Source organism: Caloenas nicobarica, chromosome 1 (genome assembly GCF_036013445.1).
Source record: "Caloenas nicobarica isolate bCalNic1 chromosome 1, bCalNic1.hap1, whole genome shotgun sequence".
Classification (NCBI taxonomy): Eukaryota; Metazoa; Chordata; class Aves; order Columbiformes; family Columbidae; genus Caloenas; species Caloenas nicobarica.
Window position 1 is genome coordinate 200,931,353 of NC_088245.1, and position 144,179 is coordinate 201,075,531.

The 144,179-nt window shown below is 41.2% G+C and overlaps 1 protein-coding gene across 1 annotated transcript; it reads left to right on the top strand.

The window, feature by feature from the left end:
* Positions 1-2,425: 2,425 nt before the first annotated feature.
* On the top strand, positions 2,426-99,030 carry TRPC6 (transient receptor potential cation channel subfamily C member 6). The gene is made up of 12 exons (XM_065632548.1): positions 2,426-2,631; positions 60,558-61,332; positions 69,318-69,503; positions 71,601-71,765; positions 76,457-76,670; positions 78,604-78,831; positions 81,951-82,215; positions 85,000-85,195; positions 86,867-87,070; positions 95,220-95,303; positions 97,127-97,202; positions 98,750-99,030. Exons 1-12 carry the CDS (start codon positions 2,489-2,491, stop codon positions 98,899-98,901), a joined length of 2,688 nt encoding a protein of 895 aa, XP_065488620.1. The 5' UTR covers positions 2,426-2,488; the 3' UTR covers positions 98,902-99,030.
* Positions 99,031-144,179: the final 45,149 nt, after the last annotated feature.

The following is a 144,179-nucleotide window of genomic DNA, read 5'->3' on the forward strand; positions in this document are numbered from 1 at the left end:
AGTAAGTAGTCACTAAAAATACTGAAGCAGGTTTCCCTGTTGAAGTTGATTGATATTCTCATGGTATATCAGTCCTCCAGCGTGCACAAGTAAAAATACCATAACATTTTATCTCACTTTTCATTAGGGCCATTGGTGCAGTATCATCTGAAAGAAACCACGAGCATCACCACTGCAACCTAAGAGTGTGACTTCAGAATTTGTGGAAGATTTGGGATAGGTGAGAAAGTGAGAGTGCCTGGGATGATACCAGAGCTTACAGGGCCATAATGAGAATGAAGATCAAGGAAGGGTTGGGATCTAGGAAGCAAAGCACCTGAGAAAATGAGAAATGTCACCTGGAAGCTGAGAGAGATGCACAAGTATCAGGGGGAAGAAGGGAAATAATCCTAGAGGCACTCACAGTAAATAGAGAATTGAAGGAATAAGCAGAAGAAAACAAAGTGGCTGAGCAAGCTCTGAAATCAAAGGATCTGATAACCCATCAGCAAAGTTGGATGGTATTAGTTTTTAAAAAGAAGTAAATATACCAGAGGCTGAGCAAGAACAGAGGGACTAAAAAAAAACTAGAAGAGAGGATTTGAGACACCAGTCTAGTATCAAATAAAGCAGTTGAAATACAATGGAGAAATAAAAAAAATATCAGCAAATATATCTTCATAACAGAGTAGGACAAGTGAAATGAAACAGTTATGCATAAGATCAGTGGAACACATTGAAATTTCCCCTATCACAAAGTACTCTTTTACTGGCAAACAATTTTCTTACAATAAAAATGCGACGTATTATCAATAGAATATTTCTCAAATGCAAAGTCTGCATATAACTTTATAATATCTGGTTTTTTATAGTAATATGAAATAATAATTAGCATGATAACTATAAAATACATATGGTAACGTTGCTACTAAGCCTCCTATTTTCGACAGAAAAAAATGTTTTGCCAAGAAAGGAAGACTTCTAAAACCCATTAGAATCTAATTTTAAGAAATTTCAGAAACTTTGAGCAACTGTGGAATTACCTTTGACTGTAGGTATTTCCAAACCTCGCCTAAAGACCATGGAAAATACTGTCATAACTCCAGTGAGCTGTAGGTGTCTTTCTGTACCACCTCCTCTTGCAGATGGGTGGGTGACACAAGTCCCGCTGGCGCAGGCAGTCATTGACCCCATGGTCTGGCAGATGCTGGGGGGAGCAAAGGCAACACCGCCTGCCTGCACACCTCGTACTGGGATGTACTGGGGTCTGCCCAGTTAGTTTCTCAGCACATCACCAAATGAGGGGAAGGTGTGTGTGCCTGAAGACTGAAGTGCTGTTCAGATACAAACCATGGCAATAGTTTCAATATGTGAACATGGCTGGGGATGAGAGAGAAATTTTATTTGGATGTACTTATTTTAACTGTACATTTACAACATTTAGTTATAAATATTCCCTCGTGAGATAATAAGCCTATTATGTTAAATAATGTTGAAGGTGCCTATACGACAGATGCTATTTCCTCAATACCTTAGTTTTTTATTTTTTCCAGAAAAGTTTGGAATTAGTTTAGTATATTTAAGCTATTACAGTCCACATAAGCAAAATATGAATATTACCAGTGCTATCAGTGAAGTAGAACAGAGCAATAAAATTGGACTGAGTTTTGTCAAACTGCAAAACTATTTTTTTCTAAAAAAGGCTATATATTGCCCCTGCTCTTCTCTGAAATTATTAGAGGTGATCAAAACAAGCTCTGCTATGAAACAGGTGAGCAGCGTTTGTCAAAGCGCAGCACACGCTGTATTTCCAAGCTAAAGCACAGCAAGAAGAGCTGCTCCCGGTCCCCAGCCGCGGCGCTACCCGCCAGCTGCACACTCCGCACACTCGCGGTCCCGCCGGGTGCCTGGCGGATCTCGGCCCCCCGCCGGCCGGGTTTGTACAAAGCGGTTGCAGGTGAGCCCTGTCCCTGCCGAGGCTGTGCTTAGAACATCGCCCCTCTCGCCGGGGTGTTTCGGGGCACAGGTGTGCGCAGCTCTGCTCGGAAGGCTGCGCCGTGCGAGCGGTGCGGGGCCGGGGCGGGATCGCCGTGGGGCCGGCGGGACCGGGGGGGGCGGGACCGCGAGGGCGGTGCGGCGGGGGCACCGCAGCCCCTCCCGCCCCTCCCCGCCGGCCGGGGGCGGCCGCTCCAGCTGACGCGCCGCAAACTTTCCCGCTCCGGTGCCGAGCTGCGCCTGCCCTCCGGCGCGGCGGCCGCGGTTGACATAGTAACCCCTGCCCGGGCCCGGCGGGCCGCCGCGCTGCCCTCCCTCCAACGGGGCCCGCGGCGCTGCGCGGAGACAGATCTGCGCGGAGACAGACAGATCTGCGCGGACACAGACAGATCTGCGCGGACACAGATCTGCGCGGACACAGCCCCGCAGTGCCGCGCTCCGGGCGGTTCCGCGCTGCTTCCGCGGCGCCCCGAGGGTGCCGCTGCGCGTCCGGGCGCCTCGGCCGCGGGACAAGATGAGCCAGGCGCAGCCCTACGCCCCGCGGAAGAGCAGCTCGCCGGCGGCCGGCGCCCGGCGGAACGACAGCCAGGACTACCTGCTGCTCGACGCGGAGCCGTGCGAGGAGAGCGCCCTGCCGCCCTACGCCTTCTACCCCGTGTGAGTCCCGCCGGCCGGCCGGGCGTCCCTCTCTCCCTGCGCGGAGCGGAATGGGGCGCCGGGCTGTGCGCGAACTCTGGCCGGAGGGGCAGGCGGCGGCGGGACAGGTGCTGGCGGGCGGGGGGCGGCCGTGCGGGGCCGCGGCCGGCGGGAGGTGCCGCTGCCGCCCGCTGCGCCCCGGCGGGGGCGGAACCCGTGGCGGGACCCGCCCGGGGCAGCCGCGGTGGGGACGCGGCCGTCTTTCCTCGTCGTCCCCGGTGGAGGAGCGGGGTGGTTGTGTTTGCGGCAGGCGGAGGAGCAGCAGGAGCGCCCCGGTGCGCAGCTGGCAGGACTGTCCTCCCGGGGCGCAGCCCGTGGTGCCTGCCCCGCTGTGGGGGAGGCGAAGGGACGCTCCGGTTTGCTGCGGGTGCGAGAGGCGTCGGGTGTACTTCAAACTAGCGGTATCTGGTGGGTTTAATACAGTCACAGAAATTTTAGCTCCTGCCATCAGCTGCTCCCACAGAGAGTGCACATTACGGGCGTGTTCACAAAACCATAGTCCTTGCCTTACCTCATTTTGTCAAAATCGTGTAGCCTCGTGTAATTTGATTTTTTAAGTTTTGCCAAATAATTATCCTTTAAAGCAGGGTGGAAGAACATATGCAATAAAAACTAAATGAAACATCAATTATAAAGGTTGCAGGAATCACAATTGTTAACATCCAGGTCAATTGGCATTGTGTTGACAGTGTCCCTCTGGTAATGGCTTGTCAGCATGACTTCTATAATTACCACTTGTTAACGCTTCTGAGGAGAAGCTATCCCACAGAGGGGGAAAATGAGTATTAAGCAATACAAGCTGAGTCCTACAGTCTCAGGTGATTACCAGAAGATGTGTACTTTCTTTTGTACAAATTGTATTTTATTGCTTAACTGGTAAATTCCAGTTATCAACCTCTCATAGTTTTTGCTGTTTTATCTATGAAGGGCTTACCAGCCACTGGCAGCTGCCTGGATATAGGAAAGGAATAATAGTAAGGAAGCTGGCAACACTCACAGTGTTTGATTGTTTATAAACTCAGTTAGGAGCAACCAGAGTTGTCAGAATTCACTACTGTATTGCAATTCCCAAGTGTCTTTGTAGAGTACTAATTCAGTATGCTCATGTAGCTACCAAAGCATACTTTCTTGCACATTGGACTTAAACCCTATCTCAAAACATAGGAGTGCATCTGTCTAATGAATGCTTTCTGAAGAAAAACCTCATGATGGTTTGTTCAGAGAATGGTTCTGGCTAGTGGACTTCAGCTTTGAACTAATATGGCAAATCTGAAGTTCCTTTGCTGTGTACTCACTGGGGACGGTTGTGCAGCTACAAGAGGATATATCTTGCATAAGTGATTCAAAGCATCTCTTAAAATCTGCAAGGTCTGTGTGGTGCTGATGTTTTTACTTCAGGAGTATAAGCCTGTGCTAGTGGCCCCTTGTCCAGCACACAAGTATGGAGATTGCCTCTCATAATCTCACAGTGCCTACAAAGAAAGCCTGCATCCTAGTCAAGTTGCTTTGTGGAACTAGGGTAGCACTAAATGCAGGAAGTTATCTCCAATTATGTCACGTCAAGGCCTTAGATGACTGATTCTGTGATGCAGATAGGTGCAGGACCCTAGAGTCCCTCCCTGATGGCAGGTGTTTCCATCCATCTTTGAGTTTTTAGATGTACGTAAGGCATGGAGAAACTGTTGTTTGGGGCTTCTCTGGGTGTGGAAAAGAGTCACTTAACAGGCAACCACTGCAAGGACTTGGTTGGCTGGCTGGGGTGAATGCAGTGAGTATAGGCCCCCCCAGGGTATGGTTATTGCTAAGCTCAGGTTTTGAATTTTCCTACCTAAATTCCACCTACATCATGTTTTAGGTACATTTTGCTGATCTGTCTATTCAGCCAGAAGTCATTAATTTTTCTAGTGGCCTTCACACGGTGAAGAACATAGTATATCCCAAACACGGGCCATTTGACTGTTTCTAATTTTTGTCATCTACATGCAGTAAGTATGCTTTTCTCTACTTTATTTAAAAATCGTCAGATGGCCAGTTTTTCCTGATGTTGTTGTGGTAGAGAATATTATATGAATCTTACCTTGTATCTATATAGTCATAAGGTCTCTGGAGATCCCGAGGATACTGCTGATGAAGGGCATGTATTACCCTGACAGATAAATTATGTGAAATCACTATTTCATGTGCTATGAATCTGCCTGGCCAAAGTGTGCATGCCTTATCGAGTCTATCTATGGTTTGTCAGTGTTTATTCTTCAGCTACTTCACCAAAAATGTGGTAGCTCAGGGAGCTGGTTGTGCTGCCAGGTGCCATATTTTTCATTGGAATTCCTTCTTTGAATCTTTGGTGACCATTTGATTATGAGACTAAACCTTGGAGTCTGTGGATCTGTCCATTGAGATAGAGCTCCACGTCCCTTGAGATCAAATGGTGTGTCTGTGCTTAAATGCGAACACAAGAAAATAACCCTGCAGATTACAACAGTTGATGTATTAAAATGTTTTAACTAAAGCTACTTATATTTCACTTAAAGTATCTATTATATCCAATTGCTAAGGTGTTTTCGTTTTCTTGGTTGTTTTTGTTTGTTTTTTCCAAACTGACTGGAAAATGATAGGCTTCATTTGCACGTGCAGAAGTGCTCCAGGAACATCTTGTGTGACGGTGATTAATGCAGAACAGTAATGCAGAATACAGCTGATGTCCAAAAAAACTGAAGCGTACCCCCTTTTAAACATTACTGGAGAGTAACGCACTTACTGGTGTGACATGGCATGTGACTGTTGCTTGACGAGTAGTCTGATACCAAGGCATAGTTTTCCTCAAGTCTGATTTAGTGCTAATGGTGATGTTATTGCATGTGTTATTTGTAGAACACAATTTCATGTGTTGTTTTCTGACTGCCTTTAAGTGTTGTAGTGGCTGGATAATAATAAGAAAACAAAACAAAACCCCTAGCATTTTAAGATAACTCTTTATTGTATTTGTAGCTAAAACCCTAATCTATCGAACTACTATAGTTTAGTGGTGTTACTCCTGAGCCTTGATATATAGTCAACTTATAACAGCAAATAATTATCTGGTTCCTCCCCACCTCCCCAGATGATTTTTCAGATAATTCATTAATTGTAAAATAACATGGTCACATGAAAAATCAGAATAACTGTTAGCAATCAGCCCACCTGCCTTGATGTTGTGTCAATGAGTTCAGCAGTGCTGATTGGGTCATTCTGTTATTTTTAGGCTGAGACAGTATAGTGTGCTCCTATATTAAATTACCTGTAAATTGGAAAAAATATTTGAAATACTGACCTGTCAATATTAACTAACTCTGTGAGCAGCAAGAGACCTGACACTTACTGGTATATTCGAGGCTTTGAGTTTCAGTGCTCTTGCTTAACAATGTGCGTCATCTCAAGTGAGTATGAATTGAGCACCCAGCTTTCTGAAGAACAGATTCGCTGTGTCCGAGGCAGCGGCTGCATCGGTTGGAAAAGGGACTTCAGCAAAGTACTCTGGGCTCAGCAGCCATGCCGAGTAGGGTCACACAGTCTTTTGGCTGTAAGTAGATAGAAGACTCTCGCCTTTTTTTAATGGTATGGTGCAAACCAAAATTCTAATGGGATTTTGTGCTGAAAAATCTTGCTTTTCTTTTGAATTTAGAACCCTTGGTAGGAAAAATCACACTTCACGCTATCCACAGAATTTGTAATTTAATTATTTCCAAAAGGTGAGGCTACTTTAAAAAATGTAATAATTGTATATTAGAAATGATATTCAAGTATATACTTTCTTTTTAGTAGTCTTCTTCAATCTAGTCATCGAATCTCACTCCTGATGCATCAAAAAATACATTGCGACACACATGTCAGAAAATTGCCTCCTGAAATCCAAAAACGGGGATATGTGTGGTGTTTGTGGTTTTTGTTTTGTTTTTCCTCTTGTGCAAGTATTTCATTGGCACAGAGCTAGTTAAAAACAGGATGGAAAGTGCGTTTTACGCTCTAACCCCAAGTCTGAGTGCCGATGTGCAGTGGGATTTGAAAGTGATAGTAGTTGTATGTAAACTTCCATGCTGAAAAAAATGCTATTGAAGAACAGATTGTCAGTGTACAAAGCTAGTGAGAATACACTAATTCAGTCAGGCATCTGGTTATATTGCTTATTTATACTTTGAGATATTTTGCACTGTGAAAAACAAATGTATTTGCTTGTACATGTAAGGAAGGATAATTATGCATTAAGATGTCAATTATAAAGTAAGTGAGGCACACAGATTATCAGATGAAAACAGGGGAAAAAATGTTGTGATGTGCATAACTGCCTTGAGGTGTAGATTATTCCTCAGTTTTTGTGGTTTCGGATCAAGTGTTTGTCAACATTATCAAACCCGATACTTACGTTAATACCCTTTCTTTGTTAAATAATATGCATAGTAGTTTCTTTCCTGCCTGCAATATAACAGTTTCTGCTATTGACATAACATTTTTATCTCCAGCTTCGACTATCTTGCTTGAAATGACCTGTAAAATTATCTTCCAGACTCTTCGTTAGACACAATCTCTTCAGGGAGTACTGCGCAGTGTGGCAGCTGTTTCAGATTGCGAGTCTTTTTGCTGTGTCCTCTGAAAATATGTTGCAGTAGTTTTGTTGATAGCAAAAGGTAGAACAGTTAGTAAGGAGGAGGTTCATTTCATTTTATAGCCTAGTGGATGGAACACTTTCCTGTGAATTAGGACTGATGGATCTGCTTCCTACTGGGCACAGGGATAAAAAATCATGTCTGGATCTCTCATGTTCTGGGTGACTGGATTTAATCCACAAAGCCTTGGGTAAAAGAACATCACCATTATTACCAAGCTCCAGAAAATCCAGCTTTTAGTTCCCTCTGCATTTACTACATGTATCTAAAACACAATGCTGCACTTTGAACTAAAGATTTGCTTAATGTTGAGTTGTGATTTTTTTTTTCCCCTAAATCCATTTTTTTTTTTACCCAAATGAAGAATAACAAATATTTTGTTTTTAATTAAAAGGAAATAGGTTTATTTTGATATTTCAGCCTGACAGGTTACTGCCTCATCAGAAACGAGCAAAAAAGAAACCATAACTGTGTTGGTGATTTTGTTGTTGTTGTTGTTTTTTGGTTTTGGATGAGACATTCAGTAAAGGTTCCTTTTAAAAGAGCAGCAGAACAGAACAACAGTATTTATTTCACCGTGGAGAGCTGAGGTGTGTTGCTGGTGAGTTCTGCTCAGCCCGTGGGGCGCAGGGCAGTGCCCGGGGACAGCGGCTGGTTTGGGGTCTTCCCCGCGCTCCGCTCCGGCACGTCCCTGGAGCAGACTCAGCATTCTGCAGATGGAGTTTTCTACCAGGTCATTTTATGCTTTGAAGCCGTTTGAAAAAACCGTGAGTTTATGCAGAAACTGGTACACAGCCTGAAAATTACCTCTCAAAGGTTTTGAACCCCGTTTGTTCATTTTTGGTAAAGACTTGTGGGTTTTGTTGGTTTTAGTTGTCGTGCACTCTTGTGTTCGCTGCATATGGTCACTAATTTAACAGTGGACTTCCCTTGGTCACCTACATTACCTGAGTGGTTTCCTGTGATAATACTTCATAATCTATTTTGCTCGACCTATTGCAGTATTTCTGTAGGTTTATTTATACCCATTCTTAAGAAAAGGATATATTTGTGGCTCGCTTTTATGTGGTTACCGAACGAATGAAAGTCACCTCCCTGCAGGACCTAATTTTCTAAAACTGGAAGCTTTCCATGTAAATATAAGTCGTTAAATTTGCAGGAGGGAGGTGGAATAGCGATTAAGAAATGCGTGGGATATGTATGGCACACCCTTCACTGTAAATGTTAATAACAAATGTGTTCTTTGTCAAACACCCTCCCAGCAGCGTTTGCCACCGCGGAAGCTGAAGGTTGTGACAAGTGGCTTCTTGAAGGCTTCCTGCCAACCATCAGTGTCCCAAAGGAAGGTGGCTTGGCATGGCGGGTCTGCCTCAGCAAGCTGTATTTAGACTTTCCACCTCTGCAACCATGAGCAAAAGAAAATTTTGGCAGTTAAACTGTATTCATCAAATTCTTTATGACTTGATTTCGTACCTCAAACTGTGATGCAGTACAAGGCAATGACTTAGCAAAGGGCTTCAATCTTAAAGTGCATAAAATGAGACTTACATTATGTTTGTGCACACATTTGTGAGTGTAGACACTCGCCGAGTCTGCTCGATGGGAGGCTTAAAGGATTTGGTTGATAAGCAGTATTTAAATGTAAGTTTTGATAATTAATTGTGGACAAAAAGCTTAGTGATAATTAAATTACATGCAGTTTTCTCTGGAATGGATTAAAATATTTATCTTGTGGTAGAATGGTTATTATTTGTCAAGCAGTGACAACTTAAATGCATAATCAAGCATACAGTTTTTAGCAAATTAGAAGTTGTGGAATATAATGTGAAGATGACTAATTAAAGTCTGGGTTTATTTTCTATATTCATTTCTATACAACTACATTTTTCATACCATTAGTACAATCAATTGATAGCATAGTTCTGTTGTCCTCCCCCAAACTAATATATCTAAGTAAATGTTTGTCAATATTAAAAACAAAACCAAAACAACAACAAAAAAAGGCAAGCTTTGGCACTGGGAATTAAACATGAGATTTAGTACCGGAGCCCCAAGGAAGTGGAGTGGCAGGGGAACTGCATATCCAGAATTGTCATTTTGGGTGTGTTCTCAAAGCTATGTGCGAAGTGTGGATAGCTTGTTTTCTGCAAGTGTTGAATGTAATTTCCTTTTTTTTTTTAAAAAAAAAAAAGTTACTGATTTGAACAAAATGGCAGTGTTGTGGATGTGGATTTACTGGGTGAAACCTTTGTTGTGGATAGGCCACTTTCTTTTAATGTGCAATAGTAGTGATGAAGTAAGAATGACAAATAGTAATAATAGTAGTAATCATGAATCACCAAGAAGTAGATGTGACACCCGCCTCTTTGCCCAAACATTCCTTCAGTAGTGCCCTTAGTCATACCAGTGTTAATTTTCTCCCTTATACATCATTAATTAAAACCCAAACCAACCTTGCCTGCTGCCAGCTCAGGAGAACATGTCTAGAATTCTTTTCTGCCCATAGAAATTTTTTAAGTACTGGTAGAGATGTCAGAATTTACCTTAGTGAAGAGATTAAAGAACTGAGGGTTTTTAAAAATTATTTTGTATCTGTGAGGCTTTCCCATGCAGGTAGAAAGAAGGCTCATGAACCAAAAGATCATAGCTGATGCAAATTGCATTTAATAATACCCCAGAAAACAGAGTACAGATCACAAGGTCTATATGATGCAGTGCTAGCAATTTTACAGAACATTCAGAATGGAGAATTTCTGTGAAACTTTGCTGCTTTGTTCCAAATCTTGAATGAAATGATGCATCTCTTTACAAATGGCTCCTCATATTCTTTTGAGTTAAACTCCCTTCAATGGACCAGGACTTTGCTGGAGAGCCCAGATGTTTAGCAGGTTCATATGACGAATTGACCTGAGTTGTAAGCGACCCACAGCAGCCGCCCCTCCTGACCATGTGCACAAACAGCTGTTCCAACAGACTTACGCTTGGCTCAGTTATGATACGCACAGGAGACCTCATAGATTTCTGATCACATGCTGGTTAATTGCTGCTAATAAGGGCAAATGACTATGGAGCCAGTTGAATTGTTGCTTTGAAAAGAGAGGACCTTGATTTCACCATTACACGTAGGGACCCACCACGTGCAAGCAGGCGGTGTCTGACTTGGAGCTGGACAGTAGCCTGAGACCAAGGAGGTCTTGAAAAGACTTTGCAGCCACAGCCATCCTGGTTCCTCCTGAAATGTTAATTTTGTGTATCCTGATCAGCTTAACTAGCAAATAGGTATGTGCCCAGCAGACTGACAGGGTGGACTACAGTGCTGGTTTGTTGCCTCCTGCTTGCTTCTGTCGGCAGTGGCGTTAGTTCCAGTGGACACTTCACAGAATCACAGAATGGCTGGGGTTGGAAGGGACCTCTGGAGATCATCTGGTCCAACCCACCTGCTAAAGCAGGTTCACCTACAGCAGATCGCACAGGAACGTGTCCGGGCGCTCACTTGGTTGTGCTGATTTTCCTCCTGACCCAGTCCGGGTTTCTCCTGTTGTGCACATTGACTGAATGTAGGAACGATGACTGATTGCTGCTTAGAAGCCTTTCAAAAGTGAAGATTCCCTCATCTTTGAGGAGTGATTTATGTTTTCTTTGTCTTCTGTAAGATGTTTTCTTGTGGTGTACATTTTTAGCTGTTCTAGACACTATTTTTCTCCCCTTTCTTAGAACAGGTAGCCAGGTCAGCCTGCTAAACTTTGTTAGTCCTACTCTGTGTACACGTCTTGGGCCAGCCAAGTGGTTAATAATCCAATACTTGGCACTTCGTGGGAGGCTCTCGAAGTGCTTTGCAAACAGGCGCGTTGCACGCAGTCCAGCTGTCGGCCTTCCAGCCGCTTGGCACCGATGTTTTACATCCCGGATTCCATCAGTTAAACACCTCTACAGCACCTGGCACGTCACGGGAGGATGGAACTGCGGTACCACCAGCCTGAAGCCAGGAAATACTTTTAACTCAGGTGCAGCTTGTGGGAGGATGCTTTGGAAGCTGGCATCGCAAAGCTCAGGAGCTCTGTGCTGTCGAGACTCGTGCCGCAAATGTCACGATTACCATTTCTTTGCTAATCACAGTGGAGGAAGGTGCCCTCCCTTCCCCACGTGCCCACACACCGAGTCACGTGTAGCAGGAGCACAGTCACGAGTGGGGGCTGTGATGGGGACAGGGTCTGGTACATCTGATCACTTAGCAGTGGCTCCCGCATCTGTCCCACGTGGGACAACTGAGCTGGAGTGAGATGTGGGTGACTCGCAAGCCCCACCACACAGGGAGCTTAGTGCCTTCAAAGATCCAGATATCAGTAAAAGAGTGGGTTGTAGGTTTTATTTTCATAAGCATTTTTAGTATGTTACAACGTTTGTGGTCACATTCTGCAAGTTTCTAACTATGTTTAGTTACTTATGTGAGTTCAGAACCATTATATTGATTTATTTTTTTATTTGTGGGTTGTTTGGTTGTTTTTTTTTTTGGTAATCCTTTCAGAAAACACAGGGAGTCTCTTTGAGAATTGTTCCTAATCAAGTATTTTTCATGATTGAAGGCTATAAAACAATTTTCCCTTCTCTTTTGCAATGCAATAATTGTTTTTCTGTATTAGTTTAGCTCCACTCTGCTAATCTGTGTTTTTATGTGTTATTTCCTTAAGCTAATTTAAAATTACTTTCGATTTTCAAGGAGTTTTTTTTTTTAATTTATTAAGGAAGTATCACACGTACTAGAAATTTCTAGTCTATTATCTGCATTTGCTAAGTTGGTTGGATTATCCATAAGTTGAAGATATATTTATTTTTTTTTCTTGCTGAATTTATTAATTTATAGTTAATATTTATTTTTTTTTCTTGCTGAATTTATTAATTTATAGTTAACTCCAGAAACCTACTATGACTCAAATATATTAAGTAGAGAAAGATTTTGAAATAGTAATTTAAAGGCTATGGAAGTTTTATTTGGGGCACATGTGGAAGAGGAGCTCTTTTAGAAGCTAATATAGATGTATGTAGTACTAGTGGCGCTTACTCAAAGGGACATCCAGCGCTCTGAGGATGCTCAAGCTTCTCTCAGCTCTGACACAGAGGACGAATGCATATGTTCATGGATCTTCCTGCACCACGTCCACTGCCTGGGTTTTGCTTCCTCTGTCCTGGTGGGAACACATGGACTAGGGTGGTTGCTCAGAGGGTTCAGGCTCTGTATGAGATCAACATAACCTATTGTACCAGGGAGGTGAAATTAACTTTGGTGCAGCGGGATACTTCAGGCTATTTGCAGTAGAACTTCTAAAATTTCCACTGAGACCTTGAAGTCCTGCTCTGACTAAATTATCTGAAAAACCAGAAGCAAAGAGCAGGCTCCTGGATGGCAGCAGTGACTCTTCCTCTCTTCTACCTCTTCTTTTCTCCTCCCTTTGAGAAGAAGTTTCCCATTAACTTCTCAAGACAGTTTCTGAAGACTGCTGCTTTTGTTGCTTTCTCAAGTGAGTCTTAGAATTTTACTTCTCCCCTTACAATGTACCATTTCATTCTCCTCTCTCTCTGTAAGTGCAGAAATCTGAACTCAAAAATGCAACAACCGTTAACAAAAATTGGATCGAAGTGCAGTAACGCTAAAACCAGTTAATTAACTTCATTGACATATTGTGGGGTTGGGATGGAATTTTGCAAGGGTAATAGATAGATTGTATGACCTCACTTTAGTATTCTTCAGGATCTTAAAACCACACAACATCAAAATCACTGGAATGCTTGGGCTGCAGTCCGTGTCACTGAGTCGTGTGGAGGCTGCGGGTCTGTAGCAGCTCCTTGCTGGCCAGGAAAGGCTGAGGTGTTACGGCAACGTGGCAGATACAGAAAACAAGCAAAAATTAGCGGGAGAGGAACGTAAGTTTCTGAAGATATGGAGTATATTATTTAAAACACTTTGTAGAGCACTGCTAACAAAAAAGTAAGTGATAGCAGTATCTCCAAAGGTGTGCAGGATGAGCACTGCCCGCGGTACAAAGCAGTAGAAGTTAATCTTCTCCACTTTTCTTCAAAAAATAATTGTAATGGATTAAGTCAGAAAACTATTTAATAATTCAGCAACATCTGATGTGAACACTTTGGTAGGTAAACAGCAACTGATGTGATAGTGAAATTTCAGCACTGCTTTGTATGATAAAATAATAATGATCTTACCAAACAAGCTGATATATAAAATATACTCTGGGATTGCTCACCCCACAGCCACTTCCAGGCTAAAATCAGTAACAGCGTTTAATACGTATCAAGAAGAGAAACTTAAAAAAGAATCTAGTTAGGGATTCACAGAGACAGCAAGGCTAATGCCTCTAGTCTTACAAAGCTGTCCGAGGATCTTTAGTGACCTGAGGTTTATGTGTTATTGATTTTTACATCAAATCTGAAAACCAGCAGAAATTTCCCTAGTTGTCAGTGAGAGCATCGAGAATGCTTTAAAGGGAAAGAATATTTTTTGTGGGTGAACCAGCTTCAGTTGGTGCAGGATTTGCGACATATCCCCATGGATCAAGGAGGAAGGTGCTGGTACGGGGCAGCGGCACGGCTGGGTACCTGTGCACCTTTTCTGAGCTCTGGCTGTGACAAGACTGACTTACTCCTAGGATGCAAATGTTGAAATCTGCAGAGGGGGATATATATTAAAAAAATCCTTCATTTTCATTAAAAACTTCACTTACAATTTGCAAAAGTATTAAATCTGATTATTTTAAAAATAAATCATAGTGATATATTCCATAAGCATCATCATTTTGCAGGGTTTCAGTTCCTCTCTCCGGATTTTTCAGTTAGTTGGTATGGATTAAGTAGTGTCGTTGATGGTGATGTAACTTTGCCTCAGAATTTCTTACAATTAAGGCTGTTTACAGACATTCTGTGGTGTCAGATCACATTCTCCTGTCTTGAGTTACACACATAGATCAACGACATAATCTTTAACCATAACCATAAATGTAACGCTTCTGTGGCTGCATGCAGGCTGGTACAGACTGAAGTTGAGAATGTGCTGTAAACAAGATTTTTCTCTGCAATTATTTAAAATTGTAAAACATTAATTGTATAAAATTTGCATGAAGTCTACCTGGAAAACAGGAACATTTTCTGTTCAGGAGTTAATGGAGGTCTTAGTTTTCAATATCTTGATGACTTGAATGTTCATCCAAAATTGTTTTCCTCTATTCACAAATTATTTACATGTAGACGGGTTTTTGTTTCAAGTGGCTAGCAACTGTCTCTGGAGTTTAAGGAGGGATCTTGCCCACTACTAATGACAGGGCGACATGCCATTTTCTCCTCAAGCCTGAAAGACACCAAATATAAGTCTTGTTTAGAGACATGAGGACCATTTTGGAGAACTGGAATTGCATGAGAGATGCGGCAGCAAAATGTGTCTTCTGAGGGAGAGGTAAATTCTGAACATTTATCACCTTTTCTGGAATAGTTTTAAAAAAATATATCAATATTATATTGGGAGAGGGCTAAATATATCAGCATTGTGATAGTAGCAAGCAGTTAAGATTGTTGCAACTTTATCAGCATAATATCCCACCTGTTTGCACTAGGTAAGCATATTTTTCTGTGATGCTTCTTGGGCTTGTTTGCACTTTGCTTCAGTTATGGTGTTTGTCCTGAATGTCAGCAACGGGTCACTAGTGGAATGTGTTCAGTGATGCCCATGGCAGTATTTTCAGTAATGGGATGATACAGTTCAGCAGTACAGCCAACCAGACTTTGCCCTTAAGAATGACTTGAGACCTTCAGTTGTGAGATGTGGGGTTTTGATCTTCTGAACTGTTAGCATCAGTGTAGCGAGCTGTTATCTCATCACTTGGGAGACTGAAAATCAGATCCCATTGAAGTTCTGAACAAGTTAGCATCATCCCACTTGGCACAACCTGGGAATCTCATTATAGTCTTGGCTGAAGAGTAGGATCAGCTTATCTCTTGCCCTGCTTAGTAACCACTGAGCTCAAGACTGAGACGCAAGGTAGAAGAGAACAAGAAAGCATCTATTGCTGCTATATGTACCTGAAATTATCAATTCTGAAAATGTAAGAGGCAGTAAATACCAAATTATGACTGCTGAATACCTTATAAAAAAAAAAAGGCAAGGTGCTAAAAATTATGTAACTGGAAGGAATGTTTCAAAGGAATATAGAAAATTAGAGATGTACAAAATAAGAATGACTTTTTGCTACCTATCTCAAATCATCAGTCAATCTTCCTAAAAATTCAGGGTCAGTTCCAGAAAACTGCAAAGCCAGCTGAAGCTTCTGTATATTTTCATGCCCTGGAACTGGATGTCCCAGAGTGGGAGAGGACTGTGAAACTATTTTCATGACACTTTTCATATGGAGCATATAGAGAAATGATAGACTAGTTTTATATCCCAGAGGTTATTTCTGTATGAGAGCACGGCTCTCGGTTCCTCACTCTTCTTACTTACTGCTGCTCTAGAGAGTACATAGTATAGCACTTACAAGGGGATCATGAGGAAAAAAAGCCTTGTAAGTAAACAAAAATTGTAAGTAAAACTCTGCAAGTGTATGTTGTTTTTCATTCCTCACCCCACCTTGTTCTGAGATGTCACCTTGTAGACTTGGCAAAACAGAACAATTTCATTTTTCCAATAGAGAATATATATGAACACTGTGTTCCCATTTTCCCAAAGCCATGTAAAAGTGAAAGCTGAGTAAGTTTGGAATTCCTGTTCATGTGAAACATTACTGGTTTTGTGTCTGTGTTCATGATTAAAAAAGTTACAATTTTCTTTTTTTTCCAAGGAAGTCTCGACAACACTCTTCTCAGAAATATTCACCATTCACTTTTTGATCCAAAGTGTTTCAATATGTCTGAAATAAGATGGTTTAACTTTGGCTTGTTGAAGCCACCCTCAATCATACATGAGTCCATTCAATGCTGTCTGGTTTTGTTTTCCCCCTCTTTGCTGAGCTGTTTCCCGTGATGCACACGTGCTGGGACTCCCTTGGCAGGCAGCACCATTCCGCGTGTATCCACATGTGCATGTTCAGCTGATGATGTTCTCTCAGGAGACCAGCCCAGGCAAGGCGATTGTGACCCAAACTACAATTCTGTCTCCCTTCATTAGGAAAATGTAGTTAATTGTTCTGTGGAGCTGATGCAAAGTGGTACATTTCAGATGACTTACAAAGCAGCCATAGGAATGCTTTCTTTTCCTCCACAATATTAAGGTTTGGATCCAAGGAACCTTCTCCCCTTCATTTTAATGTATTTGGTTAAAATCTGGTAAGTGAAGTTAGAAAAGCAAGAAAAATTCCTGCTGAAAGTTCTTGCTTTTCAGAACCTGTATTCACCACTGGATTAATGAAAAGGCCACTTTAATTCTAATTTTTCCTGGTTTAGTTTATTTCTCCAGCAGAAGAGTTTCCTTCCATCCCAAAGAACTGATGCTGGATGGGTCTTAACTCTGCTAGTGTACATGTCATTTCACACTAAAAATGCCTGGCATTGTTATTCTGCTTTGATTCGCCAAATTCCCTGGTTGTTAGTGTTAAGTGATAAAGGATGATGTTTCTATGTAATTAAAAGTTCTAATTAAATAATAGTTCTTCTCTAGAGTACATTGCAAACCTAGTATAATTTGATAAAAAGTAGAACTAAGAACTGGTTTTCATTGGTATTTACCATTGCACCATAATGTCAGTGCGCCAAAATCTGCATTTATGTGTCAGTTTGAATAAATACCCCTTAGGAAGATTTCTCATTTCTTTGTTTCACCATAGTGAATTATTTAGTGGCAAGGTACATTTGTGGGGTGTCAAAGACCGAGCTGCAAGACTTGTTTTCACTCGGGCAGAACAGAAATCTCAATCCACAGTTGCTACCTCCCAGAAAAGTGTCAGCAAGTTGGAACTGTTCTACTGTCTGTTGCTCGGGTTTCTTCTTGAGGATAAAAGTCCTGAGGTTTTGTCGGCATCTTTTGAAACTTTATTTTTCCACTGCGAAAGTGAACCTCTTGATTTCCATTTAGATCTAACAACAGTCTTTGTCAAGTGGCTGTAAAAGCCTCCCTCTCTTATTCTGTTATTATCACCTAACTGGACAGCTACAACAACTAATGATATTGTCAAATATAGTAGCTCAGGCATTTATTCTGTTCCGTGGGATCAAAGCCAATACAGCGTTCAGTGGATGCCAGGACTTTTAACACTTTTGAGTGCTGTGGGGGAGTGAGGGACAGAAGGTTCTTTAAGTGTTACAAATGTCACAGGAAAATATTCTGCAATTACGAAGTAACAGTAACTGTTAAAGGTCTCATTTTGTGTCTTTGATCTATCAAATCAGCTCTTTCACATTGCGACCTGTATTGGAGTCGTTATTACAATTCAGGTCTGAGAAAGGCAAATGATCTTTTCCTGCTGGACTTGCATGTGTGACTTGCCACTAATTCTGTTTTCACTAAAAGTGCCCCTGAGGTCAGGAGGGCAAGTACTTTTTTTGTGCATAGCAGGGAACAATAAACATTGTCATTGTTTCTTTATTCTTATAAACTAATTACTTTTTAATAACAGTAATCACACTTATTAGAAGTAAACCAAAGTAATTACATTTACATTTTACGTTGTTTTCCCTTTTATGTAGGCACACATGGAAACGCTAAGCAGTTCTGCAGTGGCTCTTTATCCTGAAGTTATACACTGATTTTTAGTGGAATTCTCCCTCTTTTTTTTTTCTTTTTTTTTTTTGTGCAGAATGCATATTTCTTCAACCTACTTTGCAGCAGATAGTGGATAACATCTACAGAAATAACTCTGCTCATTCCTTGTTTTCATTGAATTTGGTTTCATGCGTTTTATCTGGTTTTAATTTTCTTCTGGGTAACACCACTTAGCTGTTCTTTTTGTTGAATATGGCTTTGTTTTTAAAGTACTTTCAAGGTAGATTTTATCATATTGCCTTGCTTCTTCCATTTAATTAGTGATACATCACATTTACATAATGAAAATAGCTTCTTCCTAACATAGATGCAAGAAGAGTGTAGATAGGCACACTTCATTATTTTCCCATAAGCAGATGAGGAAGAAAAAAATGTCTCCTGTGCTGGAACTAGAATTATCGTGGAAATCTTTATTTCATCCAAGAAGGAAAAATTGAGTTAGATTTATTATTTTCTCTGAACTTGTTAAAAACCAGAGTTCCTAGTTACTGTCAGCATTTCATTGTTGGTTGAGTTACTCTGAGCTTTTCTAGGAAATTTTCATTTTGTAGAAATACTTGGTTAGACCAACATTTGTATTAGCTGATGGACACATTTCATTGTCTTACAGAGTAAAATGAATGAACACATGGATAAACATGTTAAGGTACTTAATCAGTCAAATATGACTGCTAGAAAATCATACCTACCACCTTTTTGGAATTCTATTTGATATATTGTTGCATATCCATTTCATAGGAAAAAATTACCTCTAGAGTAATTGCTGTCATTAGTACAGTTATATCCTCTTCTGCTTTTTTGCAAAGCAGAGACAACTTATTGTCTGTTCTTCCTCAGGTGCTGAGCAGAACACAGAGGTGCCACTTCTGCAGAAGTGAGTTCTGTGTCACCAAACCCTTGTCACTTGTCTAATTCCAACAGGTTCTCCTGTTGCTCTTTCCTTTTCAGACATTGAAAAAATCTTTAATGCTTCTCCCGTTACTCTGACTAGACCTGAGGTTGTTGGTTGACATTTTCCTAATCAGTTATTTATGTGGCTTTCATTTCATAGCAGTCCCTTTTATCTACAGTTCCATCCACTCATAACTTACCATATTAGTCTAGTTCTCCTTCAGTCACATGAGACGTGTTCAGCATGGAGGATCCCTGTTGTTAAGGTAGATATTTTTCTCTTATCCTTGTCTTATTGGCAGTTTTCTTCAGTCAAGAGCCGTCACCTATGACAGGTCAAGATTAGTGAGAGATATACAAAGAATGATATCTGGAAAGATATTATATTTTTTAAAAAGAATAGGATCTGAATTATATTTCAGCATGATGAACTCTTCATTTATTGTCTATACTTAACATTTGTTGTTATTTGATGACGTCTTAGTATTGCTGTATTTCATATCTGCAGTTCTCTGAGAAAATCAGACTCAATCGTCAATGGTAGTGATGAGCAGGCCAGCTTGATGTCAGCTACGTTTGATGTTCATAGTCAAATTTTCAAGAAATAGATAGAGACCGAATAGATCTCACGAGGGTAAAGGAATTACTCAGTTTTTGGTTACAATCCAGAAGCTGACAAATCTGATTAAAGCACAGTTTATTCCTGTGTTGGAGTGTTAGTTCCGTGCTGACTGGAGGGCACGCTGATCTGCTGTGTCCTGGTTTCAGACTCGCCGGTTTGTGTTGTACACTGTAGATTTTATGGGTAAACCATGCAGGTGTATTTCCCCTCATTCAATTAATAAAGGTTTGCAAAAATAAAGTGAAAGTATCATATTTAGACTTCTTACCTTTGGCAGCATTTCCCTGGCCAAGTAGCATGGGAAGCAGCTATCTTAAATGCCATCTCGTTAAGGCATTTTACATGACTTTTATCATCTTTTTCCTAGTCCTCTCCAGCTCTTCTGTTGGAGAGGTTTTTTGTGTTTCTTTGACCTTTGCGCTGATACCATACTCTATCACCTGGACCTATAACTCTGTATAATAAACTGTGCTAAAGATAATGGTGAAAATTATGTCTGACTCATGCCAGAAGTAATTTACCCCACTAGGAGAACAGGGAAAAGGAAGAAAAGGCAATGTTGTGAGTTCAGTCTGAATTCTTTGCCAGTGTTTTGCCCTGTGTTTGCTTGAATCTCCCTATGCATTTCCTGGATTGCTGCATTACAATTGGATTTAGATGCATTCAGTGACTGGCATGAGCTCATTAAATTGTACTGCGTGACACATATTTGTTTTCTGTGCTTCTACAAACGTATATATAACATTTGCATACTCCCATACAGGTTCCCTTTTTTCCCCTTTTTGAAAACAGATGACAGTAAATGGAATTAAAGGAAATTGCCCCCTGTCATTAAATGATCAAGGCAGTGAGAGCTCAGCAGAGCTGTTGGCAGCACTGACACAGGCTCATGTTATCCTGTCAGCCGAGCATCATGTTCCTCCTCGTCTGCTGAAGAGTTCTGTGAGTAGATGGTGGCTGGACCTTACATGGGCATGAATTCTGTGGAGGCAGTCAGGAGTTTCTTCTCCCTCCCCATCACATGGCACCCCCAAGGGGCATTGCAGCTCCTGAGCTAAGGAACTGTGTGGCACTGCTGCCAGGAAACCTTTGGGGTTACTGAAAGACGCAGAGAGGGACAGGGAGAAGATAGAATCATAGAATCATTTTGGTTGGAAGGGACTCTCAGGATCATCGAGTTCGACCGTAACCTAACTCTAGCACTAAACCATGTCCCTAAGAACCTCGTCTAAATGCCTTTTTAACACCTCCAGGGATGGTGACTCCACCACTTCCCTGGGCAGCCTGTTCCAATGCCTGACAGCCCTTTCTGTGAAGAATTTTTTCCTAATATCCAATCTAAATCTCCCCTGGCGCAACCTGAGGCCATTTCCTCTTGTCCTATGACTTGCTACTTGGGAGAAGAGACCAACCCCCTCCATGCTCCAAGCTCCTTTCAGGTAGTTGCAGACAGCAATAAGGTCTCCCCTCAGCCTCCTTTTCTCCAGGCTGAACAGCCCCAGCTCCCTCAGCTGCTCCTCATCAGACTTGTGCTCCAGGCCCCTCACCAGCTTTGTCATCTTCCTCTGCACTCTCTCCAGCATCTCAGTGTCTTTCTTGTAGTGAGGGGCCTGAAACTGAACACAAGATGCCAGGTACAGCCTCACCAGTGCTGATTACAGGGGGACGATCACTGCCCTGGTCCTGCTGGCCACACTATTCCTGATACAAGCCAGGATGCTGTTGGCCTTTTTGGCCACCTGGGCACACGCTGGCTCATGTTCAGCCGGCTGTCAATCAACACCCCCAGATCCGTGTCTGCCAGGCACTTTCCAGCCACTCTTCCCTGAGCCTGTAGCGCTGCCTGGGGTTGTTGCGACCCAAGTGCAGGACCCGGCACTTGGCCTTGTTGAACCTCGTAGGATCATGTCTCTCTCCTACAGGTACATCAAAGGGGTGGCTGAGGTAGCCAGCCTTGTGGGATGCAGAGTGAGAGTTATTTTGCACCTTGCACTTGTTTTATCCGAGTTAGTTTTTGAAATGTGATGTTAGCCACCACATGCCAGTTCATAACTTTTAAATGCAAATTACCATCATTTAAAGGCTTGAAGTTTGAGCAGGAGTTTAGGGAGTGTCAGCATGGCCTAACGTCACACTTTTTAAATGAAAGCCTACAGAAGGTCTGAAGCAGAAAGTCTTCTCAGTCCCTGGGCACCCTCTTGTTATTGCAGTAATATGGGTAAGTGCCGTGCTCTTGCATTTGGCAAGTGATTGCAAATATAAGCAAAGCAGTTGAGTCAGAGTATGGCATTTTCAAACAAGGCCCTATAGAGCCAGAGACACAAATATTTACCTCTTGAGCTTTAATCCAATGTCTGGAAAGGAGAAGACTCTTGGGTTTTCATGTTGACCAGGCATAAAGCTGGGAAGGGAAAAGCTAGAGTCCTAGCAAGTGTTGTCTTGTTTGTAAGCCTGAAATCAGTTTCGTTTCCCCTGTTTGAGTGTGTACCGCCTAATATTTTCATACTTTATTGCAGATGCCAAACACAGGATGATGTCTGTTCAACTCCGCAGATTATTGTGTCTGGGAAAAGACAGTGCTCTGTGGAGCTCACCTGCTGCTGGTAGATCGTGATGACAATAAGGAGAGCAGTTAAATACTGTTCGCTGTTTACTCCGCGCTGGTGCGGCCTCACCTGGAGCACTGTGTGCAGGTCTGGGTGCCACAGGATGAAAAGGCTATAAAGCTAATGGACAGTGTCCAGAGGAGGGCTACGAAATTGGTGGAGGGTTTGGAGGGGAAGCCGTATGAGGAGCAGCTAAAGTCACTGGGTTTGTTCAGCCTGGAGGAGACTGAGGGGAGAGAGACCTCATGGCGGCTGCAGCTGCCTCACCAGGGGAGGAGGAGGGGCAGGGCTGAGCTCTTCTCTGGAGACCGGTGACAGAACCCGAGGGAATGGCAGGAAGATGTGCCAGGGCAGGTTTAGGCTGGACATGAGGAAAAGGTTCTTCCCCCAGAGGGTGCTGGACACTGGAACAGGCTCCCCAGGGAGGTGTCACGGCCCCAGGCCTGACAGTGTTCAAGAAGAGACTGGACAACACCCTCAGACACACGGTGTGAACTGCGGGGTTGTCATATCATAGAATCATTTCGGTTGGAAGATACCCTCAGGATCATTGAGTCCAACCATAACCTAACTCTAGCACTAAACCATGTCCCTAAAGAGCCTCAGACTTGATGATCCTTGTGGGTCCCTTCCAACTCAGGACATTACATGATTATAAATATTGGACAATAAACGTATATTGAAGAGGCTGACAACTGAAGTATGAGAGATGCAGCTGTAGGACTGCGGTACTTAAGATGCAATCCAGCAGAATGCCATAGAGTCCAGATTGACAAAAGCAACAGTAGCTTTATAGTGCAAATGTTAAAATGGAGGGTGCCACAGTAGTCCATGTGGTTTGCCTGGTTTCTGTGTTGTTCTTAATCACAGATGCCAGCCAGAGAGATTTTAGTGTCTGGGGAGACACAAAAATTTAAGTTCCAGTACTTAACATTGGTGTACAGTGTTCATATGATAAGTTAGAAGGATAGCTAAGCAAAGAGGTATTATACATATATTGAATCAACTGTTTCTGTATGTGGGTTTTACAAAGCTTTAAAAGGGACTATACGAAGGCTTTAAAGAACTTCCCAGTTTTGCTAATTTAAAAGGGGATAAAAACATTTATGAGTTAGTTTGCCTAGACAGAGATTGAAGGATGATTTGGCATAGATAAGCAATAGGGCTTCATCTGCTAAGAGGTTCTATCAACTATAAGATATTAAAATGAGAATTAATTTAACAGGGATACTTTTGTTGTTGTTTTTGTTGTTGTTGTTGTTACCCGAGACTATTTAAACATGGCAGCACTGAGTTGTGGCGTTAACTGACAGCAGAGTCAGTAGAAACAATCACAACATTCCATCCCTGATTGAAGAACAAGAATTTGAAAATGAGGAATGCTGACTACAGGGAAAAATCAACCGCTCATTTGATTTAGAAGAGCAAATGAGAATACTTAAGCACTAAAAACCAAACCTAAATATATCTGAGGAAGTGTTTGAAAACATAGAGTGCATCTTGGCTGCAGTCAAGTTGTTGAATAATCTACTGCCAGAAGTTCAGCTCTTCTTACAGAAGACAGTGAAGATGGGAACAACAGTGCTGTAGTTTTATGGCTCTCCTGAAGTAGCTCTGAAAGTTGTGGTTTATGTTACAGAGAACTAAGTTACAGCTTAATTTAGCCATCTAGCATCTGTCCAGTTTAGTTATTGCAGGTGAAATGGATTTGACCAAGTATTGCTGTACTTATGTAAGACCTTCTTTACTGGTGATAAAACATGTTTTCTGCACTACTCCAGATATTTACCAGTGGTCGTTGTGTACTCTGAAAGTCTGAGTAGGTTCCCGATTACCTGGATGACTTTCATTCTTACTGATTCGTCTGCCCTGTGTGTGTGTGTATGCATTGTGGGAAGTGTTTTGTTTTGATTTGAGAACCTTAAGAATTTGCATTTTTAGCAATTAAGTATGACTGTATGATTTGTAATTTGCAAAACTGCAAAAAATAACTGTACTGTGATCCAATTTGTTTGATGACAGTTCAGACATCTTCATGTTTATCTTTACAGTTCATATCAATTTACAGAAACAATTCCTTAGGATAATGGTACAGGCAATGTCATAAGTGCAAGTAAATGAGACACAGATAAATATTGTGGTGATAATGGGAGCTTTATGTATGTCAGCATAACCACAGAATGATCAGTGGTTTTCTAACAGCTTACACCATCTGGAGATCACCCTTATTTTTGACATTGATTAAGGGAAGGGAGCAGCGTTTGAAAAAAATTTATATGGATGGACAACACTAAAAAAAACCATTGTATTTGAAAAACAAATTATTGTGAACTTAAAGCCATTTTTTTCTTATATATAAACCCTCTCAAATAGTATGCTTCTTTTAAAATTACAAAGATTAGTCTTTCTGATTATGTATGTTCATTTTGTAACATCACTTTAGAAGGAGAAACGTATTGTATTGGCAGTTCTAACTACTGTGAAAATAAATGCCATTGATTATTTCTATCTGATATCATTGGATTTATGACATTTCCAATTTTGAGAGTTACAGATGAATTTGCTAAAGTGAGCCTCAAGATTTGATGACATTGCCTGTGTCTGATCACAGCAGTATTTTTTATATGTATTCTGTCAAAATTTATACATACTGATGTGTCAGGAACTCACTAGTTGGCTGTATTTTTTCAGTTACAAGTGTAATACCTTCAAGGAAATTTAATGGTGAACTTCGAGTGTGAACAACACTGAAACTTTATTTTGAAGTTACATCTCAAGATGTCTATTACACTTACAAGCTGTGAGCTTTCAATAAGGATTTCTGTACTGTGAGTTCATCTAATTTTGATTTTCAGGGTTTCTGAACCAGGTAAATAACATTATATTTTTTTTCAAGAATAGATCAAGTTTTTCAACTTGGGGCAAATTGTTATTCTTGACATCTTTATCAGGTGAATTTAGTGAGGCAGATATTATCTGTGCTTTCTTTATTCTAAAATGTACATTTCAGTATTACCAAAGTTCTTGTTTAGGGCCTGAGGGTGTAATCTCAGTTAATGAAATAATTAGAAAAGGAACAGTTAATTATATGCTGTGTGGAAGTATCTTTCCACATAGGACATATGTTTAAAGTTTGCAGTATTTACTGCACATTGCAGAGAAACTGAGGCAACTTTGAATTAAAATAGGTCCTACTTTTCATTCACAAGACTGATTCTGATCCTTGTACTTCCATTGGGAAGACCCAGACCCAACATACAGCTCTATTCAGTGTAATACTTGGGGAGAAGGTTTGTTCATTCCCCAGTTAGAATGTCAGGTGCAGTATTTCTAGTTGAGCTTCTTGGAAAGCATCAGAAATACAATTGACATTTCAGGGACTTTGGGTTCAGAAGAGGCAGAGACCCTACAGAATTCTGAGGCTGGTGGCCCCATTGGCCATTGCCTGGGAGAGGCCTGAAAGTGGAGTCAGGGCGGGAATGTCATCGGGGCATGAAACTTGACAGATCTGTGACAGTTGTCAAATAACTTGACTATGAGCAAAGGTGAAAGAGAGTTAAGTGGATGTGGCCATATTAATTACATCATTTGGGGAACTACTCAAAGATGCTGAAGTGCCACATTGAGGAGTCCTCAAAAAATTCTTAAAAGAGTGTCACATATTCAGACTGAAAATACCAGAGAGTGATAGTAGTTTAAATGGCAATAATAATTAGCAGAGCTAAATTGTTGTAAAACCAATCATGGGTGTCTTCAAAGTGCAGTTCTCCGATTTGAGCTTTCATCATCACTGGACATGACCTTTGTCATCACTTTCCTTAAAAACAACAGCTTGCAATGTGTTGTATGTAATATACTTGGTCATTGATATAATTAATTTGACCACTGGAGTTAATCACTAGAGAGAAAGTAATTTTTAGTGCACAGTTTTCACCAGCCTAAATGTAAAACTCTAAGATATCTAAACGAGTGAAAAGCCGGTGAGCTATGCCCCAGGGGTTTCTGGTTCTCTGTGTCAGTTCCAGTGGGAGTGTGTGCTCTGGCTCAGGTGCCCCGTTCCATGTGGTGCTTACTTTGTCTATGTTATTTAGGTAAATATAGAAATGCAGAGCACAGCATATCTCAGTGGTGGTGTAATACTCAAATATATATGTTATTTGTGTTTAAATTAATCTTTCAGGCAAATTAACTTCCATGCATTTGTTCCTACTTCACAATAGAAAGTCTCTGGAATGCATTTTCATATGGGTATTGAAATGTCAAAGGGCCATGTAGAACACCCAGCTAGGGAGCCCATTAAAATTAGAAGCTCTTTCATCTTGAAACAAGCTTGAACATCTTAAGTATGTTCAACAAGTAGAACAAGACCTATGAGAGTCTCAGCTCTGCCATTTTTTCCTGCATTGTGTCAGTTAAATTGGACATACAGAGCAGTGTCAGTTCCAAAATAAACCCTTCATAGCCTTTTATTTTTTTATATACTTCGTGGTTTGATTGTGAATCTTTGCTGACTCGATTAGTCCTTTTTTTTTTTTTTGATACTGTGGATTGTGTCTTAGTTCCTTGTTTTCTATCAATGTGCTTTTGCAATAATTTCTGGAATAGCCTACTCTGCAGACACCTTCAAGCCTTTCATTTTTTTCCCCCATGCTTTCTGCTTCTGTTTTCTCTTTCTGTGTTTGTCTTCTTTCTTAGCAAACTATCACTTCTGTTTCTACTACTTTCCTCTCACGTATCCAGAAATGCCTATAGTTTGGTTAAGATGATCTCTTAACCTTTTTATCTTCCATGATAGAAAACTGTATATTTGTCCCCATGATATTTATTTTTTTAAAAAAAGAATGTCCTAATTCTCGTTAACTCCTTTGCCTTTTAGATATTTTTTCCAAGATCTTATTTACTGCTTACTGAAATGTATCTTGCTGTAATCCACTATTTCGATTTTGCCATTGTACTTCCTTCTTGTATTATAACCGTTTCCCTTTTCCCTTATTGACAAGGCTTTCATTTTCCCAACTAGGCAACTTGATCTAAAATACACAAAATTAATTTCCTGTTGCTCTCCAACTGTTTTGTAAGCAAAAAACTAGATAGGTGACTGAAATCAATCTCTGAAATATGATTGATAAAAAATAAGCTACATTTCAGTTAGATACAAGCTCAGAAGAAGAGTTATAAGGCTGTCACTTAAAAGGAAATTTCATGTTGGTAGAGTTGATTCAAACATGTTATGAAAGGAATAGGGAAAATATTACAATCATTTTTTCCAAGGCTAACCGAAGCTTTCAGTTTCTAAAGGCAATCTTTCCGTTGCCATTTTTGGTTTTGATAGCTCTGTCAAATAGGGGTAATATTTCATGACTGCTGAATGGTAGATGTACTAACCCTGTTCTAAGAACAGTACACGAAGTTTTAGAAAAAAATTGGAAGGAAAGAATAATTAGACAAAATGAAAGAAAATACATTGTAGGCTAATGCAAGACTAATTATATATGAATAGGAAGGACAACAGAGCTAATTTTCAAGAACTCAGTAAAGCATTTGATACAATATCACGTAGGATGTTTTTTCTTAAGTGTAAGAAGATAGTTGTAGTTGAAGGAATTGTTTTAATGGAAGGCAATAGGGTGTTGATTTGTGGTTTCCGAATGCCTCATTTTTACAGTTTTTCTTGATGTAACTCCTTGCCTAGTCCAAGGGAATAATTATTCCTTTCCTCTTTCGAGTATTACCCATCTGAAAACTTTTTTATATTGTGAAAGTCTTTCCTGATTGAGAATAAACAACCTAGTTCCTTCTATCTTTTCTCGAGCTCTTTTTTTGACCTCAAATAATTTATTACCACACATTTGCCTGTGATGATTGGGTCCCTATTCAGTCATTTGCAAAAGAAGTTGCCTTTCAGAAACAGTTCCTGTTTCTTATGTTTCTGTTTCCAAAATATTTATTCATTTTCTCAGTAGAAAGAGAGGCTAGCTCTATAATGATAAATGAAATGACTTTTGGAAATGTTCCTGGGTACTGGAATGCAGCCATCTATACTACAACATTGTTCATACTCCCCAAATCATAGAACAGTGTAGGTTGAAAGGAACTTGTGCAGATCATTTAGACCAAACTCCTGCTCAGAGAAGGTCCAACTATATCATGCTGCCCCTGGCATTGTTCAGCTGGATTTGAACAGTTTTGATTTTCAACAGTGATGATTCCACAAATCCTCTGGCCAACCTGTGGCACAGGGAAGGACTCTTTTTTTTTTACACCAAATCTGAATTTCCTGTGTTGCAATTTCTGCCTGTTGCGTCTTGTCCTTTCACTGTGCACTTCTGAGATTAGTCTGGCTCAGTTATATTTATATCCTTCTGGTAGGTATTTGTAGACAGCAGTAAGATCTCTATCTCAGCTTTCTCGTCTTCAGGCTGACCAAGCCAAGTTTCTCAGCCTTTGCTTTCATTTCTTGTTCTGGAGTGCCCTTGAGTATTTGCTGGACTCATCACAGTATGTCTGTGTCTTTTTTTGTCCCAGGGAGTCCAGAACTGGACACAGCATTCCAGATGTGCCCAACAGAGCGTCACCAGTGCCCAGTAGAGGGGAAGGATCACTTCCCTTGACCTGCTGGTAGCACTCCTGCTCTCACAGCACAGGACACATTTGATTGCCTTTGCCACAAGGGCACACTGCTGAGTTCTCTTCACCTTGAAGACCTTCAGATCCTTCCTGGAAAGTTGCTCTCTATCCAGTTGTCCTCCAGCTTGTTGTATTGGGTTAATCCATCCCAGATATAAGACTTCACAGTTGCCTTTGTTGAAGTTTATGGTGTTGCATTCGGCCCATTTCTCTAGCTTTATCCTCCAGTTTGTCAAACACTCCCATCATCTTATTAAGGCATGCTCTGTTTCATCATCAATGTCATACTTTAAACACTGTTGGCACTGGTATAATTCCTGGAGGGATGCAGTGGTAACCAGCTGCAGTTGGACTTCATAGTGCTTATCACCACCCTTTGAGCCCAAATGTCCCATCAATTTTCTGCTGATGTTATCATGTTCCCCTCCAAACCATATCCTGACAGTTTGTCTGTCCTGTTGTGGGATCATGTTGAAGACCTTGCTAAAGTCAAGGTAAGTGGCAGCCATTGCTCAACCTCAGTGCAGTGAGCCCATCTTATTGTCAAATAAGGCAATCAAATCGGTCAGGTATGATTTGCCCGTTAGTAAATCAATACTAGTCACCTTGTTATCCTTCATGTCTTGGAAATGTCTTCTGGGAGAATTTGCCACATAGCTTTCCTGAGGAACTGAGATTGGGCTGATTCACCTATAGCTCTGCGTATCCCACCTCTGGGGAAGCCCTACTTTGAAAATGGATGTGACATTTGCCTTTTTCTAGTTATCAAGAATCAGGAGCTTTTCCCAATTACCAAAACCTTTCAAAGAAAGTAGAGGGTAAACTTGCAATGGCATTGGTGAGCTCCCTCAGTGACTTTGGATGTGCCTGATGTGGTCCATTGGACTTATGTATACCCAGCTGACCCAACTTAATCTTCTTGTAATGTAGATAATGCTTTGCTCCCCCAGACTCTGACAGTTGTCTCAGGGATCTGAGAGACTCGACGACAAAAGTTGCTGGCAAAGACCGAGGCAAAGAGAACAATGAGTACTTTGACTTTTTCATGCCACTAGGTTCACTGCCCCTTTGAGTGACAGACCCACATTCTCGTTAGCCTTCCTTTTTCACCGTTGTATCTGTAAAAGCCTTTTTAGTTGCTTTTCACATCCTTTGCTAATTTTAACTTTACCTGAACTTCGTTTTACCCAAATCCATCACGATGTGGTTGGTCAATATCTTTGTATTGTACTCAAGTAGCTTGCTCCTTCTTCCACTATCCCTATGCTTCCTTTTTGCACTTGTGGTCAGTCAGGACTCTGTTGTTCTATGCTTCCTTTTACTGTGCTTGTTTGCTTTTGGTACATCACAAAGGACTGTTCTACTTTTGAGGAAGGTATCCTGAAGATCAGATTCTCCTTGGCTTATTTGCCCTCCTACAAGATGCTGCCAAGCAGGTCTCTGAACAAGGTCATATTTGCTCTCCTTAAGTTCAAGGCTCTAATTCTGCTGTTTGTCTTGCTGCCTTCCCTCAGGGTTTTGAGCTGCACAACCTCACAGTCCTTGCAGACAAGGCTGTCATTGACTTTTATCGTTAACCAATTCTTTGTTTGTGAGTAACAAGTTGGAAAGTTCCCTGGCGTGCTTTTTGCCTAAGACATCTACAGTCTCCCAAACAATTCCCTTCACAGTTTGGGAATTAAGAGTGTTTCTGGAACTGTTCCCAGTTGTTGGTTTTCATGCAGCCACTCTTCTTTCAACAGTGAAAACGGTTTACTGGAACTGAGCACAGTGGTCGTAGTTGTGGGCTTCTGGATGCCAACTGGCATTAGTGACCCAAAACATTCATGAGCATTTTTACTAGTGTAGATATAGCTGAGGATTAGTCCCTCAGGCCTGTCATGCAAACAGTTGACTAAAATAATGAAATACACTGTACCAGATAGTGCCAATGAAAAGAACACACTTCTTTGTTCTGCAGAAGCAGACTTTCTTTAGCTCTAAAAAGGGGAAAGATACAGAACAAATGATAGAGAAGTTTAGTTGTGTGTGTGTGTTCTCCGAAGGACTCAGAGAATCCTGACCTGGGAAAGTTATAAATAGAGAGTTGGTGGCTGGTAAGAGACAAGCAGTCTGTCTGATCCCCCTGCACTTCTGTTGCTTTACAGCTTTTCCTTCCTCCAAAAGTTTTCTGTTGGACTTAAGTTTCCTTCATGCTGATTCTAGAAAGAGAGCCTGAAGAAGTAGCTGGTACTCTTTTATTCTATCTATATTGGTCTGTGAATGCTTCCAAAGCCCTGCATCTGAAACCTGTCCAGGATGTCTCCAGGGCCATGGTGTCCTTCCCCCCACCTCCACCTTTCCCACACCCCTCCTGTCTCCATTTGGTTTTTTAGGAAAGAAACTCTCATGCAGGTTGGGAGGGAGCCATAACTCTCTGGAATTTACTCAATGCTGAGTTTTGACCTAGTCTTAATAAATAAATCTCCTATGACAGTTTAATTTAGCTGCATACTATAGCCACAATATAACCATTATAAAAAACCCTCTGATACACCAAAAGGGAATGTATTTATAGTTGTATGACAGAAGTGTAAATGTGTTCTTGAATCCTTCTAATAAAATTAAAATACGTCATGGTAATAAAACCGAGAAATTGGCCTGAGGAACATTTGTGAATTTATTGTATGATAGTATTACATTGACAAGTTATTCACAGTGTTCTAGGTATAATTTATATATATATATATATAGTTACCATTTGCAGTATTTCCAGTGGATGTTTCACTTCCATTAACTCCTCTATACAGTACTTCTTGAACAGTACCCCTCTATATGGTGTGCTCTCTGTAAGTTTATTGATAATATTTATGAAGTTTTGGCATTTGTAGAAACAAGGTTTAAACCTGTGCCTTGATGTAGTTCTGCAGTGATGGGCATCTCATTCTGGGTGGAGGTATCATGCTCTGCTGTGGCTGGTACTGAGCTGGAGTGTGTGAGCCAGGACAGATCAACACTGGCTCCTGCAGAACCATCTCATCGCCAGGCAGCTGTGCTGGAGAGATGTAGTAGCTGGATGGTACGTGATATGTATGTACTGGCCCATGTTTGCTCCATTGCTGAAGCCAGTCATTTCTCATGGATCCCAGAGAGCTAGAACACTACAGGGGTCCTGTGGACGCAAAAACTTCAGTTTCTTGCCAGCATGACATGCTGAGTCCTGAAGAGAATGATAGTCTTCAAGTGCCTGCAATACAAATAATTTCTCTAGAAGATATAGACTCCTCCCTTATAATGCAGGAAACATGAATTGAAATAACTGGTTTATGCTCAGAATGGGACACATCATGTAAGGCTATAGAAAAAACAGAATGACAGGTGCTTTCTGCTGTGTGCTCCATCGTCCTGGTCCTGTCACTGTGCGGACTGAGGAGCTGTCTGATGCATGCTATGGTTGCCTTCCAGGCAGCAGCCCAGTTTTTTTTCTTTGGAAACCTCAAGATGTCGGAGGGAAATCTGAAGAAAATGATGAGTTCTTTGGTCTTGTTCTGATGTGGAACTAGACTATCAGTGGAACACACATATGGGAACAGGGAAAAACTTTAAGATTGTATCTGTGCTAAACAGTGAAGTGTGCTGGGACCCATGAAGTGAAATGGCACTGAACAGCCCATGACCCTTTATTAAACTCTGTGAATTGCTAAAAGAGGGTGGTGGCATTGAGACTACCAAATGGAAATTTTCTATGGCCTGGGTTAACTCCTGAGCAGTGCGTGGGAATATTTGGGAGTGCTAGTTGGCCCAAAAACATACCAGGGACCATGCTAACAATTTAGCTGTACAGATGATGGAGTTCTGCTGCCCAGGAACATTCCCTGGCACTCATTCATTTATTAGTGCAGACATAGCCTAAGGACTTTAGTCACTGAGCAGAAACCCTTTGTGTGAGATGCTGTCCAGAGACATAAGAAAACATGGTACCTTTGTGATCAATAGGTTTATGAGGGAGGCAAAAATAAAAGTTTCGTTTTGATTCCTAGTACCTACTGATTCTGTTTGCAGGTGTTTTGTGAAACTCCTGGGTACTCAGAAGAAGTTGAAAAAAGGCACATTGGGTCCTGAAAGAAAAATGTGCAGAGAGCATATGCCCAAGAATAACCCTAATAAAGCTCCTCTGTTTCCAAAACAAATAATAAACCTTGCATATCCCAGGAAACATGGCTAGCTGAATGACAAGATTTCTCCCCCTCCTCCGTCCTTTCCAAAGACAAGTGATGGAATGAAACAAAGATGAGGAAAGAATGCTGTGCTGTTATTGATGGATTTGAAAGGAGAAGGAAACAGAAAAGCCTGAGATCTCACAGCCATTACAAATATATAATATTCCTAAACAAAAAAAAGTCCTTTCTACTGAAAGTAGAAGCAGTTTTTTATTTCAGTCTTCTTTAATACCTTTTTAATGAGTTCAGATTTATATGTATTATTAAAAAATTGCCATCTGTTTTTTTCTGGACGTACTGTTTGCAATATAAAAATGTAAATATTATTTTGCAATTAAAAGATAGTTTGTAACCTAACAAAATAAGGGAGGGATCTGCAGTAGTGTTTGTGTGAATCTTGTAGATTCTGTAAACAGGAGGGAGTTTGAAGAATGGAAAATTAAAACAATTGAAAGAAATTGAAACTTCAACAACAATGGTATCTCTAAGACTACAGTCGTTAAATACGTTGAGATATTTTCTAGAAAATGAAAAAGAAAGTGAGGAAAAGTCACCCAAAAAGGACAGCACAGCAATTTCATTCTAACTAATGGCCAAGTCAAGATCCTCTGGGCCTTATTATTCCTTCTATGCAGGTAATTTGCAATCTTTAACCTGTTTGTGAAAGTAAGCACTGGCTTAGTGGAGAAATAGAACAGTAAGAAGAAATAAAGGCTTTGAAAATTTTCTTAAATGTGAAAAGATTGTAATCAATATGTTATTGATAAGTGACAGTTCAATGCCTTGATTATATTTAAGGTAATGGGAGAAGAAGAGTAGATGATAAATCTTTAATTACTGGAGATTCTTCTTTTTCCTCATGTAGTAGAAACACCCACATTGAAGTTCCTGGGCAGAAACATTAATGGACGTAAAAATTGACACTCTGGCTTCTATGTAATCTTTGCCTGCAGGCGAGTGTTCGTTCTGCTGACTTCTGAAGCTGGCCTAACGTGAACCTCCAACAACCGCAGAGCTGAGTAACCACAGCTAACCCAAAAGTTCATTCTGAGCCATCTGCCTTCCAGCTGAGCTCATAGCCCAAGCGCTGCAACACGCCAATGGCATTTACGAGCTAAGAGCAAGTTCAGGCCAAGCTGGCATCCGCGTGTGAAGGACTGTGTATACATACCCAGGCAGAGGTTCTCTGTGGGAACAACAAGCCATCTATACGATGCATCTGAAATACCTGATTTTGCAGACAGCCACAAACATTAAGTGCTAAGAGTACTTGTGGAATTAAAAATGAGAATGCCAAGTAATTTCTTATGAATACAGAACAAGGGGCTACTAATAACTGTGAAGTTGGATTCTTGAAGTTCCATGAAACACGACATTTTTAGCTAGGCAAGGATCTTTCCCACATTTTTAGCATAGAGTGGATTTGAATTGGTTATACAGACGTATAAATCCTTGTATCTTGTCACCACAGAATCTGACTGGTCCTACGTAATTCTTGGGGAATGGTTTTGGGGAAGGTTCAAGAAACCTGCCTTCACTTTTTAGATGTCAATTTACTGGAGGAGGAAAAGTTTCTTAACTTCCTTATTGCCTTGGTCTTGTACTTTATGGCAGTACTGCTTGTTCTTAGGTTACCACGAAACTTTAGATGTACTCATTCAAATCCAGCCTCATATAATAGAAGTTATTTATATAAAAATATGAATCTTGAACAACTTTCTGATTGAAGTTCTTTGTACATATCTGCTGAAACCAGAGTCCTAAGATAGTCAACCACAAATTCTTGGGAAAATTGTAAACTAAAAAACCTACTTTTTAAATCTGTGGTTTGAAATTAAAGAAAATGTTTAAAATGGTATCAAACAGAGTTACAGCATTGGTGGATAAGGGAAGAGCAACTGATGTCATCTGCCTGGACTCATGCAAAGCATTTGACACTGTCCCACATGACATCCTTGTTGCAAAATTGGAGAGACATGCATTTGATGGATGGACTACTCAGTGGGTAAAGAATTGGCTGGATGGTCGCACTCAAAGAGTTGCGGTCAATGGCTTGATCTCTATTGTGCTGGTGGTGGTGTTGGTGTTGTTGGGTTTGTTGTCTGGGTTTTTTTGGTTGTTTTGTTTTATTTTTTAACGTTGATGTTCTAATACAGTGTGGTAACTAAAGTAAGATGGCTGCTTATTTTGATAGTGATTCATCTCTTCCAAACATATAGCATTACTTCATCTCATCACAGGACTTTTCAGACCCTTTTTGACCATTAAAGGTCCAGACCAGTTCCCACACAAGTCAGTAACACTTGGATTAGATCCAAAGAGATGTTTAGCTTTATCTTGCTTATGCTGACATGGTAAAAATGCGACTGCCTGGAGAATTTTCACAGCATAATTTGACCTTTTGCAAAAGCTTAGATTGAACATCAGAAAACTATGTTTTTAAGGAGGCATTGGTTCTCATGTAAACCTATGGAATCCGTGCTTTCAGCCTAACTTCTTGTGCAACTTTAAGCATAATTCTATGTATTCTACCTTATAGATAGAGGCACAGTTTGAAAAACTAGTATCCTTCAGGTTCCAGAGGCAGTGTTGTAGTCAGAATGATTTAAGGATGTTGGCAAGGTAAGGTCTGTGGAGAGAGGTGATACCTTTCTTGGAGCAGTTAGTAAAGACCTCAGTCAGAACATGAGAAAGTCTTAATCTTCTCAGATAACTTTAGTGAAGTATACGTAGGTATCTACATCTCAACTAGACATGCTTAGCTCATTTTATAATCAATGGAGATAAATAGGCACTTCTAATGTGCAATTCAGTTTAGGCACTTGGGGCGATGCATCGTGCTGTGGAAGGGCTTATTTCTGCCCATCAGCTGTGGTGGAGGTTTGGGGTGCCTAGCTCAGTTGCAGATGTCTGCATTGTCTACATCTATATTTAGTCAAATCAATCCCATCTGATTGTATCACACATAATGGGTATGATTAGACATTATCTCATTTTCCAAGTCGGTTCTGGTCTCAACATGAGTATACTCCATTAAAAGCCATCAGATTATTTTCTGCTGTACTGAATGACTAATGTTTAAATTTTTTGAAGAAAACTGCACCATGCTGACATACAGTCCGTTTCTTACTAGTGGATTTTTTTGTGCAGCTTAAGTCAGAAAGATCTAGCGTAGTAATGTAGATTGTGCAGAACAGGAGAGAACATGTTTGCCAAAAGAGCTCCCTCCAGATCTCATTAGCAGTAGAAACATGAAAGAGTTATAGTCCTGAGTCCTTTCAGTGAGTATTTGGAAATACCTGAGGCATTCTGCTCCAATGTGTTAAAATCTTCTCAGTAACAGCATGAGGAGCAAAGGCTAATTCGCTTCTTCTAGGCAGAGTTCCTGGTAGTCAAACAGTCCTTCAAATATTCTATAGCCATTCAAAGGAAAGTGATTAACTATTAGTTTGATAAGTTCTATTAAGAATATTTAACAAATAAAAGAAGAGGTAGTTAGGAAATTGTTGTTCTTTGAGTTGTAATTTAAAAAAATAAAGCGTTAACTTAGAAATACAATTTGTAACATTATAGGCTTAATCATGTTAAGCTCCGCTAAATCTGTGATTTGAATTTGGTTATATATTTAGATATTTCTCCCAAGTAACTGCCCTGTGTCTGGACTTCAGCACTGTGAACAACTACAGCACTTGTTCCCCAGACACCAGTTTTCACATCCCGACTCCTGCACTCCTTGTTAACCCACAAATACACACACATCCCTTCCTTGTGCATTTCCCATATCTAAAAGTGAAAAGGTTGAAATATAGGTGTTACAGGAATTAAATGATGAACAGAACGCTGGTGAACATGAATTTCCTGTGGTCTAAAATGTGCATATATGGTAGTTTTAACCAGGAGCCAAAAGAAGAGTGATGAGATATTTAGAGACTTTTAAGCAGGGAGATGCTTGTGGGGTTGCCCCATGTTGCGTTGGCAGTTGTTCACACATGGATGCACTTACACAGCCAGACTCTGAAGTTAGGTGATACTAAGGACACCTCCAAGATAATAGAAGTAGAAGTTTCAGGTCTGTAAAGAGGATTATGTCTCCCCTGCTCTAGATCACCCTTGGACACCACAGAGCCTGGGTGGGTGGCATCCCAAGGAGATCTTGGCGAGGCCACTCATCCCACCAGGGCTCAGCAGGGCGTCAGGTGTAGCTGAGCCACAGGTTGGCCCACTTACTTTAGAAACTGAGATGATAAAAGGTTATCATGGGAGAACGTTCTGTGAAACATCTCGAAATGAAACCCATAGAGAGGCAAGGTAATTAATGATTGTACGAGGCCTGTATTGGACAAATGGTGATTGTAAAAGTTATATAGATAAGGTTCCTCTCTAAGTTCCCTTGAGGCTTCCTGGGTGTCTGTGGAGCAGCCAGCAAAATAAGAATCAGGAGGTTTCAGATACTCCATCAGTAAATAATCATAAGGGCAAAAACCTTTATCATAAAATGAGTGAAATTTATTTAGTTGTGCATAGTATTTTCAGATAACTTCTGTCACATCATTGATTTCAGTGCAGATGAAGTGGATGTGGGTGTTTATTCTGGCGCAGTGTCAAAAAGCGTTTCAGTGTTCACAGGCATAGCCAGACATGGGTACCTCATGAAAAGAGCTGTGGCTGCCCGTCACAAAAGCAATTTCAGAAGCTTGGGAAATAGAACACAAAAAGTGGTGTTTCACAAAACACAGGGCTTTTATTAGTTCTTTACCAAGGACAGCATTTAGGACATGTTTCTTTAATCCTAGCAAAACAGGTGATTTAGGAACATTATTTAGGTTCTGACAGTGTTCAACAAAAGCCACCCTAGACATAGCAACGCCAACTGCGTCATAGATGTAAGAGGTTGCATTTTACTCCAAATTTATTTTATGTTATTTATTATTCAGTATCTAAGTTTTGCTTTTGTAAAACCTGAGGGAAAGCACGCAGTTGCTCAGGGATGTGGTGACACAATGATATTGTTTCCAGAAGCGAAAGAAGACAAATTGATTGTTCCATCTCAGGGCCACTAACACCAACTGTGAGATGCTAACATAAGTCTGATTTTTCCTTTTAAGGCATAAAAATAGCAGTTTGGCAACTACTTTATGACCTTGAAGATCAGTATTAAAATGTGTCCTTTTGATGCTGAGCAAAGCATTTAGGACTTTTTTTAAACTTTGCACTGATGGGCCAAGTTAATATTTAGGTTTTGCTCGATGCCTGCAGTCACTGAAACCTTTCATTTCCTCACTAATGAACTTCAGGACAAAAAAAGAAGTTCCACTAGAAAATAAGCTGCTTCATCCATTAAGTTCCTTTGGTCCAATCCTAAATGTGTTAACATCAATGGGAATTTTTTCCTTTATTGTCTGTGGGTTTTGGATTTGAGTTGTTACTGTTTTGAGAGAAACAGATTCAGCCAACAGATGTAAAGCCAAATGGATTATGGGTCTGCATCTTCTGCAAGTTTCTTTCTTGTAATTTACTTCCTTTTTTTTTTTTTTTTTTCCTTTTTCTTTTTTTTCTTCTCTCCCTCTGGAACCCTGGAAGACTAACTGAGCTGGGAGGTTAGCTTGCAGGTTTTCAGTATTTCTGTGGAAGTGGTGATAGGTGTAAGAAGCCTTTCCTGGGTGCAAGGTAATGTGAATTTTGGCTAAGAAAACATGTTCAGACTGTTTGCTTAGACATCATTGATGTTGCCCATGATTTTATGTGAAAATAATATCCAAAATGCTTCACCACCTGTGATTTCTTTGATGTTTTTGTGCTGCACACGGGGATCCTGGATGTAGCAGTACGGCTGTGAACAGAACCAGTGTAATCCTGTTACGCCAGAGAGGGACTGAAGCTTCAGCCAGGAGCTGTATATTCACTCTTTTTCTTGCCATCCGTTTTCCACAAGGATTCCTGCATAGGAGCTTGTGCAGTACGGCTCTTGGGGAGTGGCATTTCAAAGATGTGTATCAACAGATTTGTAAATTTTTCACTAGTCTGGAGAAGCACATTTAGACCACCTTGCTAGTCTGTACTTCCAGGAATGGAAAATAAAAAAGGCTATTTTATTTTTTTTTGTACCTCTGTAGCTGTTTGGTGGTATAGCGTGAGGATTCCCTGCTCTCTGAATATGTGATGAATTTGGGCAGGGTAATTTCACTGGCATTGATATCTAGTGGGATGTTTTGTAGGGCACAAGATTTTTTTAAATAAAACAAGAAACATGGAGTTTGAACAGACCAGAATGGACCTGACAGTTCACTCTCCTGGAGTGCATATGATCCAAATTCAGGCAGACTCTGACACCCGTGGATTTTAGTTTTGCAGAGAAACATCCAAGATCATATGCCGCTTCAGTAAACTGAGTTTGTATTCTCGAGTAACTTCCTGACCTGAGGTCCTGGTTGTTAACTTTTCCCTGAATTTTCTCATGCTCTCCCCTATTTAAAGAACATTTTTCCCCTTTGGATCAACTGGCTGCCATCTTCTCATTTTTTATGTGCCTTAAATAACCCAGGTGCCAGCATGAGAAGTATGTTTATAAGTCAAATTTCTTACATGGTTTTCCTTCTTGTCAGCAGTGCTTCCTGATACAGTTGTGGAATGATAACACAGCCTTTTAGGTCATTCTACCATTTTTTATAGGCCAGCCCAGCAAGTCCTACTCAGAAAACTCTCAGACTTCATTCAGGTTTTTTTTTTTTCTCTAAGAAAAAGATCTCTAGTGAAGATTGATATTGTTGATGTTGTTTCACTGATACTGTTGCATATTTGATATTATTTGATTATTTATTTCCGATTTTAACTAATTTAAAAGTATCTTTCCCTTCTCTACTTTATTGTAATGTTTGCTTCTCTTTTTCTTTTAGTTGAAATGAGACAAAAACGTGAAAAATTATACCTCAGAGGCAGCAGGAGTGAAAATAAATATATGGTCTCTGTCTTGGGGTTGTTTTTCTTCTCTAATCAGCTTGCAATAAGTTTAGCATCCTTTCAAAAAGGTCATTATTGCAGTTGTAAACCTGTTGTGATTGCTCTAGCAGTTACAGTAAGCAACAATTTCATCAGAGGTACAGTATACATGAAAAGATATGCAAACGAACACTGAAGAGTTAGACCTTGATAGATAGACTGTTATGGTTGATGATGCAGAGAAAGGGAATGTAGCATATTAAACTTGTTTTTCCCTACTATAGAAATGAAAACACATTGATTTTCTTGGAAAATATGAGGTCAACACAGCACATAAGCATACTTTTTGCTGTTACTGACCTGTCTATAGAATTAAATAAACTCAAAGGAAATACAATAAATTCAATTAAAATCTCTGGCCTGACTTTCAGAAGGTTTGTAGGACATGTGGTTAGACACCAATGTAGAAAGAGATGAACAGAGAGCAGGAACAAGTTGTACAACTCATATATGAAGGCCTGGAAACAAGGTCCTAACGTTTTGTGTTTGTGAGTAATTCTGGGGCACTGTGCTGTTCTCCATACAAAAGACGTTAATCAGAAGAAAAGTAAAGTTGAATGAGTCTTTATAAGGAACACTGAGTACTCATCTCATTGTGTGTATTCTTTCTGCTGTTTCTACTTCATTTCGTCTTTTCCTTTTATTCAGTCTTGAAGTTATGTTTAATTTGCTCTTAATTCTTTAACTGTGCAAATTTTCTTGTAATGGATAATAGAAGTCTATTCTCTTCTGCGTTTTTCTTCTCTGACTCTCTCATAATGCCTCTCCTTTTTCCCGAGTAGTCTTTTCCATTATTGACTTATAATTTGAGAAACAGAAAACACAAAATCCCAAAACATGCAGACCTGAAAAAGCATGAGCTGAGTTCATCCACCTTATTTTTAACTTCTCTTAGCACCAGCAGTTACACAGTGCTAAGGGGACACAAACGCTGTATAAATTCATCCACTCTGATACTAAAGGTAGCATTAAATGAATCTTTACTTTTTTGGATAGCTGAACTAGTTTTCATACAGTGAACTTGGCCCAGATGCTTCATATCACTATTACTTATTTATACGTAAAATGTAAAGTATTTTTAGAAAAAAGAAAAAGCTTATTCTTTGCTTACAAGAGTTCTTTATTTAGGTCACATAAAAAGAAGGAAGCGAGTAGTTTTATACAATATACATGAAATGTGGATGAGGAAATGTAGTTCTGCTTACAAAGATACGACTCAAGAGTCAAGCTGCAATGAGATTTGTAGCAAGGTGAGGAGAGGGTAACACACCAAACACCAGCTTCTTTCAGCTAAATTCAGCGAAACTCTAGGTGATCTGAGTTACTTCTTCTGCTTCCACAAATGAGATCATTCGATTCTTTTAATCCATTTAGAATTAAGTACTGGAATGCTTTCACTTTGGTTTTCTTCATTTCCTGTTGTGGTTTTTTGTTTGTTTTGTATGTGGAGATATCAGGTGTCTCTATAGAAGTGTATAATAAACTAAAGTGTAATAAACTAAAATTTAGACTTTGGGATAGTCGTTTTCTCTGCTTACTGCTAGAAAAAGCAATTCAGGGTGAGCCTGGACTATTGAACAGCTTGATTAATGTTGGATAAGATGGGCAGTTGAATAGGCTGGTACCTTCTAAAATTGACCATTAGGTTTCCTTACTATTTTTTATCAGTGTGGAATTGAAGCATTGCACAAACTCCTAGAATAAAATGTCAGGATTTTTTTTTTTCCTCATTCTCTCCTGGTTGATATTCCACTTTGTTATTTATGTATCAGGCTATCTTGCATCTACTGATTTTTCTTTGTACAGAAACCAATGCACCATTGAAAGTCAAAGCTCAACAGGGAGGTGAAGTGGCCATTCCACTGGGTTCTGCTGCAGCAAATTCTTCTGAGTGGAGTCGCCTGCACCTGCGGTGCTCTTCTCCTTAACAGAAGGTTTCTAAATATTTGAAACCCTGTTTGAGGCCATCTTTTGTGGACATAATTACCTTGCTTCATCCCAGTCCATTATTTTTTTTTAAGTTGTGGATTTTTTTCCACCAAAACTGGCCAAAGCATAAATGCACTCTTTTATTTGTTCCTGGAAGATCAAGACTCACATGGATGTGTTAGGTAGATTGTTTGTATTATGAGACAGATTTTTAGTATAATACAGAGAAAAAAATCTCCTACTAAGCAGAACAGAGCCGGAGATAGACAGCAATGGTTTAGTTGTTCTCAGATACAGTTTAACCTTGCACAACCTGAAGCACTTCAGGGTGCTTCTTACTTTAACAGGCAATGTGGAACTGATTATTTTCAGTCTCCGTATATCTACTTCATCTCTATATCAATTACAATTGCATGCTTATGAAGTATGTTCCTGATGATGGTCGGTAAAATCAGGAATTTGCATTTGAGATCCAGCTAGGGACCTGCTGTGTTCTGATTCCTCTGCATCACTAGTAATGTGTGAAAGCTCAGTCAACAACAACAACAACAAGAAGGAATAGGGAGTGGATATATTTTTGTAAGCTAAATGAAATAGTATTTGGAACTAATTGTTTCAGGTGCTTAGTAAATCTAATGAAGAATAATGGTCATGGTTCTTTTTTCCCCCTTTATACTCTGCAGAGAAAGAAACGTTTGTCTAGGCTCAGTGTAATACCCATTACATTTCTTAAAGAATGATCAGTAGCACTAGAAGATGACCTGCTCTTTGTACAGGTTTAGCACTTATTGCTCTAAAATGTGCGAATGGAAATTTGGCATTCTTGGAGATGGAAAGTGAATCCAAGCTCTGCATGGCAAGTCCATCTAGACAAAGAGCTTGTTGTTCCTCCCATGTTATTTCCAGTTCTTGTACTTCAATGGCCATCTCTCATTCTGTTGCTGGATTGTTCAAAGGGAAAGCAACTGTTCATGGAAAAGCAATTGTATACTCTCTGTATAACTATAATATTTTAGTTTGATAAATCGTTTATGATATGAACACTCTGAAGTTTCTATGGTTTGAGGAATCAGAGAATCCCTGGAAACAGGTGATTTATCTGTCAATAGCCAGGAGAGTCTGAAAACAAGAGAGCATGCCTTGTTGAGTTTATGAAGTCCCTTTAAGTACCATAAAAATGTTGCATCAGATAAGTGATATTTCTTGGAGATAGGATATTTATGTTTTCTAAAATCACTTGACAAGATTCCTCACTGGAGATTATGAGCTGCGGTAAAATAGTGCTGAGTGAAAGATGAAATAGGATATTGGCTAATTCCCAGGAACCAAGGAACAACCATAGATGGTTCTTTTCATAATGGAAAGGAGCTAAGAATGGAATAATCCAGCAGCCTATTTCTGTCAGAAGAGGGATTTTATTACACTGCTGGGCTTCTCCCTATCTCAGTGGTGAAAGGCAGCTGAAGAGTGGTAAAAGCACAGAGAGGAGAGACAAGCGCCGTCCTGCATCCTGAAAAAATCCTACCACGTGCTCTGGGAAAGTAAACATACTCTCCATATTTCAAAGAATCAGAAATTGAAATGGGCTTTTATTTTCCCGAAAATGAAATCTGGTTGGGATTGTTGGATTTTAGGGATTAAAAAACCCCATTTATTTCTTACAACTACAAGGGAAGAGCTTTTGATCCCAGATTTCCTGGGTAGATACTTGTCTGTCTGCTGGACTCTGCTGCATCTCCATGTACAGTTTGTGCAACAGTTCCCCTGTCTGTATTCCCTGGGGACTTTCAAAGTAGGGTCTCTTTTCAGCATGTTCTGATTTGGTTGATTGTTATGAACAGCTGTCTTCTAGGCTCAAATGATAGGAAGTGCAGCCCATCACTGCCCTAAATAGCTTTCATTTTACACATAGAAACATAGAACCCAAAGGACTGGGAAGAATGGCGCATTGTTTTCCAGTTTTTGTTCTATTATTTTAATTTTATTGTGTATTATTATTTACAAGCAATTTATTAATATCTGCTGGCAAGTTTGGATAAAGTAGGTGACAATATTGTCTTTAATGAGTGTTGGTTTAAAAATAAATGCAGGAGTTAAGAAGGTGCTTGGGGACAAGAGTTTCACAAATGAGGTTAATTATCACATATGTCGGGAAGCAGAGTTTGGTTTATGAAAAAAAACCACAGCAGAATGAACAAGGACTTTGGTTAAATGTGGAAAGGTACAATTAAAATAAACTGAAGAGGAACAATAATAGCAAGAGTGTGAAGATTTCCGCTTTTAAAATGTCTTCCCAAATGTGGCAGCTTTACAAGCTGAAGTGAAATTAATCTTTAAACATGCAGCTCCACTGTTATCGGAAGACTAATGCCTCAGGACCATAATAGGACATCTCTTCATATCTGAGACATAACTTAAATATATCATTCCCCAGCATTGCTCGAGTTTTCTTTCTACTTTCCTTTTTCTTTTCTCTGTCAACAAGATTTAACCAGCACTTTGTCTTGTCCCCCTGTGCAGTCTCCTGCAGATCTGCCTACTCTAGCAGGCAAAACAGAATCCTCTGTGAGATGCTGTTACTAAAGGCTGCTAAGTTAGGTTTACTTATTTCACAGATTTAGGCAGTTTTTACGTAGAATCATCAAATCATAGAATCATTTTTGCTGGAAAAAACCCTTAAGATCATCAAGTCCAACCATAACCTAACTCTGGTACTAAACCATGTCCTTAAGAACCTCATCTATATGTCTTTTAAACACCTCCAGGGATGGTGACTCCACCAGTGCCCTGGGCAGCCTGTTCCAATGCCTGACAACCCTTTCCAGGAAGAATTTTTTCCTCATATCCAATCTAAACCTCCCCTGGCGCAACTTGAGGCCATTTCCTCTCATCCTATCACTTGCTACTTGGGAGAAGAGACCAACCCCCTCCATGCTACAACCTCCTTTCAGGTAGTTGCAGACAGCGATAAGGTCTCCCCTCAGCCTCCTTTTCTCCAGGCTGAACAGCCCCAGCTCCCTCAGCTGCTCCTCATCACACTTGTGCTCCAGGGCCCTCACCAGCTTCGTTGCCCTTCTCCGAATTCTTTCCAGCACCTCAGTGTCTTTTTCTGTAGCGAAGGGCCCAAAACTGAACACAGGATGCCAGGTGCAGCCTCACCAGCGCTGATTACAGGGGGACAGTCACTGCCCTGGTCCTGCTGGCCACACTACTCTTGGTGGACACCAGGATACCTGCTGCACCTACCTACAGTGTTCAGCTGTGGCCAGTTGGAGTCACAGCCCCTGTGATTCCAGAGCTGGGATTTTGCTGGAGCTTATAAACGCAGAAATGTGCTCGACACTCCTGCCTCTTCAGCCCTTGGTCTTTGTTTGGGGCTCTGAGCTAGTGACTATGGATGGTGTCACATCCCTGACCACAGACAGCCTGAAACTATAGCTCCATGAAATATGGACTGCCCAGTTATTCCCAGTTAGATATCTGAGGTTCCCTGCCTTTATTTCAAGGTCACCTGGTCCCAGCAGTGTTGAACCTTATAAGTAGTAAAGCGTGATTAAACAGGATTCAATGTACCTCACTGAAACTCCATGTGGTAGCATCTTGGGGTTTTTTTGGTTTTTTTCTCTAAAGGTCAAAATAAGCTATGCAAGGTATGTTTCATACATTATTGTGTGTGTTCTTCAGAAGAGGGTAACTACTTTTAGAAAAAGGTTCTGACCTGCACTGTCACATACTTCAAAGGACTCGAATTTCAAACTAGAGTTGGAGAACACAGGGGAAAATTTTCCTCGGCTGTATTTTTTACAGTTAATTACTCTTGTAGGTAGAAGTTCTTCATCAGAATCATGAGGCTTACATCAGTGTTCTTCTCTAGCTGTGAGCCGTAGCTGTATAAGGTTTTGCAAAGGCAAGAAGGGTTGGATGTGGAGGATGATAGATGAGGGTACAGTAAATCAGTGGTGCTGCAGAGTTTATAGGCTGTTGCTGCAGCATCAAGAGCTCATGCCGTTGAACTTGACATTTCAGCTCTGGAATGTGCTGATGAAGAATGGACTGCTCCACAGCTAATCAATTAATAGTTGATCTCCCTGTCTTTCTGAGGCATTGTACTCAGATGTTAGTGTCTTTTAAAGCTTTTGTTTAATTTCAGGCATTGATGTTTATTAGAAAGGAACTTAAATCAAGATCAGCTGTCTGAACACTTGAGTTCTTAAAATTCTAAAGAAAAATTGTAGCTCAGGCCAGTTTCTAATCCTTGCACTTATTTGCAGTGATGTCTTCAGTGTATTTTTCTTTTAGTTGAGAAGTGATTTTATAAACATGAATCCATTGACTGTAAATTACCGCTATACTAAATCCGATTTCAAGTCTCTGTGATAGATTGTGGCTTTAGTCAGAGGAGTAATGCAAATGTATTTTTGTCTCTAGTATATAGACATAGTTTCCTGTTGCCTAATTTAATAATCTTTATCCATACTCAAGTTTTTGTAACAAAATGCTCATGTAGAAATGAATTTTTATTGAGATATGTTGTTACAGCATGCACACATCTGTACATTGCTTACTTACAAATATTACAATTATTAACCAAAATTTGAAGCCATTCTAAGTCCTGGTCAGAGCATGAGAAAAGAAACAGCCCTTTGAAGAGGTTCCTGTGCTTTTCTTGTTTATGAGACACCCAAGGGAAAGCTGTTCGCCTCTCAGGGTAAGCTGGACAGCCTCAAAACCCTAGAGAACATGCCACTGCAATGTGCTTTTTACTGCCATTGGGATCAAAACAGATTATAACAGAAGCTGTTGGAATCTGCCATGGGCGCTGCAAACAGCTACAGATACGGAAGGACCCTTACTGAATCTTTCTGCCCAGTGTAAAGGATTCAAAAGACAAATTAGTACGTCCCCTCGGTTCTACCTGTGGTTCAAGAAAACCTTTTGAGTCTGGCACCTATATACAATTTTATACGTGATTAGATATGTATATGATTTTATATATAAAATATATCTTTAAATGGGTAAATTACAGACCTCACAGTATCCTGTCTTCAACAGGGGCCAAAATCAAAGTCAAAGAAAGACTATGAGACTAGTGAAGACAAGAAGCCATACTTCCCTAGATTTCTCCACTTTACTACTCAGAGACTTCAGAAAGTTTATATTTAATACCAGCAGTGGATTTCTGTTTGCTGAATTTACCTAGTTGCCCCTTGAACCTATTGTCAACTTCTAGCACCCGTAGTATTGTGTGGCAGGTTCCACATACTGACTGCACAGTATAAAGGAGCACCTGCTTTTGCTTGTTTTGGACCAGTTAATCTGCTAATTTACTTACTGTTCTATTTTCTTCAATTTCCTTTGTAGGGAAGAGTTGCAGGCTTTGCTTGGAGGAAAAAAAAAAAGAAAAAAAGGAGAACAGGCAGTATAAGTCATCATCTCTCCTTCCAAGTGCTATTTAAAAACATGCCTATGTGTGGCGAAAAATCAAAGAGATGACAGAAGGAAAACACACGCTATAGAAGCACAATGTTGCGTTGCCAGAGAGTTTTAACTATGATGTTCTGTCAGTTCATCGGTGTATGCTCACTAGAGGGAAGGGGTGTGTGTGTATGTGTGTAAATGGGGCTTTGCTCTTTCTAGGCTCACAACCATTCTCTTGGATTCTCTGTAGTAGTTCACTAGTTACTGAGAGGTTTGAGCCATGCGTGAGCTGTCCTGAGCAAGGAATTGCATCAGGGGACTGACTGCAAGCACCCCATTTGTGAACTGGAGACAGGGAGCGACAGTAAAGCATTAAATACACAAGAATCAGGTCTTTCTCTCCTCACTCGCCACCACTGATTCCTGTCCTCATACTACCTCTCATCATGTGCCAGCACAGCTGTTTGCATCTGTGCGAGAAACTGTGCTAGGGAGCTGAGCTTAGAGTAAGCTGCTTGGGTTTTTTGGTGGTTTTTTGTTTGTTTGTTTGTGGTTTTGTGTGTGTGGAGGGGTTTTTTGTTTGTTTGTTTGTGGGGTTTTTTGTTTTTGTTTTTGTTTTTTTGTGGGTTTTTTTCTCCCAGAAATGTTAATTTTCATTTAGATAAGCTCCTTGATTGGGGTCAACCTGGAGATGCCACAGTACTTATGTCGGGATAGCAAATGGCATGATGTGGGAGTAGCAATGAGAAGCCAAAGCAGAGCAGAGAGTTGGGGAGTGTTTCTGCGAGAGTGCACATGAAACAACACCCTGACCTAATTTACTAAACAGTTAGCAAAACTATTCCACCATATAAATTATGACAGCATAAGAATTAACCTATTTAGTTGAATAGAAACCAATTTTAATCCTTTTGAAGATAAAAAAAAAAAGTATTTATTCCTCAGTCTCTATGCAATCAATGTTTTGTGTTACCAGATTTGATTTGGAGAGATGAAACACTGAACCTTGTCTGTAATTTATAGTTTGAAATACAGTTTCTCTTTAAGAATCTTAGTGTTTCCAGCAGGAGAGTACCAAGATCAAATTACTTGTATATAATAAAAGTTTGCTTTGTTTGTATCCAGTTTTAGCATTGGTACAAGTATCCACGCTCTATTTTAAGTACTTTTATTTATAAGCAATGGGACACAGCAGTAAAGCACATACTGCACGGTAGCATAACATTCCATAGATCTATATGAGAAGTGGGTTTTGCTTTTATTTGAACTTCTTGTCACTTTGTTCCTAAGGATCTCTAAGTAAATAACAAGGGCTGTCTTGTTGATGTCTGCTACTTCATTACTAATGTAATGATGTTCTGTTTATAGAGGCCTGTTTGTCATAGCCAGCCAGCTGTGTTTGTGTTACAGCCTTTGTATTGACTGTCATCCTCCTAACTGGACAATGTTTTAGCTGCCTTTTAAAAAACATGACCTGTTAGCTTTAGTCATGTAGTCTACAAATCATTGCAAATAGTCTTATGCTGGTAATAATAAAAATATAGTAATAGAAAGAAGTGACATTAGGAGAGTTACGGAAACTTCAGTGGTAGATCTAATATGAACTAGATGGATGTTTTCAGTGAGCTCATACCTAAGTAAACAAATGGACCCTAAATTGCCTTCTCTGATAAAGTCAGACCTTGAATTTTTAGATTGCTAATCCCAGTAGCTTATTAACATGGAAACCCCAGTGATAATTAATGGAAAGAAGCAGCTTGCTTGAGGCACCCAGTCACCTAGCAAGTGTTATCTATAGTTGTTTTCGTGGTAGCAACTGCTGATAGTCACCTCATAATGAGGTGGGCGATGGAAGCGGGGAACTCACTGGGCATTGTGAGCACAGCAGGCTGCTTGCACAGCACGTGTACTGTGCAGCGTTCACAGCTCTGTAAAAGACGTGGCTTGAACTGGACAGCGAACACTTGACCACAGGACTGAATTTCTGAAAGGGGAAATAGTTTTCAGCACCGACACAAGGAGCCTCAAAAAGAACCAGCAGCTTCAGTGACAAAGTTAGACACTGCCTGGTAACTGAGGAGGGAACAAGACACAGGACACTTAATTTTGCAAAACGTGCAAACTCAAGTATATACAAATTGTTTAAGCCTCAACTCCAAAGGCATATAGATACCTCTGGAGTACCAGAATGATTTACTTTGTCTCAAAATGGCTGTGCATAAGACTGTAGGAATAGATACAGGATTCAGCATATCCCTTGGAATATGCTGGAAGTGTGATATCTCTATAAACACATGGCAATGAAGGCTGTGATGTCCTTTAGGTATTCCATATAAGAAACAAATCAGTTAGCAAAGTAACCAGCTGTTAAATTTATGCTAAAGTCATACTTTGTATTTCATTTCCTGCTACCTTTTATTTTTTTTTCCACTCTTGTAGCTAAAATACTAGCTTTAATTTGAATTATTTAGACTTTTTGATCTTTGTTTTACTGTTGTGGAAACCAATAAACTTTGGGTGGTCTGTCTCCAGAGCAGTAGAGGATGTAACAAAATTCTGCAGCGGGCACCAAAAGGTACTTCCTGGAAAACGTGTAAGAAATGTGGAGCTATAATTTTCTTACTGAGAAGCTGGTATAGAGGGGAACAGCGGTGTTACCAAGTGCCAGGCTTAGTAAGGAGTTCCCTCTGGTGGGCGCACCTTGGTATTCTCAGCCAGCTTCTGCAAGAAACAGTCTGGAAAGAAACACTTCCTGGCTTTACACAACCTCAGAGTAGCACACAGATCAAATAATTTGTGAAACTAGGCAATTACACTTAAATTAAAGTGTGATTTAAAGGGTGAATGCCTTCAGCATTTTTTTGCTGTTGAGGAAAAATGTTCGAGCAGGTATGTTTTATATTAGATATAAAGGTCCTAGTTTTGCAGACATAGCTGGACGCCGTTCTGAGCAAGATCAAGTACTGGGAATAGCAATTCAGTTTTTCAGTAATGACCCTAAAATTAGACTTCAAAGTTTATATTTAAGACTTATCGTCAAAAGCTACCAGCAGCCAGTGTGAAATTATGCATGTGCTCAGGTACTACAGGATCTTCAGACCTACACACCCAGTTCCATAGTAGTCTTCTAAAATTTAAAATGACACTAATCCCCAAAGAAAAGGGTGATAAAAATAACAAGGTATCTTTTGACTAAGCAGTCTCAATCCATTTCTTAGTGTCATCTGTCTTGCCTTACCATCCTATGCTGTTTAATCTGCTTTATTTTCTTCGCCTTGCAAGTATGGTATATAACAGGTTCTGGGCTGCTAAAGTACTCTCTTATCTCCTTTTTTTTATTCTTAGGAAAGAATTTAAATCCCATGTCTTGGTTTCAAAGATCCAAGCAATCAGAGTTCTCTACCTTTTTATTTGGTGTTTCTGATAAATCTCCTTTAGCCAGACTCAGTTACAGTTCTCCAGGTCGTCTTTCCACCTTGGACCATTTTTCTCCAGATACTGTTTTCTTAATCATTTCCCTAAATGTTTCTATTCACTTATCATTCCCATTTCAGTGTTGGGCAGCTGCTTCATCAATAGGAAGCTACTAATTTTATTGCTGGGGTGAGAGAGCAGAGTAAAAAGTAGGGAGAGTGCAAATGAAATGAAGAGCCTGTGAAATGGTTATTTGCGCTATGTTGTGTGCTTTCTCACCATCAACCATTAAATAGCTACTGAACTACTTTCCAGGGGAGAGAGAAAAATCTTTTGCTATTCCCTGAAGAAAATGTTTGTCGGACCACTACCATTCCAGGTTCACATTGACAAATGTGAACTTTTCACTAAGCTGTGGATGAGGAAATACTCTCTAAAATTAAGTTGTTTTTATCTGCTTTGATACAAAAGCGTTTGCACAACATAATAAATCAGCTTGGAGAAAACACTTCTTGGCAGACGTAAACAAAAAGCTATGACAGTCCAGATCTCAGAAGTGCCTCCAGGGAAGTCCCAGAAGACACATCAGTTTCAACCATAATTTCAAATAACAGTCTGAAAAATGACATATTTCATACTTGGTGTGAGATGTGCAGCTTCTGATTAAAAAACAAAACCACCACCACCAACAACGAAATCCCACCACATGAGTAAAAATACTCTTATTTGTACCTTTCAAGTGCTGCAAAATGAAATACTTAAGGGATGTTCATTACGGGCTTTTCTCACTTCTAATGCAGTCACTGTTATTGCTTATTTGGAAATTTTCTTGTAAATGTCTATGGCTGGTTTTAGCTTGTTATTTACAGAGTGCTTCGGCTCTAGCCCACTTGTATTTTATTACCAGCTTCTAAGGGTTATGGGGGAACTGTGGATCCGTGTACCAAAGTGGGTGTAAATAAGAGGCATTTCCCATGATCGTAAAATAGATCAAGGAATGATCAAAAATCGGCCCAGTTAGAAAATGCCAGCAAAAGAAGCCATATTGCTGCCTGTGAGAGATAAACGTCTCTGATGCTCTATGGCCCCACAAGCTCTCCCAGCCGCTCTGTGCTGAGCTCAGACCTGGGGACAGCAAGAACCAGCCCCGACTCGGTGTCCAGGCCTGTGGAACGAGGCTTTATCAACACTGCACTTCACATACCGAGGTTCGTATGGGCTCTAACTTGGATGATCAGATGCAAGCCAGGGAGTTGTCCTGGTCTGGAGTTTGTTACGAGTTTCCTGAGAGACGTATCTTGTGAGAGCCGCATGGACGTGCTTTGTAGCAGTAAAGAATGTGGGACCATCATGGGCTGTAGTGACTGACTGAGGATGGAGAACTGCAGAAGAAGCAGGAGTACCGCATAACATGGTCTGAGGGGTTTGTCTTCCCTCATAAGACAGATATGTCCCTGTTCATGATTTGCAGAATCAAATCATAGACAATAGGGCTGGGAGAGACGTGAACATCTTCACCAGTTGCTCTCCACCAAGCAAGGTCAGCTGTCCATAGCCATTCCTACCCCTTGTTTATCTCAGATCTCTGGCAATGGAAAATCCAAGTGTTTTTCAGATGTTTGTTTACAGCTCTTCACTGTCTTACATATAGAATTTTAACCTAATCTTCTTTTCTAAAGCCCATCACTTTTGTCCCTGTAGCGTGGCATCACATAGAGGTTCAGACCATGTGTCTGTCTAAGCTCACATCCTATCTCTGATTGGACTAAGTATTGATTATTTAATTTTATACACAGTTTTAAATATTTTATATATATCAATATATAATTTTATAAAATATCTTGCAAATTAAATATTATTATGTTTTATGCAACATATATATGTATATTAAATATATATGATAACAAAGAGTAGCAGAATAGAACATCTAAATGATCCTCTTTCCTCTGAAGTGTTTTCTGATAGTCAAGTTTTAGGGACTTTGGAGCTACAGGTTGCCTACTAATCCCAGACCTGAATAGAGACAAGTTCCCTCCCTTTTACACCATTGCTTTCTACACTATCTAACTTCCTTCAGTCTTCTCTAGTTTAACTAAAACCTACTTCTACTTTATTTCATGGCCTCCAGACCTTCTAGACTAATTCCAGTTGGTCTGTATTGTTTGCGACGTGTAGGGCCTGTGTCACCACGTTTGTGTAATACTGTATTACTTCATACCTACCCCTTCCAAACTAACCTGGGCCAGTCCCATCTTTTAATGTGTGCTTGCTTGTTCTGACTTAGGTGCAAAACTTTTTATTTGTTTTCGAATTGCAAGGCATTTATTTCAAATCACTTCTTATCAGGCCCATTCAAAATTCTAGCCTCGCTTTCCTCCTGTTTTCGATTCTTCACAGACTAAATTCCTATGCAAATGTAAAACATGGAGTTTCTATTCCATCGTACATCACATTTAATGCATATATTAAATAATACCAGATCTAAGTCAGATTTTCTGAGCAAATTGTATAACCTTGATTGATAACTAGTTTTCCAACCAACTGTGCACTCTCTTCATACTTTCATTCAGCCTCTTTCTGTGTTTTTTTTGTTAGAATATAATGTGTGACAGTAGCAGAATCCTTACTGAAGATGTGTGACGTATATATGAGTCCTGCCTGGTTCACGTGGCTTCTTATTCTGTTACAGAAGTAAATCAGATTGTTTCAAGATAATTTTTCTAGGATGTTTGGTGTTAATAGTCTTATTTGGTATTACTTCTTCTCTTGTCTGTCCAGAAAAGGGCTACAAAGTTGGTGGGGGTTTAGAGAGGAAGCCGTATGAGGAGCAGCTAAAGTCACTGGGTTTGTTCAGCCTGGAGAAGAGGAGACTGAGGGGAGAGAGACCTCATGGCGGCTGCAGCTGCCTCACCAGGGGAGGAGGAGGGGCAGGGCTGAGCTCTTCTCTGGTGACCAGTGACAGAACCTGACGGAATGGCAGGGAGATGTGCCAGGGGAGGTTTAGGCTGGACATGAGGAAAAGGTTCTTCACGCAGAAGGTGCTGGACACTGGAACAGGCTCCCCAGGGAGGTGTCCCGGCCCCAACCTGACAGTGTTCAAGAAGAGACTGGACAACACCCTCAGACACACGGTGTGAACTGTGGGGTTGTCCTGTGCAGGGACAGGAGTTGGACTCGATGATCCTTGTGGGTCCCTTCCAACTCAGGACATTCTATGATTCTGTGATTCTATGATCCCCTAGCTGATTACTAATATTGAACAGTTTACCAACAGCATGTTAGAATTAAATTTGAAAATGACTAAGTTTACACTGGCTTTTTTTTTTTTTTTTTTCTTTTTAAAAAAGGTCCGTTGCCTTTGAAGTTTTTTGTAATCTCATCCACAGAGGTGATTCAGAGGTGATTATTACTGGTTTCAACATTGTTTCAGCCAGTTAACTTGAGTTTTAACAAGCAGTGGATACTGTCATCATGCTTAGTAATTGGCCAGTTTTCAAAATTCTTGAACTTCAGGAGATTGACGAGTTTGTGATTAAGCCAGTGTGGCAACGTAACTCTCTCTATTTTGCTCTGAAAGTGTTTATCTCTATGACTCAATATTTTTATTCAGCATGCTGCCAGCAGTCTCAGCCCCCTTTTTTCCTTGCCGTGCTTCCAGCCTGTAGATTTGCATTGCTGGCAGTATACATGAGTACACATTTGTTTTCTCTTCATGAGAACTACAGGCATTATGTCTGGCTTTGTATTAATGCATGCAAGTAAGGGACTCCAGTGTGGTGTCTCTTACTAAAGCATTGTCACGAAGACAAAAGCGTAATTGGATTTTGTGAGTTTATATGTTCTAATTTCCTAAGAAGTTGTATAGTCTTCTTCCTGAGGTTATAAATTTTTGAAGGTAAGCCAAACCGCAAGTTTAAATGAGTTAACAGAGTACTCTTACACAGTAAGTTTAGAGTATAGTAAACCCTTTTACGTGAGTAAAGGAAAAAAAGGAAGAGGCTGCCCTGTCACTGTGCAAGCTCGTTCAACCTCTAGCAGACTCTCCTAAAAGGCTTTTTACTTTGGATTATAATGCTGTGCAGGCTCGCAGTTGTTCCCTACACTTGAATTTCCCAGCTCCACAACTCTTCATAATGACAGTCTGTGTCCGTAGAGGGAGTTGAGGGTCAAAGTCGGATCTTTCAGCCCAGTTCTTTCAGTTCATAAATCAGAGACTCACTGTCTGACACCTGATTAAGGAAAGTCAGCATGGGCAGAAGACTTATCTCTGGCTCACAGAGGAATCCATAATGCCCCAAAGATTTCTTGGATGTAAATGCACCAGAGAGAGCCAAAATGTACATTTCAACACAAAATGGTTTCTAATCACTTTACTGCAAACACTGACACGTGGGTTTACTGTGTAGTTCAGGAAGGTGTCCTCAGGTGGATTTTTGTTCTGTGATGGATTTAACCGCATGGACACAGCAGGAAATGAGATGAGCTTGATTTAGCTGAGCAACGTGAAGGTTGAGAGGGGACATGATGCAATGTGTTTGTTTGTTGTAGGTAGCCATTGTCACGGAAAAGTGCTACTTAATTTGAAATACAATTCTGTTTCTTAAACAAAAACAAATAGGTATAAATTGGCCGTTATTAAATTTAAGCTGAAAATGAAAGTTTCTAGCTGCTAGAGCAATCAAATTCTGGATTAGTCTTTCAGTGGGATTAGTGAAAGAAAATAAAATTCCAGCGAGACAGCAATTTCCTTTAAGACAGAGCCTGATCTTTTAATGGGAATTATTTGAGGTGGTATCTGTATTTGTAAGGGACTGACTTCATCATCCTTCTGTGATCTGTGTTCCCACTAAATTATATGCATTAAAGGATGCCTCAATCTCACCTATCAGCTAGGATTCTTTTTTTAACAATGGAAAAATGTAGGTACTGCACATGAAAATTTATGCTATCCTAAAATAAATATTACATGTAGATAGGAGAATTGTCTCTCCTTTATCTACAGAGTAGATCAGGATGACTAATTTATACTGGAATCCTACTGTTCCTGTTGTTAGAAGTGAGATGAGTGGAATACCACCCTATATAGTTCATAACATAGACCTTATTATGCTTAAAGTAGAAAATACAGTAGAGACTGGGTGACCCCTGCTGCTCTCTTGCATTGGATTTCTTATTTTGTAGAACCCTTTCCTATAATATGGTATCCAAAATGATGACAATATTCCAGACTTGGTCATGCTGGCTCTTAAGTAATAAGTAGCAATAAGTACAATCATTTAGACAACATTTCCCCCAAAGTGCATTAATAATCTGTGGCAACCAAAGGTTATTCAGTAGTTTGGGAAAGCTGAGGTTTCAAGTGGCTTTAAGACTTACGTGGTCAGAATCCGTGACAATGGGTGCTAGCATGGGCATCTTTTTGATAAAAAATGAACTGAAAAGACCTTAATAATCATAAAATAAATGTAAGAACATCATAACTAACAGGACTGAACATACTCGTCTGGATCATCAAATTCCTTTTCTGCTCTTGGAGGCAATCGAGTATCTTATACGCTTCTTAACAAACTTCTGAATTAATATTTACTATGTGTATCTAATTAAGCATAAATAATAAAGTAGAATGATTTGCTTTCTCTGTTACAATTAAACGTATTTATAGTCTTGTGCTGCAAGAACCATTTTTAATTACAGACCCTTAACTGTAATTGCAAATGGGCAAACCAGGAAATTTCCTTCATACATATAAAATATTAATGCAGGGGAAATGACTTACGCTGAGATTCTAGAACTGTGCATCAGATATGTGCTACAGTCAAGCAAACAATGCAAAAAACTTCTTTTTCATTCTGTGACAAGTTCTATTCCAGAAGATGAGCTACTATCTAGGGAATGTACGTACTTAATTTCCCATTTAAGCAATGATTTCCTTCTAAATACAGGCAAGGAAAGAGGAAATGCTACTGGACACAAGCTAATTCTAAGTATTCTTCACTAGCAATGATTACTTTTTGTTTTGATGAATCATACTGAATGTATTGCTGGAATAGAAATATAATTGGTTTCTATTATTTGAAAATGAAAGAGGAAGTGTTTAATGAACTGCAGATTTTGGCTGGTTGACTGTAGTTGTCAACATCTCAGGAAAAAATAATGACCGTGATCCTGTTGCAGGGTTTGTTTCCTTTCACTTTATAAGGATCCAAATGCTAACATATCGCTTGGAATATGCTGGAAGAAAGTGTTAAAAGCAGTACAGTCAAAGTTTTTGTATCCATTTTTAATGAATTTGTTCTTTTAGAGAAAATCTAACTTTTTTATTGGTTAAGCTCTAAAGTCATACCATGTTTAATTAAATTTGGTAGAAGGATACATGTACAAGATCTGTAACTACACTATGTATGTATTGTTTGTGTTTATTTTAGCTCTAGTTCATTTCACTGCAGAAATGTATTTTTTTCCAAGCATTGCACAATTTGGATATGCAAAAGCAATAGTGAATGAAAATCAGTTCTGATCAGTTGATTAGAATCAACTAAACATTTTTACTCTAAATTTTATGATTATTACACTGAGCCTTTTTTTTCCAGGAAGCTATAAAGCTCAGGAAACATATAGCCTGATTAAACCCCTTGACTACAGGATTAACTTAATTGGGGTATTTAAGTCCTTTATTTTTTGAGAACTAACCCTGTTGTGGAAGTTAGGGAGCTTGTCTCCCTATGGTCTTGCCATAGGCATCTTGAAGAGTTATTCAGTGCATAAATCTTAAAACCGAGCAAGTTTTAAAATTTCCCCTTACATTCTTTCTATTTTCCCCCCCCCCATCTTGACTTTAACTTCCCACTCTTTGCTGTCTCACAAATGATTTTCAGCCTACCAATGCACTCTAATATTCCATCTTTAAAGAAACTTTTCAGAATGACATTAACAGTCCTCTAAGGTGTAACTTTCAAAACTGGGGAGTCTGGTGTCTGCTTTCTCTGCCATGATCTCTTCTTTCTACCATTTCATTCCTGTTCCAGTTTAGCACACACATTTCCAGTTGAAGACTCCTAGATATATCAAAAGACTGGCTGCCATTTAGTGAACTTGGTTTTTGGCACCAATATTGTCGCCAGTGCCAGAAACATCTTCATTCTTTCAGATTTCATGTTTTTTATGAAACCATTCCAAAGGGTGCTTTTTCAACAAATATAAATATCTTTTTTCTTTCAAAATATATGGAAATATGCATGGAAAAATTTCAACCAGCCATATTCATGTATAAGATATTAGCTTATATCCATGCTCTGTCATGTGCTTTGAACCCACAGTAACTGAGAAAGCCTTTGTGGAGATCTTGAGGAGTAGAAGAGGATGGAATCTAACTTTGTTCCGTATCATGAAATGACATTGCCCAAATTAAGGCTGTAAACTTGCCATTGTAGGGCGGTATTAGTGCTGTCTGTATATTGAATGAAGTTGTAGTTGTCATTTTTGGTACATCCTGCATTCCCTATTTGTGATTATTTTGGAAAAAAAAAGTCCTTTTAGATTTAACACTTGGGCATTTGAAGCATTTCCCGTGCTGCAGAGGACTGTATCTCTGGAACTGAGGGGGCATGAGACAAAAAGGAAATTTATACTAAAGTTAAATATAAACAATCTAGAATAAATAATATCTTGTAATGTTACTTTTTTGTAAAGATGTTTTGAATCACAAAAAGCTAATTTTTTTACTGTCATTTAAATACTTAAATTCATGTTCATTAGTAAGTATTAAATAAATAAAATATTGCTCGTGGTTATTATTTAGTGGGAAATACTGATAATAGTGAAGAGTATTTAAGCATATGTGTGTAAAGAATCATTAAGCTACCATTCAAAAATAAAAAAAGATGAAGTTGTAGTGAATATTATGGAGTTTAGCAGACTAATTCTAGGAGAGAAAATGATTTGCAATTGAATTTCTATTGAGGATTAGGATCTTAGTTGACTGAAATGATAGGAGTCATGAATTAGATTTTGTTCTTGTTAAAGAGAATGTAGCATATTTTGCAGCATGCCTCATCAAACATAGCTTTGATATGGTTCACATTATGTTTTAATGATTAAATCATTATTAAGTAATTAATTAATACAAGAGGCAAGGAATGGATGAGGGTTTCAGTAGCAGAAATGCACAACATTTCAGAGCTGTCATGAAGTAAGAATCGGCAGGATTTGTTGGCAAGCCACTGAGTGGAGGCATAAATAGAATATCAAGGTTATGAACTGTAATAATGAAAATGATGGTGGAGATGGGAAGTAACAGATGTCATACAATGTAGTCAACAGGCTTTTGTCTTGTACAGTTTCAGTGTAGGTCTGAGCATTCAATTACAGATGTCAGAAAAACATGAGCAGGGTGAAAAGGAGAAACCAGACCTGAAATGTAAGTTAGAAAGTTGCTGAAGTAGTGGTGGGAGTAAGAATAATAAGAGCAGTGAAGTCAGCCTGCTGCTTTTCTGAAGCAGAAGAGGGGAATTCGGACAGTTTCCGCGCTGTGTGCCCAGTGCTGTCCTGTGTGGTCCCTCGTCCCGCACCCCGCGGCTGCTGAGCCCCTTCGCACCATCACTCGCCTTCGCTCGGAGCTGTGACCGAGCACCAAAGCAGACCAAGTAAAGAGGTTTTGGGGACTGGCCTCCAGAGGGGGTGGCGGCTTTCAGAAGGGCCACCACAGGGCACCTGGGCTCACGTGGTGTCCCTGGGACACCTCCTCCCAGCTGAGCAGATGTGGGCTCTTCTTACCACCTCAGACTGTTGATAGTGGCTGTCTCTGGACTGCGGCAGTCATTGCACTTATCAGGATTCTCCGGGTCAGCTTTGTATTTAAACTGTATATTTAAACAATGAACCTGAGATCTGCTGTTCTATTTTTGTGATACCCAGTTGTTCCAGTGAACTCCTTCAAAATATCTGCTACATCTAGCAAAAGTGCCAGAAAGTAGTACATTGATCCAGAGAAAATGTAATGTCCCTCTTGCTACAATTCTCTGACTTTGCTGAATGTTTTCTGCTGAAAATATTCTTGTAACCAGAAAGTGAAATCTTAGCATACAAAAATGTTACAATACTTTCTTCTTTTTACAGGGTGTTTCAAAAAGCTGCGCCCAATTTCAAAGCAGTATGTTACATGGTGGCAATACGTTACAGTTACACACACACAAAAAAGAGGCATCTAGCAGTAATCATTTGAAACTCACGCTTTCAAGTGCCAAGAGTTTCATTCATGGGTGGTTCATGGTTGCAGAAACATATTGATTTAAAATATTTTTGAAACACACTGTAGATTAAAATAGGAAGCACTTTTTTCATGAAGTGACTGTACGTATCGGAGGGATGTGTGGGATACCAAATGATGATGGTTTGGATAGAAGAGTGCTGGAAAAACAGAGAGAAGTTTCTGTGTAAACTTGAGAAAGAACCTTAACTTTAAAACTGTTATTCTACTTATGTAACATGAAGCACAATCCAGCTTCACTAAAATTACGCAAAAACTGTGGAGAATGAAATAGAGAAAAATGTATAGTCTTAAATGATGATTGACTAGGGCTTTTTCTTCTTGTTGAAATAAAATGTAGCTGGCCACCGATTCCAGGGCTGTGTAACAACAGGGGTTACAAAGTGCATCAAAGTCAGGATTTCTGGTCTCCCTGTAGCATTAAAAATATGCAGCAGATAAATGATTAAATATTTTTATTGATTATTATTTAAAATGGATATCCCCTTGCGTACAACAGAACTAATAATTTCTCTACTTCCACGCAGCCGAGGCAACGAGAATAGACTAGCGCTACGACGACAGACCATCCTCCGGGAGAAGGGGAGGAGACAGGCCAGCCGAGGGCCGGCCTACATGTTCAATGACCGCTCAACGAGTCTCTCTCTTGAGGAAGAGCGCTTTTTGGACGCAGCGGAATATGGAAATATTCCAGTGATTCGCAAAATGCTGGAAGAATGTCCCTCGCTCAATGTGAACTGTGTGGACTATATGGGGCAGAACGCCTTGCAGCTGGCGGTTGCCAATGAGCACCTGGAGATCACAGAACTCCTGCTGAAGAAGGAGAACCTGGCCCGGGTTGGGGATGCCTTGCTTTTGGCTATTAGCAAAGGTTATGTGCGGATAGTGGAAGCCATCCTAAACCATCCCGCGTTTGCCGAGGGCAAGAGGCTTGCGTTGAGTCCAAGCCAGTCGGAGCTCCAGCACGATGACTTCTATGCATACGATGAAGATGGCACAAGGTTTTCCCATGACGTTACACCCATCATTCTGGCCGCTCACTGCCATGAGTACGAGATTGTCCACACTTTGCTGAGGAAAGGAGCTCGGATCGATAGGCCACATGACTATTTCTGCAAGTGCAGTGAATGCAATCAGAAACAAAAGCACGACTCTTTCAGCCATTCTAGGTCTAGAATCAATGCCTACAAAGGCCTGGCCAGCCCCGCTTATCTGTCTTTGTCCAGTGAAGACCCTATAATGACTGCCTTAGAGCTCAGCAATGAGTTGGCTGTGCTTGCCAACATTGAGAAGGAGTTTAAGGTGAGTAGAAGGTTACCAATTCTGACAGACACAGAATTGCAAACTTCAATCAAAGGTCTTTCTCCCTTTCTTTGAACAGTAAGAGGTCAGCATCATCCTCACAAATCAGCAGGCTAACGTGAAAAAATGTGTAATTGTTTAATGAATGGGGGACTTAAATATTTGGGAATATCTTGTTGCTCTGTGCTGATTGTAATTCATGCTGCTTATGTAGATGCCAGTTCCTACTGGGCAGGATAGTAAAGGAGTCCTTTCAAACCCTTGGGTGAAGCTGGCCTAGGACAAGGGAAAGAGGAGACTGAAGTGGGACAGTTTGGTCGTGCATGCAAGCCAAATTGCAGGGTTGTACTAAACCCTCATACATTCTCGTCGTGCTCTTGGAACTGGACTGAAAATTTCTCACTTCTCACAAAGTTTTAGAGTTACTTACCAAAATAACTCTAAATAATGTCCTTCTTGTCCTTTTTTAATGTGTTGCTTTTCTCTGGTGTTTGTACTAGCTGCTTCCTCTTTTTTATTTATTTGTACCTATTTGTATGTGAACTCCCTAAACTTAAAGACTTTTTCAGTGTTATATAGAATTTTTAATGTTACAAAAATTTATGACTTTAAAAAAAATAAATAGTTGAGACCCAGGGATTCAAGGCCCCTTAGATCCTTGAAGCATTTGTGGGTTTTTTTTAAATTATGTAGATAAAATGGTGCACAACGTAAAAAAAATATTTACTACAGTTTATGTGTGTTAAGACAGTAAGAATGTAAGCTTTTTGCTCTCAGTAAATGCAAAGTCAGGCCTTGTGCAAACAGTGTTAATTATGACTTAGGTTAACTAAAATCGCTTGGACTGGGTTTACCTTATGGGACCGCATTGAAAGCAGATGCTAGTACATGATACTTCTGTGACACAGCAAGATATCTAGACTTCACCAGCAGGAGATCAAATCACTTCCAAAGCAAGAAGAGTTTCATTTCCAGCATTCCGTTAGGAAGAGTTTGAAGTTGCCATGGTCAATGTTAATCTTCTCAGCAGCAGCACTGTTCTCAAGGCCATGAACCCATCTCTGCGCAGCCGACCTGAGCAGAGATGCTGCAATTCTGAGTTAATTACTCCTGACTCATTCTTGTAGGTGTACCTTTGTGGCACCAACCTGTTGTAAGAAGCTGAAATATTTCTTGGAGGGGGAATGTGCAAGAGGTTCTTAAAAACAGCAGCTAAACAGCTGGAATAGGAACAGAGGAGAATTTTTATTTTATTTCAGTAACACCAAATTCTGGCAAGGTTCTTTCAGCTTAAAGCAGAGGATGAAAGTCTGCCCCACGGAGCCCCTGATAGAAATCCTTAGGACATCAGTGGACTGAGATTTCATCCAGTGCTTTCATGTACAGTTCAGAGAAGAGTTTTTAAAACCACATACTTTTGTTTCTTTCTCTTCAGCAGCTGCTGAAGATGTGAACAAAAGAACTTGATTAACTTGAAGGCGAGTAAATTTAGAACAGATCAGAAAAACATTTTTCATACGCCATAAATGCAGCCTGTTAAGTTCATGGCTATGTTGAGATAAATAGCATGTCTGATTTGTAGGGACTGTATCGCTCTGTTTACCACAGTTGGAGCGACACAATCTAAGATTTTTGTAAAGGTAAATAAAATCATCAACTGGAACTGTCAGCAAGAAGTGCCCTTCAAATGTATTCTGCAGGACGCAACTGGCGAGATGACCTCCGAGAGCAGGATTTGTCCCTGGTGCCACCAGGGCAGGGAGCGGAGCACGTGGTGAGGAAAGGTGGTTCAGAAAGCGCGACTCTGCAGCCTGTCCTGAAGCGCCGTCAGGAGCTCCTTCCTCAGCTTGACCTGGCTCGTCCCTGCGTGACTCTTGGTTTTTTATTTCCTCTTTTGCCTCAGTTTCCTTTTCTAAAATTAAAGCTCTCCTTCGAGGGTAGCGTTGTATAAGTAATTGCAAGAGATTTTGAGGTACTGTCCCTCAGCAGAAACAGGATGCTGGAGAAGAGACAGAGCAGGTCCGTATTGCCAAGTGTTAGTCAGCCAAGCTCTGCTGAGGACGTACATACTCCTTGGAGTAGAGTGAAAGTGAACAGGAGCAATGAGGAGCAGGGGCACAAGGCAACACGGAAATTTAACGCTCCCTTAATTTAAGGTTTCACCAGGAGCGGGCGACTGGCAACACAAGGTCTTTTGGGAACATTTTTACAGGTTCTAAAATCATGCGGTGGTTCTGGATAAATATTAAAGACAAGGGAGTACACTTATATGTGCACTGATGAGAATTAACATCTACACTACTGATAAGTGATAACAGAAATGCCTGGTTTAGGGTCAGTGCAGGTGGTACAACAGTTGTGTATACAAGCTGCTGGGAATGGATGCTGTTAGCTTTACATAGTCTGGGCTTGTTTGTGCTCCTGCAAGATCATATCCCTGCTTGCAGCAATTTATCTAAAAGTTGTTGCCCTTACTTTATTTCAGGAGTTTGCTACAATTATCTGGATAATGTACTTCCTATGTAAAAATGTAGTTTTCATAAAAATGTGTTACACGTGTTAGTGTAATCTAAACAAGTATATTTGAGAGCATAGGTTATCTGGACACGGCAAATCTTTAGCTCCACCTAGGGTTTGCCTGAGTTATTTAAAGTATTTAAAATATTGCCTAAATGCAGTTTGAACTTTCTGGTAAAAGTCACCTATTTTATAGTGCCGATGGAGTATTGCTGCAGGGGAGCTTCCTAGTGGGTGCCTGCAGCAACCAGCGGCACAGACACTTCCCAGGTCTTTGGCAGAGGCAATGGAAGGGTTGATGCTGAACTGCGATGCCAGTTGCTTCATGACTGTCTTAAAAATTACTTCTCTCTCCTGTCTTACACCGTCGTTTAAGGTTAGCGGTAACACTGGCTGTGAAACTGTGATTCACACAAAATAGGAAATGCCATGATCAGTGGAAACTGCTCTGTAGCAGTGTTATCGAGCATTACATGCCTGTCGCGTGTGGTTTTTACAAGTGTTTTGGAGGATAACTTTGCTAGGAGTAAAATCAGAAGAAAGTAGAAGATGATTTCTGAAGGAGGATTAACTGGACAGATGTGCCAAGCACAGTATAGGAATATTTCTGCACCAAGCAAACAGCTAATTCAGGGTTCCTCAGTAATTCTGAGATCTCCAGGATTTTTGGAACGCCACATAATGTAGCTTTTTATGAAATGGCTAAGTGTGCAGCTTTACAAGGTTTGATATCAGATAGAACTTTTTTTTTTTATTTTGGGGGATTGTACTTGTATTTTCTGTTGTCTAAACTGTTTGACCACCCTAGAGCTAATATTTCCATTATGTCCGTAAGGATGTAGATGATATCTGACATGTCCTGCAGAGATGTGGCCTGCAGTTTTAAGATTGACAGCTGTGGCCCAGCACTGTTCAAAATGCATAAAATTTGCATTTAGTACAAAGTCCTCTGCAGCTATAATGGCAAAAGACTGTTTTGTTGTTTAATGGAATGAAATGGAAAAATGCATTTTTAAAAGAAACGTAGATATGTTACTGTTTGCTGTAAATTAATATCCTAATAAGGTAATCTGAGATTGCTTTTCTGATGAGAAGCAAAATTCAATTTATCATCTCAAAGTCTGATTTTCCGTTTGTTTTCATTCATATAACTCATACAGAAATCAAGTCCCAGTCTTCATTATGGGTATCGTAAGTTCTCTCTGAGAAAAGTTAACATCACTTTTTAGAGAAGAACCGAGGCACTGAAGGAGTTAGTGCCACCTTTGTAAGGGCAATAATTATTCTTTATCTCCCTGCTAAGATGCCTAAATACAATATATAGGTCCCACTTATGTTCATAAGGCACTTTGAAATCCCAAATCCTCGTATAGCAGAATCCGCCTTTCTGGTCTTGGCCTCTACATTCACTAAGCAGGGCCAGGACGTGCTTCATCTCCTTTGTGGGGTTCAGCATCAGCCTGAACCCTGAAAGCATTTTCATCCTGGGCACAGTCTGGGGGACAGCAGGAGCCCGTGACTGGTCACAGGAGGACGTGCAGAGAAGGCCTCTTTCTTCTTGGAGAAACGGCTGTGGTGATGCTCTCCTGCTCTCCTGGCCATGCTCTCCTGCCCTTGGTCATGGTCAGAGGTGAGGCAAGTCACGGTCAGCTGAGGTTTTCAGAGTGACCATGCTTCTTGCTCCCTTACTTGGCACTCCAGGACAGTCTGCAGCTGCTCCTACCGTGAAGGGCAGGTGACCCCTCTCAGCAACAGCCACTGTCACCCCCACCCCTCCTGTTGTTCCTCTGCCACCAGCATCTTGTTCTCCTGGTTCCTCATCCTTCACAGCTCCCACCCCAAATCATCACCTTCCTTTTGCAGGGTGGGAGCAGCCAGTGCTGCCCTCTCATCCTTGCCTTGGCAAAATTTAGCAAAACTGGGATTTTCCTAAACGGCCAAGGAGCCCTGGGCCAACATTTTCACATGTGTAAAATAAAGCACACACATGCTTTATTGCAGAATTAAGGGTTGGTTCTTAAAGCCTCCAACTGTAATTTAATTGCTAACTACCTTCTCAAGTCTCCCAGGACTGCTTTTTTCATTCATTAAATTTACATTTTGCAGTAAAGGAGAACTCGTGGAGTTATTTGTGTGCCTTTGGCCATTTTCAGTAATAAGTTAAGCCAAACAAATTACCACGTTCCCTTGGCTCACATTAATGGTGAGACACACATGAGACCCTGGGAGATGGAGAAGTTTCTGTGTGTGTGTGACAGAGAAAGACACTGAGATGGTGAGAAAAGTGCATTAACCATTTTTGCTGCCACTACACATTTAAGTGGACCAAGGAGACAAGGGGCAAAAGGGAGCCAGTGCAGTAGTCTCTGCAGGTTAACACACTTGATTTCTTAGAAACAAAGTTGCCTGGCTAGAGCCACCTTCCTTCCCTGTGTTCAGACCCTGACAAGTGTTCCTGTGGCAATTTAAGACATTTTCATCCCATCTGTCCTCCTTCACCTTCCCTAAGAGGATAAATTCTTCATAAGGAAATGTGTCTCCAGACAGAGAACATAAATTCATAGAACAGTTTGGGTTGGAAGGGACCTTCAAAGCTCCTCTAGTCCAACCTCCCTGCCGTGAGCAGGCACATCTTCAACCAGCCCCATCCAGCCTGGCCTGGGGTGTCTCCAGGGATGGGGCATCCACTACCTCTCTGGGCAACCTGGGCCAGGGTTTTACCACCCTCAGTGTCAAAAATTTCTTCCTCGTATTTAACCTGAATCTCCCCTCTTCTAGTTTAAAACCATTGTCCCTTGTCCTGTCATAACAAGTCCTGCTAAAAAGTCTGTCCCTATCTTCCTTGTAGGCTTCTTCTAAGTACTGTGATGCTGGTCCCTGCTCCATTCCCCACAGATCCTGTGCTCTAACCTGATGGCCAAGGAGAATTCAGCTCAGCTACCACTCCTGATCACAGCTGGGCAGTACTGCACAGGAGGGGAAGCTGGTTTACTGCATTTGCAAATGAGAAAATAAACTGATGGAGCTGATGGATGAATTGACTGGGTGCTAATGCATACTGTGATACTATACCTAAATTCAGAAGAGATAATTCTGCAAAGTGTAAATGGAGGTATCCAGCTATTTGTAAAAGTGCCCATTCAGTGTTTATTTTGATAAATAGAACTACACTCAGAAAAAATCATATTCTTAATTAGAATAAATTATCATATATGATTTTTGTTTTGAGAGTAGCCAAAGGCATTGGACTCCATCCTGGAGTAATTGTCTCCTCACATATCCATGTCATGTCTTAGTCACCATAGCTGGAAAATACTGCTGAAGAGTGTGAGTGTGCATGTATTAATATATATGTATCTCCTACCAGAAAATATGCACATGCCCATATACTATGAATATATTACAATATTTTGTAATGGTTATTTCTGAAGGCCAAATTATTTTGTTCCTAAATTTATTGAAATTTTTTCCTTTTTTCATTTGATGTTCAAGGGTCGGATATCAGTTTGGAACAGTTTGTGGTACCTAGTCGTACCAGGGTGCATAGGTTGACTCTATGTTTTTTGCTTTGTCTGTGAACCTCAAATAGCTACTTTTCCTTTCATTTTGAAGAGGACATTTATGTATTGAAATGATTGAATACTGAATCTTATCTTAGCTGCTGCTACAAAAATGAAAGCCAAAAGGAAGGTGATATATTACTCTCAAAAAATGTCTTTCTGTAGTGCCAAGGAGTCAGGATTTTTGTTAATCTCTATGGTTATTCTTCTGAAGAGAGGGAAAAAAAAATAATACAATAATAAAATATACAGCATGTCATGAAATGGTTTGGTTTAGTAGTTAGCCTCTGTTGTCTTTGTAGAGAAATGATATTAAAGTTCCTTTCTCTTTTATGACAGATCTGAGCAATCTTGCTTACATTACATGATTAAAAAAAATAAATCACTAGCAGTTTTATGTAGACATACAGTTGTCTCTATAACTATTTGTATATGAATGTCTGCATCCATCTAAGCAAAGCGAAACGTAAAACTTCGATACAATCCTTGAATATATCCAAGTAATAAACTGGTATTGTGGTGTTGTGGGTAATAAAGCATAAACATGCATTAAGTACACCCTTGGCAAATAAAGGAGGGTATTCTCTATACTCCAAAGAATGCTTTCTCTTCCAGGATGTGCATTAAATGGCAGTTAGTATGAAGGAAGTAATTAAAAAGAAGGGAGACTAGGAGTGAGAGAGGGGGGAATGCTGTGAAGAATAGACCAGAAGAGAGGGGAAATGTGTCACTGTAGTAGAAGCATTCATAGGAAATTACTTTGAACATGAAACAGAGACAACATGAACAGTGCTGTATGGTGTGGGGTGGCTGGGTTTTTTTAGTCTTTTGTTTGGGAAAAATTCTACAGTAATTTCATCTTTTTAAGACATTAAAATTAGCAGAGATCACAAACATATCAGAAGTTGTTGGCACATGTAGGAGTAAGTCTCCTGTAAGATTTAGGCCAGGAGAAAGGTATCTGTATACATCTTTTAGTTTTAGATATTCGTCTATATCTGTAGCCATCTTACTCGCTATCTGTCTAGCTTTATTCATCTTTTATGATGCAAACACAGCTGCAAGTAAGGAGTGGTTAACAAACTGTGGATTGCAATGATGAAAATATCTTTTTTTGTATTAACTTACACATTTTGCAGAACGGTGATTTAGAACAGTATATGTTAAAGCAATAAGCAACTGAACCTGCAGGTGTAGAGCAATGCTTTGGCTCACACAGTGAAGTCTGTCATGAGATATTTGAGCTAGAGAGTGTTGAGTTGAAGTTAGACATGTGGTGTCACCATGCTTTCTGCAGCACTGCTGACACTGTTGCTGGAAAACAGCGACCAAATCTTGTGTGTACGAGCTAAAAGAGGTGTGGGAACACGAGGAAGATAAAAATAATTCAAGGCTTAAGAAAATTCAATGTATTTATGTGATTCTCAAGAAGGTTCGGAATTTGTTTAGACATGTTCTCCATAGGATGCTCCTCCTGTCCAGTTGAGATCTCTAAAGCATAACTGCCTACATCTGAGCTAGTTGTCTAGACTTGTGTGAGAACCAGTGAATAGAAAAAATTCCCTTTTGCTATTCATCTCAACTTGAAACAGTCATTCAAATACGTCATACAATATTTCTGAAAGTGTATTTTTTAACTTTCAACTGGCTATAAAGCAAGTCTAGAGAAGCAACTCAGGTGTAAAAACTGATAATATAGATGTCCAAGGTGAGATGAATCCTATTTTTGAACATTTAGGGGAAATAGATGCCTTATAACAAAGTGCTGTTAATCTACCAGAAAAAAACTTAACAAGATGCAAACAAACTGTTGATGCTCACAGATGTGTAGCTGGATGTAGAACTATTTCTCTTATGTTAGGTCTAAACAGCAAGTTATATTCTTTCTTCTTATCTTTTATTTTCTAGAATGATTACAAGAAATTGTCTATGCAATGCAAGGATTTTGTAGTTGGACTCCTTGATTTGTGCCGAAATACAGAAGAAGTGGAAGCTATTTTGAATGGTGATGTAGAGATGTGCCATAATAATGGAGAACATGGTCGCCCCAGCCTTAGCCGCTTAAAACTTGCCATTAAGTATGAAGTTAAAAAAGTAAGCAATTATGTTGATCAGACACATCATGATAGTGGTACTAAATTGTACTATTATTGTTTATGTTGTGGTAGCCTCTGACACTTAAATGAACATTTGGGCCCTTTTGCACAGTGTATTTTACAAATGAAAAGATCCTTGCCCCAAATAGCTTGCAATATAAACAAGAAGCAGATATTCAGGGTGGATACTTGTCACAGTGAGTATGAGAGTAAATGTCTCTAGAAAATATGTAGCTATATGAAAATTTGTAGATCTTTACCAGAATTTAATTTTAATCTATTTTTTTAAAAAGATGGAAGAAATTCGCATTCCTTCTGCAGCCTGGAAACGTGTAAGGTTTAATAAAAACCAGAGGATAGCACAGCAGTCCTGTGCACTGCATGATAACGAATATTGATACACACTTTTGTCAAGCTGTTGTGTCTCACACAGAAAGTTGAGAAAACTTAGTGAAATTGCGTGTCTCATAAAAATGTATATTTGTCTGTACAGAGGATCAGAGACACAATCTAGGTGTAATAGCACTGTGGTTCTCACTTCTGAAGATCAGCGGGCTGCGGGCAGTGTGGAATACAGGAGTTATCGTCCCTTCCTTGGCTTGCTTTCATTTCTGCTGGCAGTTTAATACTCTGGTCTACATCCGAAATGTTCTCATTGAAACCAGCTGGGTTAGTAGCTTTACCAAGGCCCTTGAATTACTCAGAAAGCTACTCTTGGATAATATAGGTTGTAAAGTTCTAGCTGACGTGTGTGAATCAGGGAGAAATGTTTTGCATGATGAAGTTGGTACAACTGAAGATCAAGAGGGTACAGCTCAGGAAAGCAGGTTACCCTAAAGTAGAGCGATCTCCTGACAGAGCAGCAAGACCTTTGATAAAACTTTTCCTACATAATGAAATGGATCAGATCAACACTATGAAAATAAACAATATCTTATTTCAACAAACTAAAAAAAAAAAGTCATCGAAACTCTTTAAAATCCAGTATGGGCTGAATATACAGATCTAATTTGTCAGGGAAGAGTTGCAGATTTTTTACAGAAGTTCAGTTTACAGCTCTTAGGGACACCTAAAACATTTATATGTGAGGAGTATTTACAGGTTCATGAAGGGAAGAAAAGAAGAAAACCATTTTGACTGAGGAGCACCTACCAGCATATGAACATAAACCTGCAAAACAGTTGGCAAACTGGGGTCACTGAAGAGAGCTGAAACAACTTTTGAAGACAAAATATCACATTGACCTAGTCCTTCATAGAATTTGAGTCTTAATCCTTCCTGGAACGTGAAATTCCTTTCAACACTTTCACTGGCTTGAAAAAGACATATCTTGCACCTTCAGCCAGTCAACCTTTAAATATAGAAAACTAGTCTAGAAAAAAAATACTAGATTCAGTTAAATATTTAATTGTATTTCCAGACCCAGACTTAAAAAATTATGGTGCACGAGAATCCATTGTTTGAATATTAATATCTACCTTTGTAAGATGCTTCTTATACTATCCAGAGGTTTTGACAGAATAGAGGGTTATAGACCAAACTTGTCAGTTTTTTCAGTTTGTCCAAAAGTTTCCAGAACCAAGTTATAAATAGTCCTTAACTGATTTCCTGCAAAAGTGACAGCTGTTTTCCTATGCCAGCTGAAAAAAAAAAGTTTTTTCCATGTTAGCATGTGAAAATACGTTATATTCTTTCATAACTAAAAACTCTATAACATCCTTTGCAGAACAGAAAAAGTTTTGGAATTTCTGAAGTAGTAACATAAAAACTATGTATGTCAGAAACAAGTAGAGTTTGCCTAGATAAAGTTTTTGTTTAATTACCCTTAAATGGAAATTAATAGTTTGTGATGGAACATAATGTCAATAAAATAATCATTTTTTAAATTAAAGGATTTATTCTTGCTGATGGCAACATACCTGCATGCTGGGAGATTATGCTCTTCAAAAAACTTTTTCTCTACACCCTCGTTAATGCTCTTTTGAATATGAGTTGTGCTAGTCCAACATTCTTAGTGCACTTCACATAGTTGTTACTTTAATGAAATATATTCTGATAGCAAAATTATTTTTGTGCTCCTTTTTTTTTGTTGCAGTTTGTAGCACATCCAAACTGCCAGCAACAACTTCTTTCAATCTGGTATGAGAATTTGTCAGGTTTACGGCAGCAGACCATGGCAGTGAAGTTCCTGGTGGTTCTTGCTGTCGCGGTGGGACTGCCGTTCCTCTCAATGGCTTACTGGATTGCTCCGTGCAGTAAGGTCAGTCTGTGGAATCTTGTAATGGCCTTTTATTAACTCCTGTGTCATCTATATGTAGATTCCTGTCCGGCAAAGATGGAGCATGAGTGTTAGTTACTGACATGCTTAAGTAATACTTCAGAAATGTGTTATTTTAAAGCCAAGTTAGAGTGGAATGGCTGCGAGTTTGCATGTTCTGGCAATTGTAATTAAGACAGGAAACTATGTTGTGTTAAATGCAGTTTATAGTAAATTAAATTACAATGGTTCAGCAAGAGTTGCCTTGTAGAAATCGTACTTCAGAAACAATCATTCAAACTATTCTTCATTTAGCTGTTGCCTTAGTAGGCAGATGCAGAGGATCCTCATTTCCCATTGATTCAGAGATAGACTAAGTTCAAACTGTGTGTTGATTCCAATTACCTCAAAGGCAATTTAATTTTTTATTATTAAAAATTAATAGATCAAAGTCATTGAAGCATGAATGCCAGAAATTAAAACAATCATCATCAGTTTTCTAGAAGTCAAAGTTGGCTTGTCAAGACAGTGCTAATACTTATTATATTCCATGAGGTTTTTAAAGCAGTCATGCGGCATCCCCTGCATCCACTTATAATGCACGTCTGGATTCGGATGCTACTACTATATGTGATTTGAATGATATATAGTATAGAAAGCCTTTCCACTGAAGATGGATTACAGTCTCTGACCTCTCTGAACTTTGTTTTGAGTCTCTTTTTCAGTTGGTCACTATCCATTTTAAATGGACACTGATGGAAAATTTCCCTTGAGAGTATGTTAGAGGGAACAGATGGGATCCTATATGGATTATTCAAGAGGTTACAGTACAACATCCATTATTTTAGCAGGTCGAATCACATACAGTGATTCCAGGGGAAGAGGAAAGTTGAGAGGACTGCGGTCACTGTGGGTTTTTTTATTGTTCTCTCAGAGGAGAAATGTGGTCCTTTTTTTGTTTTGCCATATTTTTCATTGCTTTCAGTCCGGACAATAAAAATCAGTTCTATCATTTTCAGTCTTCTATATAGTGACTATGATTTTTATGAATACTTTTTTCTAAAAACACACCTTGAGATTCAACATATTTCAGTAATTGGTTTCCAACTATAGCAGTGATTTATCTATTTGTCATTTTCTTTTTTCAAAGATTTATTGGATCGTAAGGTAATTTTGAACCATTGTCATTCTGAAAAAGCTATTTCAGAGTAGGTTTTTAAAGTTGAGGTTCAAGGGACAACATCCTTTAAGGTTCCACTTCTGTTGCTATTTAGTCGTCTCACCATGTGATTTATATGTTGAATATTTTTTGTTTCATTATATTCTGCAAATGTAAAGTCTAATCCACCTTTTTCACCAGTTGCCATTTGTTATGTTGTGCTTCACTCATACTTCAAAATTGGATTCTTCTGGTTTTTGAAGACAAAAATGTTCACTATTAAATTTCAGGATAGGATGGCTCTAACGCAGAACATGGTCTGTACCAATAGAGTCCATCTGTGTATGAATTGATGGAATTTTCTAAATCTCTTCTCCTCCTACTGAGATAAAGTACGCATTCTTTTTCCAGGTTTGGCACTACAGGGACAGAAGTGAGAGAAAATACGCACAGGATTTGTGATGAAAGTAATAGCTTGCAGTGGAGTTATTTTGGCACATTTCTTTATATTCTCATGCCATGGCTCTGAGAAAGGCAAAAATGTCTTTATCACGTTTGCAACATCTCAGTCAGTTACCTGTATAGCTGACCAGTTTCGTCTTCAGGAAAAAGTTAATTTGATCTTGGACCACAGATACTGAATTGAAAGTTTCAGATCTGGGAGAAAGCTCATAGAAATACGTGGACAAAGCCCTGTTGATTTAGCAGGAATTCACTAGTGTCAGATGCTGAAAGGAATTGAGATGCCTCTTATTTGAGTTTCAGGCAACAGTCCACATGGAGGCACTTCAAAGTTTTGTAAACTGTTTGTTCTGCATTTCTAATTGGTAATTCTGTGTAACTACTGACATAATTAACCCAAAACTTCTAGAATGCTATTTTGTTACATGACATTACATTTCGAAAGTTTAAAAACTCTTTTCAGTTATCTCCAAGAGTTTCTAATGTCTATGCTGTTCAGTTCTAATTAATACTAGAATTTAGATTTTTAGCTTTATGAGTTCATAAATAATTCAGTCAGCTCCTGGCAAAGATGAGGGATCTGAATTTGAAATTGGTTCTTCTTTCACTGTTCCCAGCCACCGTGGGTTGGCATTTCTAAAGAAGTAAATTGGCAGGTCCCTACATGCTTTCTAGAAGCATGTTCTGAGGGTTATGCGCATTCCTCTTTCGCACTGTGGTAGAGGAAAAGAAATTGAACATTTTGTCCAGTATATGATGAGCTAGGAAATTATTCTTCCTAAAAAAGTATATGCATTATCTCTTTTTTGTTGTCAGGCCTTTTCTCCAGACAAATACATGTCAAAGTATCCACCGTAAAACTATTGTATATCTTGTCCTAGACTAAACCAACCTATTCATATAAAACTCTCTCCAAAACTCTATAGCAAACCAAAGACTATAGCACACAGGATCAGAAACCAGGAAAACAAACAAACAAACAAAAACCCACTTAAATTACAGAAAGAGATTAAGAACATTTACAAGATCATGTGCTTGGTCTGTGCAATAGGAAGGAATTTATTATGTCAAAATACACAGTGACAGCATATTACAGAAAGACTAGCTTATAGAAAAGTCCAAACTTGCAAGATTATGGCCTTGTCTTTACATGTTGCTTTTTCTTTCCCTGATTCACATTTTGTGACATATATGTTCTCCATAAAGAGATTTGGAATTTTGAAATTGAGATTTCAGGATTTTATTGGATCACTATTGAATGGCAATGTCATAATACCTTCCAGCATTTATGTAATCAGTTCAACTGTAGTCAGTCCTGCTTCCAGGGAGATTTTACTGTACATGGTGTTTCAAAAAGATGGACCCAATTTGAAATCACTGCATCTCTGCAACCACAAACTATCAATTGTTGTCTTGATGTGGTCAATACAGCAGGTCAAGGGAACATAGAGTATTTATAAAAAGGTTACTAAAGCTTGATAACTCATTAAACCGTTTGTAAATTTTTATGTAATTGTAACATATTGGATCTGGGAATTCAATCTTTTAAATTTTGGATTTTTTGGTCAAGGCACATATTAACAGTACCTCCTTCAGTATTTTTTCTTCTTTTCTGGCTGTTTCTCTTTCTGGCATCTATCTCCTAATCCATCTTTGTGAACACAAGAATAATTCATTTAAAAGGGCACTGTCAAGGTACTTTATCGTTTTCCAGCTCTGCTTTATTGTGTGTTGTTTATGACTGTTCCTTCCTAGCTTGAAATAAAATCTTGCCCCATGATGCTTACCTGTTCTCTTTGTAGTTCATGCAAAATAATTGGTTGTTTAAGTCCTTTCTCATGAGGCTGGTGGAATATTTTATTTAATAAAAGACAAAGTAATTTAATAAAAGACAAAGTAATTTTATTGAGTGAGAAACATAATGAATGCCGTGGGCTTGCAAAATAATATAAAATAGAAAGAAGATCAAATTTTGTGCCTGCTAACCTTGACAGTGTTCCTTTAACAGTATCTTCTTTTTACATTTGTCTAGTTCTCTTAGTGTTAGCGGTGTTTGAGACCTTACCATTGCATCCCTGGCTGCATCCTCTTATTCTTTGTTTCTGTAAGGGTTGACTGTAAAGACAGCAAAATTCTGACTTTGATAGTGAAACAAGTGTAGCAAAAATATGAATACCAATAACTTACCTTTCTGCTTTCCTCTCCCTTTTCCAGAACACAGATTGTTATGTTTCAGCTGAGATCTGTGACACTTTCAATGATTTCCAAGGAATTTTTGTTAGATACAGATACTGTCTTCGTGCAGAATTAGAAGTATTTTTCTGCAGCTGCCAACTAAGTGAACAAGCTAAGACTTTTACTATTAATAGAGACACTCTCAAAAATAAAGTAAATAATTGCTATAAGTTCAGCCTTATGTGAGTTTGTATGGAACTTCTAGGTTTTTTAAGTGTTGCACTAAGCCATTTTAAAGTTGTCATGGCAAAGTTGCTGGCATTTCTATTAAAGGAGTCAGGAAGGAAATTAAGACACTACAGATCTATAAACATTACCTTTTAATGCCTCATGAAGTTTTTAAAAAAGAAAATAACTTGGGAAAACTGCACAATAATTGTGCTAAATTGAGTATCATGTCAGTCAGGAAACAGAATTTCTTACTCTTAATTCACTCCTGGTGATAATTTAATGCTTTTAGTAAGTGTCAAAATACCATTTTCTTTGTTGCTTCATAAAAATGACTAGCATGTAAGAAATTCAACAATTATAATAAAAATTTGTATTGATTACCTATAATAGACATAGATTCCCCAAAGTAATTACAGAAATATTTCAAAATACTGAGTTAAAAATACGTATATGGTGAAACTGATAGATTATTCCCCTGAAAACAGCAAATAAGTCGAAACTTTAAAAGTTGACTGTCAGCCTGGCGCCATGGTATACAACTTTTTCCAAATATTATTTCGTGTGTGTTATTGAAATATATATTTCTCTGTGTTACTGGTTTTTTTACACATTTTTATTTTGGAAAAAGGCAATGCAATATCCTTGTGTTTCATAACCTCTGTTGCAGCTGGGGAGGATAATGCGTGGACCATTTATGAAGTTTGTAGCCCATGCAGCCTCTTTCACCATTTTTCTTGGTCTACTTGTCATGAACGCAGCTGACAGATTTGATGGCACCAAACTTCGACCTAATGAAACAACAGGCAATGTAAAACAGCTATTTAGGATGAAAACATCCTGTTTCTCATGGATGGAGATGCTCATTATTTCTTGGGTAATAGGTAAAGTTTAATTTTTGCTTAAATTTGTCTTGCTATGATTTCAGTGGAGCTGGACCAAATTTAATCTTTTGCTATTAATGTTATGTGTAAAAATTGCAGCAAGGGGAGTTTATTCAATTGGCTGCATTCCCACATTGGCCTCGTGTTTCTCAGTGGATATCAGAAGGAGTCCCATGTGCCTAGTTAATCACAAACGTTCTGGTTAAGGACTTTGGTGAAATCTGCATCATCTGAAGATGAACGAATTCAATATTATGAATATCAAAGCAAAGGGTCTACCAGTTTTTTGGGGGGTTTTTTGTTGGTTTTGGTTTGTTTGTGTGGAGTTTTTTGGTTGTTTGTTTTTTTTGGGGTGGTTTTTTTGTTTGTTTGGTTGGTTGGTTTTTTGGGTTTTATTTTTTTGAGTCAGGCTGTGTCAACTCCCAAGGGGAATGTTTTCCACGTCATGGGCCAAGTTTTTTTGTGTCCAGTTGTCTCTTTCTGCTAAGATTCTCTTATTTTGCAAGTATGTCTGCAGAATTGATAGTGTATAGCTGAATGTATTATTGACAAAAGAGAAGCAGAATATAGACCCCTGAACATTCAGCGATAGATTTTTCCATCCCAGTGTAAGGATGAGGTGAATATGAATAGCACTCTGAGCTGAGCCATTCAGTTTGGTGATGCAATACTATTCAGCATAAGAACTTGAGCACAGACCTTCAAAAGCACTTTAGCTGTCTGATTCTTATTTACAAGTCTAATACAATTTATTACAGTAGGATTTAGATGCCCAAATATATATAAGATCTGGGTTCTGGTTGTTAGTTAAGTCAGCAATATGGAAGAGTTCAATTCTAGCTAAGTAAAATCTGTTTCCATTCAAGAGCTTATGCATTTAAAATATTTTGCTTTTGTGAGCTCTTTGTGGTTGAACTGGGAGCCATTTGATTCTTATAGCTTTAAAAGACATTGACAATCTTTATTTATTTCATGATAGAACTGTATATAAATTAATGTAATTGTGTATTATGGGAATAACATGTCACTGAGATTTCCAAATATTCTATAAATATCAGTGTTTTCATCTGATAGTAAATAAGTAAATAATAATTTTCCAATTTAAAGTTCTAGTTTGCGAATTCATCTATTTTTATTTATTTCAGTGTCATGTATTAGATGGTTTATGAAAAATTGATTCAGTGCATACAGTTGTAGAATTCAATTACTGTAATTAACATTATAATTGTCATGGGAAAACAATGAAAAGTTCCTGCAGACAATTCGATAAGTGCAAAAAATAGTGACATTATTACAATTCAGTTTTTAATTAACTCTCTTTAGAATCCTAGAAGTGTACTTCGTTATTAAAGACATTTTATCTTGAAAAGGAAAAGTATTTGCTTAATAAAATAATGCCATAAACTAATACTGTACTCCTATATTTTGTTATTAGGGATAATAATTAGGAATCAAACAGATACCTTTGTTCTGTTGAAGAAGCATTAGGTCTGATTCTTACTTTCATGATTATTTATCACATATATTTGCAATTTCAGCAAGACAGACTATACCTAGAGTACTCTGAAAATAAGAAAATGTGAGATCTGCTATTAGTTCTACCACTATATGATCATGCCAGAGCATTTCTGTTCTTTCGGTCTCTGTAACAGATGGTAGTACTCACATACCATTCTTCTCTTTGAAAGCTTTCGTAGTTGTACAGGAAAAAGCAGTATGAAAGATTGTTATTATTACTCACATGAGAAAGAAGTACTGGAATGTATATGAATTGGCAGCTTCAAGGATTTTAGTTTGTGTCCAAACTCCCACTGACCAAAATAGTTTTGAGTTTGAATGCAACCAAGAGCATTACCTATACATAATAAAATATCACATAAAACAAACATGAAGGTAAAAGAACACACTGTTTTCCCTGTTCTGTCTTATACAGGCATGATATGGTCTGAATGTAAAGAAATTTGGTCTCAAGGTCCAAAGGAATACCTTTTTGAGTTATGGAATATGCTTGATTTTGGTATGTTAGCAATTTTTGCAGCATCATTCATAGCAAGGTTTATGGCATTTTGGCATGCGTCCAGAGCCCAGAACTTCGTTGATGCAAATATGAAAGATCTGACAAGTCCAACACTGGAGCCCAACATAAAATACTATACCTATGGTGAGTTGATTGCACATGCTTAAGACTGCTTTTTGGGCCAAAATGAATTGATTTGCTGTTAATACGTCTCTGATACTTTAGTTCCACAATGTACTACTTAAGAAATTCCCATCCCTTCCTCTCTTTCTTATCCCTGCTATTTGATCACAGTTCCCTTGGCTGTGCTCATGCGTCCCTTTGGGGACCGTTGTAGACATCAGACACTGAAATGATCAAAGATCAAAATAACCCCGTCACCCCACCCCTTTTCAAGATTATTTTAATCCTGGTCACGTCATCTCTTCAGTTACTCAGTGCTATCCCAGAAACCAGTCATGTAAAGATATACTGGTGTTGGTGCAACTGTGAACCTGATGTACCGTAGTGCAGGGGCAGGAACTTCTTAAACCTGCTTTGCCAACATAACCAGTATATCTTTTATATATTCTTTGTTCAGAGGCTTTTATATTATTTTAATATTTCTCAATCCACTCTCTTTACCAGTGAGAGATAAAAATATTAATAAACTTGCTTCACATATATGAGAAGTGACTAGAAGCTATTTTGCCCAAATGAGAAAAAATTAAGCTGTTTACTTGTATTCACTCTCAATACCTCCACATCTCGCTTCCCTTTATTAGATATTTTTCTCTAGTTACTGATTTACATCAGTTTCTGTTCTATGCCTCAAATACTATTTCTGATAAGATCGCATTTCTTCATTATCCAGGCTGTAGAAAAAGTAGAGCAATTAATGCATATATTCTGAAACCCATTAAATTGTATTCTTATACATTTTACGGGAAAATTACAAATCTCACATAAGTTTTAAAAGCAGCTCGTTAAACATTAGTTTAGTTTTCAGTAACACCCACTTGAAGAATTTGCTGTTGTTTATGTTCACAGTTTCTGGGTATGACAGGCACAAGTCTTGTAACTTATTTGCTCTGTATAATACTGCATCATGCAGCAAGGCAGTTTCTGTTCACATCAATCATGGGTTGTGACTCTGTTATGCACTTATGCAGAGTTGAGCCATTTTTTTAGTGTTTGCATGTACATTGAAGTCTGCTTGGAGAACATCTATGCATGATCATACTAACATGGATAATATTAGTAGTGAATATTTAATGCCACAGGTTTTATCATAGGCTAGCAAATATACCTTGGTGGACACCAGGTTGAACATGAACCAGGAATGGGCCCTTAGCACAAAGAAGGCTGCACTAGGCAAACCATTGCCGGTAGTCACGGGAGATGATCCTTCTGCTCCACTCAACACTGGTGAGCCCACACCTGGAGGACTGTGTCCAGTTCTGGGCTCCTCAGTAGAAGGAAGACACGGACAAACTGGAGAGAGTCCCGCAAAGTGCCACAAAGATGATGAAGGGACTGGAGCATCTCTCCTGTGAGGAAAGGCTGAGAGAGTTGGTTCAGCCTGGAGAAGGCTCAGAGGGAATCTCATCAATATATATAAAGACCTGAAGGGAGGGTCAAAAGAGAATGGAGCCAGGTTCTTCTCAGTAGTGCCCAGTGACAGGACCAGGGGCAAGGGGCTCAAACAGGAACAGAGGAGGTTCCATCTGAACATCAGGCAACACTTTTTCACTGTGAGGATGACTGAACACTGGCACAGGTTGCCCAGGGAGGTGGTGGAGTCTCCATCCTCAGAGATATTCAAAAGCTGTCTGGACACAGTCCTGGGCAACTGACTCTAGATGACCCTTCTGTAGCAGGGAGGTTGGATCAGATGACCTCTACAGGTCACTTCCCACCTCAAACTTTCTGTGACAATACAGCTCATCTGGGAACCTGAGAGACATCTGGCTACGAGCCCGTACTGAAACATCTGCCATCTTTGATTTAAGTTATCCATGAAATCTGAGGTAAAGCTAACGTAGGTATGTCTGCTTATGTGAAGATGCACAGTGTTTTGCCATACAGACATTTTCTCATTTGAATATAGTGTGTAGTAGCCTTTACAGTGAGGAGCTCAATAGACAAAGGAATATGCATATACCCACAAGAAACACACAGCACCTAACAAGGCAATGAATGTGTGATAACTGAGCCTTGTTATGCCTAAAACCAGAGTAATTAGATACTTTGTCATGATGCTCGAATAATGCCATGACAGTAAGTTCCTTGAAAAATATGATTTTCTGCTCTATATATGGACATTTTGAATAATGCTCAGCATTGCTGGGTATGGGTATATTATAAAGCTGTGCAAATAACTGATTTTTATTAAATGGTTATTTGTTAGTTAACAGCTCAAATCAGTGTTTTTCCAAATGCTAGTGATTTCTTTCATTGCAGTATAAATTCTTTCATTTTCTGGCATCTACAGTAGAGTAAACACAGATGACAACACTCTCCTGGGATGTGGGAAACCCTTCCTGAGTTAACCTCTTCTCTTTGCCGTTGCCTTCTCTTTGCACAACAGTGAACTGAATTTAAGCCTCCTGCCTCGTGGGAGAATGCCTTAATCTCTAGCTAGGAAGTATTCGGAATGGTAGTGCTTTGGATTTCTCCTTCTGACACTTTTCTGTAAATATTTCTTGAAGTACAGGTTTGAACCTGAATATTCCCTTCTTCAGCTGACTGTGTTCCCTATCCAACAGCAGTGTCACCCTCCCGCATGATCCAAAGGGTGTTTGAATAATCCACACAAGTGGATTAGATTCAATGGAAGAGACTGATAGAAATGATGACAGAAAAGGTGATAGAGATGGGTGTTTGGTGTATGCCAGGAAAGGACCATTAGCATTTCACTATGAGTAAAAAGATGGAGTAAATAGAAAGAGTAGAGAAACATTTTTGTTCCCACAGTTTTGGAGTCGTGGGTGGCATTTAATGATCTCAAGTGCCCACAATGAAACAGTTCATTTTGGATAGCTCAAGCAAATCAGATTTCTAATTTATTCAATTTTCATCACCTGACCCTGTAAGTGGAATTTTTCATAAATTCTCTAATAGATTGGGATTCAACTCCCCAAAAGTTCCAAATTTGTGTAGCACCATTGCATTCACTTCTGATTTACACTGAATGGTTAACTGTTACCAAGAGAGAGTACTTCGGTGAATAGCCTAAGGTAGACTTTGAAATACTGACCAAAATTCTCATCTTTTGTTTCTAGCCAGAATGAACTGGGACCCGTCTGATCCTCAGATCATATCTGAAGGCCTGTACGCAATTGCGGTAGTATTAAGTTTCTCCAGAATAGCCTACATCTTACCAGCAAATGAAAGCTTCGGACCACTGCAGATATCACTTGGCAGAACTGTGAAGGACATCTTCAAGTTCATGGTGATATTTATCATGGTGTTTGTGGCTTTCATGATAGGCATGTTTAATCTCTATTCCTACTATCTGGGGGCAAAACAAAATGAAGCATTCACAACGTAAGTAAAACTATTTAAACTGTAATGATTGTGGGCTATTTTTATGGGAATATGTTTGCTTGCATTTTATGTATTGTTTACTAGTTGTTTTATTAGGTAGGCATCTCTTAAAAATTCCTTAATCCTGGACTAAGTAGTAATTTCCTCTCTTGTTCTGGTGCTTAAAGGGTGTATTTGAAATCAAAGGATGAGCTCTTGATCTGAACAATACTATGATAAATCAGGCTTGGAAGGGGAGATGTAGTTGCCCTTTACATGAGAGAGCAGCAAGAATGCCTGTTCCACTGCCTAGGGATAGACAATGAGCCAGTGAGACATTATATGCCAGGATTAGAGGGCAGACCAACATGAAAGACGTTGTAGTGGATGTCGGCGATGGAATGCCTGATCAAGAAGACAAAGTAGATGAGGCCTTCTTCAGACAACTGGAAGAAGCCTCACACTTGCATGTCCTGGTCCTCATGGGGATTTTTAACCACCCTGGTATCTCCTGGAGGGACAAACCAGCAGGGCACAAGCAGTCCAGGAGGTTTCAAGGAGGACATTGACAATAACTTCCTGACAGAGGTGGTCGAGAAGCTGATGCAGGGAGCAGCTTTGTGACACATGGCTTTTGCAAACAAGGAAGAACTTGTTGGGTGTGTGGAGGTTGGAAACAGCCTTGGCTGAATCATGAGATGGTGAAGTTTGGGTTCCTGAGAAAAGACAACAAAACAAAGAGCAGGACCACAACCACATACTTCAGGAGAGCAGACTTGGGGCTGTTCAGGGAAGAATCTCGTGGGATAAGGCCCTGAAGAGAAGGGCAGTCCAGGGATGCTGGTTGATTTTCAAGAACTGACATTGCAGCGCTCAAGACTGCCCTTCAATGGGTAGGAAATCAAACAAAGGTGTCATAAGGCCTATGTGGATGAGCAAGAGTGACTGATAGGCCAGCTGCTTGTGATGCCACTCAGAAGGACCTCGACAGGCTGGAAAAATGGGCCAACAGAGACCTCATGAAGTTCAACAGCGTGAAATGCCATGTCCTGCCCCTGGGGAGGAATAACCTCTGGCACCGGGACAGGCTGGGGCTGACTGGCTGGAAAGCAGCTTGGCAGAAAAGGACCTGGGAGTCCTGGTAGACACCAAGTTGACCATGAGCCAGCAAAGCGCCCCTGCGGCAAAGCAGCCCAACAGCCTCCTGGGCTGGGGAGGCTTATAAAAAAACCAGAAGTACCTCAGACCCCTTACACAGCACTGTACGTACATCAGATGGCCTGGCAGTGCAATCTGTAATAGCCTTCCATGCTCAGGGCTTGTTCCCGGGGTTGTTCAGTGGTCTGGGGACACAGGCTGGGTCGGACCTGGGCTGGCAGGACGGTGTCCTCCCTGTGGGGATGGTCGGCACTGGCACGGCAGAGCACAGCGTGGCAGCTCCCTGCAGCACATGGGAGCAAGGCTGGTTCCTCCATCCGGTGTTACTGTCACCTGTAACTGAAGCAGGGTAATCACTACAGAGTGATACACATGGTAAAATATTTGTAACTTAATTCAGACAACCCTGTATATTCTTACTAGTAAAAAAAAAAAATCAAATCTAATCCCTCTTTTAAGTTCTGCCTCTCCATAGTTTCCAGTGGCAATAATCTAAATACATTCCTTTTTTTTTTTTGAATCTGCCTGTCAAGAGTTTTTTGATACACATTTGTCATGCCTCTTATTTCTGGTTGTGATTTTAAGATAGATCATTTGAGTGGAAACTCATTCCTTTCCATGCACTACAGCCCTTGCCCACTTGATTTCTGGCTGTCACCATGTTCAGACTGTAGCTGTTATGAAGTGTACTCAGCCAAGAAGCAAACTTGGCCACAAGGAAAAAAATTCACTACTTTTTTTTATTATTATTAGTTCACACAATAGATAAAGTACCTAAAACTGCAACTCACAGATGACATACTAATAAAAATTACAAGCGGCAAACTCACAACTAAAAATTAGGGGTTTCTTAACTTTTTTTCTTAACAATGCAATAAAATCCAAAATGTGCTTTGCAATGCTACTGTATTTTTGGGCATGGGGAACCGAGAACTCTTCACCAAAGCAAGAGAAAATACATTTGCAAAAAGGTGGAGATACTTAGGAAAAGATAACTCAGAGGTTTGGACTTATATATGTAAGCTGATTAAGAGGAAATACATTTTATTTATATGAACTAACCTGGAAAAAAAAATCAGTATCCCTATACCACCTCTTATTACCTTTACCCTGGATCTGTGGAATAGTGAAAACTCAACTTGGAGGATTATGGTCCGTGAGACTCATTTTGTGAAAAATCCTGACTTGCAGTCAGATATCCTGTCTTGTTCACAGTATCGGAATATTAGTCTTCCTAATGGTGAAATAATTAATACTAAATGAGCTAATGGTGCAATTAAAATATTGACAGGTTAATTGTTTTTGTTATTTATATTCACATTACCAGCAAGCATGTAGAATGTAGATTAAAGTAGTTAAAAGGTGAATCATTGTCATATTCTTTGGAGAATGTATATATATTTCCTAAACTAAATCAGACGGTTTTATTGTCAGTCCTAAATATTAGCAATCTTATATTATGCAACAGCCTGTACCTATTAAATGAGATAGTCTATTTGTTCTGCATAATAGCACTATGGTAAAGTTCTACATAATGATAATGGAAAAATTCGTGCACTGTGTAAAAATGGTAACTGGCAATTTATACAATAAGAATATCTAGCTTTTCTTCAGTAACTTATGCATGTGTTCAATTTCTCCTTTTAGTATTGAAGAAAGTTTCAAGACATTGTTCTGGGCTATATTTGGACTCTCAGAAGTTAAATCAGTTGTCATCAATTATAACCACAAATTTATTGAAAATATTGGTTATGTCCTTTATGGAGTCTATAATGTTACCATGGTCATTGTCTTACTGAACATGCTTATCGCAATGATCAACAGTTCATTCCAGGAAATCGAGGTAAAAATTCCATTTGTGATGAAATAACACCACATTTACTGTTACAGCAAATTGTCTAGATCTCCTTGAAAATTTTCTTGTTGACATCTTATTTAAGAAAAAGAACACATAGGCTTTTGGAGTATATTATGAAAAAATATTAATTTAGCTATTAATTTATTATAAAATACCTGGAAATTATACCTGGAAATTACCTAGCTGCATGTGCTTGCAATAGTAAGAACTGCTCTGGGCTACGAAACTGCTGTTGAACTGTGTTATGCTCCTGAAGAGGATGGGCTACGTTGTGTGACTTTATGAATCTTTCATTTGCCTCAGTTGTAGTTATTATTTCAGTAGTGTCCCTCTTACTGCAAAGATGTTCTAGTTCCTTTGCCTTGACCTTGCAAGCAAGTCTATAACATGCTGTTTTCTCCTTTTATTCAAACTGTTGCTCTAGTCCTCTGCAGTGAACAAAACTTGACAAAGTAATCAGCAGGGCTACTGAAAATCAGCACGAACTTTTGCATGCCATGGAAAACAAGGGGCTAAATCATTATTATTGTTTAGAAAAAAAGGAAGCAGATCTCCAGGAGCCAGGGCATCCTGGCCTTTCCCATGTGACATCTTTGCCGCAAAGCAGCAGGCTCAGGTTGTTTGACATCGCTAAGGTTTGGGGCTCTGATTTGGGGCTGTAGCCTTGTCCGGCTTGAGCAGGAGCAACACACATTCTCTAGGGAGGTTCAGATTCTTCTGGCTCAGGAGGCCACAGAACAAACTGTGAGGTTCAGAGCAATAAAAAACAGGCTGTTATGAAAAAATATGTTGACTGGACACAAACAGCTTCTAAAAACAGGTGTAGCAATATTGAGTCATGTCCTTGAACATGATGTCAGTCCTTTCTGCAGAAAACCCTCTTGAAATTTACAGGAAGGAATAAAGTGAGTGTTTTGGCTATTGTAAATGCTAAATGTAAACCGTGGTGATGATAGCATACCTGATTTAATGATATATTCCAGCAAGAGGAAGTAATTAGGTAAGAATCACCTCTTTTTTTAACTTCATGTTTAAAGTAATTGAGTAAAATTTTCACTTAAAATTCTGATACTATGTCTTCTTCAGAAAAAAACTTAATAAACTAATTGCTGCAGAAGAGACCAGTAAGATAAGAAATCAGAGGTGTTGTCTCATTTGAGATATTTGCATTTTTATTATGTTAACATGGGATTTTTCCATTTTATTTACTGAGTATGTCAGTGTTCCAAGCAAGCAACTACTCAGTCAGGCCCTGGCAGATGAATTTGAGTGTTGCCTTGAAGCTTTAACTTGGGCATTGTATCGTGTGCTTTTAAGTCAGAGCTTTCTTTCTTACCAGAGTGTTTACAAAGAGCACCAAAGAAGGAGATCTGTCTTCGTGATCCTGTATTGCAAATTATTAGCACTCATTCTTGAGTAACCAATGTTTAAATCAAATCCACTTTGTTCTTCTGTAATTGCATAATTTTAAATGGATTAATAAGAACAGTTCTGTTCATTGCAATTTGGTTTTCACAGATTATAAACAAGTTCTTGATCTGTTTGAGATTAACTTCAGCCAATTACATCCAAGTCACACATAGAGTTTAGCTAGAGCATCTTCAATAGTCAAGGTGGTATTAATAGTGTATTAACAGCCGTGTTTCTGCTTTACAGGATGATGCTGATGTAGAATGGAAATTTGCAAGGGCTAAACTTTGGTTTTCTTACTTTGAAGAAGGCAGAACTCTTCCAGTACCCTTCAACTTAGTGCCAAGCCCAAAATCTTTGCTGTATCTCCTACTCAGAATCAAAAAATTGATTTCTAAACCATTTCTGTGCCAAAAGAAAAGCTTTCAGGAAGATGCAGAGATGAACAAGGTAATTGCATAGTGTGTATACTGGCAGCTGATTTTAAAAGATAAATCCAATTTTAATTTTATTTTTCTTGTTGACCTGTTTTTTCTGATGAATTTCCCTACATACTTAGTCCATACTGAAGTCAGTCATTATATATAGGCTGAAATTCTTACTTTATTTTTTAAATATAAATATCTGTCTACACCTGTAATCAGTCCAAAAGTACCATTGTAAATTTACAGTTCTTCCTGCTTCTTGTCAACGAATCAGAGAATAATTCAGGCCAGGAGAGACTTCAGGGGTTCTCTGGTCCAACCTCCTGCTCACAGCAGGGTCACCCCAGGTCAGCCCAGGTTGCTGAGGGCTTCATCCAGTCTGGCCTTGAAAACCTCCAGGGACGAAGACTGCAGAACCTCTCTGGTTAGCATGTGACATGGCCTGACTGTCCCTCATGGGGAAAAAGTTGCTTCTTCTAGCCCTCATTTGGATTTGTCCATTGTCTCTCATCCTCCTGTCCTGCAAGACGATGAAGAGCCCAGCTCCATCTCCTCAGTGGCCTCCCTGTACACACTGGGGGCTCCTGTTAGGTATGCCTGAAGCCACCTCTGCTTCAGGCTGAACAAGCTCAAATTCGCCAGTGTCTCTTCGCAGAGCAGATGGTCCAGCCCCAAACATCTTGATAATGCTCTGAGCTGAGCTTGCTGCAGTGTTTTAATATCTTTCTCACCATCCCCCAAGTCTCCCAGGTCTTTTTCTGCAGAGCTGCTCCCCAGCCAGCCAGGCCCCAGCCTGTGTTGTTGAAAGAATTGTTTCTTCGCCTTGGTCCTTATTGGAATTCACAGGTTTCCTGTCAGCCTCATCCTCTTGGATGGCATCCCTGTCCTCAAGTCAATCAGCTGTTGCCCACCAAATTTGGCCTTGTCTGCAAACTTGACAGGAGTGCGCTCCAACACCTCTGACACCTGGTCGTTGATAAAGACGTTTAAAAGGGCAAGTCCCAAGACAAGGCCCCTGTCCAGCCCTCTAAGTCCAGCCATCCAGCCAGGATTTTGCCTGTCTAGTTGTCCACCCATCCAGACAGTAACATTCTAATTTGAGTACAAGAATACTCTAAGATACGGTGTTAAACCCTTGCTAAAGTCAAGGTAGGTGACATCTCCAGCTCTCCCCTCATCTGCAAATCCAGTCATTTTATCTCAGAAACCCATCTGGATGCTCAGACAGGTTTTAGTCTTCATAAACCCACACTTACTGTTCCCAGTCACCATCTGCTCTTCCATGTGCCCAGAAATGTGCTCCAAGAGGACTCAGTCCATTATTTCACCAGTTACCAAAGTGAGCTTGAGTGGCCTGTGGTTGCCCAGGTCATTATTTTTGGCCTTTTCTGAAGATGAGTTTGGCGTTTTTCTTTCACCAGCTTTTGGGGACCTTACCCAGTCTCCATGATCTTTTCAAAAATGATAGCGTATTTGCAAGGACTTCATCTGCTCTCTCAGCAGCCATGGATGCAATCCTTTGGGCCCAATGAACTTGCCTGGGTCGAATTCTCTCAAGTAACAACTGGCTTGACCCTCTTCCACGGCTGGTTGTTCTCCTCCTCCTCAAACCCCTTCACTAAGCGCATAGGCCTTGCAAACTGTTGGTGAAACATGAGGCAGAGAAGACATCAAGTCTCTCAGCCTTACCCAACTCTGCTGTCGCTAAATCCCCTGCCCCACAGGCCCACATTTCCCTTGTTCATCCTTATACTGCTGTTGTAGGAGTCAAAGCTCTTCTTAATGCCCTTGCAAATGTCAGCTTAAGGTGAGCTTTGGCTTTTCTTCCACCACCCTCACATGCCTGGGCACAGTTTCTAAATTCCCCCTTTGTAGCCCATCTCTGCTTGCACTGAGAATGCAGCTTGCTTTTATTTTAAAGTGGTCTGTTCTCTCTTATTTACACGACAAGTACAGTAAAAAGCACTTGAGTTGATTCTTTGCTGTATCTCATGGGCTTATCTAAAGAGTTCATAGTCAGTCTGTTTTTCCTGCAGTGTCTTGGTATAAATTAAATTAATTGCTTTAGGAGAACATGGGGCATAGCACATGGTATAAGGTGATATTGGAAGTGTAAAGACTAGCATGAGTGTAACACCTTAAGAAAAGCTTTGCAAGACAACTGATGAGATGTAGTGAGTAGAAAGGTGAGCATATGGTAACATTCACACAGCAAAAGAAATGACAGATTTGTCATGGTGGCAGAATCAAATGTGTCATTTATGGAACTTTATAATGTGGAAGGATCTTTGTTAAAATAGGCAGCAGTCTGAGCAGAGGCCTTCAAGGTTAGGAGTTCTTGAGTCTATAGTCAAGAGTCAGTAGACCGAGGGTCAGTAGAGAAATTACATGCATTTGTCAGCTCTCTGTCACCAATGTGACAAGCACTTTTTCCATCACAGATGTCAGTTGAGGAGTTAAAAAGAAACTGGTTGCAATCCTAGAAGGAAAAGATGGAGCTGAAGGGGAAAATTTGTCTCTGACAAGCCTCTGCCTCTGGTTAAGTTCATCATAGTCTATAAAAACAAACACAGATATTACAAACACTGTCACCAAAGTCAAGATTGTTATTAACTTGAGATGTCTCGTGTGCTACCAGTAACTTTTCTAGCATTTCACAGATCTCAGTTTTATTTGGGAAATCTAATCCTAATGTATTTAAGACCCAACAGAGGTGATACCGCATTTGCTCAAGTTTTTGATGACTCTGACATTTGCAAAACTTTTCATCAAGCTGCTTGATACAAACTGATTTCATGACTTCCAAAAATTATAAAGTCATCACTGAAAAATCATGACTTCAAGGATATGCATATAAACTTTAAATTGAGCGATGGTGAAAAACAAAAAAATCAAAGGATTTTTTTTTCCTAATTCACTTAATTTGTGACTTTGAGAAGCACATAAGTAAGTTAGAAGCTTATTTTTAATGACTTTTTAAAATGAAATTTATGTTCCCATAAAACAGGTACTCTTAAAAATCCCATTCTTGCACCCTAAGGAACGAAGCTGGATTCTTATCATTCCTTTCCAAAATTATATTCAAACTTAGCAATTCATATGGCTAGAAAAGTGCAAAGTGTAATAATTACCAGTTCTAGGTAAAACAGTTACAGTTGTGTCTGCTTTTACAGCAGTCCCTCTGAAAGAGAGCTGTGAGGATGCAGCTATGGTTTATCAGACTTTTTTCCTAGCCCTGAATTAATTTTTAGTCTTCAAATATTAATGCTTTCCACTTGCTGCAGATTGTAGTATAATTAACGCTAAATGAAATGCACTTACTCCCCACACAAAGAAACTATAAAACTGCAAATCAAATTACAAAAAAGAAAAAAAAAGCAAAAGCTTTTATGTTGAAAAACATAAAGCAGCTGAGTCACATTTATTCATTCCTCAGGTTTTGCAGCAGAGTGGCTGATATTGCCAGATGATTACATTTTTACTTACCTTTTGGACCACCACATACTGTGGAGCTGACCTTATCCGAATCTTAGAATAATAAGCAGCATTACTTAGAATGTCCTGAGTTGGAAGGGACCCACAAGGATCATCGCGTCCAACTCCTGTCCCTGCACAGGACAACCCCACAGTTCACACCGTGTGTCTGAGGGTGTTGTCCAGTCTCTTCTTGAACACTGTCAGGTTGGGGCCGGGACACCTCCCTGGGGAGCCTGTTCCAGTGTCCAGCACCCTCTGGGTGAAGAACCTTTTCCTCATGTCCAACCTAAACCTCCCCTGGCACATCTTCCTGCCATTCCCTTGGGTTCTGTCGTTGGTCACTAAAGTGAAGAGTTCAGTGCCCGCTCCTCCTCCCCTGGTGAGGAAGCTGTAGCTGCCATGACATCTCCCCTCAGCCTCCTCCAGGCTGAATAAACCCAGTGACTTTAGCGGCTCCTCATACGGCTTCCTCTCTAAACCCTTCACTGACTTTATAGCCCTCTTTGGACACTCTCCAGTAGCTTTATATCCTGTTTATCCTGTGGGGCCCAGACCTGCACACAGTGCTCCAGGCGAGGCCGCTCCAGTGCAGAGCAGAGCGGGACAATCCCCTCCCTCGGCTGGGATAAGAAAAGATTTGTTAAGACCAGACCCAGGACTTGGTGGCTGTGTCTGTGCTAGTAAATTAAAGGTGACAGGGAGCTTACCTGGTCGTGGAGGCCAGTTCAGGAATGGCTTGCCCCTATTCACGTAGTAACGTTGCTGTGAACTGTTGTCCCCAGACCACTCCGGTTGCCAAACAGCGCCTCGGGAGAGAGCCAGCTGCTCTGGTGCACGTCCTGCTTGGGACGGCACTAAAAGTTCACTCCTAGAAGACGTTGCATGGCAGTACCCGGAAGTGTTAACACATTCTCGATTTTACTGATTCAGCCCCAGACCGTGGTTCTTTCTCCCGCAGAACCTGCATCTTCTCAGTGCAAAGCCGCAGCAGCACCAGGGCGAGCGTGGAGACGGGAGTTAAGACGGGAAGGGGGGAAGCAGCCAGCTCTGCTCTGATTGCTGTTGGCAGAAAACAAACAGCCAGACGCTGCCCAGGCTGAATGGCGCGTGATTTACGTAGCTGTGTTCAAAGTGCAGCATGCCAGAAGCTAATTTCTTGAGACATACCTACATATAATAATAAAACCTCTGAAGGTGTTTCCTTTCAATCTGTTGATTAAAACCTGCAGATTTATTCTACTGCGGGCTAGAATTGGTGTTTTAAACATCAAGTGAACAAAAAACTCACACCAAAAAAGGGGAGAAATAAATGAAGAAAAAGGAGAGTTTTAGAGAAACCTGCTTTGAGTTTTATTCTAAATTGAAAAATTGCCTTGTGAATGAGAAAGTTTATAGTTTAAGAGTCACAGAACTTGTTCATCTTCCTGAGCTGAAAGTGAATTGTGGCAGATGACGTATTTAAGCCTTTTTCTTAAAATATGGCCCTTCAGAATAGAAATAAGGAACAACTAATTATTGAAATAGTTTTAAACCCTCACTCAAATAATTTAAAGAAAATGTTAACTTTTACTTTCCTAGTATAAAACAACGTTTCTGAAGTATTCAAATTTTCACAAGTGAGCACAAACCAAGTCATTTTCTGGGAACCCACAATTCTGGTCCAAGCCTGTACAATTTACTGGCATTCCAAGTTGTCAGCTGCTTCTTTAAACTGGATTTTAAGATGTTTAAAAAGTGCTACACAAAACAGCTAGGCTGATTACATTACTATTCTGATTTCATTGAATTTTAAATAATAATAGAAAATGAGAGAATGAGAAGCAAGTTTATAGAGGAAGGTGTTTTCTAAGAGCAACTCCAGGTATGCTGCATTTCTTCCTTTACACAACACTCCTAGAGGAGATTTTTTTGTTTGTTTGGGTTTATATAATTGTTTTATTTAAATTACATTTATTTTCCCCTCCAATTACTCATGTCCAGATGTTCAGTATATATTAACTTAAAATAAGAATTGTAGTTCAGTCATTAATGTGACAGGCTGACTTTGCTATAGTGGTAATTCTTGGGAAAGGAAAAAGCCACCGCTGTGAAGCTTAAAGGGAGTTTAAAAATTTTGTGTAAAAATGAAGCTATAATGAAATCTTGGCTGCCTCTGCCACCAAGTGGTCGTTCAGCAATGTACAATACATGTTTTCTCTTACTGTTACTCGTAGGCAGATTTAATGACGTTACACACATCTGATTTACCTGCCAACTTTCAAGGTGCAGTCTCTAGTTAATTAGAAGTACATTATTCTGTTCAAAAAAAGCAGAGTGCTACTACATTATTTTTTAAAAAAAAAAAAGTGCATTAGGAAACCAGGAGCTGAAAAAGCAGGGAGATTGTTTTTCTCTTTTAATCTAGTAGTAAAGGTGAGGGCCAAGAGAGTATTATTAGTTCTAAAATCCTGGAAGACATAGCGTTTAAACAGTTGTGTAAACACAGGTGCATAGTTTAAGACATTTAGATAAACTTCCATTTTCTAAAATATATTCAAAACATTTAAGGTAGCTTTATTCAAACTAGAAAAAGCAACAATAACTTGCCCTTTTTATACATCTTTCATCCCATTTCCATCCAAATTCAGTTAACATGTTAGAGATAAATATTTATTATATTATTATTATTATTATATTATATATTACTATATATTATATATTACTATATCTCTTCTATCATTGTTTTTACTTTGTCAAAGAAACATAGTCTGAATAGATATAGAATGTTTTTAAAAGTATGTGTATATAGACACACATATCTTTCTAAAGAAAAAAACTAAATTCCAAATTCAGTGTAAATTTTCTATTAATTGCAAATTAAGACATTTTACCAACAAATGTAATCTTGAGGAAAAAATATCAAAGTAGAAACCTGATCCAGTAAAAGATGTCCCTGCCCATGGCAGGGGATGGGACTACATGATCTTTACAGGTCCCTTCCAACACAAACTATTCTATGATTCTATTAAATGCTAAACAAAATCTGAAAATATTTAAATTATTCCTTGTTTGCAGATTCATGAAGACTTATTTGCTTTACTGTTAAAGTGAATAGAAAGTTATTTGGAATTCTAGAAAACTAGAAGACTTTTAAGGACCAAGCTCTGCAGCAGCTGGGAGAATTGAGAATTTTAATTGATGACCTCATTGCTTCTTAAACAACTGAATCCGATGCTTCATTCAGCCTTTTTATACTTACACAGTTCCCAAGTTTTTTGTTTTAGCCTTTGTGTTAGTACATGTATGTTAGAGCAAAGCCCCAGTAAAGCTCTCTGCTGAGATGTTTTTATTGTTTTCTGATTGACATTTGGTGAATATTTATCACATATTCCATGTTCCTACTTCCATTTATTATCAGAGTTCATCCATGGGAAGTTCCCATTGTACCTCAAGAGGCTGTAGTGATTTCAGTTGCAGGAGACATGGCTACAGGAAGGCTTTAGCCTTCGCTAACATCAGGCATTGTCTTGGGGGCACCCTTGACGTGTGATGTGCCTGTACATCCGCAGAAGCATCCAACCCTCTCCTGCTTTCCTCCCCACCAAACTGTGTCCCAGCGTATCCCACATATTACTTACCAGGCTTCAAAGTGCCCCAGTTTTCTTGTCTGTAGGTGCTCAATGCATTAAGTCAGAGATAACCAACATGGGAAACCGCGCTGGATGTACAACACGATCTCACAGGATCCAAGACACTGCAATGATAGCCCATGGTTTAAAACAGTTATAAAATTTACTGGACTATGTGTAATTACAGAGGACTGACTTTTCAGTGACAGTCCCACTTATTCCTCATCCAGATCAATCATGATTTATTTTTCACTTTTTTTTTTTCTTGTACTACTACTCATTGAACTGGCCCCATTATCAATCTAATGTAAAATCATTTATTTTGGTTTGACAGTTGCTCTTCATTCTTACTGCAGTCAAGTCACTCAGCTTGAGTCTCAGTTCACCATTTGGTGATGCTTTAGTCCTTCTCAAAAACGTAAATCAGTAATGAAGCCTGCAAATTGCGTGCTTGGTGTTTCATCGAGGAGTGATGCTCTCTCCTTTCAGCATGTGTAGTAAAGAAGGTGCTACTCAAAAATGTCAGCTGATAATGTTGTGGTCCCTGGCACGAACTGCATAACCAATTACATTCAGCCATTAGTGCGAGTGAGGGGAGGAGCAAACTCCTCGTGTATTTTGTGGTAGTGGAGGTCACGTTAATTACAGACAAATGCTATGAAAGAAAGGGGCAATGGTGTCACCTCTCCTTCCTTGGCTTCTCCCACACCCTGCCCTGGCTCTTCCTCTTCCGTTGCCTACAAAGCTGCCTTCTCCTGAGGTGGAACCCCCTCCCGTGCACCCGAGGAGCAAGGGAAGGTCCGCAGGGATGTGGCTGCTCTGGTCCCTTGGGCCTGTGAGGAGCAGGTGAGAGGCAGAGTAAAGGGAGAAAACCTCCCAGTTCTTACTTTCCAGCATTGCAGTCTGAAAGGGTTTGCTCCATCTCTCGTGATGAAATTCTGCACGGGTACAAGGACTTTACCGTAGTAACTTAATACTCCCCAAATTGAGCTTAACAGTTAATGTTCTGTCATATGATATATGCATGAGCTAATTTAACCATATTGTTCTTCTGTTTAATTTGTACTATAAATAACATTTCCATTTCAGCTTGGACAAAGGAAGCAATCGAGTATAAGAAGCTCAGATGAAATTCACTTAAACAGTTTAAACAATGCTCCAAGGCAATACCAGGTAAAAACCAGTTTATTTTTAAACTGAAATAGTAGAACTGGCAGACTGACAGCTTAAGGACAGTTTTGAATTTATATTAGACAACATAAATCGAGAATAAATCCACAGACCTTGTATGTGTCAGAAACAAATGCAGTGATTTAGATATTTGCAGTACAATCTAAGGGTGTTTTTTTCCTCTCTTCTTTGTTTCTTAAATGCTACTCTTATAGTGCAATATTTTAAAGTGCTTGAAAAATATTTTTAATTTTAGAGACAGGTTGAGTCCTCAACTGCACAGTGCAAATTAAGAAAGCTAAAAAGAAACACAAAATTTTCCCATTCCTTCTGCTGAAGCAGCTCAGCTTATTGTGCCACACCTCTATATTTTAATATCCCAAACACTGCAAATATCTTTCAGCCTTTATGCTATCAATACAGTCTGTTTATTCTTTGCTTCTAAACAACTGCAGTGCATCTTTGTGCAGTTAAGTATAAAGAGACCCAGCACAGCTATTCTGGTCCAGAGGGTCCTCCTTTCCTCCCTGTAATACTACAGAGCAGGTGGAAAGGAACAAGCAAGAGCTGCCTGGGCAATAGAACAAGACCATCTGAGTGCAAAAGCAGAAAGAAAGCAAGTAAGCCTTTTTTAACCATAAGACAGGCTAGTTCTGCTTCGCTCTTACACGATGTCTGCACAAATCTACTCCAAAGCCTCCCTTTTTCACAGACAATTTCATTATGGCTCAGTGATAGATAGTAAGATTACAAATTTATCCCATAAACATGAGGATGTGTGGCTTTGTATTTGAAACATTCTTGGATTATTAGAATAAACAGTACAGCTGCTGATCTCGCAAGCATGACTGTAACAATGGTCTGGAACCACTAATCTGGGATGTTTCACAACCACCTCTAGTCAGGTCTGTTACTGTGGAGACAAAAGCAGACACATAAAACTTTTTTCTACCTTGTAGTGAAAAAGAAGCATTATTGTGTTGTCATGGGTTACATCATATGAAAATATTAAACTGAAAGATAGAAAAATAGATCCTCAAAGGTAATTAGATATCTGGTTCTAATTCAAGTATTGTGAACTAATGGGAGAATCAGGAGCAGAATTCATTTTTCCTGGAAAGGTAAAATTTACATCTAAATTTACTGGCCTGGGTTCCTCTTATTATTAGCAGAGAGGGTAGTCATTCTAATGGTGTGATTTATTTGATCAATTTGAATTGTCTGAGATGAACTGTGCTCTCAGGTTTGCTTTTTCTATCCATAAAGGGAATTAAAGGTAACTACCAAAGATAGGCATATTTACATAAGAAAATATCTGCATTTGATGAGTCCCAGCTGAGATGCTTAAATGACTCAGAATTATGGGTCCCATTTTCTCTAAGTCTGACACTGGGAGAAGATAACTAATCAAATATAAAAATAGATTCAAATTAACTATATGGCAAAAGGGTTTAGCAATTAACACCACTAGTCAGGGTCATTACATCTGGTAGCAATAAAGACTAGGTTGTTTTGCCAACATGGAGATCAAAGCAGCAACTGTGTTAATCACGGTCATAGACTCCAGTAGTAGGTTAAGCTTCATGAATTATAACATTCATAAAATCTGTTCAGTTTTCTAACTTTCATGTACATATATGTGCAAAATCATAAAGTTTAAATATCTACTGTAGATGAAAGCAGAGATTTTTGCATTATATTCATTTAAACGGGCAAGTCCTACACTGAAATGTCTGAATGCAACAGAAGCTAACAGAGCTCATATTTTGAACTGTCACAGCAGTACTACAAAGTCCAACTAAAAAAACTTTTTTTTTTCTCTGCAGAAAATAATGAAGCGTCTCATTAAAAGATACGTACTGAAAGCTCAGATAGATAAGGAAAGTGATGAAGTCAATGAAGGTGAGTATGTTGATGAATGGTATGTTTATCTCTAATCAGAGAAACAAAACAAACTAATTAAAGTGGTTACATATGCCACTTGAAAAAAATGTTTCCAAAATACTTAATCCGCTTGGCATGTTTACAAGTGCAAGATGTAAAATTAACATGAAATTGAAGTTAAGGAATAGATAAGACATTCTGTCCCTGCCGTGCCATCAGAAACTACCACTGCTCTGATGACTTCTTTTGGAAAGTGTTGCTGTATTTCTAGTAATGCCCATACGTTTCCCATGGTGAGGCTGCATTTAATGCAGCAGCTGGTTTAGGGCACTCTCATATGAATTCTCCCATGTGTGGGTATGTGTTCTTATTGAAGATTCGTATATGGGGATGCACATGCTTCAGTTTTTTTGTGTGTGTGATTTATTAGCTGGAAACAGCTAGTGAATGTACTTCACAGGAATGTTCTCATTTGTTTGCACCCCTCTGATGCTGGAAAGACAGTGCAGCAGGAAAAGGAGAGGACCGCTCTCTTTTGGACAGTGATATGCTTTGTTGCTGGCCAGGAGGACTGAGGAACCCCCGATCTGCATTATCTGCAGAAAAGGACCTGAAGGTGTTGGTCGACAGCCGGCTGAACGTGACCCAGCAGTGTGCCCAGGTGGCCAAAAAGGCCAACAGCATCCTGGCTTGTATCAGGAATAGTGTGGCCAGCAGGATCAGGGCAGTGATTGTCTCCCTATAATCAGCACTGGTGAGGCCCCACCTTGAATCTTGTGTTCAGTTTTGGGCCCCTCCTCATAAGAAAGACATTGAGGTGCTGGAGAGAGTTCAGAGAAGGGCAGCAAAGCTGATGAGGGATCTGGAGCACAAGTGTGATGAGGAGCAGCTGAGGGAGCTGGTGCTGTTTAGCCTGGAGAACAGGAGGCTGAGGGGAGACCTTATCGCTGTCTACAACTACCTGAAAGGAGGTTGTAGCATGGAGGAGGTTGGTCTCTTCTCCCAAGTAACAAGTGATAGAATGAGAGGAAATGGATTCAGTTGCACCAGGGAAGGTTCAGAATGGATATTAGGAAAAAAACTTCTTCTTGGAAAGGGTTGCGAAGCACTGGAACAGGCTGCCCAGGGAAGTGGTGGAGTCACCATCCCTGGAGGTGTTTAGAAGACATGTAGATGTGGTGCTTAGGGACATGGTTTAGTGGTGGACTTGACAGTGCTAGATTAATGGTTGGACTTGATGATCTTAAAGGTTTTCTCCAACCTAAATGATACTACGATTGCATGATCTCTCTTGCAGCAGAACAGCAACTTCCATCTAACATGATTTTGAGTTTTGTAAACTGATGTGATCTCTCACACTTTTGCCTCCAGATTTGTTTGATTCCTGAACTACATTCCTATCCCTAAGCCATCATTCACCAACAGGGATCAGAACATCCACATTTTCTGTTTCAACAAAGAAATACAGAGAAAGCCCATGATAACTGTGAGATATTTGGATATGCTGATTTGGGTTTTTTTTCCCTTTGTTTCTTAATAGTGTGATTTTCTAACTTCTGTTACAGGTGAACTGAAGGAAATTAAACAAGACATCTCAAGTCTCCGGTATGAACTCCTCGAAGAAAAATCTCAAAATTCTGAAGATCTGGCAGAACTTATAAGGAAACTTGGGGAAAAACTGTCAATTAACTCTAAGGAAGAAGAAAGCAAGAGATAACCTAAATGTTTAAGAAATGCAACAGAACATTAGCGATTCACTTAAAGCCATATTTCTGTTTTTCTCAAGTCTAACTCACATTTCTACAACAGATTCAGAAATTCGATCATTCCAGTTCTTTATTGAAAACCACAGTGGCAAATCCTCTCAGTCTGCAGTAGGGAGGAGATACCACTTGAGAAAAGACATTTGTCTTTACCTGCTGAAGAAGAGTTAATTTGAGACTATTTTAATATTCAATTTATCTCTTTTAGAATTCCAATGGAATCTTGATAAGCCCAGTCATGAAAGATTAAAAGCATAAATCTAAACTTTTCCTACATTAACTGGTTATTTTTGCAAATTTCCTTTTGTAGACATTCTTACATATATTTTAGTGAAGCAAAAGAGGAAAATTCCAGGCTTTTACATATTTATATCAAAAGCTATTTAATTTTTCAAGCATTCGCAACTGGCAAAAAAAAAAAAAAGTTAGCTGCCTTTCTTAAAAATGTGCAGGATATTAAAGTCATTTATTTGAACATTTCCTTCAAGATGTAGATATTGGAATACTCAAAGGACTGTATTATACTTTTCCCAACTTATTTCTGTCACTACTGGACTATCCTGAAAGTTACCTCGGTTCCAATGTGAGTTAGTGCATTAAGAAATAAATATTTTTCACCAAGTTTATCGCGAAGCTGTTGGTGAGGCCTGAAGAAAACTTCTTTAATCCAAAATAATTAATGCCTGAAGTTCTAATCTGTTGCAGAATTCCCAAGTTCTCCAGCTTCTATGTCTTGAACTAAAAGTAGCAAACCTCAGGTTAGGGATCTGAATGTAAAGTTGGTAACATGTTTATTTAAGATGGAAGAAACTAAAATCTTAGGTGCAACGCTATTGAATTCTGGGAAGGTCATGCATCGGCGACCATGTTTCTCCACAGTTAAACTTGTTTAAATCGTTGAATTTTGTTCCAATCTGTCCTTAGCAAACAAAAACATGTTGTTCCAAAAGGTCATGAAATTTCATCTTCTGTGGATTGGCATCCCTTCTCCTTTTTTTCCACTGGAGAAAGCTCAGCTCCTGTGCTGTATTCCTCCATGTCATCAGCAGAAGCCTCCAACGCTTCCCCCTTGCCTACCGCAATACTTGTTCCATGTCTCCTGTTTAACTGGAGAAGAGGTGGCCCATGCTGTGTCTGTCTGATACTTGTGTGACTGGCCAGCTAATATGTCTATGCAGGACAGTCAACTGGTTTCAGGCTAACTTCCATCTAATTTTTCCCTCTGTTAATACAGTAATTTGGGTTTCTTTCTTGTGACAGTCACCAATTCTGGGACTGTTAGAAGCATGTATGACATTGGGGGTCTCTGCTCTTCTTCGAGTTTGGTTGAAATTAGTGAAAGGGCTGTAAAAAAGTTGTAACAGGAACATCAAGATGTATAATGCACCTGTAGAAGCCTTGTATGTTTAGGAAACAAGGCTGAAAATGGATGGTCAGTAATTGATTTTAAATTACCTTTGTGAAACTAATTTATTGTGGAATGTATCAGAATGTTCCTGCCTCTCCCGTTTAGACTGAAGGTTATTCTTATTTGGTTTAGATTAGTTTCTAGCTGAATTTACTGATAGTCCTTTTTAAAAAATTGTAGGTAAAGTCACTGTTTATTTTCAGGGAAAAATAAAATAGTATTACAGCAGGTTTTGAAATCATGTCGAGACAGGTGGAGGCGAGGGGCTGCGTCCTGCCTGGAGAGCAGTGGAAGCTCCGGAGGTCGGCCTGCCCCGGGGGGTTTGTCGTGGTTTGGGGGAACTGCTCAGCCTCCTGCTTGGCCCATTAATCTAGCCAAACATGGAGTGTGTGGGACAATCCCTGTCCTGTGGGCCTCGGGTATAATGAACTCAGGGTTTAGAAATTTTGAAGCTTCTTCCTCTGAGGGAGGAGATGTAAAGTGAGATTTTCAAAGGTAGTAGAGCAGTTTATATTAAAACCACAGCGTGCTGGCCTGAAAAACGATGAGCCAATTCCATAACTCGCCTTTGATCATGAGAAAGCATTACCTCATAACCTGCGGTGTTTCCTGCGGAAATCAACGGGGCGTGCTGAGGGCCCTGAGATCACAGAATCACAGAATGTTAGGGATTGGAAGGGACCTCAAAAGATCATCTAGTCCAATCCCCCTGCCAGAGCAGGAACACCACGGTGAGGTTACACAGGAAGGCGTCCAGGCGGGTTTTGAATGTCTCCAGAGAAGGAGAATCCACAACCTCCCTGGGCAGCCTGTTCCAGTGTTCCGTCACCCTGACTGAGAAGAAGTTTCTTCTCACATTTAAGTGGAACCTCTTGTGTTCCAGCTTGAACCCATTACCCCTTGTCTTACTGTTGGTCGTCACCGAGAAGAGCCTGGCTCCATCCTCGTGACACCCACCCTTTATATATTTATAAACATTGATGAGGTCACCCCTCAGTCTCCTCTTCTCCAAGCTAAAGAGACCCAGCTCCCTCAGCCTTTCCTCATAAGGGAGATGCCCCACTCCCTTAATCATCTTTGTGGCCCTGCGCTGGACTCTCTCCAGCAGTTCCCTGTCCTTCTTGAACTGAGGGGCCCAGAACTGGACACAATATTCCAGATGAGGTCTCACCAGGGCAGAGTAGAGGGGAAGGAGAACCTCTCTCGACCTACTAACCACCCCCCTTCTAATACACCCCAGGATGCCATTGGCCTTCTTGGCCACAAGGGCACAGTGCTGGCTCAAATGATGACCCAGCTGGCTGCTCTTTGCAGAAACACTCTGGTTTCTGTGTCAGCCATTGTATGGAAAACAAAGGCAGTTGGAGTGGCCTTGGGTTGGAAGGCAGTGTGCCACTAACTTCACGGCCTTTCGGCTCCTGGATAGTTCCTGCCCATCTCCCCTGGCTAGGACTGGCCACCCACCGATTTTGAGTTCCTGCCTGAGCATTTTGTGCCTGATTTTCTGAAGCGGCGAGCACTTACTGCAGCTCTGTTGAGTGACCACATTAGAGGCCATGCCGCTCAAAGCAGATCTTCTGTTGGTCAGAACTTGAGGTAATAGGGCAGTCAAAGTTCACTTTGAGTAATCAAAAGTCTTTATTTCTGGTCATTATAATGTATGATTTCAATCTGCGGTCTAGTGCTAGATGATGGTAAAAGCTTCAGTCTCCATAAACTAAATGTGAGGAAATACATAAACACAGTTTAAGATCCAGGCACTTTTAAAGTGAAGATTTTTATTACAGAGGTAAAATGGACACTGTGAATTTGTTTAAGCCCGAATTTTGACTTACCTTAAAACTATAAGATCATAATGTATATATTGTATTTCATGAAGAAAATACATATGGATTTTTTTAATTCAATGAAGATATTTTATATGTAGTTATTACTCATGGAACAATTTGTTAAATATATTTGAAGAGGTCTATTGCTAAATGTAGTGTGATAAGCAATGTAGTATTTAAAATGAGCACAAAACCAAATATATTATTCTGATTAAAAAAATTAAATGCACCAGACTCAAAATACCTTTGTGATACATTGTATGAACATGTTGGTCCTTCGCTGGGAATGTTCGGCTGCTCTTATTTGGAAGACAGCAGCAAGACAAATGTGGTAAAATACTTTAATTTGCTAGTAAGACAAGTACAAAAAAAATTTCACAGAGGGAGCAAAGGTCTTTTCATGCTTGATTAGACTCAAGGACAAGTATTTTGTTTGCTGTGACTGTGACTGATACTAGATGTTTCAGAACATCTGTAGTAGGCAACAGATAACTTGCATCCTACATAGTTCTCCTTCTGGTTTCTGATAAGAAAAGATCAACATAACTTTGAGGAAGTGTCTCCAGATTTTTTGGTGAATTATTAGAATAACAAGATAGTCTTGCTTAGTTATTTCTTTAAAACTTGTTAATTTTTGGAGCTCGCAATTCACAGTTGCCACAGCGGCAGTTTTGACATCTAAACCAGGCCTACTATGAAAAGATATTGGCTTTTAATTTTTTTTTCCCTGAATATTTCTTAAGCTTGAGTTATGAGACATGGTAAGTATAATCTGTCATCTCTTAGGCTTTCTCCTCTCTGTTCATGCAAATATATTCCACTAAAAAAATATAGAAGGACTTAAAAAATTCTGAACAGAAGAAAATGCAGCAAGAAGATCCCCAAATCAACAAAGCTTTGCCCAAGGGTTTCTCTCACTATTCTTGATGAAACCAAATCATGCTTGGCTATTGGGAAGAAGCTTTATGCATCATGGAGGACTGCAGATATTGGAGAGTAATACTGCAATGCAAGCTTTAGGTATTCAAGATTTACAGTAACAGGTCCTGAGTAAGAGTTTCACATACAGATTCAGATATTCCAGGTTAAAACCTGCTGTATTGCACCTTATCTGAGAACATTGCCAAGCCAAGCCAATGAATCCTCTTGTGTTTAGAAGTAAGATCTACAAGTTCACTTGGTTTTAGATGTGGGCCATGAAGACGTCTGCATCTGAGCTCATCTAAACTTTCTTTATATTCAGTGGGTAGAAACAACGACCTGTCTTAATGTTGACAAGTATCCCAGGTGAGTTGTGTAATAGAAGTAACCATTTCTCTTCAATTACTTTGAAGCAGCCACTGTAGCTATTACCAATGTTTATAATGAAGTGTGAAGAGTCCCACCTTGCAGAAATGAGCACTGCAGTACCATGAGCCATCACAAATTCTCATCTGCTTGGAAGGACTTGAACCAATATGGCCAGTCATTGAGAGGGGCAGGATCTGACCAGTCTCCAGAAGAATCCAGCCTATCCACCAGGGATGATGAATGATCCATCACTGAGATGGATCATGAACTGGTTGGATGGCAGAGCTCAGAAGGTTGTGATCAACGGTGCAAAGTCTGGTTGGAGGCCTGTAGTTAGTGAAGTTCCCCAGGGTTCAGTGTTAGGTCCAGTCCTGTTCAACCTGTTCCTCAGTGACCTGGATGAAGAGACTGAGTGCACTCTCAGCAAGTTTGCTGATGATACCAAACTGGGAGGAAGGGCTGACACACCAGAAGGCGGTGCTGCCATTCAGTGAGACCTGGACAGGCTGGAGGACTGGGCAGAGAAGAACCTGATGAAATTCAACAAGGGCAAGTGTAGGGTCCTGCACCTGGGCAGGAATAGCATCGGGCAGCAGTACAGGTCAGGGGATGACCTGCTGGAAAGCTGTGCTGTGGAGAAGGACCTGGGAGTTCTGGTTGACAACAGGATGGCCATGACTCAAAAATGTGCCCCTGTGGCCAAGAAGGCCAATGAAACCTGGGGTGCATTAGGAAAAGTGACCAGCAGGTTGAGGGAGGTTATCCTGCCCCTCTACTCTGGCCCCGGTGAGACCGAATCTGTAGTAGAGTGTCCAGTTCTGGGCTGCCCAGTTTAAGAAGGACAAGGAATTACTGGAGGGAGTCCAGCGGGGAGCTACAAAGATGATGAGGGGCCTGGAGCATCTTTCTTATGAGGAGAGATTGAGAGAGCTGGGTCTGTTCAGCCTGGAGAAGGCTGAGAGGGGATCTTGTTTACACTTCTAAATATCTCAAGGGTGGATGTCAAGAGGATGGGACCAGACTCTTTTCATTGGTGCCTAATGAGAGGTTGAGGAGCAACAGGCACAGACTGAGGCACAGGAGGTTCCATCTGAGTGTGAGGAGAAACTTCTTTACTTTGAGGGTGCCAGAGCACTGGAACAGGCTGCCCAGAGAGGTTGTGGAGTCTCCTCAGGACACGTTCAAAACCAGCCTGGACATCTTCCTGTGCAATCTGCTCTACGCAAACCTGCTGTAACAGAGGGGTTGGACCAGATGATCTCCAGAGGTCCTTTCCAATGGTAACCATTCTGTGATTCTGTGATCACTATTACCCCACAAAAAATCCAGAAGTATGGTGAATCAGACAGTAGAGAAGAGAGCAGACAAGTAGGGAGAGGTGAGTGCAGTGACACTGGAAGAAATAAACCAAGAAAAACGAGAAAGAATAGGAGATATTACAGTAAATATCCCAAAGAAATGTATTAGACATTATTTTTTCATACTGGAGCTTGCTTCATTGAAGATAGTATTCGCTATACGGTGATTAGGTAGAAGTACTTTCTGACTGAATTTCACTTTGCCAGAACCTGAGAAAGGAAATGGAATGGGGGGGAAGTTAGAGACCAGGAACACCAAGCTGCTACATTTCAGAGGAGGCAAGGGTCCAAGAGGACAGGGCAAAGATCAGAGCAGCCTCTGCTGTCAGAAAGACAAATCTTACCTCTTGAGAGAATGGCAGATGATACTGTGCTCTGGAGAAAAGTATTAAACACTATCAATGGATGGGAAGGCTGGAGGATTTCTAGGTGGCACCACAGCTGGGGTGGAACACAGTAACTCCTCTGGGAGAAAACATGAACAACAGCAAACCACTGTGACACCTCAGGGGACTGCATCCAAGATCTGTGCATTAAAATAAAGCTGCACTACTAGCCCAGAAATGGGAATTAAGTGGTAAAAAATGTGCAAAGACTCCTGATGCTGTAGAGGAGTGAGGAAAGCATAAAGATCATGGAGCTGATCTCTGAGACTGGCTTTCCCTTTCCTCACTCAGCATCTGCAGCGCACGAGACGAGCTCTCAGACACAGGTGAGGTTCTCACTGCACATCCCTGGCCCAGCCTTGGGGCCGTCTCCCTCCTGTGCACTTAGAGAGGGTGTCCCCTCTCTGGAGCATCCTACAGCAGCCAGGAGGAAGGGGTGCTGAGGTGGAAAGGAGGAGGACTGAAGCATTTCTGCTTCTGCCTCTTTTTGACTGGTGGTCAAGGCTTGAAACCTTATCCCTGATTCGAGTGCTTTAATTGTCTTCTGAGCTGTGGACATCTAGTTCATACTTGGTTTTCTGAATGGCAGATGCTTTTTCCAGGATGGACAAAGTGATTGGAGAGCTCCAGAAAGTAGGCTGCACTCTCCAGCCTGAGAGGCATCCAGCTCACATTTTCCACTAGGTGCGTGATGAAGTTTGATGATGTACCCAAAGGGAACATTTCAGATTTCATTATAGCTTCTGTTTCAGCTTGAACTCAGTTACCCAAGAGATTGCTCCTGCTTTGAATATCTGCTGTGTATGTCAGCGGTAATGACAATGACTATGATTCTCCAGTTGAGGCCGGCGTAGCTCTGTGTGCCTGGAAAAGCAGGTGAGGAAGTTGGAAGCAGGTGAGGAAGCTGATGAGGCTTTCTACAGACAGCTGGAAGTAGCCTCACAATCAGATGCCCTGGTTCTCATGGCAGACTTCAATCACCCTGACATCTGCTGGGTGGGCAACACAGCTGAGCACACGCAGTCCAGGAGGTTCCTACAGATCATTGGTGACAACTTCTTGACACAGGTGGTGGAGGAGCCAACGAGGAGAGGTGTGCTGCTGGACCTCGTCCTGACAAACCAAGAAGAACTGGTTGGAGATATGAAGGTTGGAGGCAGCCTCAGCTGCAGCAGCTGCGAGATGGTGGATTCAGGATCCTGCGTGGAGGAAGCAGGGCAATAAGTAGGAGTAAAACCAGGGACTTCAGCAGGGCGAACTTAGGCCTCTTGAAGGTCCTGCTTGGCAGAATCCTGTGGGGTAGGGCTCTAGAAGGCAGCGGGGTCCAAGAGAGCTGGTTAATATCCAGACACCACTTCCTCCAAGCTGAAGACCGATGCGTCCCTATGAGCAAGAAATCAAGTAAAGGGAGTAGGAGGCCAGCATGGATGAGTAAGGAGCTCCTGCCCTGATATCCTTCAATGATAAGGTCTCCTGCCTAGTGGATGACGGGAAAGCAAGGGATGTGGTTGTTCTGCATTTCAGTATGGCTTTTGATACTGTTCCTTTGCAGTAGACTTCTGGACAAATTGTCCAACTGAGATCACCGCGTACTGGCCAGTCACCAGTGGTGTTCCTCAGGGCTCAATTCTAGGGCCAGTTTAGCTCAATGTATTTATTGAGGATCTGGATGCAGGAGTTGAATGCACCATTAGCAAGTTGTCTGATGATACTAAACTGGGAGGTGCTGTTGAGTCTCTTGAGGGACAAGAGACCTCGCAGAGGGATCAGGGATGCTCCAGAGTTGATATCAGGAAACGTTTCTTTACACAGAGAGTGGTCAAGCACTGGAACAGGCTTCCTAGACAGCTGGTCGATGCCTCATGCCTATCAGTGTTTAAGAGGCATTGGGACAATGCTCTTAATAATGCGCTTCAACTCTTGGTCAAAAGCTGCTGGCAGGCAATGTGGGACAAAAGGACCTGGGGTCCTGGTGGACACCAATTTGAGCAGGAGGCAGCAAGGTGCCCGTGCCCCAAGGCAGCAGCGAGTGGTACCCTGGGCTGCCCGGGGCAAAGCGTTGGCAGCAGCTGGAGGGAGGTGACCCTTCCCTCTGCTCAGCGCTGCTGAGGCCAGGCCTGCAGTGCTGTGCCGGCTCTGGGCTCCCCAGGACGAGAGAGACGTGGGCAAAGTGGGGAGACCCCCAGTGCCCCTCCCCCAGCACGGCGGTTAGAACGCGATGCTGTGTTGACCCGGCGCTGGCCCGGCAACGGTTCTGTGCCAACACGGAGCGGCACGGGCGAGAGCGCAGCTCTTGCCCAGCAGCGCTACTGGCACTGGGCGCGCTCTGGGAGCTTCTCTCCAGCCTCCTGGCAGCGATCTTGAGCCCCACCAGTGTGTCCCACGGACAGCTTCTGTTCTCGTCGGGATGGGCCAGGTGAACTGCTGCCGCGGCTCCAGGTAGGTTGCCCCCAGAGCTCGGGGATAGCCCAGCACAGCCAGACGGCACAGCCAGACCCCACAGCAGCCGCTTTTCTCATGCCCAACACCGTCTGCTCTGCAGGGACGACCCTGAGCCCGTGCAGCAGTGCGTGCCCGTCCCGGCATCTGGCGAGCCACTGCTCCGGCAGCGCGTGCGGGTGACCCAGGGCCGTGCGACGAGGAAGAGGGACCTCCTCCTCTTCACAGATATCTTGGTCATCGCCAAGCGCCAGTAAGACTCGCAGAGCCCAGCTGCCTTTCCTCCCAAGCCCTGGCCCTGGCACCAGGGCAGGGACACCCAGGGACCAGCCCCAGGCCCCCACACCCTGGTGCTGGATGCACCCATGGCCGTGCCCGTGGCAGGGGGATGCCAGAGGGGAGCCACAGGGTTTGGCCACCTCCAGGTCACTCGCTGCCGCTCCTCTCTGCAGACGTGGCAGCGCCCCACGCCCGCAGCTCTGCCTGGCCCTGGGCCAGCTGCGGGTGCTGAGCAGCGGGAAGGGGGCAGCCGGCGATGGCGCAGAGGAGGAGGAAGGCAAGCACACCACCTCACTCGTCCTCATCTGGCCCTGCGGCTCCTGTCTCATCACTTTCCGGTGAGTCTCGGTGCCACATCCCACGGCAGGGCTGGGCAGCACCTCTGTCCTGCCCCACGGGGCTTCATCCTGCCTCTGTGGCCGTCCCCACGGGGCAGGGCTGTGCCGGCACCCGCCTCTGCCCGCAGGCTGGGGAGCAGCGGCACTCAGGCTGTTTCTCCTCTCTTTCTGCAGCTGCCGGGCAGTGAAGGAGCTCTGGGTCAGCGCGCTCCTTGGGTAAGCCCAGCTGTGTCCAGCCAACACCTGCCCAGCCCCGTCCTCATCACCGCCGCTGCTCTCCGCTCCACTGCCGGGTGGTACCCGGCTGCTCTGGGGCAGCTTGCAAGTGCTCTAAGTGCTGGTAGGGGAGGGAAAAGGTGGGTTGGGTGTCACAGAGCTCTTCTTTTTCCTCTTCCCCATGCACAGACCACCAGAAGGAGTGGAGGGAGCCCGGGTTACCCAAATGCCCTCCTTCAAGCAGCTGCTGAAGGAGCTGAGGGGCCGCAATGCTGTGAGTGTCCCTCCTGGCTCTGCTCTGTCCCCAGAGGCTGCTCCACCCCGGCACCAGGTGCATCGCTTCTCACCTTCTGCTCTTTTCCCCTTGCCCAGGCCATGACACTGCACGCCAGCAGCCTGGAGAGGCTGGTGGAGAACCAGGCAAAGGTGAGGATCGCTGCGGGTGCAGTCTCAGACATCCTCACCTCTCACACAGGGCCAGGGGTTGATGCCCCTCACCAGGGGCCCTTTCTGCTGCAGAGTGTTTGGTGAGCGCAGCGCGTTCCTTGCAGGCTGGTGCAGAGCAGCGGCCACCACCTGTCGTCCCGTCCGGCAGTGAAGGTGGAGTTGGGCACTCGGCTGGTGAGTTTGGGGAAGACGGGGGCAGGATGGCTCTTCTGTCCTCCTCTCGCAGACGGACACTGGTGCTGCACTGGGGCTGCTGCTGCCTTTCCTGCAGGGCACGTCCATCCCCATATCTCAGTGGCAGGAGAGATCTGAGTCTCTGAGGTTTTTTTCTCCCAAATGATGCTTTTCCCCTGCGCTTGGTGGTGTGGGGACAGCACTGAGAGGGTCAAGGAGAGCTCCCCTGGCACTTCTCCTCCATGGCTCTTTGCTCTCTTCTCCTTGGCAGCCGGTGGGACCCACAGGAGGAGGAGGTGGCTGCCCTGGCCCTTTGGGCAGCGAGGGACCTCGGCTGCTGCAGAGGCTGCCGGGCCATCAGGCTCAGGCGACAGGGGGCTTCTGTTCGGCCGGCCCCTGGCAGCTCTCTGCAGCCAGGACGGCACGCTGCCCCAGCCCATCCAGGTAAGCAAGCCTGGCCAGGGGCTCCCCATCCCGCTGGCTCCTCTGGAAGGGCAATGTCCCAATCAGAGAGACCCCAGATGGGTCTTGGGGACACAGCTGGCTCCTGCCCAGCTCGCCCACCTCCAAACACTGCCTGTCCTGCCCCCTGAGAGCTGTGGAGCCATCCACACTCGCTCCTGCCCCCAAGAAGGTTTCCCCATCCCAGGGCCTGTCTCCAGCCCAGCAATGTCCTCCTCTGTCCCCCGCAGGACCTGCTGGCTGTCCTGCAGGAGCACGGGCCGTCCACGGAGGGGATCTTCCGGCTGGCGGCCGGCGAGCGCGCCTCCCGGGAGCTCCGGGAGGCCCTGGACAGCGGAGCCCAGGTCCAGCTCGAAAGCCAGCCGGTGCACCTCCTGGCCGGCACCCTGAAGGTGAGCCCTGCTGACACGGAGCCCGGCAGCTCCCGGCTCTGGCAGCGCTGACGGGCACCTGCCACAGCGGGAGCCCAAACCCGGGAGCTGCTGCTCAGCCCGAGCGCTGGGCTGGAGATGCTGCCTGTGCTGCCGGTGGCACTGGGCACAGCCTCACCCGCGGCCCTTGCCATTGCAGGAGTTCCTGCGCAAGATCCCCTCCAAGCTCCTCCAGAACGAGCTGTACCAGGACTGGATGAGCGCCCTGCAGAACACCAGCAGGCAGGAGAGGCTGGCGGGGCTGAAGCAGTAAGTGTGGCCAGCAGCCTGGCTGCTGCGCAGGCACTGCCAGAGCCCGGGACTTGCCTGCAAAGCCACAGCCTGCCTGAAAAAGCTGTGTTTTCTGCCAGCCAGCTCTCGCTGCTGTGGGGTCCGGTATTGGGGGAAAGTGGCACAGAGAAGCACTTCTTTCCTTGGGGCGATGCCCGCAGACATTGGGGGTTGCTCCACGAAGGGACTGTTGTGAGAAGGGCAGGCAGGGAGAGAGGTGGCCGTATCTCAGCCAAGGCAGCCCCTCTGCTGTGGACCAGGCATGGCCAGGGAGCCTTCCCTCGGGCGGGCTTGGCTGGGATCAGCCTGGCAGACCTATGTTGACAGCGTCTCCTTTCTTGATGTTGTGTTCCTGTTCCCGCAGGGTGGCCAGCAAGCTGCCCACAGCCAACCTCCTCCTCCTCAAGCAGCTGCTCACCCTGCTGCACACCACCAGCAGCAGCGCCAGCACCAGCAGGATGAGCGCTGCCAACCTGGCCATCTGCGTGGGGCCAAACCTCCTCAGCCCACCCGAGGAGGACTCACTGCCCCTGGACGTCCTGGTGCAGGTGACAGGGAAGGTACGCTGTGTTTAAAGGCCGGTTACAGCCTGCCGGGCCCCCAGAGCTGCAGCTTCTGCACTGAAGGGAGGGTCAGGAGCGGGAAGGGCTGTTTGACCCATTTTCAGCCACCGGGCTGGAAACCAATGGTTTGCTGCTGCGTGCAGGTGACGCAGCTGGTGCAGTTCCTCATCGAACACCAGGAGGAACTGTTTGAGGAGGAGGAGGAGGAGGATGGGCTTGCCCGTGCATCGGCCGAGGAGTTGCCAGCAGCAGGGGCAGAAGCAGAAACCCCAGAGGTATGTCAGGGCCACAAACAGTGCGACAGAAAAGCCTCCCCTCTCAGAAGGTGGGACTGCTGCCACAGGGACCAGCAAGGCCATCCACCAGCCTGCATCTCTGCAGAAGGGCAGAGTGAGGCTGATGCAGGTTGGCCGTTGCACTTGGTGTGGTGATCCCAGCAGAACTGGCACCGCCGAGCTGAGCAAACCTTTCCGAGGGATGTGCCTTTCAGAGCTGGGGGAGATATTGGGCAGGTAGGTCCCTGCCACCTCTTCACTTCCACATTTCCATTGCAGGAGCCTCCAGTCACTCTGGAAAGCGAACACCTGACGAGCTCCTCTGGGGAGAGCAGGTAACATGAGCTAGCTTTGACGAAGAGCAGAATGGATTCATGTTGATGATGGCTTTACCTGTCTAACAATACTATTGGATGGAAAGGTTGCCAGGCTCTTCACAAGAAGGCCGAAAGAGAAAAGCAGCGTGTGAAGAGCAGAGCGATGGGCAACCAGAGCGGAAGAGAAGAAAGCTGGCAGCAGAGCTCTGAGGCATGGGCATCTGAGGAAATCCAAGCAGGCAAGAAGAACGAGGAGCCCAGGTGTGTAGCAGACTCTGCTGACCGTCTTTCAAACCTCTGCCAAAGACGAGGCAGGGAGTTGTTGCAAGTAGCTGTAGGCCCTGAAATACTTCTTAAAAAGCTCGGATTTCCCCTGATATAATTGAGGGAAGCCAAAACCAGACAATAAAAAAGCAGCATGTTTTCCTTCAAGCCTTGGTTTCTAGCAGGGGACGGCGAGGGATGCTGCTGCTTGGGTTTTGGAGAGGACATCCCAGCTCCCCCTGGCTCCCTGCCGAGCCCCACTGCCTGACAAAGGGGCGCTGCACATCTCTGACAACTTGCTGTGTCCCGAGGGTATCGCATGTGCTGAGAAGGGGCCAAAGCAACACCCAAGTCACTGACATGTTCTTCATTGGACTTCCTAAAGCACAGGGGATAAAGTCACGACTGTTCCTGCCTCCATGGTTTCATCAGCACTTTCTCTCACTGTCCTTGTAGGTGGAGATTTATTTTGGCTGCTTGGATTTCCTGGATGAGCTCTGACACCTGGGCTTCGAGGGCCACGATCCAGCCCCAGCACCACCTCGGCGGAGGCGAGGAGAGAGACACCGTGCCCTCCTGCTCTGGCCGGCACATTTCACTCGTGCACCGCCAACCAGAGCAGCCCCGCATGGCCCTCAGACCCATCCCAGCCCTCGCAGGAGGCCTTGCTGGCTCACCCATCAGCTCCGTGAGCAAATGCCCACCGGCTGTCACCTGTCCCCAAGGGCGGAGCTGGCATGTGAACTTGGGGTTACATGGAGCATGTTAGCATGGCGGTGCATATCATCTGCGAGGGACACGAGGGATGTGCTGGACGGTGTGTTCCATCCTATAAAACCTCCAGGTTTTATCTCCAGCTCCTCATTCTCGGCAGATCGATGCTGAACCAAGTTGCTCAATCCAAGAAGGGAGCACCCATTGCTGCTCTGTGGCCAGTGCAAGTTCTTGTATGCAGCACACAGCAGAATGCTCTTTCTTATCATTGGTGCTCACACATGACTGGCTTGCAGTTTCCACCAGGTGAATAACTCCAGATCAGCTACATAAAACATCCCTTTCTTGCTTCTTCGGCAGATCAACCCTTTCTGGACTGAAGCAAACACTCCCCTTTCTGTCAGTCATCACCAGGGTTTTGAAAGCAGCTTTTACAAAATCTGCAAATACTTAAGTAGCCTCTGTTGTTTTGATCCTTGAGCCCTGTGTGATGTCTAATGGGGTCAAGCTCCTTTCAGCGGGGGAAACACAAGTGCCAGCCAGGACAGGGGAAAGAATGGCAGGGCTGATCTGCAGGTCTTGCAATGACGTTGCAGGAATCAGCAAAGCATGGAAATTCAGATGCAGCTCACCCAGATGGCATTTGAAGCGTTTCAGACACAGTGTCATCTTCATGGGCAAAGCCTCACTTGACACCCTCAGCAATCGCTGCCCTAAGTAATTACACTCCTAACTGCTGTGCTCTGCACTGTGGCCAAACCAAGTGGATATGGGAAAAAAAATGAAAACATAAACCCCAAATACCTTTTGAAAACAAACAAGAAATCCCTATGCACTCAAAAGGGAGAAAGCCAGATCTCTAGACCTTAGTGTGGTCTTTCTTACCGTTTACCTGCCTTTCATTTACCTGCCTCTGTGGTTAACAGAGAACTGCAGATGAGCATTTTGTCCGGAGTTACTAATGGGAGTCAATGGTGCAATTGTACACACAGTTGTATATTTGCTAGGGCTTTACACAGACTTAGAATCTCTGCTGAAACACTGGAATACAAATTTGTACTTACCGCGGATGTCCCAATGTATGTTGGGACACTTTAGAAATAAAGGATGATTTAAATGTCGCTAGGACGTGACTGCAGGCACCCCAGCCATCTGCAAACAAAGCCATCTCAAATCTGAGTACTGACAGCGTGATTTGTTTTTAATCGGACAGAATGATCGATCTGTGCCTTCTCCCCTTGCCTTTGCTGGGATACATTGTATGGACTGGTTGCACTTCTGAGTGTTCCTTCATATGTATGTCCTTCTAAAATTTCTTACTATTTGTTTACAGAAATAAAGTGTCAAATGTAGACCTTTCCAGTCTCAGTATTTGGATGAGCCCTTTGCCTTCCCTTTTTATTTCTCACTCCTTCAAATGTCAGCCCCAATATCCCCAGCATTTGCTCTGAACTGCACTAGCTATAGAAACCTGTGTGGAGAATGGTCCCACTGGGGCTCAGCTATGGGGACAGAGCACACAAAGCTCCTTGGCAGAAGGGGAACTAAAACTCATGTGGGATTTGGATCACTCTGTCTTCGGTGTCTGTGTTTGGACTCGGTGTCCACACAGCCATTACAGTGAGTGCATATCAAGGACTTGATGCAGTAGCCTACCCCTGGGCATCATTTGGGAATAATATGATGTTCTACAGGTATGTACTTTGGGTTCTGGCTGTCCCCTCAGAATGGAAATACTGTCTATAGGTCCTCTTTAACATTAGGAGACCAGCATGGATGATTAAGGAGCTCCTGTCAAAACTCAGGTGGAAGAAGGATGTTTCTGTCATGTGGGGAGTTAGTGAATACCACCTTTGCTTCTGTCTTTACCGTTAAGACTGGCCCTTAGGAATTCTCAGGGCAAGAAGAAGGATTCGGGAAACTACAGTCCAGTCAGCTTCACCTCCAACCCTGGAAAGGTGATGGAACAACTCATTCTGGATATCATCTCCAAGGACATGGAGGAAAAGAAGGTTGTCAGGAGCAGTCAGCATGGATGCACCAAGGAGAAATCATGTTTGACCAACCTGATAGCTTTCTGTGATGGTATGACTGGCTGGGTAGATGAGGGTGTGTCATTTGCATGTTCCCATGATATTCACAGTCTTCAATGGGGCAGCTGATGGCTCTTTGGCACGTTTTGTGCCCCACTGTGCCTTTGCCCACATACACACCTAGGATGGTACCGTCAGTCATGTCCTCCCCAACCCTGAGCATGGTGACTTCACCTCCCCCAAGCTGGAGGGCAGGATGGGTTGGAGCCTCAGTCAATTGACAGGATCTTCAACAAAGGAGGTGCTCAGAGAAGCTGAGAAGCTTCTGGACCATATGGTAATGCCCACAGCCAGATCTAACCAGGCTAGAAAACTGGGTCCCCGCCGAAGACCCCTCTTCTCGGAGCAGAGGGCCTGTGATCTGGAGCCCTCTCTTTAGACTTGGATGCCATCTAAGGAGACTTCCTTGGATTAGGAGCGCCTCAGCTTCTTTTGTGTTGAGTGTTTTTTTCTCTCTACTGGATATATCCTGGAATGAGTCCTTGCCTAACCCAGGCAAGTGTGAGCCCTCACCCAACCCAGGGGAATGTTTATTTCTTCTGGGCACCCATGAGTGAGAGACCACTAGTTTTGTTTCTTGTGAGTGTATGCCTGCACCTTGTGGATCCTCATTATCCTTATGTTGTCGTATGCCAATAATCTACTAAAATGATACCCATCCTGTATTTTGTGTTGTCAGAGCGATAAATAATTGTATAAATCTTGTTTCTAATTAGTTTATTTGCTACACTTTTCTGCCTAGAATAAAGTCTGTTTTGGAACTTGCTGTCCACCTAAATTTGACTTTTGGGGTGCCTCTGTGACAAGGAGAGAGCAGCGGATGTTGTCTACCTTGACTTCATCAAGGCTTTTGACATTGTCTCTCACAATATCCTGTAGGTAAGCTCAGGAATGTGGGCTGAACTAGTGCACAGTGAGATGGATCGAGAACTGGCTGGATGGCAGAGCTCAGAAGGTTGTGATCAATGGTGCAGAGTCTGGTTGGAGGCCTGAAGTTAGTGGGGTTCCCCAGGGGCCAGTACTAGGTTCAGTCTTGTTCAATGTGTTCATCAGTGATCTGGAAGACGAGACTGAGTGTATTCTGAGCAAGTTTAGTGATCACAGCAAACTGGGAGGAAGGGCTGATACACTGTAAGTCTCTGCTGGCATTCAGTGAAACCTGGACAGGCTGGAAGACTGGGCAGAGAAGAACCTGATGAAATTCAACAAGGGCAAGTGTACGGTCCTGCACCTGGGCAGGAATAAAGCTGGATACCAGTACAGGTCAGGGGTTGGCCTGCTGGAAAGCAGCATTGCAGAGAAAGATGTGGGAGTTCTGGTGGACAGCATCAAGTTTCCTGATGATACCAAACTGGGTGGAAGGGCTGATACACCAGAAAGCTGTGCTGCCATTCAGAGAGACCAGGACAGGCTGTAGGGTGCTGCACCTGGGCAGGAATAACCCTGGGCACGAGCACAGGTCAGGGGTTGACCAGCTGGAAATCAGAACTGCAGAGAAGGACTTGGGAGTCCTGGTTGACAGTAGGTTGACCATGAGTCAACAATGTGCCCTTGTGGCCAAAAAGGCCAATGGTATCTGGGGTGCATCAGGAAAAGCGCGTCCAGGAGGTTGAGGGAGGTTATCCTGCCCCTCTACTCTGCCCTGGTGAAGTCGCATCTGGAGCAGTGTGTCCAGGTCACGGCCCCCCAGTTTAAAAAGTACACGGAATTACGGGAGGGAGTCCAACAGTGGGCTATGAAGGTGATTAGGGGCTGAAAGCACCTTTCTTATGAGGAAAGACTGAGAGAGCTAGGTATGTTCAGCCTGGAGAAGAGAAGCCTGAGAGGGGATCTCATCAATGTTTATAAATATCTCATGGGTGGGTGTCAAGAGGATGGGACCAGACTCCTTTCAGTGGTGCCCAATGATAGGATGAGGGGCAACAGGCATAGACTGAAGCACAGGAGGTTCCATCTGAATATGAGGAGAAACTTATTTATTTTGAGTGTGTCAAGCACTGGAACAGGCTGCCCAGAGAGTTGTGGAGTCTCCTTCTCTGGAGACATTCAAAACCCACCTGGACACATTCCTGTGTGATCTGCTCTGGATGAACCTTCTTTAGCAGGTGGGTTGGACTAGATGATCTCCAGAGGTCCCTTCCAACCCCAACCATTCTGTGATTCTGTGATTCTGTATGGTTCTTCTTTACTCTGTGGAAATATTACATTTTTTCCTTCTTCATTAGTGTACCTGTGGGTAGGTATAAATGAAAATGCCCATTAACCATTAACCACATCTATCCCAGACATGGGAAAAACTGTAACTTACCGTGCATATGGCAACTAAATTCTTGATGATGAACCAGAAGCTTTATCATAAAGATAAATCCATATCCCATGTTTTAGTACATTGTGGTGAGCACGTAATTTCAATATTAATACTTTAAAGTTTACAATATACAGTTTGATCTTGGCAATACTTCAGCTATAGCAGCTGTATCATGTAATTTACTAAGAACATGTTCTCATGACTGCAGTGTTCCAAAATACAGTTTGGTCCAATGAAATCTTGGATTTGCCTCTCAGAGATTTCCCTCAAGCTTGAAATTTGTAGCTGAACATTATAATTAATACATTATAGATGACATAATGTGCAACTGTACTCATTTGCAGAACAGTAGAAATTGTCCTTATATTTAAAATTGCTCATGTTTCATGTAAATATTTAATGCTTTTTTAAATTCACTAGAAAATGCCTGGTGCGAATAATATTTCTTATTTCTAAGCGCTTATGTTCCTGCTTAAATTTTAATTCGGCCCATGGAAAATAGAACTAGTAAATTTAAAAGTTTCTGTTTGAAAAAATACTTGTACTTCAGGGGGTCCTATCAAAAGAGAAGTGAGGTGATGCTGAGGAATGTACCTTAAACTCCATGTGCTTAGAAGGCCAGGTAATCCCATATGATACACTGCTCTTCCCTGGTCCATATGACCTTGAGTAGCTCAAAATATTTCATTTGTTCTCTTGTTTCTGTTGTTGCAAACCCCAAGTATCCTGTTCCTCTTTCTGTTCTTGTCACCATCCTTAATGTGACTGTGCAGAAGGGATCACAAAATATAATCCTTCAGTGCCTTCTGTGTCCAACAACTGTATTTTACTAGCATCTGGTTTTATTCTAACCTTTTCAATATTTTGTGATGCAGCTCCTTGATGTTTACTCTTTGCTTATTTAATTGATGGAAGTCAAATCATAGTAGTTGAAAAAGATCAGATTGTATAGTATGCAAAGTACAGTTCACCAGATAAATCATTATTAATATTAATAGCAATATTTTAATGCACTTTTATCTATAAACACTCATATCACTTGGATATTTCATTGTGCTTTATAAACAACAAGGCATATATTCTGGTAGGTTTGCACAATCTGTCAAAAAGGGCATAAATAAAATGACAACCGGCACAAAAACCTTTTGCTTGTAGGCAAAACCTACTCACTCTCAGCTACTGAATGGATTTCTACAAATAAATGTGTTTTCCCACGACCTTTGTTAAGTCAGTTCAACAATCTGTTCCTCAGCTTCTTCACTTACGCCAGTTAAGATTGTCCGTAACTAATATAAACATGCTTGAGAGAAAACTTCAATTCTTTCTCAAAGGGAGTATTTCCTTGATTCCAGAAAATAATTTGATTAACTATACCAGAAATCCAATGGTGTAATCCACTTCAATAGAGAAAGAACATGGGATTTCATGAGATTAATGTCTTCACAGCAAAAGGGATTTCTATGGGATTGTTAATGAGAACTGGAGTTCTAAAAATTCCAGTTAAGATACTCACGGAGCCTGTCCTGTCTGTAGCCTGGTTCCTCAGTCCCCATCTCCTCTTGGTAAACTGGGGCTCTGCAGCTGGCTCATAACATACTCCCTTTTGAATGGAGAAAAATCACTAACACAGTAAATTGTTTTTAAAAACATACACGATGACTAAATCTTTTTGGTGAACAGAAAAGGAGGTACAATATCAGGTTTCTATCAAATCATGTTCGTAGTGCAAGATTCAAGGCTACTTTGGCTGGTTGTGCTAGAGAACATATGATCTCTCCTGAGATGGTGGTTCTATTTTTCAAAAGAAAATGTTTCTTCTAGAAATGGCCTCGTGCTTGAATTCATCGGCATCATTTAAGAATACTGTGAGTTTCTTCCCTCTAGAGTGGACCTTAAACTTTGCTTTTCACTTTATTTGAGGAAACTAAACTGCCTCATACAGTCACATCCATTCAGCAGAGACTTCTCTCTGACCCTACAGGAGGCCATTGATTGTAGTACCATCAAGAGTGTTAAAGCCAAGCCCTGGCTGGACCAAGAAAGACTTGTTATATCAGAGTGGGAGGAAATAAAGAGAAAATCACTCCTGAAGAGCCTACAGTTCTTCTACTGCCTGAAGTTTGCCTGTACCCACCCATGAATATTCCACATGTCTGGTGATTTTGTCTCTTCTGGTTTAGATATTCACAACACAGATAACTCAGCAAGCCATCTAGGCTCCTCTTCCAGTCTCTGAAAACACAAAGAAAATCCTAGGGCAGAATTTTAGATGTCTATGCCAGCAAAGCATGCTTTCAAAATACTTCTTTCTCTCCATTGGTCAGGTAAGTCCCATCTATTGGCCCAAAACCCTAGTTGTGAATGTCTGTGTGAAAGCAAGTGCAGGTCACCAGCACCTTCTGCTTCAGGGCATTCACTCAACACAGACATTTATTGCCTGGATGGTGCTTCAGAGGTAAATGCTGGCTTAGAGTGAAAACACAGCCTTGGCCCAATCTATTTGTAGTTCAATATCTTGAGAAAATGGGAATCCCTTATTGGGTCACCCATGAGGTCTGTGTGGAAGTAGTGAGCTAACAAGAATTGCTGGTAGTTGGACATAAAAATGTGCTGAGTTCTCTTCTGTGTGGATGGTTTCACAGCTTCAAACAATGTACTTCAGTAAGACTCAGATTTAGGTAAATTATGTGTGTCCGTTACAAATGAATCCCCATTAAACTTGGCTTTGCACTGCAAAATCCAGCAGTTGCAGTTGATCTAGTAGCTGATCACTCAACCTCAAATTATTCAATTGTTGCATTAAGCAAGCACCAAGAGGTTTTTATTTCAAGTCACCAGCCAAAACTTAATGTGAAGGAGATTGTGGTGGCGATAGGATGTGTGTTGGTGATCCCAGTGAGGTATTCCCACCTCCTGCCCCATCAGTAGGATGATGGCATGTTATGGTCTTCATGAGTTTGCTCAGGAGCTCGATAGGGGAGAATACAGTTACACATCATATAAAATAATAAGAACTGTTTCTAACAGATGGTCCTGTTGTCAGGGTCGCTTGAAATTTCTTCAAATACATGTATTTATCTTGGTTTATTTTACACAGAGAACAGTACGTGAGCCAAAGGACTGCTGTTAGTGTAGTGCAGTAATTCTGGAACAAATAATCCCAGCTCTTCCCTTACTTTATTAAACAAAAGACTTGAAAACTTTGGAAGAAGTCTTGGTCACTGCAAAGTTGACGTATACGTGCCTCTCCAGTAAACTGTTTCTGCTAAACTTACCCCTTCAGTTATTATAACACTTCTCTTGAAAAGTAAATTATTACGGTTACCCATTTATTTTTAGGTTTATTGGTTTACATACTTGGTTTAAGCAGGAGTTCAACTCTGATTGAAATAAATATATTTCCAGTCATCATTTTCAATGTCTATAAATTTTACAGTGTTGTCATAGCATAGTCAGCAGCAGCTAGATAAGTTTATCATACTAAGCTTCTCCCATGCACCATAAATAACATAAATTCACTCGATGGTAGGTAAAGCTCTGTGCACCCACAGACCACATGATGCATGCCAGAGAAGAGAGACTGTGGTAAATATCCATCTTAATTAACAGCCTGGACTTTCCAGCAGGCTAATTATGTTTGGATTCACAGGGCATATCACAGAAGATCTGCTACTTCTGACTTTGTAGCCCTGAGACTATCCTAGTGACTTCAAGGGCAATATGCAAAGAGTGAATTTGCCTTCATGTGTACCCAGGCAGTTTAAATTAACTTTATAATGGAAGTGAAATTCATCAATATGCATGCTGTTCTGTGCAATACAAACTTGTAGTTGTTTGTCCAGAGTAAGTTCAGTCTAATAGCAATGACCTGGAGAAACCAATCTTCAAATGCAATCTCAGGTGTTTCTCAGTTCAGGTGACTTGGTGGTTAAGAGGGAACTAGAGGGAACTATTACAATGGGGGGTTGAGTTACAATGAAGTCCCTGCAGGGATGTGGGTGGGCTCCCAGAGCCCAGCAAGATGATTCTGGAATTTCCAATGATAGTTCAGTAAGAATTGTAAATTTCTAGTCTTAAAAATTTGCAAAGCAAAACCTAAGGATAGTTCCAATATAACTGAAGTAGTAGTGACTGACTGACTGACAGCCTCTAGCATCCTCTGGGGTGTGTGGTGCACCAGACATTTCAGAATAGTTAGATGCATAATTCCTTCTTTGCCAAAAACCATATGGTGGTGGATGTCCACATGTGGACAACAGGCAAAGAAACCATTGACAACTCATCATCAACTTAGGTGAGTTGCAACAACACTTTATTTTCTAGTGCTATCCAAAATAAATAAAATTGCTGTCTGGATCAAAGCGAGGATTTGACATAGTCTGGGGCATATCACAGTTTTTCCAGTTTACGTTCCCTCTTGTTAGGGTAACACTGTCTATGTGAGTCCCACTAAATCCTGTCTTCTGCTAAGTCCATCCCTGTAAATCTCTTAACTGGCTATGTAAATACATGAAGCATTCTCTTTCCAATAAAGCAAATATTTTAACAATTTTATTTCCCAACTGTATTTCCACGTTCCTTCATCTACTCTTTCCCTAAGTAACAATGAGCTTGAAAACACAGCAGTGGCTCGGCCCTGCCAACAAAAACAAATTATACTGTGGCCAGAGGTTTGAATTAATAAGTATAGTTAGGAAACAGATGTATTGATTCAGTAACTATTATAAAATAACCTCCTTATCTTTGTGCAGTACATTGATCAAGGTCATGGCTAATTGCATTAAGTGCATCACCTTTCTAGAAATCTTGCTATAAAAAAGGGGATGGGAAAACAAACAAACAATAAACCCCACTTGCCTGGGCAAACTCAATTCCGGAAATCAGAACCACTGTCCTCATTCTCATTTCTTCTTGTTTATAGTGAAAAAGGATTTGAGTATTACAAACAGGCCCGTAAAAGCCCAGTTTCTGCTGGGAGAGGTTATCCTATAAAATTCAAACCTTACAGCCTGGTTCATATTTCACCAGGCTGGAGTGGCAGTGAATGCAATGGATGTCCTGGCTGGGCATCAGTGTAAATAAAACACACCAGCGTCTGAAAGGCTGATGGTTCTCACTCTGTTCCTACATTCATGAGCTCTGTTTTCCTGGGAGCGTGCAAGTAACCTGCCTGCCAAGCATGAACATAAGCCTTAATGCAAGCTAAAACCTGCCTCCCATTTAGGTTGTTTGGATAAAGGTGTTAAAAAAAGCCAGGCATGGAGACTGAGCCCACATGTACCTTTGAAGTAGGTTCAAGAGTATTGCCAGTGAAAGCGTGTCTGGACCTGACACAAGAATATGATGTTTGCAGTATATTTGTGTGTGTGACTTCTTAAACAAAAAGCAAAATATGACACTGTTGGAGCTTCCTAATCAAAAAGCAACTCTATTTGTAGTCCAGGCAAACTGAAGTACAAAGTAAAACAAAACTCTGTTTGACTGGCAAAGCTTTAAGGACGAAAGCGAGGAAAAGTTCAGTAAATTCAAGACTTACTGTTTTAAAGGCACATGCAAGAGCACCATCCACCACACTGGGGCAGTAATTCCTTGTTTTTGTTTAAAAAGCAGGTGAGGGACTGACTGTGCAGAGTCCTGCCCGAGCCCTGCCATCTCATTCCCTGAGCAGTGCTGGGGAAACATCCTCACGCTGACACACACACATCAGTACGCACTTGGTTTTACACATACACATGTATGTACATAAACATTTACACGTTACATACATACACATACATATGTATATGCTATACATATGTACATATTACACATACACACACATCCATTCACCAAACTTTCTCATTTGATTTTTAAGGTGCCTTGGGTGTTCCCATACATCTTTTCCTACAAAGCAGACTGTCAAGTGAAACCTCAGCTGCAGTGAATCCACTCAAAGGCTACAGCAAACGCTGTGGAAAATGTTTCAGACTTAGAATGATGCATCTCAGTCACATGAGGAGAATAAGGGGCAATGGACACAAGCCGCAAGAGGCTAAATCCAGGTTAGATATTAGGAAATTTATTTCCCCACTGGGTATGCTGCAAGACACAGGTTGCTCACAGAAGTTGTGTAGTCTTAATCTTGGAGATCTTCATAAATTGACTGGACGAAGCCTTGAGCCACTTTATCAGGGCTGGATCTACTTTGACCAGGAGGCTGGTCCAGGCGATCTATTGAGCTTCCTTCAAAACTGAGTTATTCTATAATTCTATGGCTCTCTGATTATATTAGAGATATCTTTATACATGTTTACAAGCTCCAGTGTCTGCAAGTGTTATCTGTATTTATCCAAAAAAACTCTTGGGGATCCTTGACCAACCATGTTTGTAAAGTCTCTGGTTTGTGTCCCAGTAATTGAAAGGGTGCAAGAAATCTTCTGAGATTTCACCATTTCACTTTTTCTTTGGTGAGTTTGGGAAATTTATTAATTTTTATGTATGGCTTCTAGATTTATGACTAATCACTTCTGTCTCATCTAAACACAGCAGTTTTCCAGTATTTGTTTATTTTATTTTCCCAGCGAAGGAAAATAACCAAGGAATAAGCAGCCAAGCAAAAGCCCCAAGCAGACAAACCAATACAGGCAAACAAACATGAAGCCATCTCTACTTGGGAAGGCTGGAGACTGCAGAACGTAACATTTTTATTTAGCAGAAAAAAATTATTATCTTAACCTGACTCAGCAGAGTTAAAAAGTTGCCTAGAAAATTATCTATCAATTCTTTAGAAAGATATTATATCCATTCTCTATAGTAGCACTAAAACAAAGCTCTGTAAAAGCAGTCGTATGTCAAGTATAAGTCAATATAAACGTTATAAATCCCTGAACATGGAAATTTTCAAGTCCTAAAATATGCCTGCTGTTACTCCTAAAGCTAACACTCCAGGCAAGAAATGGTCTGTGCTCAGTTCACTCACCTATTTTCATATTTTTTTCTTTGTAGAAACATTACTCAATTCTTTTTCTCTTGTTTCCCATCTTGTACTGTGTTTTGTTTTGTTGGATTTTTTTGGTTCGGTTTGGTTTGGTTTGGTTTTTTTCCAGTAAGTCTTCATCCATCAATGTTTGATGTGGATTTTGGAATAGCTTGGTGAAGGTGGGCACCTGACAAAGCTTGTTCAGGGTAAGAAAAGCCAAGAGAGTGGCAAGCAGAGAACCTGCTCTGGATTTACAAAAGGTCACATGATTTGGATTTTTTTTGTATTTTAGTTGCCATGGATCAGTTTTAGAAGGTTATAGGTAAATGTGAGAAATGTGTTGATTTCTTCTTTCCGTTGTTCCTGAAGTTGTACTAGATTTATTCAGATTTTGTAAAAAAAAAAAAAAAAAAAAAAAAGAAGGGGACTCTATGATCTCTGGTTTTGTCCATTATTTCTTCATTAATGCAAATATTTCCCAGTTCCAACAAACAGCCAGTGTTGCAGCTTTGCACAACACTTTATTGTATTTTCCTCACTCAAAAAGGATAGGACCCAAAGGTTTCTGAGTGTATGAGTTTGGAAAATAGAGCAGGGAATTTGACCCAGTAGTCCTGGAGTTCAAACACAGCTCAGGGGACTCAGGGGACAGGAGGCAGCCCTGGCCTCTGCCCTGTGCAGGCAGCAAATCTCTGCTGCCCAGATGGGAGAGGACGAGCCCCAGGACTGGCTCCTTCCAGCTCTGCACACAGACAGCGGCTGCTCCTCTTCACCCCAATTTTCAGCTGCTCTGGCTTTACAGTGATTGACCTGCAGAGACATGTGAGAACATAAGCCTCAGATCCTTTTTTTGGCTCTCCCATAGAATCATAGAGTGTCATGAGTTGGAAGGACCCACAAGAATCATCGCGTCCAACTCCTGTCCCTGCACAGGACAACCCCGCAGTTCACACCGTGTGTCTGAGGGTGTTGTCCAGTCTCTCCTTGAACACTGTCAGGCCTGGGGCCGGGACACCTCCCTGGGGAGCCTGTTCCAGTGTCCAGCACCCTCTGGGGGAAGAACCTTTTCCTCATGTCCAACCTAAACCTCCCCTGGCACATCTTCCTGCCATTCCCTTGGGTTCTGTCACTGGTCACCAGAGAAGAGCTCAGCCCTGCCCCTCCTCCTCCCCTGGTGAGGAAGCTGCAGACCCCCATGACATCTCCCCTCAGCCTCCTCCAGGCTGAACAAACCCAGTGACTTCAGCTGCTTCTTATACGGCTTCGTCTCCAAACCCTTCACCAACTTCATGGTCCTCCACTGGACACCCTCCAGCAGCTCAATAGTCTTTTTATACTGTGGTGCCCATGTTTGACCTGTTTGCTGGCTCCCAAATGGCTCTAGTTTCAGAACTATCTAAAGGCTGTCTTGTTTTTACTCACGAAAAAGAAAACGTTCCATCCACCTCTTGCACCATCTTGAAGCATCACAGAAAGCCACAGCGGTAGCACACCTTGAGCAGGCTGCATGGCTTTGGGCTGGATATGTTTCCTTGGGTCCTGCTGCAATACTGAACACTGAAAAATGCAGCTCTGACAGGCTGTATTTTTGTATTTCTTGTGCATACAGTTCCACATCTGCTAATTAACTGCCCGTTGCCTTGTTTATAACTACAAAATCTCCTTTCAATATTCACTGTCCTTGTTACTAGCATTTATTGGTCTGATGTCTGGTTTCGTCTTCTGGGGCTGGCACAACTCCAATCCTGACAGGGTCATGAGAGTTGAATTACTTCAGTCGCCGGGTTTTATTCTGCAGAAAAGTGATTAGGTGACACAACCTTGTGCCCGTTCACTTCCTTCCCTTGCCCTTGAGCCTTGACAGGCTGAGGAGTGATGCGAGTAAATTGACCACGAGTTTTCTATGTCTGCTGGAAGCTAAGCTGAAACTGCAAGCTACCTGGGAAAACCACATAATTTTATTGCTGTACTATATTTTAATACTTTCTTTTTCATAAGTAATTTTCACTAAAGCCAGAGCTGCAATATCCACACTGTGGCTCAGAAAGGAACAGTGACTTTTCAGAGTTTAAGTGATAATCCTTCAACCAAGCAGGTGGCCTTTTGACAAACTTTGTGAGTTATCATTCCCCACAAGTTTTGTTTCTAGCTGCAGACAAGGTTTGTGAAATTATATGGAGTCAAAGAAGGACTTGAAAGAACAGAGTAAATACATTTCCGTATTTATGGTTGGGAAATTTTCTTGGTTTTACTGGGTTTTTGTGGAGGACAGGTAGGAAATAATGTTGTCTGAAAGGTCTTACCAGCTGCTTTCCAAATCCTAAGGGAAGTGGGTTGTATGGAACAAATATACGATAAAGGACATGTCCTCCCACCAAAAAAATGACCAAACCAGTTTGCCTGATTGGTTTTTGGCAAAAAACCTGCTGTACTCTATATCAAGTAGCTCAAGGCATAAATGTCTCATTGCTGTGTGTTCTCCACCACACCGGTGCTCAATAAGAAAACACTAAATCACCCTCCACCCCTAGCTATAGACAGCAAGGCTGAAGCCTCTCTTAATGTGGAGATAGACAGAGCTGATTTGTGTGTATTTGGTGCCAGTGCTTTTTGATCAGCAACACAGGGCTGTTAGAAGGCTTTCCGTGATGGGACAGAAAATGTATCCTTCTGATTTGAAAGGAAATAGTAAGTTCTACTTACCTGGTATTTACACCTAGGTAGGTGTGGCCACCAGCTGCCACTGTCAATAGCATTTATACAGCTGCCTGATTTCTAGCATCAAAAAAAGAGCACCTTTTGGGGTAAGAATGCTTTGGGAAGAGGCCTGGGTGTCCTTTCCTCCAAAGAGTATCCCCAGCAGGGAGGTCTCTGCCCGCGGGAACCCACCCAGCACTGTCTGCTGCAGAGCTCCCGTTGCCCCTCCATGGGCTGCCCCCCAGCAGTCCTGAGGCCCACACCAAAATTCCTTCTTCTGGACCTGTTTATTGGATACGAAGGCAAAATATCGTATGTTTTCATGAAAAATAGTATCACTTTCGTTCACATTATTACTCACTACATGGTGATTTACTGCACTTTTACATAAAGTTCCTGGAATTTGACCCCAGAAAGCATCAAAATGACAAACGAGGGAATGGAGTAACAACCTGCTAGTGACCTAGAAACATTCAGTCTTTTTTTTTTCCTGAAAATGGATAAAGTAGGCTCAAATGGGAGAGTGAAGTTTTTTAATCTCTATTTTTCATCAGAACAGAACTTTTTTATTTTTTCCTTTTGACCAGCACCATTTCCTATTGCTTCTGTATAGGAAAGCTCAGAAATGTTACTTTCTTATAAATAGATTTATAATTACATGGGATCAAATTCCTTACTGGGAAAAAACCCTACTTTTTTCAAAACCTCCATCTCAATCTTCTCAAATTCTGACATTATTTGTATATTTGTGGACTTTTGTATGCAATAAATATACAATATATTGTGAATATGTAACATCATATATAAATGTACACATGTATCTATACAATGAAATGTATTTATGTATATGTGTATCTATATTTATATAAAGACAATGTATAAAATATGTACAATTCTATATAAATAAACATGGCTTGCACACATGGACGTACAAACACACACTTTGGATTCAATCGAATGTCTACAGCTCTCCAAATATTAGGGCATAATACTCTGATTAAAAATTACTGGACTTGCCTCAATGGTTGTCAATGCCAAACTAGCAGAACTTTCACTTCACGGTTAATCCAGACCCAGGAGAAAATGACATTTTCCATTTTTAGTATGAACTAAATGAACTATGAATTCAGTCTTCTGTGAGTAAAGAGTTTGGCAAAATATATCTGTTTTCTAGACCTGAAATGTCACCAAGACATTTGGCTCACTGGATTCTGGCACCCCTAAGCGTGGGCTGCTATTGCTGTACAGACTTCATCCATGGTCATATGTTATTAATACAGGTTAAAACTTAAAAAACAGAATTTGAACTTTTTTTTTTCTATCCATCACTATGAAAAACAAATGAAGGGCCAAATTCCAAGAGCAAAATAGATCTCCAGCAAAAATAAATATTTTTTTTTTCCCCTACTTGGAGATGTCATTAAAACTGACCAAGACCCACAGGATATGAAATGGTTGAGGTTGTCAGAAAGAAAAATCATTAACTCTTTAAAAACAGCCAGTTTCTACATTTTGGATACTAAACAGGTTACATTTTGAGCTCACTCTAAAAGAACTGCTAGACATCTTGTAACCGCAAAATCAAGTGGGATCAGGTTTCTTCTGGTCTGAAGCTCAAATCCTGTAATTTCTTAAAGTCTCTTTAAAAGTTTTCCCCAGTCAGCTCCCAGTGACATCCATAGCATCACTTTGTCATGTCCAAAGAAATTATGTAAGTGACTCTCAAATTTATCAGTGTTTAGGTAAAAAATAACGTGCAGGGAGTTAACTCTTCCAGCACAGGGTACAAAATGTATTTAGTGATTAAATTACCTGTCGTGGTTTTTGTGAAAATGTTTTCAAAGCTTCCTTTTCAAAACAGAAAGAAAAAAAAAAAGCAGAGATGGCTGATCTACTAATATTTGCAATGAAAACATATCATGCAAGAAACACATTTCAGTTCTTAAGCTGTTTGAGGGTCTTTCAGACTGCCTGGCAAACACATAACCAGTATGCCTTTCAAGTACACAGAATTGAATAGGACAGCAAAGGCAAAACCAAAAAAGGCAGAGATGCTCTTGTGAGGACACGGCAAGATGAGGAGGAGAGAAAGCTGAGTTTGATTCCAGCCCAGGCACAGACCTCCCACCTCACATTAGACCACGTCTGCATTGCAGGCTCTTGTTGATGCAACTTAAGTTTAGGGTTTTGTGCTAATCCAACTGAAATAAACACACATTTCAGGATAGATGGGTTGCTGCAGATGCCAGCATGGACTGGTTCCCTGAGCACATCTGTGGGGGAGCATTACAGGCCATGCTGGGTACCACATCTGTGTTAATTGTAGTCTGCAAACCAAAGAGGGTAGAATTAACCTTAGTGCCCCTTACGTACTGATGTATCTCACACCATCGGCAAACACCCTGGTGCCACAATCAGCTCTACCCGAAGCTGCCGCTGTGGACCCCGCTGCGTGCTGCACAAGTGCTCGCTGGAAAGCACTAGCAGGGCCGCCCATGGAAAACTGCAGAGAATTCATGTTTCTGTGCCTATTTCTTGTTGGTATGAGGGAAAAAAAATAGCAGTTTGTTTCTCACTCCCATCTTGTCTCATAAATTCTCCAGTGACGGTTTTATGTTGTGCTTTCTTATGTCTCTCACAAGCAGAAGTCTACAGGGCCAGAGTAATACAAGCAACAGCCACAAAATATAGGAATAATAATGAAATGCAACACTGTTACAAGTCAACCATCTGGCCAAAAAGGCTTCTTTGATGTTTTTTCCGTATTTGTCATTTTGAACCTCCTAGCTATTTGCTGGGGCTGGGATGAGAATCGCTGGCAGCTGCGCCAGCAGTTCCTGTCAAGAGCTGGTCAGAGAAACCATAAGACAGAGAGAAGGAGGTTTGTTTTCTCTGTCTGTAATTTGTTTTCTGTTCATATATTTCCTTTGGGCTTTACAGGAGGACATGCGAATGTGTTTAAAGTGAAATGTTGTTTTCCAGTACTCCTGACCTCCTCCAGGATCTTTATCAGTTTTTGCTTCTCTCTGGATGAATATATAAGCATCACCTTTCCTGTGAAATCTATAAAGACACCCACAAGTTCCTCTAGAGTTCAGTGGGAATATGACTGGTTAAAGAACTTTGAAATCTACTAAGAAAACCTGTTTCCATGGGGTCAGGCTCCCACACATTTGTTGTATACTTGTGTTGCTGATCAGCTTTGCCTTAAAATAGTGCATTCTGGCAAAAAAAAAAAAAAAAAAAAAAAAAAAAAAAAGAAGATTGCAAGTATTTTAAAATATTTTCTGCGTTGATGGGTCAACAAAAGCAGCTAGGAGTCAGCCTGATCTTTTAAAAACACATAGACTCAGAATTCCACCCTCATCCTGAGATGGGATCAACTTTACAGATATCTTGTCTCAGTCTGCTTTTGAAACCTCAGATGCTGGATACTCCATGGCAAGCATGATCCGTACCCATGTTTTACCGCCCCTAAAGTAGACTTTTCTTTCTCTTTTTTTTTGTGATCTGAAATTTTCTTGCTGTATTTTCAGGTCATACCACCCCAGCACAGTTAGAACAGACTATTCTCTTCCACTTTGCCACAGCCTCCTATGCATGAGGACTACTGTCATTTCAGTAATTTCTTTCAGACTAAGCTCCCATTCTTCCAGTTCTTCCCCTCGAAAATAATGGGTTTTAGACTCTCCTGATTTAAAATTTCTTTCTTCTGAATCTTTTTCTGTCTCATACAACATCTGGCCATCCAGCTAAGCCCTGACAAAATAAAACAACTGTAGTATGACTTTCTCTTACAAGTTCACCTTCAGCTTACGCTGGTCTTGAGAGCATGTCACAGGTGACTTTCATTTCATTTCTCATCTACCATAACCCCAGATCCCTTTTTTGGCTGAATTCCTCCCTGTTCTGATGCTTCCCAGCATGAACCTGCAGATAAGTACAGATTTCTGCTCGTATTTTAATTGAATTACATTCTATTTGGGGTTCTCCCCAGATCATTTCTCTAATTTGTCCACATGATTTTGCATTTAACCTGCCTTCCAGTGGCTCTGCAGCCCCTGCCAGATCTGGGAAAGGACCATCTTGAGTTGAATGTTCCGCTTTTTGCAGAGTTCACGCCAGAGGACCTTCCTGAGTCTGGACAAAGCTTCTCCATGATATAACACCACTGACTTCAGCCAAGGCCTGCTGTTCCTCACATTGTCAGGCTCAGAGCTTGCTACATATAAATCAGGTTTTGTGAGAGGTCTTATGACACCGCCATCCAGCTTGCCCAAGGGACACCTTTCTTGCCTTATAAGGCTGGAGCGAGTCACCGCTGCTCCGGCCGCTTGAAGGAGGATCTGCCGCTGGCCACGCTTTGTCCCAGCAGCTGAGGTGGGTAAGATGTTTGCTGCAAGGTTGAAGGGATGGCAGCAGCTCATACATGCTTATATAGTGATTTTGCATGGTATTAAATACTGACAGCTGCCGCTTGGGATTTTTCAGAACTTCTTCCTGGCTTTAAAAATAATGTTTCCCTTCCTTTTTTTTGCTGTGTTGGAAATGCACACCAGTTCCTGGGGAGAATGACTGGAGTTCTGGACTATAATAGATTATGAACCCCTTATCTCATTGATATCTAGTTATTTGTACATGGAGTAGCTCCACTAAAATTGAAGGATTTTTTTTTCTAACTCCATCTTGTTTGGAGCAAGGTGCAACTCTTGCTGAATATATAAATAAACAAAAATGAAAGAGGTTTCTCCTTCATCTTCCACATATGTTTCAATTCTAGTTATTTTACGGATAACTTGTAATAGCAATACATCTATTTAAAAAAAAAAAAAAAGGCCAGATTTTATTTTCTTCAGCCTCCTTTCCCATACTGCCTGCTTCCAAGGCAGTTGGTAACTGCACTGTTAATTCACAGTGTTTCACATGAGAAGCATCCTGTTAGCTGCACTGATGTGGGAATGCATCGCAAATTTTGAATGCTTTCAAGGCTGCTCTTCACAAAGCAGCTTGAATTCACATTCCCAGCAGCACAGTAGAAATGGGGGATGCAAATTTATAATGTTTATCATCACCCTCCGACTGAGCCTTTCTCATTTGTCAAACTGATCTAACTCCATGAATTTGGTCATCTACAGGTCTCTTTCTTAGCCCACCAGGAAAGTCTTAAGAGGCTTAGATACTAAAGCAGGACTAAGATGAAGTATCAATGCCTAAATCTCAAACAGTTCTCATAAATCCTTGCTCAGCTGCTGCCTGAGCTCATCAGGTTCCTAAGGCTGACAGATCAGCCCTTTGCTTTCCTTTCAGCTGCTGAGCTCACCTGTGAAATCCATACATGATAGGAGCTGCAATGCAGCTTTTCATGCAGTTTCTAATTCAGCCTCATGTTTGGTTTGGAGTATTTGCTGCTGAGGCAAGGAGAGGAAAGATTGTCCCCACTCTGTGACTTCAGTGGTGGACTGGACATCCTTCTGTGTTCACTTTCTCCTTTGGGTGATGGGGAAGATGGAAATGCAGAAACAGTGTGGGAGCCACAACCAGTTGCCACTGAGCCTTCTCCCAGGCAGTGTGGGTGACCACAAGGAGGACTGCTGGAGATTTCCTTAGTACTGATGTTGCCAATGAACTTCATACGTTGTCTTTCTCTATCTTCCTGCAGTTTCTGGGACAGATAATTTTCGTGTACAGCAAGAAGCTAAAAAAATGCAATACCATTTCTCCTTCACCATCTGGGGAACACGGAATACAAGACAGTTTGCTGATGAATTATGATGAAAAGGAAGCAGTGGCATCAATGCCAATATAGCATTTTCCTCACTAGACATTGTGTGAGTTGCCATGTATCTGTCATGTTATGTGTGGTATCCTCCCATCTCATCTTCTGTGATCCTCATTGCAGGGTAACAGCTATATTTTTCAAGATGGGAACCACTGATTTGCCCCATTCTAGCACGACTACCTCTCTGCAGTAAGCTGCAGAGTCTGTTGTGTGCATTGCTACATCTCTGTGGAGTTCTCTCTGAGCTGCTTTCTTTCTTCGAATACATTTTGTAATCTTCTGCAGTATAGCCTAGTCTCTTCTTAAAGCTATATTTAGAGACATTATTCCATCATGTTCTACACTATTTCTCTGTGCTCTCTATTCAACTCGACTTGAAGGGAACTAGCACATGATACTTGTCTCTACCAATGCTTTTCGATCGCTTTGTCCTTCTGTGCACCCTGAATTGAGGCCAGAAGCCCCTTTATGTTGTTACAGCTCTAACCTGGTTAGCTTTTTACAAATCCAGATCATTTACCATAAGAACAGACTATGCAAGTATTGCTACAGAAAATAAAAAGGTAATTTAAGGCATGAAATCACTCAAGAAGAGCTAAATATAGCACACTGATATATTTGTTGAGGAAAAAACTTTGCAGCAAATCTGGTGTTTATCCACCTGTGATCCATCTTTGTGGATTCACAATTTGGCAGCAAAATGTGATCTATGTGAGAATTGTCGTTTTTGTCTTTCTCCAAGTGCATGCACTGATTTCTTGATGAAATGCTTATAATCATTCTGATGACATGAGGAAGTGTTTTCCTCACATTCCCTCATAATCTTTTGGGGAAAAAACCCAAAAGAGTTTTCATAGTTCACTGTTTCTGTTGCCTGTTTGCAAAGAAGTTCTGCAATAGATTTATGTTGCTTTAATGCTTACCTTTTTCCAGCTGTAATGTAGACCAGGTCTCAGAAGTCTTTTAGGATTTTCCTCTTTTATTGTGATGGGACCTGGCTATATTATTGGTGTGGGGGCCTGACCTCTGTGGCCCTCTCCTTCAGTTGGTTGGCTTGACATGGTCCCTCACGAGATTCGTACATCACTTTTGGCATGGGTTTTATGTGGTTGTGTCTGCTAATTAGGTATAGTCAGGTGTAGCACTACATGTTCTACATTTTTTCTCCACTGATTTTTATGAATTACAAGTGATTCAACTTCAACTGACTCCCTGCCTGCAAAGGACAAACCCTTTGGTAAATGTTCAGCTTGTAAGCTCATGTGTAAATTTTCCATAACTACTACCAATAATAAATTCTGTCTATAACACATCCTAACTATTAATTTAAGGGGCTTGATAAGCGTTTCCTCCAGCAAACCATGATATTGACCTTTGAGTTCAGGGGTTAATTTCGTTTTCTTAGAAACAAACCAGTCAGCTGAAACATTTGTGGCTGATGCCAGGTGAAGTTATAGAGTAATAAGTGGGAAAAGTACAATATTGGAGTTTTCTGGGAAATCTGAGGGGGTCGTACTCTCATATTTTACTGCTCAGAAACACACCTAAGAACTGTCAGGGAGTAAAATGTAATGAATACAGATGTAAATGTCTATTCTCATGTAAAAGCTGTATAATTCACAGAAGAGGAAAGCTGACACAACCATCTGTCTGTTTTACTATGCTCATTCATACCTTGGCTGACTTCAAAGGAACTAGAAAAAACTGTTGGACATGCACAACCAAAGAAAGCTTAATTCTGTGAAGGACATGGTGTTTTGCTGACAGGGCTGTAACCACGAGATAATTAGGTTTTACCATGCCTGATCTTTATTAGTAGTGAATCCAAATGCACTGAGAGTCTAGGATCAGCGCTTATTTAACAGCTTCCTCGGGAGTGTCTGGATTCCTCTGTGTGTCTGGATGTGCTGGAAGCATGTCGTGCCTACACCAGAGCACCATGAGAAACGGGTGGAGGTGTTGCTCGGGTCCTGGCCAAATGCCCTGAGGACAACAGGATTCTCCACTCTGTCCTGTTTAGTCATAAAATTTGCTGTTAAAGGAATATTAACACTCTAGGATCAAAAGTACTCAAAAGGTGATAGAAAAACCTGAAGTTTCTTGTACAACATTACATGCATACTCTAAGTTAGTCTTGAGTAAAAGAAAATAAAACAAATTCCAGGCTATATATCCATCTAGGACCTATTACATCTTGGAGAATATTTCAATGCAGGACAACTATAATTGTCTTCTATGGCTAAATTAGACCTGTTCTGTTTTGATGGGGAAGAAGTTGAAGGACTTGCATGTATTCTTGTGTGTCTGGTGGATTCTGCCTTTTCTTGTAAGAGTGAGGGTAAGATGTACTAAATGCTCTCTTTGATTCAGAAATATCATCTCATTGCTCCTCATTGCCATTTACCATGGGTGGGTATAATCACAGCAAGAAAAATGAATATAAAAGTTGTTGAGATTTGCTCTAGAAATGCTTATTTGTGATATCACATACCTCCTAGGTCTGAAAGGAAAAAATTACTTTCCAGAGGATACATGGAATGACTATACAGTGTTTACTTCAGCTGTTTCTGACTTGTTTGAGAGGTCATTACCACATGAGAGAGAAAACACAAACACAGTTTTTATCTCTTTTTGAATAGCTTTTTTTCCTGGAGAATTTAAATATATCAACCTCAACTTATTGGTGGAGCATATTAAGGAAGCAAATTTCAGTAGCTATCTGATTAAGGAATGCTTCATGAATTATTAAGTTTGAAATTAAATTTACTAAACTGACAGCCTGGGAACTTGTCTGTATTAAAGGAAAAAAAAAAAAAAAAAAGAAAACCCAGCAACTTTAGTAGATACTTCTCACAAACATTGTAAGAGCAGGAACCTGCATAGGCATTTAAGGTCAACCTTCTCCTTCCGAAAGCAGACCTTCGATAGCTTCAGAGGTTCCTCAGGATCAGCTCCATGAGCATCTAATTCTCTCCAGGGCTGACTGACCTGGAGACAAGGATGCCCCAGGTTCAGTGCCCCTTGGTGCTGTTCATCTCAGTATTGCAAACCTTAAGTACCTCTAGGGTTTAGCCCTTAATCTGTCTTGTCTGTTCATTCCCCACAGACATAATGAAGTTCCTACTTCAAAGCCACAGGGTGTTCTGAGGAACAAGGCATTCTTCACTGCTTGTGAAGAACTCAGTTACTGTAATAATGGAGATAAAAGTGGACAGACAGGCAGATATTGTATAGCCATCTACCTCAGTAGCACAGGGCACTGCGTACATGCTAAAAACCAGTTTAATTCATTTGAGGGCAAAAAAGGTTGAAGCCATACCTATTGAAAATTCTAGTACACCTGCCTAACAGACAGCTATTGCAAAGAACCTAGTTTCGTATTTGGTTAGGTCAGCTTGACATGGTTTCTGGAAATCATAGAAAAATATATACAGATCAGCTACAAGAAAAGATACTTACGAAGCTCTTAGAAGAAAGTTAGACTGACAAAAACAGCAGCAGGGTACTTGAAATCTCAAAAGTGGACTGTGAAGCATTACATTTGTCGTGACTGCAAAATACAGTTAGGAATCCAAAAGGCTTAAAAACAATGCTAAGAAAAAATTGATTGTTTTTGCTGATTTTAATGAATGAAAAAAGTGTCAATAGTGGGGTCTTGCATGGATTAGGATCAGAAACAATATAACTACTTTTGAATCAATTCCCTTTCATTTGAATAGCTGCAGACTAAGAACGTCTTTAGATAAAACCAAAACTTATGCCTCACAGATGTGAAAATGAAGGCAAAATTAAGCTCCAACAGGGTGACTTGATTCCTGACATCAGAGCAACAGGCAGCCAGACAAGAATAATTAACCTTATAGAACTTGTTATGATATAAGTGGTTGAGAAATTGAGAAATTTCTAAAAAAACATCTCTGGAAGTCAGTAGGGAACTAGTTTTGTTCCTCACATCTTGTGGAGCACTTTAGAGTGCCTCAATGAAATACAGATGAGCAATATGCTCTGCAGACTGACTGGTTTGGGCCCAGGTATGACTCTGTAATAATAATAAAATAAAAAACAAACAAAAACCACCACTCACTTGCCATATCACTGATGAGGTATAACAACCAGACAGGGCAAATCAGAAGCCAAAGAATAAGACACATTTTTAGCCATCTTAGACACAAATACATCTTAACCTTAGATTTCATAAAATAGTTAAAAGTATAATACTCAAATGTTCTGAAGTCTTATGAAACAACCAAATTTAAGGATTAAAAAAAAAAAGGCATACGTAGTCTTAAAATTTCCATGCAGAAAACAACAATAAAAAGAAAAAAAGAGCACAGCTGAATAAGACACCTGTACCTCAGTGTGATAAACGGTGATAAACCATGTCTTGTTGGCTTTTATTGAACAATGCCTGTCTCCATCACACTACTGCTGAAGGATAAAGGTGAGTGTAAATAAGGATAAGTAAGGTTCCTCACAGCTTTCGATGTAGCATTTTTAGGAGTCCACAGACCTTACCATTGTGTCCTGCTGTGGGTGGAGGAGACAAATATTTTTAAGGTTAAATGCATGCTTGTCAAATGCATAAAAGGCCACAGAAACACAAAGTGACAATGAAAAACTAGCTTGTAAAAATACTATTCATTGCTTCTTAGATTATTGTATTTGACTACTATAAATTATTGTTGGGCAATAACCTCTGAAATTATTGCCAAGAGAACAAAGTGAGTGCCCTATGGGTGCTTCAGAAAGCTCATCCTGTGGCTGACAGTGATACACAGAGACACGTCAGGCAGCAAAACCAGAATGAGGAACATGTGCATTTTAAGGTCAGTGGCATTTAATGAGCCACAAATCTAGTTTGGTTTCCACATTCTCCTTCTTTTGTCTCATGCAATATGATGTGATGATTTCAAGCATTTTTCTTAGCTTTCAAACAATACTTCTCCTGGAAGGAAAATGGGACTACAACTCTGACAAACTGAAAAGCACTGAAAATGTTGTTTCAGAGCATCCCAACGTTGTCTCTATGTGCAGCTGGCCATTTCCTTCACTGTTGAAATTGCAAGAGCCGCCCTTGTGTACACAGCTGAGAGTGTGCACAGGCCAGGTTTGAGCAATGCTTAATGAAGTATAGCTTGCTGCCCTCCAGGAACCACTGGAATTGCTTTGATTAATATCTATTTCACACAAGATGTCTTCTGGGAATGCTGCCTCTGTGGCATAATCTATTCCCTACGGCAAGTTACCTGGATGTACATCTTAACACTTAAGCAGATCATTGATTGTAAGTTACGGCTACAGCATATGCCAGAGATACAGATGAACAAATGGAAAGTTTCGCAGCCCATTCAATAGAAGGGGTTACATTTTTGCAGGGTCCCTCACATTTGACTCACCACTTCGATGTCGCATGGCTCGCTGGGCAGAGACAATAACATGGTCTTGCTGGCAAATCCGTCACATAAGCAATACCGAATTTCTTGTTACAGGGAGGGCAAGTCATCTTACAGCACCTGGACAAAGTTTCTTGTCATGTTTGAGTCTTTGAAGATAAATTCTTAAGGGTTCTTCTATTTCATGGTCAGTATTTCAAATTTCCCAGATTTTGGCGAGTAATTTTGTAAGATGACTGAACTAGTTAATGGTCTCAGACTGAATGACTTGAGCATGTTTAAAGACGTGACCCCCAGACAATTTGTTTTGCAAAGACTCCCACGAGCATGAAAAAGGGCACAGGTGAGTGAGAAGAAGGCACAGGTGAACCCAGCACGAGGGGCAACTTGCATTAAATATGTGGGATCAGTGCTATCCTTCTCGTTCTTCACAACAGGCATTTTTCAGAACCCCATGTGAGGCTATGGAGTCTCATCCCTGCACCATACCTGGGTTCAAAATTGTCTCTGTAGCTTGGAGTGTTCACATTCAAAGAAGATGGGCAGGCACATCGCTGTAAGCAGCAAGCAATATCAGCAGGGACCTGGTACATGCCCTCAGAGCAGTGCCAGCTGTGAGCTGGGGCATGGGGACAGGTGGGGTAAGCAGCAAATTATTTTAGCCAGTGGTGATTTTTTGAAGTGTTGATTCTTATCTGGTTTTGGTTTTTGTAGTTACACATAAGTGCATTTCTGCTCCCTTTAACTGCCTTCTATTTCTTAAGGCTCTCAGAGACAGTTTTAAGAACAGCAAGGCTTGTAGAGAGAGGTAATACTTAAACCAGTTATCGCAGTAAATACAGACAAGCGTTCACTCAAGGACTCCATCAGGCTTGAAACAGAAGTGGTAACTTTCATGCCACGCACAGTTTGGAAACAGTTCCTCTGACTTGAGAAGAATCATGTTAATTTTTTGAATGCTTGGGCAGACATTACGATTTCCTGTGAAGTAGCAGGTGAAGGAGAGACAGTTTGTTGTCTTTATTTGTATCCTTGGCACGGAAGCAGAGAAAAGTCATGGTAAAACAACCAGTACCCACAAACAGTTCCGCAGCGTGCCACCTGCAGAGTGATGTTAGCTCCAGTCTCTGGATGGATGCTTGTTCCTCCTTCTGCCCCAGCTCAGCTGGCCTCACTTTTAGAGTTTTGCTGGTCTATTTTATTGGCAAGTAAACTGGATTACCAGAGCAGAGGTTTGAGGGTTCTTTTATCAGCCAAGTGCAAAGTTAAAGGAGAACCCAGTGCATAAAACATAATGACACAATAAATGTCATGATTGTTCTAAGTTAGAAATTATGAAGGGGAAAAAGACATCAGGTAGAAAAATGTGCTGGCAGGGCCGAGTACAATCTAAGTCCATTTTTTAAATGTGCAAAGGATAGAAGAAATCCTAATGCTAATGTTTGTCAGAAAAAGGCAGTAATGAATAACTAAAACAAAAAAAATAGAGGACAATATATGTTAAATTAGAATCATTGAATCATAGACTAGTTTGGGTTGGAAGGGACCTTCAAAGCTCATCTAGTCCAACCCCCTGCCATGAGCAGGGACATCTTCACCCAGCTCAGGTTGCTCAGAGCCCCGTCCGGCCTGGCCTGGGATGTCTCCAGGGATGGGGCATCCACCACCTCTCTGGGCAACCTGGGCCAGTATTTTACCACCCTCATTGTAAAAAATGTCTTCCTCATGTCTAGCCTGAATCTCCCCTCCTTTAGTTTAAATCCCTTAGCCCTTGTACTATTGCAACAGGCCCTGCTAAAACATATGTCCCCCTCTTTCTTACAGGCCCCTTTTGAGCACTGAAAGGCCGCAATAAGGTGTCCCTGGAGCCTTCTCTTCTCCAGGCTGAATGGCCCCAGCTCTCTCAGCCTGTCCTCCCAGCAGAGCTGTTCCAGCCTTCTGATAATTTTTGTGGCCTCCTCTGTCCCCTCTCCAACAGGTCCATGTCTTTCCTGCACTGAGGGCTCCAGAGCTGGGCACAGGACTCCAGGTGGGGTCTCACCAGAGCGGAGGGACAGAATCACCTCCCCCGACCTGCTGATCATGCTCCTTTTAATGCAGCCCAGGATACAGTTGGCCTTCTGGGCTGTCAGCGCACATTGCCAGCTCATGTCCAATCTTTCGTCCACCTGTACCCCCAAGTGCTTCTCAGCAGAGCTGCTCTCAATCCCTTAACCGCCCAAGGCTCTGTTGATCCCAGGGTTGTCCCAGTCCTGGTATAGGACCTTTCACTTGGCTTTGTTGAACCTCATGAGGTTCGCATGGGCCCACTTCTCGAGCTTCTCGAGGTCCCTCTCGGTGGCATCCCGTCCCTCAGGCTTGTCACGCACACCACTAAGCTGGTGTCGTCTGCAAACTTGCTGAGGGTGCACTTGATCCCACTATCTATGTTGCTGACGATGTTAAACAGTATTGGTCCCAATACAGACCCTTGAGGGATGCCACTCATTCTTTTCCACCTGGACACTGAGCCATTGACTGCACCTCTTTGGATGCTGCCATCCAGCTAATTACCTGAATTAGGTAAAATGTGACTGTGTAATATTCTGAAGTCCCTCCTCTTCCAATCAATGTTTCCAGTTTCCAGAAAATTCTCATGTGTATGACCCTTTCATGCCCAACTCTGTATTTTTCTGCTAGTAAACTTTCCTCCTGTCCTCAAGATACTACTTCATTTATTTATCCTCTTGTATTTTGCCAGATCATTCAAGACAGAAAAGATCTTAAAATAGCTTGTTCAAGAATTTCACCTTGAGTTCTCCTTAATCTTGCAATTTTTTTTGATGCCTAGTCCATAAATTCTGCACTTTGATTAGTTCTTGATCATTTTCTAATCTATGATCTGATCTCCATCTTTTCCAGATTAGAGCTTGTCTTTGTGGTACAGTGTCATCTTGTCTTTGGGTAACATTACCAGGCTAGTGGATTTGGATGCAGAGGAGATTACAAGTCTTCTCCTTTCCAATATTTCCTTTGAAAAGTTTACTGAAATAATCAAAAGCTCAAAGTGAGATCTAGCCAAAATTTTCCTATTTTGACATGTTTCATTTAAGTCACTGTGAACCTGTAACTTGTGATCTGTTAGCCCATGAGGGTAAACCAGTCAGGATTCCTCCAGAACAGGACTGGATCAGGACATTTGGAGAAATACAAACTAACAAAGTATGACTTGATAAGAAATGTACTGCTTATTATTTATGCTCTAGGGTATAAAGCTACCCCTCCCCAAAGTATATGTGTCCACATTTGTATAATTAAACACAAGATGGTACAGTGTGATATTGGAAGTGGGGGGGAGAATATATACTAAACCATTTTCTGAAAATGAAGCAATGTTAACTGTCCTCCTCTCTCTAGTCACATACCCGTGTAGTATACTTTAATTTACACAATTAGATATTCAGTGACAGAAGATTACTTATGGAGAAATACTTTATCAATCAACTACATCTTTATAGCTGAACAGGCTGAACTGGGTTGCAGAACTGTTAAAACACCTATCTGAAAACCAGCAAATGAGAAAAGCAAGTATGGACTGGCTTTGATGCAGTTTTGAAATGATAAATCAAGCAAATTCTGCAGTTCACACGCTTTCGGACTGGGATTAAACATGTGCTTTCTTCAGCACTAGCTCTGGGCAGTCCAATGACAAAGTAAAGCCTCTCCCCAGTGGTAGAAGGTGTGGAGAAACCCACCACCCTCCACAGGAAGGCTTCAGGCTGGATCAGATGCAGTGAGGGAGCATCGCTTGGGTTATTTATGCAGAGTATCATCATCACTTGGCAAAGCCTCAGCCCAGCACCTCACACGTCTGAAACAGTCTCCTTTCAAGACCTACACCTGAAATTGGCCTCCCTGTAGCATGGCATCATTTTCATGCTGGAGTTTTCCCATAGATGCCCCTTCTCTCTCTGCTGGAGCCAGAGGGTGAACGTGGATGCCTGCAGGGTGGGGACAGGGCACAGTTTAGAGCTGCTGCTCAGCTCAGTTTGCTAAAGCTGAGGCTGAGCGGAGCCATTTAGGGCTGTTGTTGGTCAGGGAGGTGCCTGTCCTGCCCCAACACAGGTGCTGAGAGCTGTGAGCAGGATTCATGCTGCAGGAGAGAGGTCCATGAGTCCGGGTGGCCCTGGTAAGCAGGGGATGGAGGGAAACTGAGCTCACAAAACCTGGGAAAGGCTCTTTTTACTTGGTTTTGTTCCTATTCCTTCAGCACCGATCCAGGGCTAGCTGGGGTCTGTCCCCTACCATTTCTCTGCATTGCTTTGTTCCACATCTGCTGTGCAGAAATTATGATGTGGGTAGGCTCCACTCTCATAACAAATACCATGTCCCTTGTGCTCCCATAAAATTGTTCTCTCTTTAAGCCTATAATCTTCAATTACAGATCCACATGGTCTTTAAAGTCCCTTTTATAAGGCAATAAAATAAAAAATTTATTAGGAAACTGCATACACAGATTTACTCAAGTGACCGAAGCACACAGTACATTTCACAAGGAAAATATGGAACACGGTGACCTGCAAAGCTCTATGTTGATAGCCAGTAGATCCTCATGGCAAAACATCAGACAGAGTGAGCGTTGTTTTTTTCCTCTACATTGTTAGTAGTTTATTGCCTACTGCAGTTTCTCTCCCAAGCAATATCAGAAAAACAGAAACGATGAGTCTCAGCAATTTTAAAGTGGCATCCAATTGCTATTTCTGTTAGAACAGTTTCTATTAATTCTCTTTTGAGAATTTTTTCTTATTTCAAGTTGTGTTCAAGTCATGCTCATGTGAACAGTGTTTGTTCTGAGGTTAGGGAAAGCGCTGAGCAATGATCTGTGCATAACTTCGCAATTCTTCAAAGGCACTGCCCTCCTGTGCCACCCCACCCTCACCCCAAAGGAAACCACTGGGAGGAAAGCAGCAAGGTGCTTGTACCCACTCGTTAAGGCGTGATACTTCAGGGACAGAACCCAAATCACCTGTCACTCCCTTTCCAATCTGACCAAGGCTGACAGGAGAAGGTTTACTGGAACTCGTTGCTAACATTTTGGTAGAAGGCAGAGCATGTGGTAAGCAGGTTTCTTATCCTCTTCATCTCTTGTACAGCTGTGTTGTCTACATCACACTTTAACCCTGAAATACTAATCTGCTGCTTTGCAGAGGGTGTTCAGGAAGTAAAGTTGGCAAAGCATAAATGTCAGATGAATTCATCCTACCTACTTTCTAAAACAAGGTCAGAGAAAGATGAGAAAGCAATTAATTTATATGGTCTCAGAAAACTGAGCTGCCACTATAGTTCATTGGTTTAATGTGCCATTTTTAATTATACAACTCTTAGCATCTATATTATGAAAGTAACGGTTGTTGTAAATGCAAAGTCAAAGTACGCAAGGAGTTGAGTACCTTGGTGTATTAAAAGCAGAATGCAATGCCTGGATTTTGACAGAAGCCCATCTGTTTGCACAGGCGTGTAAGATCCATTCCTACCCATTCCTGGTCTCTTTTCCCGTTGGCTTCCCAACCACATGATCTATGAAAGGCACATCATCTTGAAAACACTCTTTTCATTTGATCCCCGCTATCCTTTAAATATATGTTAGTTACATACTGCTATTACATTTGAATTATATCTGAGGAAGTTCATACCTATACTGCATTGTGAATTCGTTCCTTGGGCTGCTGACTGATTCCCAGGGGGAATTTGTGTTTCTGTCCATACACAAGATGTGGCACTAGCACACTGGCCTTTTGGAACATCTGTGAAGCGTCCCTCCTGTGCCCCACTCACTAATTTGTGAACCCATCACACTCCTTTTGGTGTCATACCGTGATGCTGAGCTCAAGAAAGTGCTGCCTTTCGAGACGACACAGCTCAGGCTGCATCCAGAGAGGTCCTGCTATGGGACACATTGCATCCTCATGTTTCTTCTTCTTCTGGTAAAACATAGTTTTCAGAGAGGTAGATGGCACTCTGACCTCTCACAAGGTAAGACTGGAGAATTCACTGTATATCTGGTTTTCACCTCAAAAGTTGGTGAACAGGTGATGGCTGCCTTATTTTTAGAAAGAACAGCAGCTTCTTTTTTTGCTTTTTTTTTTTTTTTCCAGTATAACCTTAATGTCAGTCTTGACCCACCAGCTCCTGACTGCTGACATGTATGTTGTCTTTTCACTATATTCCATGTAGCTATAAGAATTACCATCTAATAATGATCTTTAGGGGATCTAACCCAAATTTCTGAATGACCGCTCAGCAGATGGTACTGCACAGGTAGTTAACTGTATCTGTAACACAGGATCCATGGGGAGTTCAGTTCTGGGAGGCACATCTAACCTCTGAATTTTATGGTAAGTTTTGAAAGCTTTAAAGTAGGTTAAAACTTCTAAAAAATCAAAACAATCTTGTAAAGATTTGGAAGGATAAACAGTTTTGGGGAGGGTTTTTTTGTTTTCTAATTCTAGAACAGTTTCAGATATAAAAGTACTAAAATTTCCTTTTCATTAAAGGGAAGAAAAAC

Coding starts and splice junctions, on each gene's coding strand:
- TRPC6 (XM_065632548.1), top strand. CDS start 2,489: ATGAGCCAGGCGCAGCCCTACGCCCCGCGGAAGAGCAGCTCGCCGGCG. Junction 82,216..84,999: donor CAAAATGAAGCATTCACAAC/GTAAGTAAAACT, acceptor TTCTCCTTTTAG/TATTGAAGAAAGTTTCAAGA. Junction 95,304..97,126: donor ATGCTCCAAGGCAATACCAG/GTAAAAACCAGT, acceptor TTTTCTCTGCAG/AAAATAATGAAGCGTCTCAT.